Source organism: Sesamum indicum, linkage group LG9 (genome assembly GCF_026168435.1).
Source record: "Sesamum indicum cultivar Baizhima isolate 11 linkage group LG9, ASM2616843v1, whole genome shotgun sequence".
Lineage (NCBI taxonomy): Eukaryota > Viridiplantae > Streptophyta > Magnoliopsida > Lamiales > Pedaliaceae > Sesamum > Sesamum indicum.
Genome location: NC_142665.1, coordinates 23,923,349 through 24,060,264, shown reverse-complemented (window position 1 = coordinate 24,060,264; position 136,916 = coordinate 23,923,349). Strand labels below are relative to the sequence as shown.

Below are 136,916 nucleotides of genomic sequence, written 5' to 3'. Positions count from 1 at the left end.
GAAAACAAAATTAGCAAAACGCAAAATAAATCCAGAGAAAATCGAAAGAAGGAAATCCGTTGTGTGAGAAATTGCATGCCTGCTTCTGTAAACGAAAGAGAAGGCGATGATCTTCGAGTACAGCGGGAGCGTAGGTCCGGAGGAGGTCGGTGGCGGAGTCAATGTCGCCGGACTCGAGGAAGCGCCTGATCTGGCAAATCAGGAGGCGCCACCTGTATGAGGAGGAGGGGGGAGGAGAAGAGGGAGGCGAGGAGTGATCGATTAATCGCTCGGACTTGGCGAAGTCGATGACGAGGGCATCCAGTGCTTCCCAATTCACTGGGGAATCCATTGCATCTAGAATCTCGTAAGACTGGCTATTTTTTTGTAGATTTTCATCTTCACGAAGTATTGCTTTTTATCCTTTTTTAGGGGTGTGGGTTTATATATAGTGGTATTGATGAGAAAGTGTGGATTTTTATTTACTTTAATTTTTTTTCTTTTTAAGATGGATGGAATTGAAGTATTTATTGAGGGGGTAGGGATCCGGTGGATTACGGAGAAGGCGGCGAACGATGGTTGGAGGTTGTACGTGGTGCCACGTATGCTCCCGGTGTTAACCCTCATTGTACTCTTCTTTCATCCTTTTTTTTCTTGTGGGGCCCGGAGGTTGCATCGTCTTTGAGTTGAATATATGGATTTCTTTCTTCCGACACTTCTAAAACATAGATATATATATATATATATATGTGCATGTATCATTGAAACCATCCATCCATCCATCTCACCATCAATCATTCTGTTGTTCCAGTAGTTAGAATCCTTAAAAAACTACATTTCCAATTTGGGATTTTTTTCTCAAAATATGCAATGGAGTTATATGTATTTATAGGTTGATTGTTACATGATTAGATACTGATTGTTAATGCATGATTAACACAGTAGCAAAGGCATCATAACTTATACTTTGATTCTGATATGATCAGACATTAATGCTTTCAACACTTTAAACAATGCCAGTGTGTATGTTGCCCAACTATGATTTTGAGCTCAACACTTGCGCTTCCTATTCATTGTTACCCAATATACAACTACCCTCAAAATCGATTTTGGCCCTTCAATCACCGTAAAAATCACTTTGGGCAATCACCGTACTTACCTCAATTGTTAGACTTCACGTCTTTTCATTCTACGAGAATTACATCATACACGAGTTAAATGGAACAAAGTAGCATAAAGTGGCGAATGGTTTCCAGTTTATCATTTGATTCGCGTTTTGGACAACTGATCAATTTTGGAAAATGTAGTCCATATTTGTCATCGTAACAAATAAATATTTGAATTAGGGAAAAAAAAAAAAAAAGAATCCACTGAATAAGTAACATTGCAATAAGAATTTTTCATCTTCAGGAGATATCCTGTAATTTAGACGATGCTTGACAATGATATGCAGCGCCACATTTAACACTGGGTTAGTATTTCCGCCCCATCATTGGTTATTAATATGGTGTGCTCAAATTGAGCAGAGAGGCTACCATCCTCTGTGACAACGGTCCAATTGTCGTCCCACATTACTGGGTTAATGCTGCCGATTGTCAACATTGGCTCTGCACACATGCCAAAGTAAAAAGTATGTGATTGTTTCAGCTGCACATAAAGCTGAAGCCATTTTCTGATGAGATTATTGATCCTTGAAGGATATTTGGTGTTACAAGCAGTGATGAAAAAAATGCCATGTATGTTTCTTTCAAAAAATTAACAAGTGCTAAGCTCAGTCATATGGGACATTGAGTGGATAGAAATGAGCCTTGCCAAAGGAAGTACAAGCTGTGGGAGGAGACATTACCGATGGTGAAAGTTTGGTTCAGCACCATTCGTTCACGACCATTATTCCCTGAAGAAACCAAAAAATCATTTAGAAATGAAAATGTCATATGCCTCATGAACGAGGTCGATGGGTCCATGGAAGTAAATTAATGGTTTACAATGCAAACGGAACCTAATATGGAAATTTTAAACATTTCTCATTTTCACTTCAATTCCAGAGTGGATGCTGATATCAGTCTGGATCTGAATCATCTGATACAATATCAGCAGTACATATAAGTATAACCGGAAGTTCATCAGTAATTATGTAAGACAGCCATTTAGTACTGAATTGTCATTTGTATGTTACTGATCTAGGAAATTTTAGAAGTCACTTGTAAGCAACCAATGGTTAAAGAAAGCATATAGTCCTATTCCCATAATTGTTATTGCTTTTGAAAAAACTCGGACAGTTTTCTAGAAAGTCCATCCAATGAGAGTTATGTGAACATGTTGGTCCTGCCTGCCACTATAAGAGCTTTTGAAGGTCATGTACTTGCTATATATAATCCTACTGATAGGAATAGCAATAGTTACCAGAAGAATTGAAGCAATGCTTGGGTGAGTAATCTAACAACACAGACTACAGAACTACGGACAATATGAGTAAAAGCTAGCAGAATTACTATAATGAAGAACCACTGGATCACTGTGGAAGACTCGTCCAACCCCATGGCCAACGAACTGCTGGACAACTCCGTAATTGTGTTTATCTGCATGGTCACTTTAAGGAGAAATCAATGCAAAGCAGAAATTCTGAACAGAAGTTCTCCTATTCTCTGAACATAATAAATTAAAAAAGGTATGTTAGTAGGAATTTGATAGGTCTGCATTTCCATGTTTTAGATAGACATAGTTAGAGAACTGCTTTCACGTAACTTGTTACGTAAAGAAGCATCAAACTCTATGCATGTATTTGTTGGTGCATATGCAAACTCTAGAGCATATATACTATAATAGAGGTGAACAATAGAAAATACGTACTCGTATTACAAGATGGTGTCAAAGTAGCAAATGAAGTGCTAGGAGTAAAAACATCAGAAGAACATGAAAGAGATTTAACAGGGATCTTACTGTATGGTCTTGCCAATTTTGTTGAATTTAACTCCTGGTGCACATATTGATATTGCATTGTCCAAACATTCTTTGGTTACCTAAAGGCAAACACAATTAACCTTGTGAAGGAGAAAACAAAGATACTCTTCAAATGATAACAACCAGTAGAATGAGCATTTGAATTGTCAACTTAAAAAAAAAAAGTTGAATGATTCCATGAATGGAAAACTGAATTTGTTTTGTGATACTACTAGAGCGAATAAATTCACCATATCATTGGAACCAGACAAGACAAAGTTACAAGAAAACCTACCAGGAAACCATACCTTTACTAAGTTTTTTGCCTCCTCATCAACCTCTCCAACAAAATATGTTGCAGATGTATCACCGTGATAACCCTGTGTATCAGAAACAATGAAGTAAAATGGACCAAAACTGCAACTAGAGCTTGAAAAAATCTATTGATTAACCACTATACATCAGTGGTGCACAGGAAACAAACTCGGCATTTATTTATTTCTTCCAAGGGAAATGATAATTTAGTTTAAATCAGTGGCAACAGAACATATTGAAAACATCAGATCACCACAGGTTATATTCAATCTCTACTTCACTGGGAACAAAAGCTATGCAATGGAGATAAGCTGCTTTAGGAAAGGAGACACTGGGAAAAAAAAATTACTTACATTAAGATAAACTGTAACATCAATATTGATAATGTCACCATCCTGCAAAGCACCATATTCAGTGATTTGTGAGATTACAAAATGTAACAGGGATTAATATTATGACACAAATTCTCAAGTATGAAAGACCTCAAGAACACGTGAATCTGGGATTCCATGGCAAATGCACTCATTCACCGATGTGCATACACTCTTCGGAAAACCACCATAACCAAGAGGAGATGGATATGCTCCATTGTCAATAATCATTTGATGGACTGCTTCATCAATTTCATCTGTTGGGATGCCTGGCTGGCAAAGCAAAATTCAATTGTAAATGAAGTTTGCAGTAGAAGATGAATCCATGCATCTTGAGTAAATTTCATGTATCAAGTTCAAGCAACCAAAATCTACCAACAGTAATTTTACATGAAGAAACCTACAAGAAAAATCTGCAATAGTGTTATAGTAACTAAAATACTGAAGATTGAGATTGATGAATGCTTCAAAAACATAACGGTAGGACAAGTTCCTGAAGACCATATAGTGTCTAAATGGGGACTAACAGCCACCTAAGACTGATGAAAATTTGAAACAAAAGTAAATCAGCATATATACAAAGATGAAATGAGCCGAATGATCAGAGATTAACCTTCACTAAAGTCCCAGCATACTGAAGAACCTGTGCTGCTAGCTTTCCTGAAGCTCTCATGCACTCTATCCCCTTCTCATCATGTATTTCAGGCCCACTTGCAATTCCAGGCATCTTCCTGGATTTGACATAAGGAGGCCTTGGTATGTGACTAGGGACTGGCCGACTGGGAGAAACCTTCCCGGGTTTTAGACGTTTCCTTTTGCCATCTATGGATTCTTCTGTACCTCTGCCAGGAGAAGGAAAAACATAGAAAGAAAACTCAAAATCAAGATTGCAAGGCACGCAAAAAGAAGATGGGCCACAGAGATTATTTGATTATCTTGAATCAGCCAATAAGCATTAACGAAGGAAGAGCCACAGTTCCAGCTAAATAACTTTGTTACTCTTTTTAATGAACAATAATACATGACCAATACAATTAGATGGTTGTCATATGAACAGAGCCAAGTTGAGCAGGCAGTTAATGAAATAAATTAAGTGAAAAGAAGTGCAAATTTCATGAATTCTCTGGAAGTTGATTCATCTGCAAAAAAGTGATTTCATATTGGTTTTCATTTTTCTCTTAATTCTTCAGCATCAGAAGCTCACCCACTGACCTAGATATAAAATATCATTGTGAATATACTCCAAAACGGCTTTGATCTGTGCTTATATGCAGGAGTACAGGATGCCAAGAAATCTCCATGTGTATTGCATGTTTGTAGCCATAAACTATGACATTTAGCACGGATATAGACCTTTTTTAACTTTAGAAAATAAAGAATACGCATAGAATATACTTCGATAACATTATCAGCCAATGACAATAAACAATACAAGGGGCACATAGCATCTAGATTAATCATGATAGTCAAGTAAGCTCCTCTGTACTGTCTTCCATTTTTCTTCATTTTTATGTCATAAGACCAGGGATTGCAAATATGCACAACTATAACCCATAATGACAAACTTTCGAGTAAGTCATCGCACAATACAGCAAGCAATGTCTCTTTTGAAGCATAGTATTACAACAAGAAAACTCGCTGACCTACCTCAAAATACAAACGAAAGTGATATAATCCTTGTAAATACAGTTCTTTCAGAGAGGGTATAAGTTTTGCATAAGCTCTTACCACAATGTCATCATAAATGCAGTGACCGAAACACTGTCACATGCTGTTTATCCTACCTCTATGCTGCCAATTTAACGAATCTATGTAAAGGTACGAACCCTCAGAAAAACTCCACGTTTCACAGGAAAGGCAAAGCATACCTTCTATTAAATAATAAATTGGTTAGTCCAGAAAATGTCCTCGACATTTGCATGGACACATGGCCTTTTCCTGTTAAAAAATTAGAAAATAAAGAAAACCAAAGAATTAGTATCAAGCATTGTCAAGTCAATTTGCAACGCAGATAAAGAAACTACTAAACTCAAAGATGAAAAACGCCTTTTTAAGGTAAAACATTAAAGATTTAAGGTTATGCAATTCCCGACACGCATGCTTCACCAAATTTCGTCCTTTTTCACAAGCAAGGAGTAATCATATGACAACATATATTCATCAGACCACTTCAGCTAATGTAAGTGTTGGATATACTTCCTATCTTACTTGCATATCAAAACTACTAAAATATAATCGATTCTATATTTGTTAAGCCTACCGACAAATCAATCCAGCACACCACTCGCTCGATAAAATGGTTAAATTAGACTTGAGTCGAACTGAACTCCCATTTCCAAGTGAAAACACAGTGAACGGAATTGGCAAAGCAGAAGAATAAATACACAGAAAAATAAATATACATAAACAACCAAGTTATGGAAGTTGAAAATACAGCGTATATCGAGGAAACCTGGATTAAAATGGAAGAGACAATGAAATGAAGTAGTAGGATTTGAGGGAAGAAAGCGGCAGTCCCCTAGAAAAGTGGAGATTAAGCGAGGTTGAATTGAACTGCCCGCCACCATTCCTACTCACCTCTCTCTCTCTCTCTCTCTCTCTCTCGCGCGCGCGCTCTCTTATCCGTAGTCGACGGGTATCGGGCTTTTCTTACAATCTGAACTACGTTGATCAACCTTTTTTCCTTCTTATCACAAACCAATAATATACGTTTACATAACAGGAATAGATTTACACTTTGACCCCTAACTCTACCTCTTTTACCAATGTAAGCTCGGTTAAATTACAACAAGCTATATAAAGTTTGTTATAATTAAAAATATTTTTTATTATATAAAAATTATAAAAATATATAGATATTTGATTAAATTATCTAAATTATTGAAAATGTTTGAACTGTTAACTTCGCCTTATTGCATTTGAAAAAAAATAAAAAAAATTAGACTATATGAATGAAAAACTTTTGAAAATTATAACCACATGATTCATTGGTTCAAAAAAATATTTTTTTTTAAAAAAATAAGTAAATTACAATTCATAATCTATAAGACTATTTTTGCTAACTCACCACAAAAAAGTGAATAAAGATCTAATACATACTAACAAATTTGACTAGTTGTTAGATGATTATTAAAATTAAAAGGTATTAGTGATGGAAGATTTGTAATTATACTAGATTTTATCGAATCCAAATCTTTCTCTGGTCTGGTCCAGCAAATCAGTTGCTGGGTTTCAACAATCGTATATGGGCTGGATCCGCTACTGCACTGTAGGCCCAAAAATTAAAAACCCCATGAAGAAGCGTGCAAGTACGGAGCTCAATTTCGGGCCTAATGAAAACCGACCGGTAGTTTTCAAGTTGCCAAATGATGTGGACAAATTATGGAATCCGAAGATGTCAGTGTAAGCCCTGATTGGCCACTGAGAGTTCCCCCACATTTGGGGCCCATGTATTGCACCTTTCCTCCTGCTTTTACATTCTGAATACGACCGGCCGTGGCCTTAGTAGGAACTGGATTGATGTGGGAATCTCAGTCAAGAATAATTACTCGTCCTGTCCTGTAAATTAATTCGTACAATTTCTCTTACATAAGGTAGCCACAATTAATTCCTCAACCTAACCCGTAATTCTTTCTACCGAAAGAAACTTAAAACTCAACACCGTCCACACTTGAATGTCCCTAGTACGAGATGTATGGTGTCGACCCATGATTAATTCATTAACGGCTTTGTCGTCATGCAAGTTGGAGTTATAATTTAGCATTCAAAATGAGATGGGGCGAAGGAAATACGGAATAAATATTGTGAAAGAAAAGAGGAGGAGTTGGGGGACCTCTGATGGAGCTGGAAATTAATATAAGTCGAGTAAAGGGTATGGTAATGGGTAGGGTTGGAAGTGCAGGTAGTAGAGGAAATGTTGCTGAAAGAGCACATGTTTAGATGGTCCTTAAAGAGTTGATTGCTACTATCTTTTGTCACGCTCTTCTAAATTAGAGGAGTTGGCCGTTAGTTTGTCTTTCTCAGTCGATGGACCACCTGAATCTAACACAATGTCCAGCCCTTATTGTGTATGCATGCATGCCCCATGTGCTTCACCATGCCCTAGCCCACAAATCTTTATTTTTTATTTTTTGTTCCAGTTATCAAATTTAAGATTCATCCCCCATGTAATTACGGAATTCTGTTGAAATATTATTAGATCATTTTGACATTTCCCAGTTCAAAATGAGGTGATTGTTTAACATTGTTGCAAAGTTGAATAAGAGATCTTGAGTTTGATTTTCATTGCCACCTATTTTATAAAACAAAGTATCACCTGTAGAATTTTTACCTTAACGGACTCCATTTTCTAAAAGCAAACAATTAATTCAAATCAAACTCAACCAAGACTAGAAAAACAGAGACTCAATGGATAAAATCAAACAATAGTTGCTTTATTTTCATGCATAAAAGCTAGGGCCAAAAGAGAGGGGGGGGGGAGGTGGAGTTTAATCAAGTTCAATAATGTGGTTAAAGGAGAAAGACAATTGAAAACAAGAGAAAGGTTTTAAGATTGTTTGATTGGTAGTTTCCTTCACAAAAAATTAGATTATGAAACTTAATTTCCCTTTTTTCTTTTCTTTCTATTTGGGGTTTTCTGTTACAATCCTATTTTATTTTATTCAACATATCCACGTTACGAGTATAAGAATAATATCATGTATTTTATTTAAAAATAAAAAATTTATACACGTAATACAAAATTTACAATAAAAAAATCAATTTGCAAAAAGTGTCTGTTTGGAGAGCCGAACAGATGAGATTTATGGGAAGTAAATGGGAATGCTTTTTAAATAGTGGGGCAGTGGGCATGGCCCATTGAGGCATTGTAAATGGAGAACATGTCTTCGACATGGAAATCAAATCCATACCCTCTAAAGTTCCTTTTTCTTTTTCTGTTTTCCTCTCTACTTGTAATAGTCTCATGGACTGGAATTCTATGTTAGGATTCCTTTACAAGGCTTTTTTACCTTTTCTCTTTTTTTTTTTTTTTTTCTTCCTAAGTTACTCAATATTGTAATATTTTCGTATTTAATAATTTAAATTTTTAAATAAAATAATCATTTAATATAATATTAGAACTAAGTTATAAAATATTTTAAAATTGAATCTCACAGTCATCTATTTATAAAATAGTTGTGTTTGCTAATAGACCAACACATAGTAAACACGTATCGCTGCCCCAACAAAAATCCATGTGTACATACATATCTGTACTGTATATTAAGTGTGAGACCAATAGAATAAATAACTTTGGTTGTCAAAAAATACTTATTTACTAAAATACCCTTAAATGTACTGTTTTTATTTTTTCTTTTTTACAAAAATAACCATATATTTCAATTACTCTTTTTATCATTATAATTTTTTTTTCGTTCACACGCATTTAAGATTAAAATGTTTCAATAATTTTAAAAAATAATTTATATATTTTATCTTCTTCCTTTTTCATTTAATTAAAAAAATGCAGTAATAATGTAAAATGTGCATGCGTATTAAGTATGCTCGGACTGCTAGTAGTTTGAAAAATTGTAGTTAGCAAAACATGTTGTCTCTTTCTTATTTGTTTATGTGAAATATTGAAATTATTTATTTATTTATTTATTTTTGAGAAAAGAGAACCATTTAACAAAATCCACAAATTTAGTTTTATTAGTTATTGCCAATTTAAATTCCTCAGTTCAATCACTTTTTTCTAAAGCATCAAATTGCAATATATATATATATATATATATATATTAAAATTTTAGTATATATAATTAATAACAACTATAATATCATCTCAACTTTTTGTAACCAGTATTATTAGTTATATATGTTTGCAGAAAGGTCCATTGATCTATTAATGTTAAGGATCAGTGTTTTTGCATTAAAATTTTGAATTAATTTTATATAGAAACGGCCAAATTTTTCTTTTTTTTTAAATGATAATTACATAATTTACATTAATATTTTCAAAAATTTAGAAACATATATCAATTCAATACATAAATTAATATAACTTAAATTACGATAAATTCTTACAAATGAAGACAAATACATACGCATCTGATAAAATTTAAAATTATGATCTTAACCTTAACGATTGAATCAAGACACCATGGATCGGACATAACCCTATTATGGTAGCCCCAAGTTTTGTACTAATGACGCTATTCATTCTAGTTTTCCGTGTCCATCCCGTTTTAAGGTTAATGTCGTGCTTTTGTCCTCTCCATTAGGGAATCTCACTTTATTTTTGGCCTTTGATCTAAACATCGTGATCATCATCATAATGTGGTGTTTTGTTTGCCTTTAATTTGAATAAAATCGTAGTTAATTTGTAATTACCCCAAGCAATGATTAAAGATAAAAGCGTCCTTTTGTTGCTCCCGTCTTCCTACTTAAATTAGTCGCAATTCCTCTTTATCATACGAGAATCTCATCATTTTCAATTAAAAATACATACGAATTTTAAATTATTGCAATTGTTGGTAGAATAATATTTAAATGAAAATTTAATCAAACCATATGATCATGGCTCTTATATTAATTATATAAGAATAAATTGCAGTCGCCTCTCATTATATATGTTTGGCATAATCAGATATACTTCATTATTATAATTGTTTGAAAAATTATAATACCTACTTGATTTTAACGTCCGTCTATTAATAAGCCATACCATCATCCTCTTTCGAATTACGAATTATAATTTTATATATTTTTTAAGAAATTCTAAAATATTATGCAATAAATATATTAGTTACGAAAAGTAATAAATTATAATAGTTCAAAATAAATAAATAAATGTTTCTTCTTTTTAATAAATGAAGCTACAAAATTTGTATGTCACTTGTGAATGTAAGCGGCATTAATTTCAGTCGATTTAAAGTTTTGAAATGGTTCAATAATGAATACATATCATAATATATCAGCAGTCATCGACACAACCTCTATGTTACGTCGCGAACGACAGCGTTGTCATGATGAACAGGACTTGAGAAAATGGTCCATTTCACACCCTCATAAATAAATTACTGGGGCGTATTATTTGTAATTTATAATTTTGTATTCATCCCCACGTGTGAATGTGAATCACAAGCCCATCTAAGCAAGTAAAAATTCTACGCTATTCATTAAGTGTGAGGGGCTTGGAATAATTAATTTTGATTGAAAAATTGTGTATTTATTAACGTACCCCAAAGCATTTTTATCTTCTGTTTTTTTTTTCCATAAAATAATATTTTTTTCAATCACCTGATTTCACCAGTAGTTCTCTACTCATGTGTGGTTAAAGTTAAGGGTAAATTACAGCCATCCCCATGAGGTTTAGTATAATTACAAATAGCTTTTTATTATTTGAGAAATTACAATTAATATCCACCTGATTTTAACGTCACTCTAACAACGAGCTCATTTCATTAGTAATGTAATGTGTTGGACTGATCGAAATACGTTTTGTATTATAAATTAAAATTTTATATATATTTTAGAATTTTTAGAATATTTTTATGAAGTAATAATCCCTATGAAATACTTTTTTACCCAACCTAAATTTTTGTTTATATTTTTTTTATTTTTAAAAATATTTACCAGGGGTAAAATAGTAATGCCCACTTCACCATCTAGAGGCTATACATAATTATTTTCTATTTAAGGAGGTATTTATAATTTTTCAAACATCGAGTAATTATTCATAATTATATCAAATCTCAATAAAAAAAGCTCTATCTATAATTTACCCTAAAGTCAAAATATATTAATTTTAGTGAATATAAATATACACAACTTTATATTACACACAGATATGGAATGTGGTGGGAGCATTAATTTATATAAGTTGAAGGAATCAGTCACCTAACAAGTTGTGGCGTTATGGCCCTAACTTAAATGGGTGTGCATGCCATGTCTCCAATCTCAATATCATATCCCACATGCATGCTTTTGGTACTTCAAACCCTACCTCACAAGCCATCCTGATCATCACTACAACGTGTTATAACTTTATTCTTCTATACGGAAAATCTTCACTTGGATGGACTACTTCAACGGAGCATTCAAATTCCAAAAATTAACGTTGAATCTGAGTTTCTGTGAATAAGTTTGAAATTGTGGGTTGAATTCCAATAATGTGTAGGCATATATATGTCAACTTAATATGAAATCGTTGTAATGGGACAAATACAAACACGTCTATTAAGACCCAACAGGTAAATTATACTTATTAATACGAAGCATATAAAATTATTGAAATTTGGGGGAATTTAATGTTAACAACAACTTTTGTTGGTATGTTGTGTTTATATGTTTGGTTTTGTTTGGTTGTGGGTTTTTATCCCTACACAGCAACTAAAGTAGAAGAAGAAATAGAGGTAGAAAAGCGGTCCATGTTTGTTTTCAAGTGAAGAGAAAATGAGTTGGGAGAGGAAGCACCTATTCCGGGCGAAGGGAAAAAACAAGCCGTCCCCCACGGGCTACAAAAAGATAAGCTCAGATTCCAAACCCACTGTAGTCAACCTAACTAGCTGCCCTTGGAGTTTCCCTTTCATCGCCCCATCAAATTGCAAAAGCAAGAGATAGCAGCCGAAATACAAAATGTGGACAAAATTGGCTTTAATTTGATAATACTTTTTGCTTTCTTGTTTTTTTCCGCCTTCATTAGTTTAATAAATATGTTTAATATTTCAAAAAATTATAAATTGGGTGCACAAATATAAAGGGTCCAACTCGTTGAGTTCAGAGAGAGTACGTAGGGTTCGTGATCTAATAAAATGTAGATGGTTCACGTCTTTGATTTTTATTTTTATTTTTTTTATTACAATGGGGGTTGGGTGGGAGACACGTGGATTTGAACCAATGATCATTTCTTTTAAGAGGAGAATAATATCAACTCAATTACCTGAAAGTATTTGAGATTTTAATAAACATGTGACGATGTCATCAGTAATAATGGATTAAAGAGGTTAAGTTTGTCATTTCACAGTGATTAAATAGGCACAAGAATAACGCTTAATACCAGCTTTATACCAAACGGGCTGAGATTAATACACTGAATTTGTGTGATCTCAACGGTTGAGGCAAGGAAAAGCTTTTCCCTTTGTGCTGAGTTCAATTAATCGCCAAAACTTATGTTTATAAAGCTAGGCAAAGAATTTTAATCAACCACACTTTTATTTGATAAATTATTTTATATTTAGTATTTTCTAACACATCCCCATGTGCAAGCGGTACTTTTTTTTTCAATAAATGGGTGATAGTGAATTTAACTTGAGGACTTCTTATTTGATCCGATTTTGATATCATGTTGCACTAACTATCTGATTAGATGTTTAAATAATCATTTTATATTTAATTTTTCTAAAAAAGTATATATAGCTATATATAAATAATAATGACTTTTAAAAACTATATTTAAACCACACAATACTGAGCAAAATCAAGCACAAACGAATACAATAAATGTAAAATTAAAAATTAAAAAAAATGGTCTAAGAAAATCGTGAAGCATGACCAACAAAAAGATAAAAATAAAAATATTATTGTGTTCGTAAAGCCAAAATTCAAGATGAAATAAAAAAAAAAAGAGAGAGAGAGTTGACCTATATATATATATAGGGCTTAATTGTAGGGGTTTAGAAACAAGTAATGTTGTGTCAAAGTGTGAATAATAGGATTAAATTAAGTATTGAATATTTCCATATTCGCCCATATTGATATAGGATATTTTTTTTATGATTAAAGCCTCTAAATGTACGCACGCCAAACGTTTAGCGGATAGCTGTCACTGTCAACTTCGCACTCTGGCTCAAGCCGCTGCTACTGCTAGATCTGTCTAACGGGGCCTTCAAGAATCCCGTCACCGTTAACCGAGTTGTGGGCTGTGCCTAATAAGAACCCATATCTGAACCGTTGGACGGAATTCTCCGCGCATAAGCATCATCATCACCACCATCACTCACTGTCACGCTCTCCTCTCCCACATGCAATTCTCTCTCTATAAGAAAAATTTTTGTAACAGAAAAAGCGCAGCCAAAAGCAGATAATTCTCCGGGTCTCCACCACCGCACGGTACGTGACTGCGGAGAGGATGCGTAAGAGGAATTGCAGGAATTAGTTCTTGAGTTCTTAGAGTTATCTGTATATATTTTTGTAATACTTGTGGTGTTTGAAGTTTCTATAATTTGTGATAAGAAATAGTTTGAATTTCGAAAAAATCATCGCATGAGAAGGTGTCTGAGTAAGTGAGGGATCAGGAGAAGTAGCAGTGATGGAAAAGGCGCCGGCTGCGTCCGGAAGAAAGAGAAAGGTTGTCTTAGGAAAATTGGAGCTCTCGACATCCTCAGTTCAGCGTAAAACGCGTCGTGTAGCAGTGGTGACTCCGCAGAATTCAGCTTCTCCGGAGAGTTCGGGAAATTCGTCGACGTGCGAGAGCGTTAGTTCTGGTCATGTTTTGGCATCCTGTTGTTCAAGTAGCAGATCGAGTGAGCTGGCTAAGGAGAGTTCGAAATTCGCAGATCTGGAGGTATATATATACTCGTGATTCTGAAAGAATTGAATTCCATCCTATATGTCACTCTATTTAATTTCTACGGAAGTTCCATACAGCGGAATGAATATCGTGTCTAGAGCTTTAACTATTCTATAAAATTGATGTGAGTTTTGAATTTTGAAATCCTTCTTCTCGGATACAGCAGGAGAATGAGGCGACTGTCGAGTTTTTCGCAGCATCGGCTGGCCATTCGGTGGATTTCAGAGTCAGGTAAAATATAATAATTGTTTTTCTTCGAAACTAAATGTGATGATTCTTCATGACACGTCTCTTCAATTCAAATTTAAATCTCCAACAATTGAATTATTTTTTAACCGCTACGCTTCTTCTTATAGCTGTATTTTTCTTCAGCTAAGAAAATTTCACGCGCACTCTTTTTCTCTCCCCCTCACTTCCATGCCATGAATGCTGGTACTGCTTGTCCTTTTCCACGAAGAGTAGTTAAGACGTCATATTTTTTCAGGGGAGAGAATACGCCATTGAGAGAGGTTCAAACTGAGTCTGGCGAACTGGAGTCCACGGCGAGGCCACGGCAGTCGAATTCTCGCCGTTGTTCCACGGCGGAGAAAATGCCAACCACAGCTGAACTTGAAGAATTCTTCGTCGCCGCTGAAAAGAATCTGCAGGAACAATTTATTGACAAGTAGCTACTCTCTCTCTCGTTTAAGTACCAGTAAATTATTACCCACAATTATTTAACCATAACACCATATTACTGAATTTGTATATGCGTATGAAAAAATGCAGGTACAACTATGACATAGTGAAGGACGAGCCATTGGAGGGGCGCTACGAGTGGGTTCAAATTCAACTGAAGCCATGATGCAGAAGAAACGTTCACTCTTTAGGAAGACCTAGCTAGCTGCCTGATTATTTTCTCCTGGAAGCTGATCAGTCAAGTGAATAACTAGGTATTAGCACTTAGTCTCGATCGTTCCACTAATTTAAAGCTCAAGCTCTAGCGATTGAACTTCTAGGTAAAATTTCTGGTTTTAGATGAGATGTATAGCTCGCTGTCGTTCTCTATTTCCCTCTTCCAAGTTTCTGCATATATATTCTGCAAGTAGCAGTGTGACTGTAGCGAAGAAGAAAATTTGAAGAAGCTTTTCCTCAATAGCATGGTAGATTATTATTTCGTTCCGACAGAAATAGCTTCTTTCTGGACTGGGGTGGAAATCAAAGAAGAAGAATTGGCGAATAAGCTTTTTCTCAGTAGTGTCGTGAATTACTTATCCAATTCTGTAAGAAAAAGCTTTTTTCTGCAATGGGATGGAAAATCAATCCCTTTCCGGGGGGAAGATTGAAAACCAAGCGCATTCAGTAGAGCTCTATGTTTTAGTTTTTAATTTTCTTGGGTTTCTTTTCTTTTTCCTCATTTCTGCACTGCAGTCCTCAGTACTCTGATGCTTGTACTATGCCAATCATAGTTTTCCCCTGTAACTGTAGTTCCAGCTATCCAAAATTTCCACTTTCCCCTAACCTTATAGCATCACTGTGTGCAATTAATTTTACCCTTTTTCCTTTTTGACTTGTTGGTTGTTACTAGTAGTTAATAAGTCAGAAGAAAATAAATTCTCTGAAATTGTCAATTGGCATAAATGTCAACTGTAACAGCACAAGCAGTTTTTGATCTATGGTACTTATAAAATATGCCTGTGGTTTGGAATTTTGGGGTGACAATTGGAAAGAAGGCAGAAGAGAAAGGAAGTTGAGAGACGGTATGGTACAAAACTACAGATAAACAGGGCTTGCCGTGTAAGCTACGGACACGTGCTGAAGATTGGGAAAGCTGATCTGACCCCATGTGCCTATATAGTGTGTGGTGGGAAAATTTTCTGGAACTTCTTCAATCTTCATTTCTTTAACCCCACTTAGGTGATTATTTTTACTTGGATTCTTTTCTTCTATTGCCACATTGTATGTGACATACATGTGTACATTTGTGTGTATGAGTTAACAGGGTTTTGGGGTGTGCTATTCTTGCACTAAAAAGAGCAACAGGAACAGGTGGTATGGAGATGATGTGGTCCTTGGTTTGCCTTTAGTAAATTGGTTCATGAACTTAGAAGAGAAGTCTACATTGGTGGTAGGCCGACCCTTCTTACCCGTTATGGATGTAGACATCTTCTAGCCCAGCCCCAACTACTTGATTCCCTAAGTTTTAACTTCAAGTGATCATCATTTGGAGCTTTTCAGTAGCAGAAGATATTAGGACTCGTTTGTTTTTAGGGTTAAATGCATTTATTTATTGTGTAGTAATTCGAATTATTTAGCGCTTTCATCCTTTTAATTTTTTAAGGTACTACTTTAATCCTATATCTTTTTAAATTTTGTAATTTTAATTCTCTTTTTTTAGCCAAAGTTCATCCCATCATCAAGAAGGTGGCAGATCAACTAAGGTTGAAATGCCAAAGGGAAATTATTTTCGATTGTTGAAATGCTAGAATCTGGAAATTAAGCCTCAAATTAAATAAAACCAAATTTTTGTCATGACACATATAACAAACAGTATTGATTGATTCAGGACAATAGAATTGTGGATGATAGTAAAAGAATTAGTACTTTCTGATGTACTTTATTTATGATGTATTATATAATAAATACTATTCAGTGAAAAAGTTATTATCTGCATCATCCCAAACAAAAACAAGTACTTTAAAACGTGTATATATGAATGGAGTACCTATACAATCAGTACATATATGCCTCACTATCCTTTTCAATCCAATGTGTCAATCTTCATGAGCACCTTCTCATTCTATATATACTATTTTCCTCCATCCAAAATCAAAATTTCAGTTGATATTATTAATTAATCAAATAATTCAATGATAGATTGGGATATGAGACATAAATTAAAATATATACCAATTTTTGTGGTGTAGCCAATTAACTATTTATAAGATAGTTAAAATATAAATGGGAGAGAGGGATTTAGAATGTAAAATATCAAAGAAGATATATTGGGATTTGAGAGGGAACCTTTGTCTTGGTTGGATGGGGTGTGGGGGTTAGTGTGAGAGTGAGTGATAATGATTAGGACATGTTAGAAAAAGAAAGGAGGGATCACATGCATGAGGAAGGGGAGATTCTAGGCATCTTCCCATGGATTCGGGTGCTAGGCTAGTTATCGCCCTAGAACCATCTTTCCCCACGTAATTATATATACTATTATCCCCACCCATTTATTTAAAAAACTAGTCACTACTAACTACCATCTACAGTTTTAATTCTAACTCCACAATTAAACCAAGTTGCAAAAGATGATTTTCTACCCTACGACAGAAATAGAGATTGAGTGAATGTTGGGTTTGTTTTTTCTACTCTATTTCATTTACCAACACTCGATTGGATTATATTTGAATGGACTGTATGCAAGTGTCAATTATCTCGATGTCCGTTCCACTAATATAACCTCGCATACAAAATTTACAAATATTGAGAAACACATACACAATTTTTTAAAAACTTAATTAAGAATCTTAATTGTCTCCTGTGGAAAGAATAAGAAGATGTCATTTTAATTATTTTTATTTTCTCATGGTTTATAAATGTTTAGTATAAGGTGGAGTATGAGTGTAATTGTGGCACATAAATGTTGCAGTATTTCCTGGTCTCACATGCTAAGATGTTGCAGTCGGGAAAATTGGCACACCTCCCATGTGAAGGAGAAGGCTGCCGATGATGATTTCCGGGTAAGGCTGATTCCATCACTGTACTGAATTAATGATTTGAAATCAAAAATATATGAGAGTTTGAATAATTGAAAGGGGCACTAATGGATTTGGGGATCCCAATGAGTGCAAGTTAAGTAATTAAACTGATCTATATTTATTGCTTGATCTTTTCTTTAATAAATAAATAGATTCGCATCCAATAGTGGAAAATAGCGGCTACCACAGCTTTGGACTTTTTGGGTTCTTGAACTACATTTTTAGCAATGCCCTACATACTATATATTCATCATCCCATGCTCTCACATATAGATACAGCCACATAGCTTTAAAAAAAAAAAAAAATTACATTGGCATGAAAAAGCGTACTCATCTTCCATGTCTCATGAACGTGTCTATTAAAAGCGTGCTTTAGGGATTTAAACGACCCTCTTCCTTAATTAAACTTCTTCGATCTTGGACAGTGATTATTATCCCGTATTTTCCACAATTAATTCTTGTTTTCTTTTTTATAATTACTGTAATTAATTATTTATCAGTTATTATATTTGTCGTGTAATTATTTTTTCATGTAATTAATTTTGGTGGAATTGATTTACTTCAAATTAAATTTTCACTACATGTAAAGCAATTTTAGTGGTCACTAAAGCATTCTTTTTGGATACGGAGAAGGGCAAACAAAATTTACTTGTCCTCTTGGATTCATAATAATACCAAAGGTCCCACTTAATTTAATTGTTTTTGTTAGAATACGATGTGGTAGCCATGGTGGTGTCCTTTTATGTCCAAAATGCTTGTCCTTTACATATATATATATATAGTATTTGTGCTACATGTATTTACGTAAGTTGAGATCAATGTTTAATATTGCACAAAAATAAACGGGACTTAATTTAGCTGGCAAAATTAAAGTCATATATGATAAAAAAATCGTGAATTTAAGCTCTCGATATAGAAGAAATCAAGCATATAACCTCCTGATATAAAATGACTCGTCCTTACCAATTGAACATATATGGTTGGGAGATAATCACTTACTTGTGTTTGTATTGTTCTTGAATTTTCATTATGTATGTGTATAATTTAAATACATTCTTCTTGACAGGCTACACACCACATGTAAAACAAATTTCCAATTTTTATGTTTATTTGGTGTTGATTTTTTTTTTTTAAGAAAAAAATGGCATTGGTAATTCTAAATCAACCAACATCACACAATACATCAATAATTATAAATCAGTCAATAAATACAAAGTAAACAAAAAAACAACGTACTAGATTTATTAAAAATAGATTAAATACCTATCATTTTGTGATTTAAACTCATAATTTTTTAATTGTAAAACCTTAATTTCATCATTCAAGCAAAAAAGATCATTGCTATATATATGTATTGGGTGTTGATGCAAAAAGCAGAAAGTGTAGTAGATTTATAATAGGTCTATTGTATTGGTGGGAATTGGAGTAGTCAAAGAAATGTAATTTGGACCCCTTAAGAAGCTGATAACAATGTCACGGTGGAATTGGTCCATCTCATCCATATCCAGAATGAGGGCTGACGGCGCCAGGCCCAAGCCCAAGACTAATCCCAACACTTTGCAGGAAGCTTCCCAGACGTAATTTCATCGCAGTAGGCAAAGTTGAAGTTTCATAATTGTAAAATTATGAGTTTGAATATCAATTACTTATAAAATTAATTATCTATTTAAAAAATAATTTTTAATTAATTATAAATTATATCTAAATGCCACCAATTCGTGAACTTTTTATTTATTTTAATTGTAATTGATAAATTATTTTTTTTTTATTTTTTCAGATAGAAATAGTAATCACGTATTCTATCAATGTTTGCATAAATTGAACAACTGATCGATTTATTAATATAAATAAAAATTATAATAAATTTACATATAAAAATAAGACAAACATTCACATTCCATATTATAATTATTATTTTTCTACACGATTGGATGTTACCTAAATTCATGAATTTTTTTTAAAATAAACAATTTATTTCAGAATACAATTTGATTGGCTATGCAGAAAAGACACCTGGCGCCAACATTTTTGACGATTGTCAATTTCTTGATTGGCTGAGTGTTAACTTCAAAGCACATTGGTCAATACAATTAACTCTAAAAAAAGATGGAATTTCAGACGATGAGTAAATTGGAAGAACTAAAAAAAGAAACAATCACATTCCTATTCAACTTTGATCATGACAGTTTACAGACAACTTCCATGCTCATGTCTTCACATACTTACAACACCACATGGTAAAATTCTAACCTTGATCGAACTTGTGCGAACCTAAACTAATTAAACGACAAGTGTGATACACATGTCGTGCTATAAATGCACAGAAAATAACCAATCACATGACAAATGCAATATATTTGCTCTGTGATTGGTTTGTTTCGGCCAATCCTGATTCAGATTAGAATTTTCCCATAACATAAAAGCTGATGCAGGCATTCCTCAGGCATACAGGAGGTGAAATGCCGTAAATTCCAGCACCAGCCAAAATTTCTATGTACACCTAAAGTCTCCCAATTACAAAACAATGTGTAACCCATTGTATTGCCAAAAATAACTAAATGTACAGAAATAACTCAGAGAACCTTTGCCTAAACAATCTCGACTGAAGCAACTGACCTCACGGACATCGATCTTGTGGAGCTTTCCTTTGCTGTGGAAGACATTACAGATCTTGTGGATCCGTCCTTTGTTAGAGTATAAGCAACGGGTTTTGAAGAACTCTCTTTTCCCATGGAGTAATTTATCAGGTCCTTTACTACTTGCCGGTATCTCCTCCTGTATGTTGGAAACTTTGATACACTTCTGGTCATGCCCATCATCCTGAAAACACACAGCGAAATCAGTTTTACTGCATAGTTGTATTTGTGGATGCCGCTATCTTTTCTTACCAACCAAGGCCTCAAACTCTTGGCTTTGCAGAGACTTGCGACTATAAATAGTATCTAGGATGTTCTTACCTACGACTGATGCCCTCAATTTGAGCAGCTCGGAGAGCGTCTTGAGGGACAAGACTCCCATTTTCCCAAGACTTGGCACGTTCCTTGTTGTTTCCGAAAAGCATCACTTTCTCAAGGTACTGTATTTCGCCTTCTTCCAACTGGAGGGCTCTGATCTGCTCTTTGAGGACCATCACAGGGTGAAAAAACCAGTCCAACAATCTGTCCTGAGGTCTATTCAGATGGTTAACCTCAGTCCCATCCAAAAGAATTAGACCGTTGGATCCAGCTTTGATGGAGTAAAGAAGAGTGTGCAAGAATGAGAAACAAGGCAATCCAACATCAATAATAGGTGCATCATGTGCATGCTTTGCCTTCAGCCAATCAGACAGGTCAGCCGGTGTTATCACACCTGCGTCCAATAATTCCCTTCCCCTTGCCTCGCATGATTTCATCGTACTTCCCCATATCTTTTGCATTTCCGACAATGAGTATACATAAGTATTGAAATCTTCTTAAGCATATATGATTTGTCGAAGAATATGCTTTATCAAATATGATGTACATACCTGCACCATTTTCACCTCCTTTATAGCCTCTCTAACGGATCTTGATGCTGTTAGGCTCGGAACAAGCATTCCAGGAGCTTCATGAATGACAGCACCAAATCTCTCGTGTAATGACTGATTTCGGCTAATAGTGGTTTCAGATGAATTGGATGGTTTTCTCTTCCTGTAGCGTGGTCTGATTACGAGCAACATAATTAGTGCAATTGAAGATTAAAAAACACCAAAAGAGACGAAACTAGAACCTATTTTTAGGTCTACCATCACTAAATTAATAAATTACTTTGGAAGAATTGAGCCCTCACGAAGATAAAGCCAGTCATTTGTGTACTCATCGAATTCTGCTACCATAGCAATCACATAAGCAACACCTCGACGGAAGGATCTTTCCTACATCAATACAAACCGACAGGTAAAATGTACAGTAAGTGCAACAAATGTAATGAAACACAGGTAGCTACATGGATAGAATCTAACCTGATACACTATTATAGATCCATATAACCCAATGAAAAAGCTGGTGAAAATAGCCAGTAAAATGCTGCCGATAACAACAAGCGGCCACATAAGGATTGTCAAACCAGCAATGGGAATGCAGGCAGTTTCTAGAAACGGGCCTTCCCGGCTGATTAGATCATGTAGTAGCCTATGCCACCCCTTGAACAGCATAAATGGACTCTTTACTATGGCAATAGCTGTGTAAAGAGGAATTTCAACAACCAGGCCTATCAGGCCGACAATTATGCATGCAGGCACGTGAATGAACCTGGACGATAGTTTCACAAAAAGTAAGTTCTGGATAATACTAACAGCGGAATTCCACGACACAAACTTAACAATCTAATACTTCGCAATCAGGGGAATCTTGAAAATGAAGCTTCATTAATTTTCACGGCAGCCTGTTATGAGGTTATCAAATGATTCCAGAAACAAGTTAACTGGACTAGTATCTGATGTTTTGAATATCTTTTGCCTCTACACAGTGGGAGCAAGAGAATTTATGACAACATCAACACCAAGTGAAGTTACCTAAGAGGTTGAAGCTCATTGGAAGAAGGATTTTCACGCAGCTCCTTCAAATAGATTGGGTAAGAATGATAACACAAGTCGGCAAAATCACGAACCACAGTACAACTACCCTTGATAGTTCCCCACGTTCCGTCCTAAATACCACATCCCACAGGACGACAAAAGCAAAGCATGTATATCACAACACTGGTAAAGAAAAGCAGAGCATAAAGTGCCTAGTTAAAATTAAGAAAAAGAGGTTTGAGTTATATTTACCACAATGCAGTGGTAGCATTTCTTGGATGATTCTTCAAGTCTGAAGGCTTCAAAAGATGAAACCCAAGGAGTGAAGAACCCATATCCAACTCCCACAAGAACACTACCAGCTATGCTAAGAGCCAACCAGATACCAAACAAAGCAGGCAACCCCAACAAGATTGCAACTTTAAGTGGTGCATCAAACCTATTTGTTCTGTTAACATCAATTCATCCAAGAAATGCAAAACCCATGTTAAATTTCAACAATCAAATTGACCACTAAATCAATATAACCAAATTCTTGAAGGAAAACCCAAAAATAATTACTTGATAAGGGTATAAACTGTCCAAGCAACATGAGCAGGGAAAAGGCCTAAAATCACCCCTAAATTCCCTATAATCAGTATCAAACCAGCAATTGGACCAACCAACAAACCTGCATCATTCAAACAAGAACACTTCTTCAACACACAGTCTTTCAATCACAATGATCATCAAGAAACAACAAGAATTCAACAACCAAACAAATCAAGAACCAACTTTTAAGGGCACCAAAGCAGAGCACAGAGCAAAATGCTAAAACCACATAGATGGTCTCGACCCAATCCTTCAAGCTACGAGACATGTCCAGGTGCAACAAACAGAAAAGAAAACAGAGGTGAAGAAGATACTGCAATCAAAGCTCCCAAGAAGTCTGAAAAACTGAGCCCGCAAATAATTCAGGAGGAAAAAAAAGAAGAGATTTTGTGTGTCAGAAGTTTCCAAGAAAAGGACAGAGATGAAGAACAAAGAAGACCCATAAACCAACAAGAAATATACAGCACTACGCCATCCAGAAGAAAGATTCAAAGGGGCATTTTAGTGTATGTATGTATGTATGCAGTGATGTAGCTGCCTTATAAGTTTCAAATTTTCAACCCTGAAACGTGACAATTAAAATATCTACTAACTTTTGTGTTCGGGGATCAAATGACTGACTATTCTTCAACACCATGTTTATTTTATGATTATTTATGCATTTATTACTTATATTATGTCTGCATTTTCTCAATTATATTGTGAACATGATGACTGGATTTGTCAAAATTTTGTTCTTTGATCAAATTTTCGAATTATGTAGTTTGTGAAAATATTTAAAAAAATAAAGATATTCACTCATATGAAAATAAACATAAAAACAAATGGATGCTGCTGATTGGTTCCAACACGACATAACATATTTATATACACACACCCAAATACACGTATGTGTATTTGTTTTTTTCCGTATTGTTAAATTGAACTTTTATTTTATAACAACATTTAATCTCAATCAATTTCGTCACTTTTTTTCTTAAACTCCATGACTATTTTCTCCTCTGTTTTCCTCATTCTTGAGACTATGTGACCAAGTACTACAACTATCATGAGAGAAATTCGTAAGATTGGAAAATCTGCATTATGTTTGGATTTGTGTTTTAGTTGTTTTGTTTTGTGTTTTGGAAATAGAGGGTGAAAAATAGAGATAAGTAAGTGTGTGTTGAAAATAGATGATATGTTTGGATTTGTGTTTTGGAAAAATTTAAAATATTTTAAAATATGTGGTGTAGGTTTGATGTTGGGATTTGGGAGACAAAAATCACTATTCATTGTCAAATCATATATTTTTATATATAAATATGTATATATATTAATATTTTATGTTTAATGTTGTACTTTTGGGATACAAAAATTACTGTTTATTGTCAAATCATGTCTGTTTTATATTATGTATATATATAAATGTATATATATATATTATATATAGAAAGTTGAAAAACAGAAAAACACGCAAATAAGGTGTAAAAACACAAAAACAAACATTGAGTGTGTTTTATCTTGTCTCGGGAATTGCGGAGTAACAAATCCAAACAAAGCCCTGATGTCGTCAAACAGAGGTACAGGTAACTCACACAAAAAGAATAGCACTGGATTGCAGCTCCGGATTGTACATATTTGACTCTACGCTTGTTGAGATTGTACCTTGAGCTTGCGGATGGGCTTTACATCTATCAACTGCCGTGCGGTCCAAGCAGGCAGCTGCAGCCCCTTATAGTTTTTTTGGTCAAATTAGCCACATATATATATTATTAGATATAAAATAATAATAATAATATAATAACATGAACATAATATACTTCAATTGACTTGACTATTTGTGTCCAATTGCAATATCAATCATTGCGGTCATGTACAGGAAAATTTCTTGTCGTGCTATCCAAGTTTTGGCTTTATTATATTATTATATTATATAATATATATCTCCATATTTGCAATTTTAATGTGAAATATTTATATAATTAAAATATGAGAAATTTGATAGTAACGTGTCCTTAATTAAAAACCTAATAAGAACAATATTAGAAATGTCTGGTTATAGATTTTAAGCCATATAATATTTATGTAATAATACAAGTTGTATATTTATTACATACGATCTAAAGTGTAAAATTTAACCCACGTAAATATATATAGTATGGCGATTTTGTCTAATATAAAGTTTTCAGATTTGTACGACATCAATTCAATTAAATAATTAATATACGAACACTAGGGTTCGAAGGTATTTGACAGTAAAAAAACGGTGTATGGGCCTTTTGGTAAATTCCATGAGTGTTGGGTATTGTTTCCACACTGTGTGGATAATCTAAATTAAGGTATGCAAAATCAATTATTGACGTAATTATAAATATCATTTGAATTTCTTTTCAATGTCAATTTGTAACGAAAATGTACATTAGATTAGTGACATGACATCAGAAATTTTTCTGACAATGACTCTAAAATTTAAACTATTATTATTCTTTTAGGAGAAAAAACTCAAACTTTTAACTATTTCCCAATTTTATGTATCATTCTCATCGAATGGGTAAGTGTCACATTCCTAAAGACTAGCACCACCGTAGCCACAGGGCTTCGGACAAGAGTGGGCTGTCTATGGGTCCTCATGCCCTACCCACTTAATTTATCATTCTCTACACCTATTATATATAGCCCCGTTTTACTCGATTATTTGATTAAATCCGTGATACTATAAATTTGACAAAAATATATAATTAAAAAAAACCAAAAAATTATAAAATATTTATATAATGTTTGGTTTCAATTTTGCTTCATTTCCAAAATGGGCCAAAATATGGACAATGTTTGCCTTGATTTGTTTTGGAAGTTTTGATGGTGTTTTGAGATGTTTTGAAACAGTGCCTCTTTTGTTTTTTGTCAAAATAAGTCTACACTAATTATAGGCCCTATAAATAAAAAAATTACATTCATACTCAAACATATATATAAATATATATAAAAGAGACATGATTTGACAATAAACAGTAGTTTTTGTCTACTACTAAACAATATCAAACATATCATACTTATTCTATATTATCTCTAAAAACAAATCCAAACATACACACTATCTATAACAAATACTTATTTATCTTTGTTTTTTTCTCTTTATTTCCACAAAGCACATCAAAACAAATTAAAAATGAAACCAAACATAGTGTTATTTTCTAGGATTAATTTTGAAATTGAGCCTATAACTCAACCCACCTCAGGTGGTGGGATGAGTTTTTTGACAGCAAATTAGCAGCAGCTTGCACTCCAAAATCGAGCTCCTATACCGTCATGTAAACGGCCTACAGGCTTTATTAAAAACTTTATAAACTCAAGTAAACATGGTCCGTAGGATTGCATCGTCAACGTGATCTTTTTTATTTAAATTAAGTTTAATGGAAGTAAATTAATTACATCATGCAATCGGTCATTTTTTAGAAAATTATAAATCTAATTAGGCTCGATTTGATATATAATTTTCTTAAATAAGACTTTAACCAAATTATAAGGACATGTTTATTCAAATATGTGATGACTGTATGATTGAAGTGAAGTTATACTTGTGATATGATTATAGTAATGCGATGGTATTCACAATCAATTCAGAACAGTATTTGGCATTTATTATAATAACGGGATATGCCGTAAATATTGAGCTAACCTAACATGCCTTGAGAGTCGAAAGTTTTGTATTTAATATTTTATAGTTATTAAAATTTGATTCAAGTGACAAAATTGAACCTTTTAATTCTACGTAGCCTATGCAAGTATACATGTATTTTGTCAACTCTCATTGCTCTTCAATTCTATAATAAAATGTGATGAATATACTAGTGATATTAAATTATTTATGAGGGTATGAAAATAATTTTTTACACTTAAAATACGTCATAAAAACGCACATTTTATCATAGCCTAAAATTACATACTCCGTTATAAATACTCAAGTCATTATTTTTTAATGTAACGATTATTCATATTTTGACAAGATAATGATGAACCTAGTATTATGGGCCCGTTTAGCTCGTGTGATAGGAATAGATATGATGAAAAATTGAATAATTATTAATCCTATCTTGCATTATATGATGTTTGATTTGTGGTATTGCGTGCGAGATATCTCATTTGATAATATAATATGGTATTTGGTTGAAATGATTATATCGTATGATTAAATGAAAAAAAAACTATAAAGGGTATCTATTTTTAAGGTATTTATAGTTTTATATTGTAACTTGTGAATGATTTAAAAATAATTTTTAAAAAATATTAAAATTTTTATTGAAATACGATTGCTTAAAATAAAATTAATGTACGACATATTTCCTCGTTTTGTTTATAGTTATATAAAGTCGCAGTTGAAAATACGTATTCAATTAAGTAATTGATGATAAAAATTCAAATATTTTTTAAATCCAAAAAAGAAAGAAGTAATATTTTTACTATACTTTATTATTAAATTATTATTTTATTCATCGGATTTTGGCTGGAGAAAGATGAAAGGAAATGGGAGGAATAACCATCCGTTAAATCGTGGAGAGAAGAAAGAGAAAATGGGAGAAAGAGTCGAGAGAGTGGAGATGAGGAGAGAGAAAGGAGAGGGTCCAAGGGTAAATTAGGCAAAAAAAAATAAAAAATCTGAACTCGTAAGATTACTTATACTAGTTAAATATGCTTGATTCATGATATTATACATTGCGATTGATAAAATTGGGCCTGACATTAATATCGGGCTCTAATAATATAATCAAATATGTAATTAAATATGATAAATAATGTTCGTATAATGAAAAATTTTGTTGATAGTAATAAAAAAATTGACAAAAATCTATATTTACCATCTATTGACATGTTACTGATTTATCACAAAATAAGTGAATATTTTTATGATCAAATTACCCTTATACGTCTTTACACATTAATACATGTGATGATGTATATTTTCACCAACAAAAATACTACATTATGTTAACATAAAGCTCGGGGCCACGAATAAAATACTTTTTTTCATTATTTTAGACATGGTTACATGATTAAGATGATCTTTTATTAATTACGTGTTTATGAGAAGTAAGTTTAAATGCACGCCCAATTTTAGTTTTCACATTAATTTCAACTTTATTTATAAACTATCACGATAAAAGAATAAAAATAAATTATTTTATTACATTTTATACGAAGCTCACAATTTTATTTTAAAAGGCTTCTCGTTATAGCAAGTTATGTTAACGAGCTAAATTGATTTCGAGTTGAGTTTAATATTTTATTATAAAAAAGTAAACATGTCAAAAATTAATTCATTACATTTAGTAAGTAAAATAAAAAGGTGTGAAATAAGTGTTTGATGATAAATTATTAAATTTCAAATAAAAAAATAATCGAAGATGAAGAAGTGTGATTTTTTATTTTTTTATTTTTCATTTGGCTAAGAACAATAGACTTCTCACTCACCCACCGAGCGAGGCTGCCCCGCTCACTCTAACGTTAAAGCGCTGCGTAATCTAAAATCCCGAAATTGAAACGTCCGTATTTCATTGTTGTTTCTTGTTTGCATTCCAACATCCGCACCCGCCGGGCTTGTCTGATTTCTGAATTTTCTCTACCCTTTTCCTTCGCTGCTCCTGCCAGCTATCGATTTTTTCTTTCTTTCTTTGCCTTTTTCTTACCAGTAAAAGAGAAATTAGGAACCCTTTGTACTGTAAAACCCAGAAGAATCTGTGTGCTTCATTTCGCTCTGGCTAAATTCTCGAAGAAATGAAACTGAAAATAGTCCACCAAAATCAAGAAAGTCGCGGAGGAGAGGAACAAGTGATGAAAAAGGAAGAGTTGGAGTTAGAGCAAATGGAGGAGCCCCAGATTCATGTTTCGCCGGAGAATGAGTCCACGAAGGAAAATTCTCCGCCGCCGGAGCTTTCCCCCATTTCTGGTTCTCACCCCATGCTTATTTCTGTGAGTTTTCTGTGCTTGGGACATGTGAATTTGATGGTTGTGTGGGTGTATATACTGAATTGATAACAGATCTGGTCTGTTGTTTTTAGGGCAAGAGGAGGAGGAAGCCGAAGGAGCTGATCGACGAGATTTCACCTGTTATTAGAAGGAAGAAGAGGAAGTCCTCTGCTTCCAAATCTAAAATTGTGAGTTTTCCCCTTTCCATTTGTTGAAAGTTTGTCTGGCTTGTTCGACTGTCCAGTTGCTCTTCTTCTAGTGCGTTGGAAAGGGATGAAGGTTAAGGCTTAAAGCAGGGTTTATGGCGTGCTAAGTGCTAAATTGGCAGACTGGTTGATTGTATTAGGGTGTATATTTGGGCTTAGGCTTCTCGTCATTGCAGGATTTTGATAGCTTAACTTCTGTCTGGTTACAGCCTTCTCTTGACTAGTGTTAAATGACTAATATGGTTTTGGATCAATGCTGCTTCATCCTGGTGCACTCATGTTCAGTTATGGCCAGCTGCAGTGAATAGATATTGTACTGTCCCATTACTAACCTTCAGTGGCAACATCTGGTGGAGTTGTGACACTTCAAATTAATACCTTAATGAGATGGAAATGATCGGTTCTGCAAGTGCTTTCACTGCAATGCTCATTAAAAGTTTAGTTTAAGGTTGCACTAAGCTTTGGAGAATACTGTGGTTTCCACGGGGGATGACGACAAGGATTTTATTTGACTGAAAAAGCACTATAATTGCTTTTGGTTTCTGAGTGTCTTGGATGTAGAAAGTTCCTATATGTCAAGAGTGTTTTCTGTTAAATCAATGGCTTGTTGGGGTTGAATTAGCAAGATGGCAACTCCAGCCAAAGTTAGGCTAAAAAGAAAAGAGAAACAAAAGTGACCGGCAGGTATGTGAATATTATTCTGCACAAACTCCTGCAGCCAATATTGGCTATAGAAGAGCCAACCTCTATCTAATCTACCCTACAACCCAGGGAAATTTTTTTTTAAGCTAGCTTTCTTATTTTCCATTGTTAGGAATCCACTCTGGGAACTTCCTTTTTGTGGCTTGGAGTACAAGTCGGGATATTAGTCAGATGTTCATGAGCAATGCATTAACCTGATGAATTGCTGGTTTTTGTTTACATGCATTGATGGATTACAGTTGTCAATTATGTTGGTTGTTGATGTGATTTGCTTCAAAGTTTGTGTTAATCATGCCCTATAATTTCTTGATATCTGCACTTAACAAATGGATGTGAAATTTATTGGCCAGGGGACACCTGATAGTGGAGGAACATTAATGAGGTTAGTTCAACATATAAAACTACATGAACTTATATCTGAAAGATATTTCTGCAAATACTTATGACGTTGACCATTTCCTTTGAAGCAGTAAAGGAAATGCCACAATTAGTGGGTCAACTAGTCCTGTCCAGTTGAAGTCGCCCACCATGATTCGAGCAGAGGAGGTTCAATTGAGTTTGGGAAATGACCATCCTACATTTTTGAAAGCATTAGTCAGATCACATGTCGCCAGTTGTTTCTGGATGGTACGTGTGGAGGGATGTTATTATGCCTCGAAATTTTATCTCGACCAGAGTTGTTGGGTGCATTTTCACCTTCCATTTAAGAACCATTTGTCTGCAGGGTCTGCCTGTGCCCTTCTGCAAGATACATTTACCTATCAAGGACGCTACAGTTATTCTTGAAAATGAAAATGGTGAAGAGTTTCCAATTAAATATATTGCACATAAGACGGGTCTAAGTGCCGGATGGAGAAAGTTTGTTGCTGGAAACAAATTGCTTGAAGGAGATGTTCTGATCTTCCAACTAATTGGGCCTTGTGTATTTAAGGTGATGCAAGCAAACTTGTTTTACTGGGACTTCATTCAGTCAATATTTATACATCATGAATCATAACTTAATTTTAGTACATGAATTGCTAAACTTATTTCCAGTAAGGATTTTTCAATGCATTATGTTTTCTTGTCTAACAGAGTTGCTTGAACCACCACAATGCATCACACTAACGTACTTCAGTATGTAGAGCGAGGAATGTGTTACTTTGTACATAGACCAGATGCAAGGGAAATTGTGGAAATCTTTGTAAGCTACCAGTCTCCACTTGTAAAAAAATGTGTTTCTTCCCCACGTTCCTCACTTCCATCCAATCACATTCTCTACCTAATCCTTACCCATCTATGCATCAACAGGACTGGCATCACCTCTAACTCTTTCCTGTACTCTCAAATTCCACTAGCCTCTCTCTGCATGCAGATTGCATGCAGCTTAACATATCATGACAAAATCTCTACCATTCATCACCCATTCCCCGTCAATTGGCCTCCAGTTCATGAACCTCTCCCCATCGCCCCCCAACCCTCTTCCCTTTACCACTCTTAAGTCCTTTTTATCCAAAGCTACCCCTACCCATCTTCTTGATCCCATCCTTTATTCTAAATGAAATTCTTAGTTAGTCTTTATCCCTCTATCAGGGTGAAGTAAGCCACTCCATTGTCCTCGCGTGACGAAGAGCCATCTTCTTTTGTTTTACCAATAAACATAGCAATCATCTTCTCATGTACTGGCACTGTGGACTGGTCACTGCTGTCTTAGACAAAAAGAATAAGATCATAGGTGTTTTAGGTAAATTACTTAGGAGAAATCATAGTGTGGCTGACCTGAAATCCAATAGTTGAAAGGAATCCAAAAGGAGAACTGTTGAACAATGAAAATGTATCTTGACCTAAAATGGAGATTTTGAGAGTAGAATGATGAATTCTTTTGTCAGTCTGCATTGTCTCATATGAATTTCAGATTTGCTACATGTTAATTTTAGCAAAAGAGTATGCTCCTTGAGTAATTAATTGCACTGGAAATGCAAATTACCTGTCATTGTACATGGCATGTTTTCTCCTAGATAATACTTCCAACTTTGACCTGGTGCTCTTGGAGCCAAGTACTACCGATCTGTTTCAAGTTGTGAAATTCTTTTGCAGGACAGTTTTCCTAATATTATGTGCTCATTCTGTAGGTATACATAATAAGGGCAAATGATTTGACTGAGGTTGATGGTGCTCTTAGCCTTCTAATTTTGGATTCTCAAATAAAGCAGAATGATGCTGGTTAGTTTGGTGGGCCAATTTTCTTTTAATTTGTTCGGAGCATCAAATGCTTTCGCATGTGCATGGTCCAATGTTCTCATTTTTTGCTTTTGTGGGTTTTAATAGTTGAATAACTTGATACTGTGACGCAGAGGGAACTGTGGATGCACAAAGCAAGAAGAGACGTCCAAAATCTCTTCCCTTGACAGTTGTGCAGAAGAAGAAAGAGAAGGAAGAGCCATTAGTGCCCCAACGTGGACAACCAGAGGAACAGTCTGGAAATGACAGCGATGAGGTTGCTTCTGAAGTTTTGGAGGGTACCAAGTTCTCTGGATCTTCTTTTCATTTTAAAGATGTTAAAAGCTTTGAGGAATTTCACATTGTGGTGAATGGTGTATGCATCGACTCTGAGCTCCCTGAACACATTCGTCGAAAGTACTATGAACTGTGCTGCAGCAAGAATGCATTTCTTCATGATCGTGTTCTTCCAGGTCTCTACAGTAAGCTAGCCGCTGGTATGATTGTTGAAACCATCAACATTGCTGATGTTATACGAGGTTGTAAACTCAATACCCCAAGGAAAGATTTTGAAGTCTGGGAAAAGTCTCTGAGGTCCTTTGAACTTCTCGGCTTAAATGTGGGATTTTTACGGGCTCGTCTGCGTCGGCTGCTTAGCCTGGCCTTTGACACAGAAGGTGCCTCAGAGGTAAGAAGGTACTGGGAAACCCAGAAGGAGCAAAGTCGCACTGAAGAGGAGATTCAAAAACTTGAGGCGAAGCTTGTGGAACTGAAAGAATTGTCTGCAAAATATGGTCATGAGATAGAGAATTTGAAGACTAAAGCAGAGAGCTATGAGCTTAAGTTCCAAGAAGAGGTTGATGCGCCTTGGTAATATTTTCTTGGATGTGTAGAATCTTTATTTTGTTTCTATTGTGATAGGAGAAAAGGGCATAATATAGCTAAGTTTTCTTCTGCTAGTACTTTATCTTTATAACCAGCTTAATAGGGATGACTTGTTTTTTAACCATTAACTCTCTTGTCGATTTTGAAGAGTATCTAACTAAATAGAACAAGCTGACTCTTAAGTTGCTGTCGTGCACCTCTATTATTTTGTCTTGCTCTATGAGTCTAAGACAACTCTCTGCTCACCCAGTTGGTTGTCGCTCTCCCATAGACCACTGCCTAATTAAACATTATTCATGTACAAACATTTACGCCTGAAATAGGAAAGATTGAGATTAAGGTGTAGGGAAGGGAGCTCTCGAATATGCTTCTGGAGGCAATTTGAAGTTGCATCATCTTGTATGTCTTTGCGGAGTCCCAGAAGACAAGACATTCAGCTTCTGTTGGTGGTATTCATGGCCATGTATTCCTTTTCTTATTGAAGACGATAGTGGTAGCCAAATGCTTCATATGGTGCCACATCGTGAAGCCGGATGGTTTCTAAGTATTTGCAGGCCAGCTTACTGGTGGTGATCTTCTGCTTTAGGGAATATAGGTATATGCACAAAGTTAAGGGTTGAACATGTCTGAGGTTGGTTTAATCTATATAGAGTCCTTTCCATTTTCTCTGTTAATATACAAATGAATGCCTTCTTTTCAGATCGAGTTCTTTTCCGTATCTTGTTCTTGTTTTCCTGGTAGTTATGTTGAAGCCCACCCTAATGGGAACACCAAGTCTTGAATCCTCCTATTTTTGGGGATTGTGGCAGCTAAATCATCCCTAAACCTGCTCAGCCCCTACATTCCCATGCGTGCTTACTAGGGGCATGCTCAGACATGCTTGCTGTCGTCTGTTAACTCGCAATGCTTAATTACATTGCGGACAGCAGGCGACGACTCGCTCGTTCTAACGGTTGTAACTTGTAAGAGTCCTCGAATACAAACTAAAGTTTAAGGTTGGTTTGTACATAAAATTTGTGGAGAGAGGAGACATGAATTGTGTAGAAGATAGAGGGAGATGGCAGCAGAGAACGCCGTAGGGAATTTCTGACGAAAAGGAGAAACTGGATTCCAGAGAGTACTTTACTGCCACCTCTCCACATTTATATAAGGATGCCCATTTGCAATTTGTCAGATGATTCTTTCTTTTTTCTTTTTATTATTTTCTCCTCTCCTTTTCAATCTTTGTTTTTTTTGTTCTTGTTCATCAACGTGATGCTCTGCCACACGCACCCAGCTGTGATATTAGCTGTCATCTTGACCGTTGACTCTCACGACACGCTCCTTCGCCCCTTCTTCCTCTCTCCAGTCTTCCCACCACTGTAACTTCTATAAATTGATTTTATAATATTTGGTACTAGCCTTAATAGTTTATGTATGAAAAAAAATATTAAGGATTGAAGATAGCCAATTTATAATATCAAATCAAATTTATTTTATAATACGTCGATGAGACTATAGTAATGACAAGACATTTTCTGATGATTAGATTTCTTTATAGAAATGACAAGAGTTTTTTTGATGATTAGATTTCTTTAGTTGGAGTAGATAATACTGATTTTAACTCAACCCGTCTCTAGTAAAAAGATACAAGGGCAAGAAATAATGACCCAACATTGCTCTTTGTCTTGGTAAAAGGATCTTTTGTGATGCGGGTTAGGTAGAAATATTTGATAGTTGCAATCTTAATTGTCTTGAAGTAAAAGATTTATGTGAGGGTGGCGTGGGGGGGGGGGGGGGGCGTGTTTTATTTTTTGGCAGCCAAGAACACAAAAGAAAGAAAAAGACAGACAAGTCTTTTAGGTGGAGAAACATAGGAGGAGTTGATCTTGACAGAGACTGAGTTATGGAACTATCAATTGCTCAAAAACAGAGGAAAGTGAGTTGTGAAAAAAGTGACATGCTTTGCCCATAACAGCTAAACAACCAGTAACTTCTACAAGATTACAAGATTGAAAACTCAGACAAACTACAAACAAAAACCCCAGAAACAAAAGAGATAATAAAATCTCAGCATCTCCACTAATACAATTAGATTACTACATCATTAATTAACCCAAACCTCATCTTAAAAAACCAGAAGTCTTCCCCCAAAATTTTCCAGCCAGACAGCCCTCTCTACAAACCCAAAGTCTTCACGCTTCTTTGGCTGTTAGTCAATCAACAAAATCCTGCAAGAAACAAAAACCCTAAATCCCACAACAACCAAAAAAAAAAAAAAAAAAACAGAAAAGGAGAAAGTGGGTTAGGGAATAACAAGGGTTTTGTTGGAGACAGAACCACAAACCTGCGAGGTCTTGCTGCATTGGACATCATCATGATGAAAGCCTGTCCGTTTCTCTACAGACCTCTCGTTGGTCTTCTCAGGTTTCTTGGACCCAATGTGGGATTTCCTAAGTCCCAGAAACCCCCTCCACCTGGTGGGATTCTTGGGAGGCCTCAAAGAGAAGTCGTCGCTCTCATCTTCCTCATTCTGCAGCTCATCCCTCAAAGTCGTGGTTTTGCTGCTGCTACAACTACTTTCCTTTAATGGGAGCAACCTCCCCTTGAAGAAAAGCTCGTCTGCGCTCATCATAGAGTAATTGCTGACTGAGAACTCGAAGTCTGAGGAAACGGGAGCGTCCCTGTAAGCAGCAGCAACAGTTCTTGAATGTGAGTGTGAGTGTGAGTGTGAATGAGAGGAATCAGCAAAGTCATTGGAGAAGGAGATTCTTGGGCTGATGATGGGAGGAGCCCCCGCTCCAACCCCCACCCCAACCCCGACCCCTTTGTGCTCCGAGTTCTGATTGTACATTTCTAAACATGCCATCCACTGCTCACACCAACCAACAACATATGGTGGGAAATTGGACGCCTAAAAAAAATTCAATTTTTTTTTTAAGCTTTCTTCTTCTTTTTTTTAATTAATTTCCTAGCTCTCTGTTCCTAATAAATTCCACAGGGGTCCCTCTTCCACTGTCGCAGTGCTGCAGTAGATGTTTGTATTTATATCAGATGAGAGTGTGGGGGGGACCTTTTATTTTATTTTATTTTCATGTACAGTTTATTTTTCTTTTGGACATATTCAATCTTCTTAGATACCTCAACTCAATCATTTATTATCACTTGTGCTTCTCCTAAGCTCAAACATGTCCCTATAATGAAATCTTGGTTGGTTTCTAGCAACCATCTATAGACATCAATCTAGTCCAACAGAATACATTATCCTAACTATTAAACTAATCATCAAATTTGAAATCCACGTAATATACTCCATTTATCTACATTTTGTAAAATATTGAATTTGAGCCACCGTTACGAGAATTGACAATTGGTTTGAGTTGAAGACTTGAAGTAGTATTTTGACGGTATGGGGTGTTGCTTACTCATTTTTCCAATAGTGGGTGTGGATGGATAGAAAGAAGAAACAAGTGTAATTTTTGAGTAAAAAGTAGAGGGGTTGGGGGTTTATGGATGGAGATGTGATGGGGGGTTTTGTCAAGACATGTTAGTTTGTGACAGAGTGGAAGTGGAGCATCTGAATCTGAATCTGATGACCAAATCTTGGATAGAATCGGGTGGCGGTCTTTTGTCAATTTGTCACTTCACTCAGTCTTAGTGCTTTGTGTTTGTGTATCTTTCTTAGGCCTTCCATCCATCCCCCAAAGATTCCCCCAACTGCGAAACATTCTTAGAAGAGTACTCTTTTGGCTATTATTTTCAGGTTTCTTCCCCCCACCCCCACCCCCCAATACAAATATCATCTTTGACCAACAAAACAACACACCAGTGTCTTTTCCTGTTAAGGTCGGATCAGATTTTTTGTTATAAAATTTATTTTATATAATATATGCACGTTATGTATATAAAAATATTTTATTAAATAAAATACATGACGTTATCTTTATATACATAATTTATGTATGTAAAATTGAGTAGAAGATGAAATACGATTTTCTACAGAAATTCCAATTGAATTAAAACAGCTAGATGGTATATCAATTCGACATGAAATGAATAAAAAATTGAAACACCTACAAAATTCTCTCAACTTTTTTATAAAAAAAATAAAAAAATTAAATATTTTGTAAAAGAAGCAATTAACTCCCCTATGTTTTGATCTATATATTATCTATTTTGCCTCCAATTAGCACCTAATTTAATATATGAAGAAGTGGGAGAGATTATAGTGTATGTAGAGAAGAGGGAAGAGCAGAAAAAGAAAGTCACGGGTTGATGACATGATGAGAGATTTTGATGTGTGGGTGAGTTAAATGATGAGATTAGATGATGAAGGGTATGATGAGATGGCAGCAGACTCATAGGGTCACAGTAACAGTTTCCTTTGCTGGCAATGAAAGCTACTTTACTCACTTTTCAACCCCTTCCTCCATACCTAATTTTGTTTTCATTGTTTTTGGTAAACCATCTTCATCTTCTCCACCTCCTTCTTAATCCATTGAACATGAGTTTATTATACTAGAAAAAAAAATGAATATTAGTCACAATTTTAATTGCTATGGAGTAAAATCATAGTAAATAATTTTTATTGACTAAGGTTAAATAAATCGATGCAAAAATATAAATTTTTCACCAAGAAAAAGTTATTTGTCGTGACAAATAGTCACCCTCGCAAATACTACGGCCAATAGTCATTGCATTATACGTTTATTTATTTTTAATCATGACTATTAACTATGATTAAATATTATATTCTTTTAGTGTTAAGATGTATATTATTTAAAATTTATTAAGTTTTAAATTAATATAATACTAAATAATCAATTATAGCATATATAATATAATAAAATTGAGGAACTTAAATGATTGGACGTGATATCCCTTGTTGGAGCTGAATGTGGAACACAAGTACATTATCAAATAATAATAATAATATATTATTATTATTATTTTTTTGATCAATAGGCATTCACATTGTACTTATATATTATATATATAAATGTTTAATCAGTGATACTATTTTCCTTTTCACCACGAGTTCAAATGTCACTTTCTATTGTACTTTTAATCTTCAATCCCTCTTTTTCTGGTATCAAACAAACCCTAAGGATAAGAGAGAGAGAGAGGGGGGTTGGATGGCATATCGTGCAGTGCAGTGGCCACTGTTGACTGAGCTTTGACTTCTCGTATCACCACTCAATGAGCTGGCGGTGCCCATGGTTTGACGTGGGTCCACGTGAGCCCGATTCATCCTATACGAAAAATACTCTATTCCCTCCCAAAAAAAAAAAGAAAATCATGTAATTGTGAAATTAATACGGAGAAAAAGTTGTCATATTTCGGGACTTTAAATCTCAGAGTTCGCATATAAAAATACTGCAAATATAAATAATTTTAATTCATTGGAAAAAGAAAAGCAGCAAATCCAAATAAAGATTAGGGGTTGTTTGGTTTGTCAGCTAAACAAACATTAACCAGTATTTTATTTACAACCTACGGTATCGGCGAAAGATTCGGTATCTATCACTTCATTTAACTTTTTCCTACATCTCCAAGTCCAAATTCAAACAACCTTTGAATTGAAGTTTCTTTTACCCATAAACTTTTTAAGGTTTTATTTAAAATATTAATTTTTTTGTCCAAACTTGTTAATGCCAAACATAACTTGGGACTAATACGACTAAATTTATATCTCTATTTAAAAAAAAATTATAATTAAAAGCCACATCCTAACAAATCTTGTGTTAGAGAATTGTTATCAGTAGCAATTCGTTATTGATTCGCGTTGACCGTTGATTTTAGAGGGAATAAACATGCAAGTTTTCCTACTTAGTGCATGTTTAATTTAAGAGATAATTACATGGCTATTTTTAATATTATATTATAACTACACATAAATTCTATGTGGTTTGAAAAATTACTTCTAATATTTCTGATAAACCCATCGTTAGCGAAAATAATTGCTTCGTTTATATTAGCAAAATAATTGAATCAAAATTCAAATTTACCTCTCATTAACTTATTACTGATTCATTATAAATTAAATGAATCATTTTCTACCAAATGTTTTTTTAAAAAGGATAAAAATAATACTTTCTATGTGTAAAGATGTATAATCATAATTTAATAAAAAAAATTCAACGTATAATAAATTAATAGTAACTCGATATTTATTTGGATTTAAGTTTCCTATATAATAATGCTACGTAGGCAGCTTGAAATAAAATAATTGGGAGGACAAGATTTGGCATTAATGGTCGGTCAATAACAGCCCGTACATAGCTGGACAGACGTGTTTGAAATTTAGCTTTCCAGCACTCAGAAACTCACTACGGACAACTTTAATATAATAATATTATACTAAAATTCTGCCCAGATAACACATAAGATGCCTTCACTTTTAATTTTTCAACCACAAACCAAAATACACCAATAAAACTTAAAAAATAAAAATAAAAATACAAGTTCCAACCCGTTGAACAATCATCTTAATTAAAAAATTTAATTTGTTAGAAAGAATTTTTTTTTTTTGTGAAAGAAAAAAAAATTATTTGACAATTAATACGTTCTCTTACGTGTAAATCTTTTATGCAGAACTTTTATTTTATAAATAAACGACGATAATAATAAGATTTGAATTTATGGCCTCTAGTTTGACATGACTATAATACCGTATCAAGCAACTACCTTGAAAAATATCATCTAATATGAATATTTTTGATATAATCAGATTTTTTTTTTTTACTCAAATCAAGTTTTATTGAACTAAATCAACTAGATGGTAAGTATATTATATTTATTATTTTAAAAAATATAATCGAATCGCACTACAAATAAATTATATTTAACATATAATTAATTTTTAATCTGACCAAACTCGATTGGAATTAGAAAACAAACCTCCATCTTGGAAATTAAGGAAGGGACTTGCATTGGGGTACGGAGTAGTACAAGAAAAAGAGAGATGGGGTTTAAATGGCAGTGGACCGGACTGGAGGTAATAATAAATATCTGGTTTTAGTATTCAAAGGGAGTAGAATAGTAACAACAACCACAAACAATGTAACCCGAAAATAAAAGGATGAATGCTTTTTTATTTTTTTAATCTACCATTTTTTTTCCTAAACTAAGTTTAAATAAATAAATATTTTTAGTCATATAAACATTAAATATTAAAGTCTTAAAAAATGGACATTCGTAAATTTATTAAGGAACGAAAAATGCTGACCTCTGCGATCAAATATATCGACAATTTTTGTGCGTACATATATAATTTTTATGTTCTATAAAAAAATCATTAATAAAATATTAATGTTCTGAATTCAAATAAATGGAATCTAAGATTTTCTTTTTATTTGTAGCAGAAACAAAATGTATGGCCAACAACTTGAATACTGGGCTTGCATTAAATCCTTTGGGCCGGTCTTAATAAACTAGATTGACTGTGCAATATGATTTGAGTTGGGCTATTCGGATAGGCCCATATGAATTTTGTCGTTTATTCCTTTTGTTTTCCCACTCACACACACACACACACACTAGGCCAATGTAACAGACTTGAAAATTGTCAAAAAATTAAGAAAAAACCCAGATTTAGTATTCGAAATTTCTTGCATCTTGTATTATAATTAAAATATACACGCTACATATATAAAATATTATGTTGAATAAATCAGATGACGTAATCTTGGTATATCTGGTGTGTTTTTGTTAATTGGATTTGGAATAGAAAATGCAATCTGGTAATCTATAAAAGGAAAGAAATGCCTCACCACAACCACAGACTGTTTCACTCGGAGTTATGGCAAAATATAACTCACATTTATTTATTTACATTTCATCAAAAAAGGAGAGTTCCGGGAAAAAAGAAAAAGAAAGAAAGAAATAGGCGCGTACTTTTGCAATAACACAGTAAATAGGGCTTCAAGAATTAGTAAAACATTTTGATTGATGTTAATCCTTCCTCTTCTCCACCCTCATCTTCATGATCAACAATTTGCATTGATCCTGTCAGCTCTCTTGCCCTGTTCGCTTGCAGTAACCAGTCTGTTCTGCTCAAGGCCCAGACCATCACAACTGCACATACGATCTGGGCTCCCAGCAGACCCAACCACAGCCCCAACAGGCCCATTTTCATCCCAAAACCCATAAAAACGGCCAGTGGACAGCCCACACCGTAGAATGACCCCAGATTAATATGAACGCCAAGACTGGGCCTAGCACTGCCCCTTAGTACCCCACATCCGGTGGTTTGCGGGCAGTTCCCCAGCTCACACAGCCCCACAATCGGCATGACGGCTGCGGTTAGCGCAATGATGGCCTCGTCTTCAGTAAAAGCCCGGGCCCAAGTGCTGCCTAGAGTTGCCATGAATGACATGGCAATGAAGCTTGTGAAGATGGCACAGAACAAAGCTATAAGGGATGAGTTTCTTGCCTTGCTAGGCTGGTTTGCTCCCAGCTCGTTACCAACACGGGTTGATGCAGCTAGGCTGAGAGCTGATGGGAAAACGTAGATGAGGGAAGTGGCCTGCAGGAGGATCCCCATGGTGGCAACAGCCTCAGCTGCATTTGCAAGAACCCCTGACAAGAGTATCATCAGCTCATACCACCACCACTCCAAGCAAACTGAAATGCAGCTTGGCAAGGCGAGGTTGAGGATAGATTTCCATTCGTGATCAAAGGATTTCACTGTCTCCCAGCTGCCAAGAAACCTAGATTTTCTCTGCATGCCCCAAAAGCACAAGTAAACCATCAGGTTTGCAAGAAGAATGAAGTCTGTTATAGCTACGGATAGAGCGATCCCTCGAATTCCAAGACTTAGATGATTGATGAAAAAATAGTTCATTGGTGCATGCAGAGCGAGAGCTAAAGCTGCACTCAACATGAGAGGGAGAGTGATGTTTTGGGACCTCAAGTAGATCTTGAGAGGATTGATGAAAGACTGGAATATGAGGTCCGGGAGGCAAAAAGTAAGGTAAGTTGAAGCAATGGAGGAAATGGTGGGATCTTGATCACAGAAGGCGAGAATCGGTTGGATGTTTAGCCACAGGATGGAGATGGGAATGCATGCAAACAAAAGAATGATAACAGTGCGTTGTAGGGTTTGGCCCATGAGAGGCCACTGCTTGGCTCCAAAGGCTTGAGAGGAGATGGCCTCCATGCCCAAGGCGAGGCCGGAGATAATGGAGTAGCCGGTTATGTTGGCTATGCCAATTGCGAGTGATCCACCAGCTAGAACATCCTTCCCCAACTTTCCCAAGAACAGCATTGATATTAAGGATTTGCCGTAGATTAGTAGGCCGGTGATGATCATGGGAAAGGCTATTGTGTAGATCATTTTGATCTCTACAATCACCTGAGAAAGAGACAGAAAACAGTATTTGGCGGACTATATATGGAAAGCGAACAAGAAGAGAAAAAAATGGAAGATAACAAGAGTAATAAGTTGATTAATTAACCTCAGACAAAGAGAGCCCTCCTACTTGGGAGCCACAAAACTCTGAATCTTCTCCACTGCTCTTGAATCTGCAGGCTCCATTCTGGTCTACAAGAAGAGGAGCAGAAGGTTCCGAAGCCATGAAAACAGTGAAACTAGAGCTCAATTCTATTATGAATCCTTCTCTCTGGTGAAGGCTTAAATACTGCAGAGACAAACCAATTACACTGAAAATCTCTGGTATAAATACTGAGGAGCTCTTTCACTCAGCCTTAGATAAAAAAAATGGCTTAGGTACATACAACTCTATCTACTTCACTGTCACCGCCAGCTGAATGTGTGTTTTAGGTGAAAATGTGTGTATTTTTGCAAGGGTGTTTGGTGGTGAAGGAACAGATGTAGGCAGGATAAGGTGGAGGGTGGCAGTAGGAAGAGATTGTCCTGTGTGAAGTGCAAGCCAAATTTTTGTTACCAGACCTACAGCTTCACCTCAGTTATTCTTGGCCTCAAATGACAAATCCTTACAAAGCTGTCATCATCGTATTTTCTAACATAATATCTCATTTACTCATTTCTTTCTCAATTTCTTTTTATTTGGGCATCATCTTGCTCAGAACTTAATTAATTACTTCCTAAGCACTCCAAAGAATTATTGTATTGACTTCATGTACATGCAAATGGTATCAGAATGAGATAATTGGGCAACTGGGCTCTGTCCATAGTTAGGAGTATAATAGCATGAATTGCACGTGCCATGGCTCTGCCAATTATACATACATCAAGGAGGTAAAATTCCAACTGGGGAGCAGTACCTAACGTGCGACTTGGGCCTGGAGTTAGAATTCTGGTTACTGCAACAACACAAGAAGTACGCAGGGAAAAGAAAGGCCTGCTCTCTTTTGTCAGTCTGTTTGCAGAAGACCAGTATATAAGTCTTCACTGGTGAAAATTCAGAACAAGGAGGGAACTAAAACAGATTGTATTTACCTAGAATAAGCAGACTAGAAACTGTACAATTCTTTTGTTATAGAGGCTTATGAGTTTCTTTCCGTGTTCCAATAATTAGTCTAATATGCTGTAAACAAGAAGAAATAGCGAGAGTTTCTCTGAACGCACTGAGAGCCAAGATGACTTGCACAGCATAGGCAGAAACGGAAAGATCTTGCGGGTATAAACGATATGGCACAATTGATCATACTGATTTTGATAATATACACATGCTAAACCAAGTAAACAAGAAAAAAGAGGGGAAGATCGTGGGCAAGAAAATCATACCATGTTGAGACAGGGCACACCAGAAAGTACAAAATGCAGCAATTTTTTGTTTGCCACCCTCCTAGACCCAGTATGTATAATAAGGTAAAAACTATCCCTATCAGTTGTGTAACTGATTGAATGCTTAAAGAAGCAAACGATGTACCAGTGCCCGACAAAATATCACAGAAATATCAGTACCACTGTTTTTATAATGCATTCCTTTCGATACAGCACAACTCGTCAGGGACGCACTGTTTAAAGACAGAGGTAGGCCACAAAAAGGGATGTATCACTGCTTCTTAAATAGAAGGAAGTGCACCACAGAAAACAAAAATAGTTAGTATTATATATGTAGGTGTATGTGTTGTGTGAGTGCGTATGATCACAGAACATAGGGACCATATATCTGTGATTAATCCGTTTTCTGTCCTCCTCTCCTTCCCTTAGTCGGACAGGATCTTGCTTTCTTGCATCCCCACTTCCGGGGTGTCATTGCTGGGAATGGGCAAAGCATGGACAAACTTCACATGAGGTATCAGAACCATGAAAACTGTAGCTGCTTTTGAATTGTCAATTCTATACCCCCAATTGATACTAGTGATTTATCCATCACTTCAGAAAGATAATCGACTTTTCTAATTTGAACAGGATCCAAAAGAATCCTAGTCGTTTCGTTTGTTGTCACATCTTTCTGTGTGACTCAAAAAGTGTAACATAAGAAAATGAACCAACAAATATCAATTTCACAATTGATTACCATAGCAAGACAGTATTGTTTGACTCTGTTCTATTCTAATAGACATACTTGACAGTTCGTAAAAAATTCATTATGGTATTTTCCAGCCATTTTCACCAAGAAGGGGCTAACCTACTATTGTATAGCAGAAGCCAAACAAGGAAACCATGTAAAGAAATCTTGTTGGGATGCTTAACAATTCATCATATAACGGAAGGATCCAGCAGTTCTCGGACTTCTTAAACATTTGGTACAGTTCATTATTGCTGCAAAAGAAAAATAAAGAATTATCAAGTTGTGCAGAAAGAGTGAGCATATAAAAAGTGCTCATATCATATGGCTGTGCCATAACTCTATAATTCTAAAATTAAGGGAAACAGTTCTAAACATGGCAAAAGTACACATTTACTCCCATAGGATACGGGTTCAACACTTTTAGCATTATGCTTACGGGATTTTCAAAATGGCTCCAAAGTTGGAAAAACTGGACACATTTAGTCCTTTCCTTTACGAAATTTTCAAAATGGTCCCAAAATTTAGTCCTGTACTTTATGGGATTTATGGGAATGTGTAGAGTTTTCCCAATTTTGGGACTACTTTGAAAAATTCCATAAAGTATATGACCAAATATGTCGAGTTTTTACAATTTAAGGACCATTTTGAAAGTCCCGTAAAGGAGAGGAGGACTAAAAGGTTGAATCCTTTATTCTATGGGACTAAAAGTGTAAGTTCGCCTCTAAACATTGTTGCAACATGGAGATTGGTTTTCAATGATATCCTTAAGTTCACATATTTCAAATTTTGAATTTCCATGTGGATGTTCATGGAACATTTCAGTACATACATCTTGATGTACATTGCTTTCTATAATATACACCAGCTAGGATATTTAGACAAGTGAACTCAATTCGTTGGCAACAAGGCCTATATCAAGAATGCTTGTTTACTATAAAAGAAAAAACAACAGATGTACATGTAATGCGAACTTCCAAATCAGTTCTAGCAACCTCATTGTGTAAATACTCAAGGAAACCAAGTTAAAGATCTTCAACTACCAAATTAATCATTCCAAACACTTGCCAATTTCCAGCTGGGTGAGATTAGAACACAAATCACCTATACATCAATGAGTGTCAATCATAGTGCCTAGGGGAGATGAATTACGAAAGGCCCTAAATGGATAAAGTATGGGTGATTCCTGGAGCTATAAACAACTGGAAAATAGAAAAGATGGAACGAAAAAAAGCTACCCTTCACCCCTCTGTGGGGACCTAAAGCTGAGACTAAAATCCTGCTCAATAACATGCAAAACATTCATTCAGCAGTACCTAAAGTGGGCCTTCTCTGAACTCCCCCGAAAAGCATCACAAAAGGAACTTCACTCCTCATATACATCCTGGTCCCCACCAGCCCTCCAGTATGGTGATGCAGACATGACTCATATGAAGCAAATGTCTTGGCAGCAATGTTAAGATATAGTCAAATTTCTAAGAAATGAGAAATCTTGAAGGAATTTTCCCTATTTACAGGATACAAAATATTTAGCTTACAGTACTTCAAACCTTCAGTTTAATCATCAGAAATAGCACAAAGAGAAGAATTACGCTAATCACAGTATAAAGTAAAATAAGCCACTTGGCAACAGTGGAAGTCAAAAGTTGCAAGATGTAATACATTAACCTCAGCAAATTCAGATATAATATAATAGGAACACAATGGACTTCAGATTTCTTGTCAGCAAAGAGAAGAGTACAACAAAACAATTATAATTATTTAATGAAGATTGCTGAGTTAGTATACAAGGATTGACACATTCAGATCCTTCCTTATTAGGGAATAATAAAATCTAAAATCGTCAAACTTGATTTACAATTGAGAGCATTACCCTCAATATCATGCACCTCAAGCACACATACATAACAAAAGATATGATAATTTATTTAAATCATTAGAACAAATAATAGATATCAAATATTAATATTATTCTAACCATCAAGCATAAGATTCTGAAATCTGTAGTCTTGCTTTTTCCACCTATATTTTTTTCTAATGTAATTTGGAAAACATCAACCAATTTTCCATATGAAAGCAGAGGAGAGACATAAGAATTGAGTCTTAAAATTGACAATCCATTCTCTTACTAACCCCCCCCCTTCGTAAGATTAAATAACCGACACTTCCCCTGCCGCACCATTCGTGCAGTCTTCTTATCAACCAAATTCTAGACCTAGAGATGAACAGCAATTTGCTCATAAATCAAACATATAAAATTGTACCATCCTTCAAGTGAAATACCTAGATATCAAAAGATTAAATACACACGTTCAAAGAGTTGAACTGCAAATTGAACGCAACATGATACACTACAAGACAAAAGGCATTTTAAGTATAAGATACATAAGTTGTTTAGAAGGTACATATATTAAGCCTTACACAGCTACTCGCACTTCGAGAGGGTTGATATTTTCACATCATCTCAAAGATCTGCTCAAAGCAAACAATTTCGCTATCAAATAGCATGTAGGTGGGAGGAACAAGGTAAAAATGATAATTAAATTGACAAAATCTGAAGTGTGTGCAAGTTCTTGTATTGTAATGATAATTATATTTTTAATGCCACAACATGAAATGAACAACCAACAGAATCTCTTCAGAGCATATATTAAATCATGAACAAAAACTTACATGTATAGGCATTTCAGCTATGATCAAACCACTGCTTTCTTCAAGGCTTTTAAGAATCACCACTTCTCCCCCAACAACCATGTTGATCACTATACCATCTTTACACATACAGGAAAAGAAGCACCACATTAGAAATATAAGAGAAAAGTCAGGAACATGCTATGTTAGGGAAGAAGTGGAAAGCTGAAACCGACATCCCCTATTTGCATGACTAATTAGGCAAGAAAACATTTTTACTATATTTCTTTTCACTCTGCGACTTTCACACCACATATTCCAAGGTAATTTCACACTCCTTCAATTGACTACAAACCTGCTGACAAACAAGTTGACATGCGCCTCATATATGTCTCCTGTGTAAGAAGATAGTCAATTTATTAGGGATTACACACCAGTCAAGCTAAAACAATTTCAATTAATCATGTAACAATTTCTGTAAATGAATTACTTGAGAAAATAATCTTCCAAGAGTGCATATTGGTGCGATCACAATTGACATCATATTATTTCTATATGAAGATTTTTATCTAATAAACCACACAAAGAATGGTCTGCTCTTTCATTTTGTTAAACCAAATACTTGACTGAACATAAACTTCTGGACTACTAGTTGGAAGTTTTTCATACGGCTTATATTCTTCTCTGTTCACAGCTTACAAGCATTTGATGTAATGGTGAAAATAAAATCAAGCACCAAGATCATTCATTATGCTTATGAGCCTCAGGCAATTCAAATTATAGTAGGCATCTTTCAGATGAAACCCAACTAAGGCGAAAGAAAGATATAAGAAAATTTTTCGGTTGGCAAAAAGTGTGTAAAAAGTAGAAGATATAAGTTGCCACTTATTTACATTACAAGGAAGTCCAATGAAAAAAAGAGAAAGCAAAACATAAGGCACAATGACATTGCTTCAGCTTAGAGATACTTGGAGTAGTACTGCAAACGAGCTGAACTTAAGCCTTTAAAAAAATTTAGGCTTGAGATTGTGTAGAAACTTCCAGATCCAGCTTGCAAATTTAGGCTCAACTTGTTAGGGTTTTGATAGTTAAGGCTATCCGAGTTTAAGCTCAACTTGGCAAAACACTATAAAAAATGTAATATTGGATTCTTGAATCTCACTATTACTATCACCACGGCTATTGCACTTGACTTGACGAAGGAAGAAAGGAAACTAATCATTTAGAATTGGTATTTCTTCCTCTATACTATTCTTTAAAATAAAAGTATAACATAATTTAAGATATAGAAAATTTAAAAGAAAAATCAAAGCTCTCAAAGGCTTGGCTTTCCAATGTATTCCAATCAGACTTGAGTTCACCATCACTACTCAGATACCTCTCCTGTAATATTACGATATACTTGCCTCTCCAATAGAAAGTCCAATGGTCAATCTCATCCTATCAGCAGAGGTCAGCTTCAATACAGAGAAGAACATTTTGATGGGTCCTTCAGCCACAACTACAAGCACTGAAAGAAACTGAAAATTTCTCAACTCTTATACATTACTGGTCAACTTCAAATGGCATATAATAACATGTCTCATCATGCACTTATGGGAGGGACTACCAAGGCAAGAATTAACCTTTAGCTCGTGGATTCATGAGGATTTTGACCTTGATTTACATTCATTTGAGTTTGTCGACATTGCACATTTTCAGTTTCTCCTTGCATCATTCATTAATTTGAAGGATCACCACGAACTAACAATTTGACTCATGGATTCAGGAGGGTTTTTACCATAGTTCTATACTCTCCAATGTTGCGCACATTTAACTTTTCTAAATTTCTTCTTGCCTTGGTGCATCTAATAATTTTACATACTCCTGGTCCATGTAAAATCAGACATATGGTCGTTTTAGCAGCAGCCCCATGTTTCATTTCCACTGAAAATTACTTCCCCAGAAGAATCTGTTGTAAATACTCATTCTGGTTAGATATATAAACAGAATTGATGTATAATTATAGAAAAGTTAGACACTCACATACCAATATCAAGCAGGAAAATGATACTAGTTACCCTAAACATCTATCTGAATCAAGATATGTGGTACAAATGGCTCTTGGACTGAATCCAGATGCCACCATGAGATATTGTTTTTTGAGCTAAGGACTGCAGCTGCAATCAAATACTTATAGAATTGAGCAACACATGTCAAACCTATTTGGTTGTGTGCAAAATGGTGTAACTCTACAAAAATTGCAAAATTCACTAAAGCCAACTTCACCAAGATAATTTAAAATAGCAAATTAGATTAAATATTATCATGTATGACATGCTAATTCTTAAACAAACATGTGTGCTCAAGGACACGAACGTGCGTCTTGTATTTGTGCAAAGATATTTCACTCAAATATTATTCTAATGGGGTAATTAATGTTTATTTTTTCTTTCCTGCAGAGAGTCCATCTTAGAAGAATATAAAGGAAACACACAACTGACCTAACACCATAATACAGAAAACCGTCGACCAAAAGGAGTTGGAGTGACTACTCTTGCATCCTTATCAGTTGAACTCCTCCAAAAACAATAAAAAAGGAACTGTTTACCCAATGCTATGGTGTGTCTCTCCCTCCCTAGTCAGGAAGGCAGTTTCACATCAAAAGGTCCCCCCCCCCCCCCCCCCCAAAAAAAAAAAAAGGGCAGCTGAGCAAGGACTACAGTAGGTCTTCTCTTTCACTTGTTTTCTGTCGGTTATTTCTTCCAATTTCCTTTGAAAAGTCCTTCTTCTTCGTCTTTCCTATTTTTTTTCAATTTGTTTCTGAATTGACTTCTTTTTTTTGTGTGGTTATTAAGTCATCAAGAGAAACAAACAACCCAATCCCTTTCAACTGATCATCTCAGAATCCAACTTAAGGAATTCCAAACTTTAAATAAAATGTTTCATTATTCACCCTCTCTGGTGCTCTGAACATCCTTGGTATTGGCTAAAGTTTCGTCATAGAGCATGTCAGAAAGAAGCCACAAGAAAATACTCTCAACATTGATTTCTAATTTAGTGCATGATGATCTCGAAGATGCAATAATATGCAATAATATGCATACTACATAATTCAACATTGTTAATGCAGAAACCATAATGAATGAGGCTACTGAAACCCGCCACCCAAGGGAAGCAAGATTTAAAACACTTGAGGGAAAGCCAGGCTTCAAAAAAATATACCTTCTTTGTTGGCAGCTCATAATTGATCAAAATGCGAGCGCTAACGGGCAACTCCGAGGAGCCAATAACTGGAAGGCAAGCATCCGTAACAACAAGCACGTGTGACTTCTGCTGCTCTTCCTTTTCTGCCTCCTCATCAGCTTTCTCTCTTCCCAACTTATTCCATCTCACTGTTGCCTGCCGAAAATCCTCCAGAACCCGCGCTCTATCTGCTTCTGAAAGGTCACTGTACTGCAAATTAGAGCAACAAATTCAGAAGATAAAAAAATATCTAAAATACATTAAAAAAAATGCAATCATAAGTCGAACCAAAATATTTAGATGAAAAAATGAAACCATCCGTACCAGTGACGAAATAGAAATATAAGACGATAGATTACAGACATTGGAGCAGACGGCGTCAAGCTCATCACGAGTGCTGCAGCACACAACCATTGGAAGGCAAGGGCGCCGCCCAGCCATGCCTAAAAGATCCACCAGTGTTTCCTGTCGATTTTCTTCCAACTTTAAGCAAATTCAACACTTAACTTAGTTTACGGAATTAAACCCAACAAATGTACTGAAAGGTATTCTCGGACACCATTTTGAATTGAAGTCTGTCCACGGCAAGGTAGAAATGGCGTTGTGGGCTGAAAATTCACAAATAATTTCGATTAATTCCCACAACTAGAACAAACAAAAAGAAGAGCAGATCCTAACGAACTATGTAACCGAGGAAAGAATCTAAAACACGAAAAAAAAGAAAGATAAGCTAAAGGAACCACCTGAAAGAAGAGGGCGGCGAAGGAGATGTGGATAGAGGAGATTCAGCGACGTCCATTTATTCTCACTTCTCAGTCGGCAGAATCGCCGCCAAAAGTTTGCTCTTCAGTTTCTTTATAGTTTGCGTTGCGTTCGGAGTATCCGTCGGGCACACATTACTTCATGTTTTTCTTCTTTCCCTTCTTTTTTTTCCCTGGTGAGGACAAAAGCTTGTGAAAATCATAATTTCACCCCTATACTTTGGATCCGTTACGCACAACCCCCATCAAATTACAAATGAATCACCATAAAACTTTTCAGAAAAAAGATGTTGAGACTGCCACATCTTGCATGGCTTCACCATTAACATTACTACTCTTATCTAATTTAGATACCATTATTATTTAAGGTGTTTGTGTTTAAGGAGTTCAATATCAAATTTGTTAGTTATGTCATGTTTATAGAATCCACTCTATTTTATGCATAAACCACCCAAGTTTTTCTTTATTTATTGAAAAATGATCATTTAATAAGAGTTGCATTAATTGTAAGTCTTTAACCAATAAAAATAGGATTATTATAATATTTGGAGCTATTATTATTTTATCCGAAATTTTTGGAACTATTATTTGTATATAAATATTATTTGAGATATCTATTTACTTTTTTATCAAGAAAATGGTGATTAGAATAAGTAACTTTCTGGATATATTTTAATGTATTTCATAAAATAATACCATATGTCATGTTCAGTAACATGTATATGATTGCATGGTAAAATAAGTTGGATGTGGCACAGCATTAGGTGGGATTTTTAGCTTTTGAACATGTTTACTTTCATCTCTCTCTTTAATTTTAATTAAAATTTATTTTTGACTTTCTCAAATATTTAATTGAAATGTCAAAGAAAACATAACACTTAGTATTTTAAATTATTTAATTTTTATTCTAAATTATATTTTATGATGCATTAACAGATTTTAAATTTCATTTTTGTGAAATTATTTTTTCAAATGATTTATCAGAAAAAATTAAATTGAGATATTAATAGATGAATATGAATGTAATAAATATAATTATCACTCATATTAAAAAAAATTAAATAATTACAAACAATTAAATATTAAAAGGAAATTAGTATTAAGAAAATAAAAAGAAAGTGGGGGGGGGGGGGGGGGGGGGCAACGGGGAGGCCCAAAGACAAATGTTAAATTGGAGTTTTGTGTCTTAAAAAGAAAAAGGAAAAGCAAAGGGAAATTGAAACATATATCTCTCTACGTCTCTCTCTCTCTCTCTCTCTCTCCGCATCTCTGTATCTGCAATCTGTTTCTCCCTCGACTAAAGTACGCAGTAGGGTTTTCTCTCTCTTATCTCACATCTCTTCCTACTTGGCGCACGTAATTAACCCTGCAACTATTCTATCCTGCGCTAATCCGAGGTACGCTCTCATCATGCGCCCCTTCCCCCACCCTCCACCTCCATTTCTTGCCTGATCCCCGACTTATTTTTCTCCCCCATCAACCATAGTTCGAATTAAATTTAATTGCACTTTTTTTTGTTTGAATGTATTGATTGCATTTATCTGCTCTGCTAATAGGAAAGACTGGCTCGATTAATCTGTGCCCTCTTTTTTTATTTGTTATTGTCATTGCTTTTAGAGGCTAGGGTTTTCATTTTGTTTCTCTGTGTATTTGTTGCTACAGTGAGATCTGCTGAGGGGAAGTGTTGATTTATTTATTATATTGCCGTGGAAGGGGGGGGGGAGAGAGAGTGAGAGGAGAGCGCTTAGGGTTAGGGTTTTTTTGATGCGTTGGCCTGGTTCGGGATCCCGTTTTCCAGTTTGGCTTTCGGGTCCGGTTTGGAGATGGCCAATCATGGCGCCAAGTTTGTGTCGGTGAATCTGAACAAGTCGTATGGACAGCAGAATCAGCATTCTCATCATACTACTCATTACCCATATTCTAATGGAGGTGGTGCCTCTTACGGGCAGGCGGCAGCTGCTGGACGGGGCAGGCCAGGGAGTGGAGGTGGTGGAGGAATGGTGGTTTTATCACGGAATCGCGGTGCTGCCGCGAAGGTTGTTCCAAAACTATCTGTTCCACCCCCCTTGAATTTGCCATCCTTGAGGAAAGAACATGAGAAATTTGATATGTCAGGCTCCAGTGGACTGGGTGTTGGTGCTGGGACTGGGAGTGGATCAAGACCCTCTTCATCGGGTGTGGGCTGGACGAAACCTGTCGCAGCAGCTTCTGCAGTGCTGGAGAAGATTGAGAGTAGTGTTGATACTCCTGGGGTTGATGGGATGGATGCTATGGATGGGGTAACTCGTGGAATTGGTTCTTATATGCCCCCTTCAGCTCGTTCTAATGGGGTAGGAGCTGTCGGTTCTGCAACTGTATCTCGAGATATTCCACCATCGGCAGAGAAACCCATGGTTTTGAGAGGTGAGGATTTCCCAACTCTGCAGGCTGCCAGGCCTGTCTCCTCTGGGACATCACAGAAACAGAAGGATGGCTTAATTCAGAAGCAGAAGCAGGCCACATCCGAGGAATTGACTCAGGATAAGAGGGACAGCTATCATTTGGGTCCACTGGTTGATGTGAATCCACAGGGTCACTCCTCAAGGAACACTGGTAGGTTATTGGAAAACGGCGGTGAGGGCCATGGAATGGGTAGTGGGCAAATGGCTGATCAAGTTCGGAAGCCGGACGAATATTTTCCTGATCCACTGCCACTGGTTCACATGAATCCAAGGTCTGATTGGGCAGATGATGAACGTGACACAGGCCATGTAATTGTGGAGCAGGGAAGAGATATTGGATTTTCAAACAATGAAAGTTATTGGGATAGAGATTTTGACTTGCCCAGGCCCACTGTTTTGCCTCATAAACCAGCTCAGAATCAATATGACAAATGGGGTCAACGAGACAATGAAACTGGAAAGAGTTTTTCCAGTGAAGTCCTTAAAATGGATACATATAACAAAGATGCGAGAGCACCTAGTCGGGAAGGTGATGAGGTCAACAAGTGGAGATCCACACCGCCTTACAAAGACAGTTTTAATTCTCAAGGAGGAAATTATAGAGCTGAAGTTGGTGCAAGAATGGCTGGTCACAATAACATGGTAAAGGAGAATAAATACATCCCACCTCGTTATGGAGACACTGGTCGAGATGGAAGCAGCATGCTCAATCAGGATTTTGCATTTGGGAGGAGGGATTTAGGACTTGCAGGACGGCAGCAGCAGCAGCAGCAGCAGCGACATAATGCAATAGAATCATTTAACAATAGAGGTGGTGAGCATAATTCTCGGGATCGCCATGTCACTGAACAACCTACTCGGTATAGAGGTGATAACTTTCGGAGTAATACACTGTCCAAATCATCTTTTGCTTCTGGTGGGAAAATGGCTCCGATGACTGATCCCATACTAACTATGGGTCGTGATAAACGATTTTCAAAAAGCGAGAGACCCTTCTCAGATGATCCTTTTATGAGAGACTTCACGTCTGCTGGTTTTGATGAAACAGATCTCTTTCCTGGGGGTCTTGTTGGGGTGATTAAGAGGAAGAAGGATGCTGCCAAATCCACTGACTTTCATGATCCTGTTCGTGAATCTTTTGAGGCAGAGCTTGAAAGAGTTCAGAAAATGCAAGAGCTTGAGCGACAGAGGATTGTTGAAGAACAAGAAAGAGCATTAGAGCAAGCTCGAAGAGAGGAGGAGGAGAGACAGAGAAGGATTAGAGAAGAGGAGGAACGGCAGCGCAAGTTGGAGGAGGAAGCCCGAGAAGCTGCATGGAGAGCTGAACAGGAGCGACTTGAGGCTATTCGAAGAGCTGAAGAGCAGAGAATTGCCAGGGAAGAGGAGAAGAGGAGAATCCAGTTGGAAGAAGAGAGGAGGAAGCAAGCTGCAAAACAGATGCTTCAGGAATTGGAAGCTAGGATGGCCAAGAGGCAGGCTGAAGCCACCAAGGGTGAGTCTTCTACCTCTAAAACAACTGTGGATGAGAAACTAGAAGCTGCAGTGAAGGAGAAACATACCTCCAAGAATCTGGATTCTGATACGTGGGAAGATGGGGAGAGAATGGTGGAAAATGTGATGACTTCAGGTTCATTTGATTCATCTGCTCATAGTAGACCTGTTGAGATGAGCTTGAGGCCTTACCCTCCTAGAGAAGGTCCTTCAAACTTTCTTGACAGAGGAAAAGCTATTAATTCTTGGAGAAGGGATGTGTTTGAAAACGGCTTTCCTTCGCCACTGTCAGACCAGGAGACAGGTCATTACAGTCCAAGACGAGATGCATTTGGTGGTGGCAAAGCAACTTATCGGAAGGAGTTTAATGGAGGAGCTGGATACATGCCTTCCAGGGCTTACTTAAAACCACGGGTGCAGGAACAGTACCCAGATGAGTTTGGATATCATAAAGACAATGGCTGGAATCTTCCTGGGAATTCTGAGTCATATGGAAAAGTTAGGGAGATAGAACCAGAATTCAATGATAGCGTTGCAGATAAGTATGGTGATAGTGGATGGGGGCAGGGGCACCTTGGTGCTAATACTCGTCCTCCTTACCCAGAGCGGTTGTATCCGCATTCTGAGGCAAATGAACTTTATTCCTATGGGAGGTCAAGGTATTCCATGAGACAGCCTCGTGTGCTGCCCCCTCCACTTGCTTCATCCCAAAGGATTAGTTTTAGAGGAGTTACTGAACGTTCTGGTCCTTCAGCTTTTCCAGATAATGACATTCATTATTCACATGCAGCCAGGACTGAATCGACCAGGCAGACAACTTATTATGGTAGTAATCAAGGAGGTCTTGAGCCGTCTGAGGTTTTTGGACTGCAGCAACAAAATAGTACTTCTGAAGACCAGAAATTGAATAATCCATCAAGGTGTGACTCACAATCCTCACTATCTGTTTCTAGCCCCCCGACTTCTCCACCTCATCTCTCCCATGATGAGTTGGATGAATCTGGAGATTCTCCTGTAACATCAGCTGCAGCAGAAGGGAAAAGAAGTCTTCTCACCGGGAGTGGATCTGTTGTCCACAATGGTAATTCTGGAAATGATATAGTAGTAGTGGCATCAGATTCTGTCTCTGCTGTTGAGGATGAAGAATGGCCTCTTGAAAATGATGACACGCTGCAGCAGCAAGAAGAATATGATGAGGATGAAGATGGTTATAGAGAAGAGGATGAAGTGCGTGAAGCAGATGATGAGAATCTTGAGCTCAACCAGAAGTTTGAAGGACTGGGCTTTGAAGAGAGAGAGTCACCTGATATTGTGGATAATGTGGTCTTAGGTTTTGATGAGGGTGTTGAAGTTGTGATACCAAGCGACGATTTTGAGAAGAATTCAGGCACTGAGGAAAGGGCATCTGGGATTCCAGATACGGCTGTTGGTGTCATGGATGAAAGAAGGTCTTCTGATGGGTTTCCTTCTGATGAACATAGTCTTCTGCCTTCAGATGATTCTCATGGGACAAATGCTGATAGCTCCTCTGGGAAGGTCACAGAAAAATCACCATTACAAGGTTCTATTGGTCAACACACGCCCTATTCCTCAGCAACAGCAGATCTTTTAGATAGTGCTAATTCCTCTAATAGTACTGGTTTGGGTGTTCAGCAAACAGTCTCATCTTCAAATGATGTTATCGCTACCGCTAGTCAGACTAATACGCCGTCTTTATCTTCTGCTGGAAGTCAGGGTGATTTACCTGTTAAGCTTCAGTTTGGGTTGTTTTCAGGTCCTTCTTTGATACCATCTCCAGTGCCTGCTATACAGATTGGTTCCATACAGATGCCTCTGCACATTCATCCTCCTGTTGGTCCATCCATCACTCACATGCATCCATCACAGCCTCCCATGTTCCAATTTGGTCAGCTCCACTATTCATCTCCTATCACGCAGGGAGTTTTGCCGATGGCCCCTCAATCAATGTCTTTTCTTCAGCCTAACATGCTGGGCCAGTTTAATCTGACTCAGAATGCTGGAGGCTCCATGACTCATGAACCTGCTCGAGTTGCATCCACCCAGAATGTGACCAAGGACGATGTGTCATCCCTTTCAATGAATAAGCAGCCAAGTTTTGTGTCTGCATCATCCGAGCCAGAGCAATCTACTAGGAGCCTTTCCCGGGGACTAAATACAGTTTTGGACGCAGAGAGGCATAAGGACAATTCTGTTGTGCACTCATCTTCAGCCGGGCTCTCTGGGGCTAGTGATAACAAGATGAAGTTAGAATCTGTATCCCAAGCAGAAGAGAAAGGACGACATCATGCTGTTTCGAAGACTTACTTGCCATTACCTAAGGTGACGGGATCTGAAAGTCAGTCACAGCCTGTACAACCAACAACGCAGTCTGTTGCTGGTGAGAAAAACTTCAGTGGGCTGCGAGGTCTAGGAGTGTCATCTGGTGTCAGGGGAAAGAGATTTGCCTATGCAGTTAAAAATGCAAACACGAAATCATCTATGCAGGATCATGACACGCCAGCAGATTCTAATGGCTTTCAGAGAAGACCTCGACGGACTGTCCGACGGACTGAATTTCGGGTGCGCAATGACAGGAGGCCAACACCTGCATCCGTTTCTTCTAATAATACTGGCTTGGATGATAAGCCTAACTCTGCAGGGAAGGCTGTGGGACTTTTTCCAAGAAGTGGATCCAAGAGAGGCACCATATCTAATAGAACTATGAAGCAGAGAATTGAATCGGAGCCCTTTGCTTCTGGAAATATAATCTCTCAGGAGGTCAAATCTGAAGATAGGGAAGCAAAAGAGAGAGCAAAAAATTTACCAAGCCAGACTCAGAATACTTCCCACCCTGGTGAAGTCAATTTGAGAAGAAATGCTCCCGAGGAGGATGTTGATGCTCCCTTACAGAGTGGTGTTGTTCGTGTGTTTAAACAACCTGGTATAGAAACCCCCAGTGATGAGGATGATTTCATTGAAGTCAGATCCAAAAGGCAGATGCTGAACGATCGACGTGAACAGAGGGAAAAGGAAATCAAAGCAAAGTCACGCACCTCTAAGGTATGAATACTCAGAAAATTCTTTTCTACTGTATTGTGGAAATCTTGTGATGATATATATTTTTTCGATCATGTTTTCTCTGTCTAAGATTACTGATCTCTCGTCTCATACAGCCACCATCCAAACCACGTGTTACCAGACAAAAGGTTGTAGTCCCAAGGAGCCATAATAAACTCTCCATACCCTTGGCAAGTGAAGAGCCAAGCAACTCTCAGTTGGATTTTACTGCATCAGGGAGTCCTCACTTTGGCAATAATGTGGAATCAGTAGGATTTACTGCTGCACTTTCCAGGCCCCAGATTGGCATCACTGCTGTCAATTCGGAAGCACAGCTAATGAAGTAAATGTCATTTAATGGCACTTTAGAATTTGAATTTTATTTGACAGATTATCTAATGTATTCTTGTACCTATGCTTATATTGGCAGGCCTTCCCAAGCACGCTCTGTGTCTGTTGCTTCTAATGGTCGAACGGAACGCGATCCTGGTCAAATGTTTGACAGTAAAAATAAGGTAATTAGTCACGCCGAATCATCCTTGACTAATTGGGTTTCTGCAGGGAATAATCAAGAGCTCTATGTTTGAACGTGTACTGAGTTGATATAGGTTAGTGATAGCTGGTAGCCATCCTCCGGCATATTTCCCAGAAATGCCTTAAGTTATAGTCTGAACAACTTCTTTTGTTGTCAGTTAGGAGATAAAAATGTATATTAAATTGCAAATTGTCTCTTGACCCATCTGAGAGTTGCATTTGATCTTTGTCATTGTCATTGTCTGACTCTGATAGAGTTGTTGCTTTTCCTTAACTAATTACTAGAGGTCTTCAACTTGCTAGTGTTAATTAGTGGAGTGTTACAAAGTTTGGAACTTAAATTTGCGGACAGATCTCTCTCACCACTTTACCTGGTGAACCTAGTACAGGTTGGTGCTTGTTCTTATTCAGCATTATATGTCAAAAACTTAATGAGGACCTGAAACTACTTCCATATTGTTTAAAAGATATCTGGTTTCAGCCTTTTCTTTTCTAGGGTTCTTGTTGACATTGAAATTGAATTTGTTTAACTGCATTTCTAAGAAAATTAGTGATCATTATTTTTATTTCTTTCTTGTAGGTGATGTCTTTGAGCCAGACCCAAATTGATGAGGCTATGAAACCCGCTCGATACGATTCACACATTTCTGCTGGTGGAGGCCGTTCCAGCACAGGCAGTGATCCAATCCTGCCAACAGCATCCATTTTGACAAAGGAAAAAACCTTTTCTTCTGGTGCAAGTCCAATTAATTCCTTGCTTGCTGGGGAGAAAATTCAATTTGGTATTTATAACAAGCTTTGTTTTCCCTTCTATAAACATTTTACCCCTGAAATTCACATTTTGTCTGTTGTCAGGTGCCGTTACATCTCCGACAGTCCTTCCCCCTAGTAGCCGTGTTGTATCAAATACAATTGGTGCTCCAGGTTCTAACCGACCTGATGTGCAAATGTCACGCAGTTTTCCTGTGCCTGAGAAAGATAATTCTCTTTTCTTTGAGAAAGAGAAACACCTGAGTGACTCTTGTGTTCCCTTACAAGATTGTGAGGCTGAAGCAGAAGCAGCTGCTTCTGCTGTTGCTGTTGCAGCCATCAGCAGTGATGAGATAGCGGGGAATGGTTTGGCAGTTAATGACACCAAAAGTTTTGTTGGTGCTGATATTGACAGCATTACAACAGGTAGCACTGAAGTGTGACTCAACTTAAGAGAGGGAGGCAGTGACCACATGGATGTTTGCATTCTTGTATTTAACTTCTTATATCTTTTGACAGGTGTGGTTGGGGACCAGCACTTGGCAAGTCAATCACGGGGTGAGGAGCTATTAAGTGTTTCTCTTCCAGCAGATCTCTCTGTTGAGACAACACCAATCTCCTTATGGCCGCCATTACCAAGTCCCCAGAGTTCCTCAAGCCAGATGCTTTCACATTTCCCTGGGGGTCCACCTTCCCACTTTCCATTCTACGAGATGAATCCACTGTTGGGGGGTCCAATTTTTGCATTCAGTCCACATGACGAATCTTCTGGTACACAATCACAGGCCCAAAAGAGTACGCCATCGAGTTCTGCACCTCTAGGTAACTGGCAGCAATGCCATTCTGGTGTGGACTCATTTTATGGTCCTCCGGCTGGCTATTCCGGCCCATTCATTGGTCCGCCTGGAGGCATTCCCGGGGTCCAGGGGCCTCCGCATATGGTTGTCTACAACCATTTTGCTCCTGTTGGACAATACGGGCAGGTTGGTTTGAGTTTTATGGGTACCGCATATATCCCTTCTGGAAAGCAAGCTGATTGGAAAAACAATCCGACTTCCTCTGCCATGCATATTGGTGAGGGAGACATTAATAATATGAATATGACTAATGTGCAGCGGAATGCTCCCAATATGACAGCTCCTGTTCAGCATCTGGCACCTGGATCTCCACTGTTACCTATGCCCTCCCCGTTGCCCATGTTTGATGTAACTCCATTCCAGGTAAAAGCTTCTTGCATATTCATCTTCATAATTTTTCCATCACTTTCTCTATTTCTGTGTATTAACTACAAGATTAGCTTTGGAAATATCTATTTATTTGGAAGTTGTTTTCCTTTTGTGGCCTCATTTGTTTGCAGTTGGAGATTTGCTGCAGGGCAAGCTTGATATGAGATATTTGTTTTTATTTTCTTCATGCACTTATTATGTGTTTTTTCACTGAGGTCTTGTCTGTTAAAGAAGCGCTACCTTTCGTTTCAGACTGCTTCTGATTTGCCTGTCCAAGCTCGATGGGGACACATTCCTGCTTCTCCACTTCACTCTTTTCCTGCCTCTCGACCATTGCACCCACAAGGAGAAGGTGCGCCACCTTCGCAAGTCAACCACGGACATTCAATTGACCAATCATTAACTGTAAAAAGGTTCACAGAATCCCGAACTCCAACTCCATCAGACAATAGCTCAAGTTTCACTGTTGCTCCAGATACAAATGTGGCCCCATTTCCTTCCGAACTAGGATTAGTAGATTCTGGTTCATTGAGATCCACATCATCTTCATCTGGGCAGAATGTTGCAGTTCAAAACTCATCAGGAAGTGCAAATGCTGAATCCAGCAAGGCTGACACAGTCGAGAATGGCAAACACCAGAGTGCAAGTTCTGTCAAGACTCAGTTCGCTCAGAAATCGACCCAACAGGGTAATACTGCTGGCTATAATTATCAAAGAGGAGTAATCTCTCATAGGAACAACACAGGAAATGAATGGTCTCATCGGAGGATGGGTTTTCATGGGAGGATCCATTCCACCAGTATGGATAAAGGTTTTCCTGCTTCAAAGATGAAACAAATTTACGTTGCTAAGCAGACCACTAGTGGGAGTTCCACTACATGAAACAAACATGATGGAGCAATGCATATTATGGATGTTGCAAGTGCATTTTCGTTGACAATAATGCCTGGTTTTGTCTTACCCCCCTGCATTGTGGAGCTTCATGTTATGATGCTTTTGGGGTCTTTTTGGAGCCTTTTTATTGTGTTCTTGACTCGCTGGAGAGCTACACTTCTGAGTCAAGCGGTCAAGTTCCTTTCCTGAGGCTTGCTGTTTTGAACACTATAACTATGGCGAAGGAATGGCACTGAGTATTGTGTTTGGTTGACTGCAAGATGAAATTGTTTTATGTTTCGCTTTTAGCTACTTGATTTTTGATGTATTGGAACATTCCAAGAGTTGGACTGATACATGTTTTTAGTATTTTATTGTAGTATTTTTAAATGTGGGAAACCTATCAATGAATGTGTGGGTGGGTATTCATATTATGTTACTTGGAAAGAAATTTTGATTTTTTAATATAAATTTTTTGCCTTCTTTTGGAGAATCTGCAGCTTGTTTCTTTCTTCTAATCCTTTAAGGATTTCATTTGGTTGGCCGCAATACCTTCACCAAGATATAATGATTTCAATTCCTGCCACGATTGCAGGGCATTTAGCGTCATTCAAACTTTGTTCCAGTTATTTGATGTTGATCAACTTGAGGTTCTCTATAATGTCCTTATCTCAATGTTGATCCTTATAAATAGTGGTCTTCTTGGTATCTAGACAATCGTAACACCGGACAGAGATTGGGTTTACCTGTCTTAAAGTGTCTATTATTGACACCAGCCTGGGCTTGAGTTATTCTCCTGTTGGTTTATACTGAACAATATCATATCACAAACTGCAGGAAAATTATATTCCATCAAGAATGCTGACGCCTGGAGATTTACTGAATTGCTTCTGTTCCATCGCCAGCCTCACATTGTTGGCATCTACCCACTTTCCTGCAGCGGCATAGATATTATGGAGAATCACATAGGACCCAGAATCTTTTGGGTTCATATCTAGGAGCAACCTACCTATTTCCTCTCCAAGCTGGTAATTTCCATGACTTAGACAAGCACCTAATAGTGATCCAAGGATGTTTGAGGAAGGTTTATGTGGTAAATTTTTGACAAGTTCATATGCCTCATTCAAGCGGCCTGTTCTACCAACAAGATCGACCATGCATGCATAATGCTCCAGCCCTGGGTACACACCATCTTCGTGTATCATAGAGTCGAAAATTTTCCTGCTCTGTTCGACAAAACCCCCATGGCTGCAAGCTGATAATACACTCAGGTAGGTAGCTTTGTCAGGTTTCAAACCAAGAAGTTTCATCCGTGTGTAAAGAGCAAGAGCGGCTTCAACGTCACCATGCAACCTGTAACCATTTATAATTATACTCCAAGAAATGGTGTCCTTTTGTGCCATTGCCTCAAAGAGCATCCTTGCACAAGAGATGTTCCCACATTTTGCATACATATCGATCAAGGCATTACTAATTGCCACGTGTTTGTCGAATCCTTTTCTTACCAGATAACCCAAGACAGAGTTTGAAATGTGCAAGTTCTTGAGGTGGACACAAGCTGAAATGAGGTTCAGAACTGTAACATCATCAGGCTCGATTTTGTTCCGCAGCAGCTCACGGAAGAAGGAAAATGCCATAGAACCATCTTTTGAAAGTAGATTTGCAGATATAACAGTGTTCCACAGAGAAATACTTGTCTTATCTCCAATATGGAACAGCTTCAACCATGATGGTAAGTTTTCCAATCTGGCGTACATGATCATCAGAGATGTGAGAAGAGGAGTTTCTAGTGGAATCATCCTCCTAATGATATAACCATGAATGGATTTACCTTGAGGAAGGGTGTGGCATGCAGGCAACACATTAAGCAAAGTTACATAGTTTGGTGTTTGACCCTCCTCTATCATTTGATTAAACAATTCGATGGTCTCCTTGTGTAAGTTATGACAACGGTAGCCGGTTAGAACAGCATTCCATGAAACCACAGTTTTATCTGGCATATCGTCAAAGAGTAACCTTGCTGCATCAAGCTCTTCACAATTGATGTACATGCTAACAAGGGCGTTAACTAAGGAAATATCAGTTGTCAAAGCAGTCTTGAGAGCATAGCTATGAATTGCTAAACCAAGCAACGGATTTTGACACTCACGGCAAGAGGGAAGGATAGTTATCAATGTCACCAAATCAAAGTTTACTCCTCCTTGCCTCATCTGATGGAATAGGAATATTGCTCTCTCTGATTCTCCATTATCTACACACCCAGAAATCATTGTGTTCCATGAAACAACATTTTTTTCAACCATTCTTTCAAAAATCCTGAAAGAATAGACCAATTTTTTGCTATCACAATAAAATGCCAACAGTGCATTGGATGCATTGAGGTTTAAATCAATACCCTTTTTGATACTAAAAGCATGTGCAGACTTTCCGAGCAAAGTGGCACTCATTTCAGAGCATGAAGAAAGAAGACTGACAATCGAGATTGCATCTGGAACAAAACCATCCTTCTGCATGAGACAGAATGCTTCAAGACTCTGCTCACAGAGGCCATGGCCAGCATATGCTGACACCGTTGAATTCCAAAACAGGAGGTTCCTTACACGTATATTATGGAAAAGGAACTCAGCTGAATCCATATTCCCTAGTTTAGCATACACTGAGAGAAGAGCTGTGACAACAGAGAGCTCTTCCTCAAATCCAAATTTCACTAAATATGCATGGAAGGACTCAACATAAATGCAGCCAAGATTTTCAGAAGAGGGAAGCAGAGACACAAAAGTTACCATATTCGGCTTTATATCATTTCGTAGCATTGCTTGAAGCACTGGAACAGCGTCTTCCGGTCTATGGTTCCGTGTGTAAGCAGAAGTTATTGCATTCCATATGGCAATATTGTTTCTCGTTGAAGTATCAAAAATGTGTCTAGCAGCCAACAAGTTCCCACTATTAGCATACATTGAAATTAAAGCCGGCACTAGAGATTCCTCCTCCGTATATCCAAGTTTATAAGCCAATCCATGAACAGAAGTACCAACGTCATCAACTCCAACACGGGAGCACACAGGAAACACACTTGCAAACGTGCTGGAATTAGGCTTCACAGACATGGTGTGCATGTCTTGAAGAACCTGAAGAACCTCAAAATCAAACCTATTAACAGAATATCCAGAAATCAAAGCATTCCAAGCAACCACATCTGGTTGAGAAATTTCATCAACCAACTTACGTGCATTTCCCATTTCACCGACTTTGGAATAGAAATCTAGAAGCGCAGTTTGCACAACCAGATTCTCTCCAAACCCACTCTTCAAAACAACACAATGCATCATTCTACCGAACCAGACATCACATAAAGCTGCACACGCCTTGATCACAAAAGGGTAAGTGTAATTATCAGACGAAAATCCAGAGTCTCGACATGTTTGATAAAAGTACATCACATCTTCAAACAACCCATCATAAGATAAGCTCCTGAGAACTAAATTCTGCAAGTAAAGACTCGGTTTTTCGATTGTTTTGAACGCTGAAAGAGCTAGATTCGGAAAACCCAGATGGCAGCACTGATCAATGAAGTGTTTAACTAAAGGCTGGTGGCTGATCAATCCACGTACTATTAGAAGAGATTTTAAGGCCTCCAAGTCTCGGCTCTTCCGGCAGAATGGTAACACAGAAAGATAATAGTTGGTGAAATCGGGATTCGTATGAAGCGAGTGATTGGATGTTGAGAGATGCGAGCAAAAATATGGCATAAATGGACGTCGTAGAGAAGCACGAGACAGTAAGCACGCCATGAAGATTTCAGCATCATCGTACTGTTATTACGTAGTATTAGTTGTTTGGCTGTATTGAAGTCTGAATATTTGAATAAACTGCTACCTTCTTTTTACTTCATCATTACAGGTATCTGCCGTTTCCCACGATTCAGACTTCTATTGTGCAAGAGGAATTACATCAGTGGTTTCACATGATTTAAAACTTCTTTCTTGCTCAACAAACGATACTTCACCTCATTTCAGTCGTAAATTCCTATATTATTATCTATCTTCCCTCATATGTATGCTCATTTCTTAGGAGAAAGAGAGCCTGATCAGACATGGATGGATCATAGAGCCCAAATTGTATGTGATCATACATGAATTGATTATATGTTAACATGACACGTGTGTAATGTACAATTAAAAAAGAATAGTCGGTCATATGCAAGTGTACTGCACTTATCATGTAACTAGTTTGATCCATGGAAACCTAGTCAAGACAAAGATTTTCCAGACTAAGAATTTTGTTCACATCCAGCGCATATAAAGTTTACCTTTATAAGTGCAACTATTTACATGGTTCATCATGCCATATAGAGTAACGTTGGACGTCTGAAAATCAGTTTCAAAGAAGATGGGGGTAGGTTCACATCTTGCAAGAAATATGCCACAACACTGGATGAGGGTGTTGATGATTTTACCTTATCGTGTGATGGACTAATCTGTCATATTGCATTTTTTAAGATATAAATTCATATTTTGTAGTGGAACTATACAGTAGGGGCTATATAAACATATACATGAACTAAGATGGTGAATATGGAGACCAATAAACTTACTATACGCAAAAGATTTGGCAATAAATGCCTAGAAGACATCTAGATGGCAGAAAATTATTTGTTGTAATATTCTTTTAGGAAAGTTAATACTCTATCAGCTACATCTTGCCCGAACAACCTTGGGAAACTCGAACCAAGATCCACCTCGATAGCTGTATTCTTAATTATTCGATCCCTTTCAGCTAAATAAGCCATTTCAGACTCCTCAACATGTCTCTCAGGACAGGCGCATGATTCGATCCAAAATTGCAGTAACTCCTTTGCAACTGGACCAACATGGTCCCGAATGATCTCTTCAATATTTGTTGTCTCACTGGTTCCAACATCTATGGTGACTATTATTGCTGTCGGAGAAAGAAGAGCTCGTACACCAAGAGACGGTGAGAAATAAGGTCTCACCTCCGGCAGCGTATGAAGGCGTTGCCTGTGTCTGTCCAATTGTGTATCTTCATAGTAGGTCTTGAGGTGATTGGGGTGCAAGATGAGGTCTTTTCTTGGACTCAAATCAAGAATTAGGACAAGCGAAGTCGGGCTGCCCTGGATGAGATCCAGCAGGAAGTGCGGCGCATCAGTCGAGGCTTTCAAATAGCCAGAGAGGCTCGTTATGTTCAAGGCTCCTCCAGACGGCAACTTGCAGTGAATCCAACCTCCCAATATGAGATCAATCTGATACATATTCAGATTTTCCTAGAACTTGAGAATTCGATCTGGCATGTAATTCAAGAAACTATAAATCCTAAACATATTGCTAGTACTTCAATACCATGACTTGTTCCATTTGCATTCGCAAGTTAAAGTGAGAGTATACTCTTGAGGTAAAATTAAGAGCATCAAGAAAGTTTGCACTTTCACAAGCAGTTGTTGGTGGAATTCAACAGCTTTTTTCTTATCATTTTGGCACACACTACAATATTTCCAACCACATATGAACAATAAGACGAGGAATTTGTGCTTACATAGGTAGGATGTTTCTCAGTCATTACCTCAATCAAATTTCTATGAATTTGATCAATGAAATTTCCCTTTTAACTTTTCTTCCAGTTCATTAAATTCTTCAAACGAGAAAAAGCATCTATATCAACATGTGATTTGATTCCATACGCTATCTCATTTCATCATCCGAACTACTACACCAACATCATGTTTAGCAGAAATCTAAAGATCACAGCTATATTCAAACACCCCAAGAAAACCCCACGTCTTAAAATCTAATTAATTTCATACTACAGCAAAAAAATTACTTTTAAGTATCTAAAATTATTTTAGAAAATACAAAAATCATAAGAAGAGGATACCTGAGAAGAAGGCAGGCCGGGTCTGAGCTGGAGAGAAGCAGAGGCGGTGCCAGCAGGATTCTCAAAGCGTTGTACATCGGGTGGGAGAATACAAGGTTGCAGCGAGGAGCCAAGGCGGGTTTCCACAGAGGATAGCAGCTCCACCATTAGGTCTCTGTGCGGGGCAGAGACATGCGGAAACTCCATCAATTTGGCTCTAAGCTCATCGCTGGAATTCATGGAAGCTGACAATCGGATTCTTGACACTGAAAGGCGAGAACTTGGAGTGGAACAAGAAGGCAGTGGGAAATGGAAAGCGGAGTATGAGAAACACCCAGAAATTACAGCCATAAGAGCTTCTACTTTCTCGTTTTAGGCACTGGTGAGATACATTTGTAGCCTAGCACCAATTATTGATGTGAAATTCCAACGCAGATTGAGTTTGGCTGCCCGCTACTATCTAAATCAATTAACATACACTTCCGCTGTAAGTGATGTATAGTTAGAAAAGGATAAATTACGTTGCTCTTTATGAAGTAATTTTTTTATAATTTTTGAAATTATATTTAATACTCTTAACTATATATATATATATATATATATCAGTGTGAAAATATACAACAGTACTTCGATCAGAGAAAAATTGTTTAATGTGTAATGAATTTGTAATAAGTCAATTATAGATAAATATGAATTTTTATTCTACTCTTTTGCCAATGTCAGCAAATTTCATAAATTTTATTAATGATTGCATTTATTTTCGAGTAGAAACAAATGTCAATAAACTAGATGTAATCTTTTAAATCATAAAAAAAATTATATATAATTATACTAAATCTTATTAGAGAAAGGTGTAATTAAAGAGTGATTAGTTATATAATAAATACAATTTTATTTGTTATATGATTGATTCAGTTCAATTAAATTTAATATGGATAAAATTTCCATCTTTGAAAATGAGGGAGTATAAAAAGACTTTCATTTTAGGGTAAATTACATGCAAATTTCTATGGCTTGGCCTAATTATAGTAACAACCTCATTTTTTAGGGAATTATTAATATCCCTAATATTAACATCCGTTGGTTCTGTCAAAAAAAAAAAATGATAAACTCAAAAAATGCCCTTCCATATTAGCCAAAAAAAAAATAAATAAATAAATTAGAACAAGCTCTCTACAATTTAATATAATTATAAATATTATTTTTTATTGAAATATTAAAATAACAACACAGAATTAACGGCAATCTAATAAATTTTTCCTTACTAATAATATTTGTTACTTAAAAAAAGTTGATGTGGCGAAGCTATGCAGTAGGGACTATAGAAAACGTGTAAATAATGAAGACCAAGCAGCTACATACTCTTACTATAACTGCAAGCGATTTGCACAGTAAATGTCAATATTGACATCTAGAAAGCAGAGAACTACTTGTTGTAATGTTCTTTTAGGACAGTTAATACTCTATCAGCTACATCTTGTCCGAACAACCTTGGGAAACTTGAGCCAAGATCCAGCTCGATAGTTTTATTCTTTATTATTCGATCCCTTTCAGCTAAATACGCCGTCTCGGGCTCCCCAACACGTCTCTCAGTACAGGCGCATGACTCAATCCAAAATTGGAGCAACTCCTTGGCGACGGGACCAACATGGTCCCGGATGATCTCTTCAATATTTGTTGTTTCACCGGCTCCAACGTCTATGCTGACTAGAATTGCTGTCGGAGAAACAGCAGCTCGTACATACAGAGACGGTGAGATGTAAGGACTCACCTCTGGCAGCATATGGAGGCGTTGCCTGTATCTGTCCAATAGAGTATCTTCATAATAGGTTTTGAGGTGATGGGGGTGCAAGATGAGGTCTTTTCGTGGAGTCAAATCAAGAACTAGGATGAGCGAAGTTGGGATGCTCTGGATGAGCTCCAGGCGGAAGTTTGGGGCATCAGTCGAGGAATTCAGATAGCCTGAGAGGCTCGTTATGTTCAAGGCTCCGCCAGATGGCAACTTGCTGTGAATCCAACCTCCCAATATGAAATCAATCTAATACATATTCAGATTGTCCTAAGAACTTGAGAATATGATCGATCTGGCATATAGTTCGAGAAGCTATAGTCTAAACATAGCGTGAGTGCTTCAGTACCATGTTCTCTAACCAACTTGCACAAGTCATATAACGAAGTGAGCAAGTAAAGTTTCCACAGAACTCATGTGTAAAGTATCCGTAAAGTTTGCAGTTATATAAGCAGGGGTTGGTAGAACTTAACCCCTTTTCAACCACATGTGAGCAAGACAACCAGGAATTTATGCTTATTATATAAGTACGAGGTTTCTCACTCATTGCCTGAATCATTACATGAATCTTGGATTTGGTTAATGAAATTTCCTTTAATATTATTTTATTTTAAATAAAGCATGAACCGGAAGCTTATATCAACATACAACCATCGGGGCACTACTAATTCTCACATTTTTCTTGGTTTTGATTTTCTTTCATGTGATCCCCTCCAACCCCTCACCCCAAAGCCCAGGCTTATTAGCACTACACCTTTTCGTGAAATTTTTTATTCAAAACAGCTTTGATCTAATTAATAATCTTCTTGAACAATACATTAATCAAAATAATATATTACACTTGTTACATAATTAGTTCAAATTAAGTCAATCAAACTCCAGCCAAGTTAGAATTTTTTATCGTTTCGTTACCAGAACAGCCATACACTAACACTCCAAGAAAAGCCCACATCTTAATTCCTAACTATTTTCACACTAAAGCAAAAACAATCACTTTCAAGCATCTAAAAAGTAAAAATAAAAAGAAAGGATAGAGAAGAAGAAGGTACCTGAGAAGAAGGCAGCCCGTGTCTGAGCTGGATACAAGCATAAGCGGTGCCAGCAGGATTCCCAAAATGTCGTACATGGGGTGGAAGAGTACAAGGTTGCAGCGAGGATCCAAGCCTGGTTTCCACAGAAGATAGCAGCTCCACCATCAGGTCTCTGTGCGGGCCGGAGACATAAGGAAACTCCATGTATTTCTGTCTCAGCTCATCGCCGGAGTCCATGGATGCTGACGAGCCTGAAGATCGGGTTCTTGATACTGGAAGGCGAGAACTTGGAATGGAACAAGAAGGCAGTCGGAGACGCAACGCGGAGTATGAGAAACCGCCAGAAATCATTGCCATCAGCTTTTCCGCTTTCCCGTTTTAAGCACATACCAGATATTTATAGCCGGCCAATGGCAGTGGCAGCACTGTGAGTGTGTTGGATTACTATTTGTTTTGTGTAATGTTTATTTCGTGAATTTCTAATAATAAAAGGAATATTAATTCAGGAGATATTAAGTTCCAGGCCTATCAATAGTGTAGTGTAGTTGGGCTACTATGTCTTCGTCGTGGCCCAACCAATCAAAATGGGCAAGAAGGCCCAATTCAGACATCCTACTCCAAGCCCGCCTCTTCCGACAAAGAGACTGAAATATCCTTTTGCGGAAAATTATAAAGGAACGTCGCGACAATATAAGAAACACTTAAATTTATACAAGTGTTCAATTGTCCGTATACAAACATAGACTCCAAGAACTGAAAATTTACATTAAAATGTGAGAAGGGAAAACCCATTTGCTTTTGATCTTCCAACTCGTCATCATCATATATAACTGGAGGAATTTTATCAATTTGATGAAGAAAACTCCTTTATTTCTGGCCTTACAACATCGCAGCCTTACGGTTGGACACTCTTTCTACGCTACCTTAATAATGTCTGCCCTATCCAAGAACACGTGGCATGATCTGGTGGTCAGTTACATACCTTGCTGCTCTCCTCCGAGATCTTCAACCATGGAACACTAACCTCCATACTTGTTTTTGTTTCTTTCCTATTTGGCCCTGAAAAATCCGTATTCTCACTACAACCCCTCTTCTTTTTCACCATCACCCCGAACAATTTCATACAATTCTCAGTTTCGTGATCATCACAATCAGAATTTCCGCCACCCACCTGCAGATTCATAATGTGGCTGATCTGCTCAGGAGCCACCTTCACACGCTGAGTCAGGAAAGCTATCAACTCATCGCATTGCTTCCTGGTTTGTGCAAGCTCCGAGCTCAGCATTTGGTTATCTTTCCTCAGCTTCTCGTTCTCGCCGGACAAATCAGCGAGCTGAGCCGACACGTGCGTCTCCAGAGATCCAGGGTTCTTGGAATCAGGAGACGACGTGGAGCTTGACCCCAAGTCCTCACCGGAGCTCGCCGGTGAAGCAAGATTGTCGGCGGCTCCAGGCTTCCCGCTGCCTGGGTTCTGCGTAGATGCGGTTTTCCGGCGGCGAATTTGCGCGAGCAGCTCTTTTTCTCCACGCTTGAAGTTTTCATTGGCGAATTCCCATTTGTCCGGAACAGTTTTCCGAAAACCCTGAGCAAAGGCATGCGTAAGGAAACATCAATTTTCTCAACTTTTAACTGACAACGTAAATTTACAACACAAGTAACATCCGAACTAACTCATTTCGTTGTTGAAAATATTACACAATTATGTTATCATTACTTGTATTATGGGTTCCACCATTACATATTACTACAAAGACCTAAATACCCCAACCTCACTTCAACTTACCAAAAACTTCACGAATCTACTTCTCTTGTTATTAGGGGTACTGTTGATCTAAAATTATAATCCTGATCTAAAATTATAATCCTGATCGAATCTGGTCAAATTTGAACCAATTATACGACAGGTAAAGTACACTTATTCACATACAATATTAGAAGATAACCAATTAATCATATAATAAGTATACAACACAAGTATTATTATTTAAATTCGACCAATATAATCTATATAAGAAATTTTCAAAATGGAATGAATGACATACGCACTCAATATATCTCAAATTTAGGATTGATTCTGGTCATATTAATGTGTTTAGTTCAACTAAACCATCTTTTATAAATAATTCTCGATCAGATAATTTGTCGATTCAAAGCATCAACTCCATTAACTTAGGCATCAAGGACTACTATCATTGTCCGTGTTTTCAAAACTTAACTAGAATAACTATTCCAACAACTTGTTCTTGAATTAACCAGAGAAATAATCTATAAAGATTACCTTCATTTTTTCTAGCTTAAATCAATTACCATCACAAATAAAAGCACTTCCAACCATGTTTTATGGTTCTCTAGATTCCTCTAAATCGCACTACAAATGCAAGCCGTCACGTCCCACCTAAAATCAAGACTAAATTCACTTCTGACACCTCATTTCTTACAACTTTAACAATTGTAAAACCACATCACATGATGATGTTGACTCCCAACAGCGGCATAGGAAGAAAAAATTGCCATCTCAGCCGTCAATTCGGAAAAGTTTAAACTTTGGGTCAATTGCTTATTCCGACCAACGCCTCGACGCATGTAGGTTTGTATACTGTACAGCGCCCACCCTCGTTGAACTTCTCTATTCTCTCTCTACGTATGCTCTCACTATTATATTGGACATCTGGAAGAAACTAACATATCTATACTATTATCAAAGACAATATATGATATTACCACTCATTTGTAGAAGACCAAGTTCGAAAAAATACAAATCAACACGTTCGGACAGAGAATCCTACGTAAAGATCGTATCATATAATAATCAAGGTTGTAGGATCTACGTTGTATTATTGTTAAAATATCACCACGTTAGATGTGAGAATCTGTCCAAGGAACTTTAAAAATCTCAAAAGTATTTTTTCTTTTTTTGTAACATAGGCTTCTGTCTTGATCACAGTAAAGCAAGAAAACGATTTAGTATTTAAATCGGTAAAAACAAAAGGAGAACAATAATAATAATCAAACTCATCAAATGAAATCTGAAAACGTGTTACGCTCGACAAACAAATATTTGTTTTTTGTATGAAAATTTTAATCCAGATTGAAATTAATCGGATTTAAATCAATTATGTGACAAAAATAATATATTTATTGTGTAATTGTGTATAATTTAAAAAGAATTGATTGATAAATATATCACGCTTGCTCTGTAATTATTTCTTATTTAGGTAAGAATTTTTCCTAGCCAGCAAGCAAATTGTTTATGTGGCGCTATTGGTCCTAAGATAAGCACTACCCATCTCCCAAACATCACACCATTCTTACCATATTTGCCGAAAAATTAGGTGGGCGCTTGTTTGTTGGGTAGTCGCAGTTTTATCTAGACAGACAGGTAAGAGAATGAAAGCCGGACCACTTCCCCACCTACAACCTTTTCGCTTAAAGTCAAACGCCGGTAAACAATCACATTTTGTATCCTTAAGTCCTTGTTTGGTACGTGTGAAATCAAATAAAGTTCAACACGAGAAACTTCTTCTACACAAGCTCTCTCTCTCTCTCTCTCTCTCTCTCTCTCTCTCTCTCTCACACACACACACACACACACACACACAAACAAACACGAATATAAAGCTATGCAAGAAGAATATTACAGAACAATTTCTTCGATGCTTTATGTGGTGGAGTCAATAGATGCAAAAAGTAGGTTGAGCTACTTTATTACATATCTTTTCAATTTAATGCAATTTATGCACTCATCTGTTATTATAAATAAACAAATTATAGTATATTTTTGGCTATTAATTGATCTTTTGCCTATAGTTACAATGGTAATCACACTCTTCTTCATTAAAGCGGACCACATTCAATTGTGGGACAGAAACATTAATTATATTACTCCCTTCATATATACGTACATACGTACAAGACACGAGAATGAATTGAGGAAACTAATGAAGAAGGAGAGTCATTACTTACATAGGTATTGAGCTGACGAACGAAGCTGGAGAAATTGTTGTGCTTGAAGTAATTAGGCAGCAAATCCTTAGCGAATTCCGCTGTTTTCCACACCACAAACGTCGTACCAGCCTCGTTCCACGAGATCACGTCGTCCGTCTTCGGATCATCCACCAAATGGTACGTCTTCGTCAAAAACGGCGCCGGAACAGACCTTTGCCCCATTTCCTCACCAATCCAACAAAATCAAAATCGCAAAAACAAAAAACCCACTTCACACTTGTCTTCTCCCTCCACAGAATTAAATTTATACTATATATATAAACGATGAATCAGCAACTAAAGAGCAAAAGGGCAGTGAGGAATTCCCAACCCCAGCAGTAAAATCCGAAGAGAAAAACGCGAGAATGGACGAGATCGTGCTTTGGGACTTTAGCAACTTCCATTGGTTGATGATGATGATGATCTGATAATCCGCCAGACCATAACTTCTACGGAGAAGGAAAGGAAGAGAGTAGTTGCAGGTTGCAGGTTGCAGGCAGCAGTTGATTCTTGCTTCTTTTTTCTAGAGTAGAAGAGCGTTATGGGTGTTGGGGAATTTAAATAGTGAGAAGAGAAAGGGAAAGAGAAAAATAATGGGGCGGTCCAAAGAAAGTGACATGGGGTTTCTAGAACAATTTAGAAATTACAACGGACTTTACTACTATTTCAAACTTTTCCAACAACCAACCTAAGTAAGAAATCTGCGCGGCTTTGTCTCCTCCTCCTCCCTGTCGTCCTCATTTTTCTGACCCCCTCTCATCCAATCCAACTATATCAATGCTCTGTTTGTTTGTTTTGTGAATTTCTTCATCTATACTATTAATATTTTAGTTTGCTGGAGTGTGGAAAAATATTTTTTATGTTTGTTGAATATCTCCTCTCTTGATTACAACTTTGTGGGCGATATTTACCTAGTCAACGTGATTAGTTTTCTACAAAGAAATGTTAGCATTTGAGTTTCTCTTGTGTTGATCTTTTTTCATCTTACGTGGGTAAAAGGATGTTGTACCCTTCTTGCCCCTTGTGGAAGAAGCTCCAAATGACTTAATTGATGAGGATTTGCGTCTTGTGTTTTTGGACGGGTTAAGTCGAGTTGGGCCAATCTAATTTGACAATCTATAAAATACACTTTTTATAATTGAATACGTGGTATTTAAAAAGCTCATTAGGTTTTGTACATTGAGTGAAGGTTGTCAATACTCCTTTATGTAGTTATTGAGTCACGACTACAAGACATTTTTTTAGATAAAATGTAACTTTTATTAATAGTACAAGAATGAAATCCTTCGACTATGCTGGCCTCTACCCCCTATGTGCAGCTCGCGCCCATCAAGTACACGGCCAAGGGACAACGTCATGTTGGGGACTGTGTTACTCACTCTCGATTCTACCCATGCAATCTATAGAGAACACAGTTGTGTTTTAGGCCACAAGACCTCTTAGGCCATGTTCATAATTTGATCATTAGAGTGTTTTTGTGGGGACGATTCTAATAATTGTAGCACATATTGATTTTAAATTTATTTCCTACAAATTCAAAAGGCTCTCGTACAACCAGTTCGATCGCATCATTTTCCACTTCCAAAAATGATCTTTGGAAATTTTATTTAATTTACTGAAAGTAATTAATTAGATCGAACGAGTTTTGATATTGTTGGAATTTGCTCGTTTTTTATTGATCCAACTGACAGTCTATTATGACAACTGTTGATTATGCCTTTTCTATAAAGCCCAGAATTTGGTATGTTGGTTCATGCAAATGGTGCGTAACTTGTACCATTTGTTAAGTTCTTCCTCTCGACCTAGTTCCTTATAAACCAAATTAACTTCAGTAGTTGAGGTAACTGTTGCATTCTCATATACCCATTCTTACTCTGATTGAAATTAATTTGTCTATCTCAAAACATAGTTCAAATACAACATTCATTGGATCAGACACAATGAATTGATTTACATAAATAATAATTTAATTATTTCTGTAAGTATAATACTAAAAATAATTTTAATCTAGCTACATATAGTATATGATATATATCTTTAACCAATACATTCCTTTACTATACGGGTAGTAACTCTTTCTTATTGATATTATTTTCTTTTTCTTTTCGTGTTGACGTCGAAGACGATAAATTCATTAATTACAAGTTGTTCTATCTCATCTGGTATTCTTAAATTATTAAATAATGTTGGAAGAAGAAATCGTGGCTTCTCATAGAAGTCGTCAACAAAAATATAAGGCATCCTTCTTTTCTTTATGAATCTGCTGTGTAAGTTGAGATGGCCGAGTTGGTCTAAGGCGCCAGATTAAGGTTCTGGTCCGAAAGGGCGTGGGTTCGAATCCCACTCTCAACAAATCACGAAAAGAATCTTGATTATATGTGCTGCCATGTGGGGATTTTTTTTCTTTCTATATTTTCTTTCCAAAAAGACAGACACATTATATAATTTTAAATATTATACTTTTTTTATTACTTGTTGTCTTTATTAAACCATATTGTAGGAAGTAGTTAAATTTCATATTCCATGAATGTATGTCGGACTATGTTTCTTAATTTTGTATTTGAATTAGTCGCTTTAAAATATTATGTAAAAACAACCTTTACCATTCATTCTTTAAATCAATAATCATAAGGCTGTTTTATTTCAAGGGCAATCTGGTCCAAGAAAAGATACCGAAATTTTGTTGTAATTACGAGATTTTAAGTTTTACTCGACAAGATTACGTATATAGAAAGGTGTGGTAGAATTATGAATGTGAAGTTATAAAATGTTAGATGTGAGTAATACGTGATATCATAAAACTAAAAAATATTATGTAAATTTAATTACTTGTAATCTCATTAATTTTAATAATACTCATTGGAGAAAATAAAATAAGTTAAATTTCAACATAGACCACTTTTATAGCACTGTACCATAGCAGGTCCCAGACTTGGTCAACAACAGCTATATAGCAAAATGTCTATCTTTGAGTAAATCTCGCTAGTATTTGAATTAAAAATTAAGGATTTTAAGTATAAAATAATAGTTTTTTTCTATTTATTTGAATAATTCTATGTTATAAAGTATCTAAAAATCTTCGAACATGCGTTATAAACTATATTTTGTGCTATTATAATAAATTTTAAGTCCACTTATTAGTTGGAATTCTTTTCTTAATAATACCCTCTCGTGTCAGAACTATTAATCATTTCTAAATCGACCAACAAATTCAAAGTGAAAAGAAAAAAAAGAACAATATAAATCTATTAAGAGTAGACTAAATACCACGATCGGTATGACTTGAACCCACGTTAAAAAAAAAAAAAAACATACCGATAATGTTAGTCCACTTTCTAGACTATATTAATTGTATGTCGGAATGCGGTATGCAGTTTACATTTGAAGTCGAAGGCGGGACAAAAATATCCAGAAATTGATGGGCTACGACAAACGTCCTTCAATCTGTACAACTTTCTACCTATGACCAAACATCATCAGACGTTCTCTTTCCGTTTCCTTCCTGTAATAAAGACTGCAATATGTTTGACTGCCCCAATGTGAAAGTAACAAAAGGTTGGGCGGACGGAAAGAAGTTGCGGTGCAATGAAATGGAAATTTGGAAGTATCTAATGTAAGAATAAGACTGAAACAGCACAGCAGTGTGAATTCCTCTCCTTGACCAAATTGAAATGGAACGAAAGGATATGGATCGACAGTGAAACAAGATGCATGCAGTTATGGTCAATTTGGATCTTAGTGAAGAAATGATCAAATAAGTGCTACATCATTGTTTAATTTGGTGCACTAATGTATGGATAATTGGCCACTCAAACAAAAATTTATTATTTGCTATAATTTTTTTTGGGTATTGATTAAAATATTAATCATGGTTTATGCAAAAAAATTTAGCTTATTTACCGTGAAAATTATTTTTGCAATGGCGGATGTTTTTGACATGATTTTTAACCATGACAAATATTTTAGTTGATTTCGTAAACATTACGGTCGATAATTATTGCATGGTCGTGGTCAGTGATTATTACTACGACTATTTAATTTTTGTTATAAAATTTAGCCATGATTATATGATAAATTTTCTTCTAGTGGGCTCATACCTCGTGATTTTAAAAAATAAAATACGTATCAATCATTTATATACTTGGTGCCCAAAATATCGGATGTAGCATTGAGATGATTGTGAAGAAATACTTACTAAACTTGCAGTACAAAAAACATTAATTATTTTCTTATAGTATAAATAGTTACGCTCTAAATTTATAATAAATTAATGCTATCTATCACGTTCAAATAAAACCAATACAAAATTTAAATTTCGGCTATAATTAATCGACATCTGCTATAATTTTAGGGGTAAATCCCTTGCATTTGATTCAACTTCAAAGTAATCCTTATTTTTTTCAACTCATTTGAAATTAGTTCCTCCTGTGGGTGAATTTTTAATTTTACCCATATAAAACTTTTTCTCTTTAAATCATTTTGGTTCCTTACTTTTTATTTTCAATAACAATGTAGCCCCTCACACATAAATTTAGAGAAATACAACCATTAGGATTTATAATTGGGCAATTATTTAAATAAGTTAAGATCAATGGCATATCCTTTAAAAAAAAAATCAGGGGTATTTGTAATTTTTCAAATAACAAAAAGACATTTGTAATTATGCCGAACCTCAGGGAAGGTGGTTTGTTAACATCAATACATTCAATGAAATTTGACTAATAGAGGGATTTATTTGTTAGACTAAAGTAAGCCCTGGAGATGTTATATATACTTTTTCAAATTATAAAAAATTCTAATAACAGGATCATTCAATAATAAAATATTATTTTTCAATTTCGAGTTATTGAAGCATGTTTTTCTTATTCTCTGAATTTCTATTCCATCTATCATAAATTTTTAGTGAAACCAAATATCGATAAAGCAAGTTATAATATATTGCAGATTTACGCATAATCTTTCCAATGAAATCTTTTTATTACACTTTAGTGTTACACAAACATATAATGATATGTTGAAAAATTAAAAATATATATAATTAACATTACTCATACTTTAAAAGTTAAATAAGATGATCTGTCAAAATGTAATTGAAATATTTTAAGACGTGCCAACAATAACAGGAGAGCCCTCAAATCTCAATCAAATCCTTGGACGAATTTTTGTACGTTGGATTCAAAAATAACCTCGTCCAAGATTTATTCGATTTGGTAATAACAAGGCATGTGCTTCAACAGCTGCTGCGTTTATTTCCCAATTTGCTTTTGTCCAAACAGGGCCCAATGTATATTGTAATAGTGCTGCCACTATTTGGAAATCGAGAATACACGTACACATAGTACTCAACACTGGGTCCTGTCCAAATTTCTTGGCCCACAAGGAGTTGGCACTATTTAATCATTATCTTTGGCATCATATGCGACCACGAGGCAGTCTTCTCTCTCTCTCTCTCTCTCTCTCTCTCTCTCTCTCTCTCTCTCTCTCTCTCTCTCCTCTAATAAATGATATCTCAATTTAAAGAAAAGTTAATTCTCATAATTTCATCAATGATCATTCATACATTGTTTAATTTGATCAATTTAGTCCCACTTAGTATACTCAAAGATAAACCTTATCTACAACAATGGAGAATTAGAAGTCTAAAATTCGAAAATTTTTAACTCGAATCGAGTGTGATCATACTTGAATTAGTTAAAAATAAGTGTATTAATGCACTATAATTTATATATAATTGAAAAAGAATGATCAATTACACGACAACAAAATAGTAATGCGATGGCTCTTAAGAGACGGAAAAGGTCTACTGGGGCGGGGCGGATCTTTAATTGAAATCTAGGGACAAAGACGATCATAGTTGAATTGCTGGGACTTGGTGAAGGGAAGGCAAAGTAAGTTAAAACACATCAAAAGGAAAAAAGGGATGTACTGATCAGCTTGCTAAGAAAGAGCAAGGTATTATTGTATGTTTCAATTTTTGGGATGAACAGCCGGTAGAGATGGTCTGAAGGTTGCTAGAGGAGAAGTAGTTTCATGGGCGATTCTTCTTTAGTACGTGAAAATGAAGAAACAACCTCTGCATTTTTTGTACGAACTAAAAATTTGAAGTCAAAAAATAATAATTATATCATTAGATCACCGTGTAAATAGTAGCACGAAGCAGTGTTAAAAAATTATAATACGGATATCGCACAACACAATATTGACATACAGGTGGATTTGTCTTCATTGCGGCACGACAATGCAAGAATTTGGGATTACTGTAGCTAGTGAAATAACTATTTATTGAATGAGGTCATGTTAACGTTGTTTGACGAGAGTCTGAAAATAGAAAAGAAAAATAAGCGAGATTATTAAAGAAAGATGGGCTTTGTTTGGTTTTGTATTTTCGCATTTCCCGAGACAAGATAAAACACACTCAATGTTTGTTTTTGTGTTTTTACACCTTATCTGCGTGTTTTTATGTTTTTCAACTTTCTATATATAATATATATATATATATATATTTATATATATACATAATATAAAACAGACATGATTTGACAATAAACAGTAATTTTTGTCTCCCAAAAGTACAACATTAAAGATAAAATATTTATATATATACATATTTATATATAAAAATATATAATTTGACAATGAACAGTAATTTTTGTCTCTCAAATCCCAACATCAAACCTACACCACTTATTATAAAATATTTTAAATTTTTCCAAAACACAAATCCAAACATATCATCTATTTTCAACACACACTCATTTATCTCTATTTTTCTCTCTCTATTTCCAAAATACAAAACAAAACAACTAAAACACAAATCCAAACATAATGATGGGGATTGGGGAGGGGGAAAAGGTTGAGCACCATACCATACCAAGAAATGTAGTGATAACACGAAAACAAACAAGCAAAAGGGCAAAAGTCAATCAATATTTGGGCACATAGGTAGATTACCATTATTATATACTCCTATGTGGTAATAATATTAGATAGAAGTTGGCATTCCTATGTTTAGAGAACCAAACATGCGAAGCAATCATAGGAAAGTGGGTGGCAGTGGTGCCGCCCTTCATATCAAATTATGGTAATACCAATTAACAAACTAGTTTCGTGTTCGGTTACTTTAAATGAAGTAGAAGGGAATTTTTCCTTTCCTTTTTTTTTTTTGAATTTTTCTGCTTTTTGTTGGCTGATTGAAACCTGATGAATCAGCTTGGAGATTGGCGCACTGCACAAGCAACCACCTGAGCCCATTGCCTCAGCCTTGTCTTCATCGTCTGTGGATTATCCCCTACGGGAACGAAACCCTAATTAACTATTTGTTTGATTAATTTTGTAGAGATTTTGATATTTGAAAAGAAAAAATAAAATCACATATCGAGTATTCAAATTAAGTAGATCCAGAAAATCAGATCAAGGAATTCAGTTGAGGAGTTACCAGGGTCGAAGATGGTGTGGGGGCTTCCGAGGGGGGAGGGGGTGTCGCATTCGGACTGGGAGGGAGAGAGCGGTGACGATGGAGGCGGTGGAGTCTTCGACGCGGCGTCGTTGTATTGCTTGTTGACTGCGTAGTAGAGGCCGTAAGCCGGGAAAGTGTCGGACAAGCGCTGATCCATTTCGGCGGAGTCGAAGCCGAATCCCAGCTCTATGCAAGCCTTGAGTTCGTCGAGATCTTCATCAGTGACGCTCCTGCTCCGCCGGTTACGGCGGCCTTTCTGCCGCAGCCACGCCTCGTCTCGGTGGGAGTCGGGGGACCAGGAGTTCTGTTTGAGCAAAGAGGAGGCCTCATGCGGCGGAGGAAACGACGGCCTTGGTGGATGCGGCGGCGGAGGTGACATGGGGTTGGTGGTGTCGGAGTCGGCGGCCGACCCCTGCGGCGGGGAAGGCGGACAGCTCAATGGCTCGGGCTCGGCGGTGTGTGTTCAGAAATGAAGTTGCTTGAGTTGATGGACGGCCTTTGGGAGTAATATTAGTGGGATTTTTTTCGTATGTGATTGGTGGGTCCTGCACGCTAAAGCATTGTGTGGGTCCCATCCGATGATGACCTGTTATTTGTTTTTTTCCAACTATTTTATTGTTTTATTTATTATTCGTGGCTCTTTGAAAAACCTTTTTGTCCATTTTCTTAAATTAAATAGTAATATGGTCGGTATATTTATTGGTTATTTAATTAAACTTAAATTTGAACATTAAGCATGATTTTTGTGACTCTTCTCTGTTATTTTAACTCTATAATAATAATAATAATTACATTTACATGCTATGTTCTATTTACATAAATTATTTTTATTATTTACTTAATTACAGAAATCTCTTGTGAAAGAAAAAAAAAATTTGTGCAATGATCTTAATGTTTTTAGAGGATGTATACGTAATTTTTATCAAAAAGAAAGTATTTTTTGTGTGAATAAACCATAGATTAGGAGATATAAATATAAGGGCTAATTACACTCTCTTCTTACGAGGTCTGGTGTAATTACATATGAATTTCCTGTGGTTTTAGAAATTACACATAGCAGCTACGAGGTTTGTTTTCGTCTAACAAATAAGTCTTTTCGTTAGTCAAAATTAACTAAAATTGTTGATATTAATAAATTCAGTAAATTTTGACCAACGAAGGGACTTATTTGTTAGACGGAAGTAAATTTCAAGGGTGGTAGATATAATTTCCCAAATTATAGGGAGTATATATACATGTAATTATACCAAAACATAGGGAAGGAGAGTATACGTAACTATATATCCCTAAATATAAATATTCTATTTTTATTATAATAATGATCTTATATTGTGAATCTTGACCATCAATTTAGAGATGAAAAGGAGGAAGAATTTAAGTTTCCTAAGATACTAATAAATATAGCAGACTTAGAATGATGAAGAAGATAAAAATTAAATGCGGAGGTCCTAAAATTCAACATCTTTTTATTTGGAGGAATCTTCCATATATAACTTAGAATTGATGTAATTAAATAGGGATAATGTTGAAATATCTTGCAAGGTAATTAAGTGGGACGGATTCTTGAAGTTTAAGGGACAACTTCAACTTGCAGACATGAAAATGTCTACTTAATTCTCGCAAATCATACAGGGAGCTTTCCAATGCTATGCATGCATACGTAGGTTGCCATGCGCGACTGCCGTCTAGCTTGTCACCTGTCTTGGGCATGCGTGACAAGTCTATCCATGCACGCCCCTCCTCGTCACGCAACATGATCAGCATCGCCCCATGTCTAAGGGCTGATACACACTCTCCGGTATCCAAAACTGTTTACAGAATCACTCAATACTATTTCAACAAATATGGATCATGGGTTCAATTCTTAACTGTCGGTGATATATAGTTTATATCTCAACTTTTTCTTATTAATATTGATATATACTATATAAATGACATAATTATTAGTAATTAATGCATTTAAATTGGAGTAGGTATACATATTCAATCATTCAAAAAAAATTAAAAAAAAAACCCGAGAACTTCACATTAATATATAAAGTTAATAACACGTGTTTTAGTACACTTACACGCCTTTTAAAAAATCACAATTCATAGTTGACTACTTTTTGTTAAGATTTGTATGAAAAATGCTGATATTAGTAAAAAAAAAATTATATAAAATTTTTAAATTTTACCCTTCATTTAATATTTTTATTTAATAATCTTATAAGTATGAAAGAAAAAAATGTAATAATATTAATCTCACTCTATTTTTTTATATTATATTTATCATTTTATAAGTATAAAAATATACATAGGAATATTAAATAAGAGGCTAAATTAAAATTTTTATGTAATTTTTTTTTATGTTAGCGTTTTTCGTCGGAGGAGGGTTAGGTGTAAATCGAGAATTTTTGAAGGAATGTATTTTGAAGAAAAATATAATTTAATATTTTTAAAGAGAGCTTAAGTATAATTAACTCTTAATATTTTATACATCTAAATATAAGAGAAAAAGGAAAAATTTCAAACTATTCTTTACATCTCAAAGGCGTAGCGACTGACGATAATACCCTCGTATCCTATCTTCTAGCACTTAAAGCTAAAATCGCTTTAACGTGTAGGGAGAATGTCTAAAAGTCGCATATCACTGTTCTCAGCCAAATCAATAAGAAATTTGCACGCTAGGGTTCTGCTCTGGTCGATCGTAGAACAGAATTATCTGGAAATTTGATTGGAGTGAAGATTGAATTCGGTTGGGAAACATGTGGCATGAGGCGCGGAGGTCGGAGAGGAAGGTGCACGATATGATGGACGCGGCACGGAAGCGGGCTCAGCGCAGGGCCATCTACCTGGCTAAGCGGCGCGGCGACCCCCAGCAGTCGATCCAGGCCGTTGGAACCCGTTGCCGCATCCAACGTGATGATGCCCTCTACCAAGCCACTGAGGATCAGCAGGGCCTGTAAGATTTTCCATTTATCCCAGTTTTTTCCTTTTTATTTTAATCCTCCCCCCTTTCTGGTCTTGATGGATTCTCGTTTAATTTTGATGCTACTCTCAATTATTGCCTTGGCCGTCGTAAACTTGTTCATGATTATAGCTGTGAATGAAAGAATGCAGCAATGTTTCATGTGAACGTATTGGAATTTAGATTTATTGTAAAAAGTTTACTGATAGTGCACTATTGTTTTCAATTTCAATGTAACTTTAGATAAAGTGTCTTTTGTATATTGTATTGAGGCTTAGCCTTTTCCATGTTCTTGCCATGTATAAACTATATCCCATGTCACTTAAGTTAATATGTCATTCTCCCATCCAACGTAGAGCTAACCATCTTGCCTCTAATCAGGATACCTTGGAATGGGAAGCAGGATATATTGATCGACAGGTAATACAATTTGAGAAGCTGACGAACAAGTGCATTTATGCTAACCCGAATTAGTTGGACATGGGTGGGAGGACTTGTCTGAGTTATGGTTGCATATTCTCTTTGCAGATTTGATGGCCGTGCTCTTCTTGACTTTATACGTGATAGTAGTTCCCGACGTTTTCGGGCTCCTGAAAAAACTGAGGAAGAGGAAGAGTTAGAAGAGTTTGTTAATTTTGAGCGTTACCGGGATTTAATTAAGCATCGGCGTAGAGGATGTCGGTACTTTTTTGTTTTATATTAATCATATATTTGCTTTACTGTATGTTAACTATCATGTTTAGGTAACAATATTTCTTAGACAGTGATGGCTTATTTAATGACATGTAAATTTTATCACTAGTGTTTGAATACTAACGAAAAAGTTGGCAGTTACTGATGAGGAGGGTCTACAACATGTTAACCAACAGATGGAGGCTAAGATCACTGCAGCTCTTGGATCAGACAGGTACGATCTTTTGTAACAGTACCTATAAAGTTGTGAATCTTATCGGCTTGTTAAACGTATATTAATTTAGTCAAAAGAGATTTGACACCCTCAGACTTTATCAAACTATTTAATCCCAAAATACATGTCATATGAGAATGTTGTATTAACATGGTTCAGTTTAGGGTGTCGTATTCTTATTAGCTTCTTATTTCGTTTGTCTTAAAGATTTCACTTTCACTTTCATTTACCACGTTTTTGTGTCCTTGGATGTGCTTTGTCCTTTATTATGGATGATTTGTTAACTTAATTTCCGTACCTGTTTATGACCAGTCTTTCTATCCTTAACCAATTGCTGACAACTAAAATGGCAGTAGATCCCTTGCGACTCAGCCTCCAACAAATAAAGGGTCTTATTCTCAAGTTGGTTTCTCATATGATGGAGACGGACAAGAAGACGTTCAATATTCAGATGGTGAAGAAGAGGACGAAGATGAGGATGAGGATGAGGAAGATTTTAACAGTGATGACAGCAACGATGAAGCAGTGGAGTCAATTGCTAAAGAATTTGGAGTGAAGAGCTATGGGTGGCTTGTATATATGGATAAAAAGGCTAAAGAGGAGGCAAGAAGGCAGAAAGAAGTGATCAAAGGCGATCCGTCTATTGTAAGTTTTCTGATGTTTGGTTTAAACTTATGGCTGATTTATGTTATATGTTTCATCAGATTGTGCACTATGATGAATTACAGAGGAAGCTGAGTCGCAAGGAGAGAAGGAAAGCTTCTCAGATGGAAAGAGAGAGGGAAAGAGAAGCTGCCCGGGTTACTGGAACTAGAGTTCTTCATCATGACCCCTACAGGTAACTTCTATGAGCTTCTTCTGGTGTATTCTGTAGCACAGACATTCAAGCCAAGATATATAATAAGAAAAGTTGTCGCAGTAGTTAAATAATTTTTCTGCGATAATTTGCAGGGACTCTAGAAGAAGTCCTACTTATGAAGCTTATTCCCGTTCCAGAAGGTAAATAGTCAGGAATTTATTACCCTTTAAAAATAACCAAGCTGGTTGACTGATGAACTAGATCTTTTTTCTGGATTGATCAAGGTCAAGGTCTCGATCATACTCTCCGTCACAATCGAGGCGCTATTCACGTGGAATGCATTCTGATGATACTTATCGAAGCAAAGATAGTGGTCCTAAAATAGAGTATATTACTGAATTTGGGGGCTCGGGCGATGGGGATGAGCCAAAGCTTGAAGGATATTCTCCACCACAATCTCCTCCATCTCAAGCTGATGCATTGAACCGGTCGGAGCACTCGACCTTTAATTCTTGCAAAGATAGATTGGAACAGTCTTTACTCTGCTGCAGCTTTGCCTCCATTTTGTTACCTGGGCCAAACTTTTGTGGTTTATAATAGATCATTTCTAGGGTACAAGCATAACTGCCGGGGGGATGAGGAAGGAAGCTTCCTTTGGAAGCTCTTTTTCCCTGAGTTGGACATAATGTGACTGCATCCGAGCTGCTGCAAGTGATGTAAATTTGTGTATCTAATGCTGCTTCTTTCATGCAGGCCATCATCCGGTCGCATACTTGAGGCTCTCCATGTAGACCCTGCCTCTGGTGTATCCCTTGACAAAGATAAAAACACCAAGCTGCTGAAAACAACACCAAGGTAATCCTTATAATATATTTTACTTAATCCTGTTGCCCCTGCGTGTCTCCCGCATCCACCCCAAGTTGATGACTGAAATTATATGTATTTTTCTGTCATGCTTCATTTATTAATTTCTTCATGACTCTTCTTGCTCTTTGCAGCACATCCTCTGCACTGGCAAAGTTGAGTAAAGCATCTAGTAGTGGAAGTCTCGCTAAGCAACAGGGGGAGAAGAAGGAAACACCACAGGAACGACTTAAAAGGATCATGAACAAACAACTAAACAAACAAAGTATAATTTTCTTGATGTTGATTCTTGAAGCAAAGCACCCAACTCACTATCATATGGTGGCATTTGTTGTCGAAAAACAGAAGAAACAATAGGAATTTCTCCCTTAATTTATTCTCTCTGGTGGCCTGGCTGCGTGATTAATGATTTAAAACATTGAACCACTATTATTGCAGTTAAAAAGGACACAGCAATTGAAATGGCTAAAAAACGAGAACAAGAGCGGCAGAGACTCGAAAAGCTTGCAGAAACAAGCCGACATCAGCGTCGAAGCCGGAGCAGAAGTTACAGCCGCTCTCCCAGGTATTTATAAGTTAACATTGACTGTAGCTTGAGGTCTATATTTCTGTACATTCTAGTCAATTCTGTTTAAAAACTATGTTCTGTTTGGGAGTTTTCTTACCAAAGTCTGTTCAACATAGTACATATATGTTCTGTTTAGTTTAGATAAGATTGTCTTGTTCTGTTGTCTTTGATTCTTCTTTTTGGTCAGTTTTACTGAGCCCACGGTTACAGAATGTTGATTGATGACATGGATAAAGATTTGCCTTCCGTATCAATTGTGTACAAACTAACATGGATATATTCGATGGTTCTCATTTGCTTTGCACATGAACTTAACGATGTTTGCTTGTTCCAGAAGATACAGGCGGAGCCGAAGTCCAAGCAGGAGTAGGAGTTCACGAAGATATCATTCACGATCTCGCTCCCGGTCTCGCTCTCACTCTCGCTCTTCTCGAAGATCTCGTTCCCCATCTCGGTCCTACTCCAGTTCTCGTTCATACTCACGCTCTCCTCGGTAAAGCTATATCTTGGATTGTTAAACACCCTAATTATCTTCACCCTGGCAACTGAGCATTTATTACATTTGCAGGGGAACAAGAAGGTCAAGGTATTGAAAAGTGAGTTTGCTACCCGAGTGCAGGAACAATATCAGATATCTGCAACCAAACTACTCACTTTCTCATGCTGTGTCTAGTTTGTTGTAGTGATATAGGTTGAAAGCAAGAATATGATTTGTGTGCTGTGGTTATGTTTCCTTTACCAAATCTACAGATTTCCTTAGGTGATATAAATTATTATATTGTGCTTCTATTAAGCTATTTTAGAAGAAAATATCATTAATCCGCAACTATCGTGTGGTTTTCTGGCCCAACATCTATGAAATTATTTGGATATTGGAAATTGCTAAATTAAAGATTAAAAGTTGAAAAAATAACAGCTCTGGCGGCTGTCATCTCATTAGTGGGGTTCCTCATTTAGAAAGACGAACAGTGACCCCATATATTTGCTTGGTTCTTTCCTCATCTCGACTATTGTCAGACCGGCGCAAACCATTGATTCGTTGTGTCTGATTGGGACAGAAATCCTTCCCAATATTTGATTTAACCATGTTGTTTTTTAACTCTTCTGACACAACCCCTGGAAGAACGATATATTAGTTATTAGGATAAATAACATAAATATGATGAACCAAATCTTACAATATAAGCAACTATAATCTTTTGAGGATGTCCGAAATGGTCTAATCTAGTGGTAATTAAATCCAGCACCTCAATATCTTATTACCTTTTCATGCCCCAAGAATCCCGTGTTTGTGCCACACGGGTTTTCTGTCAACTTTTGGTGTAAGTTCTATAGCCTAAAAAGTAAGAACTTGAATTAGCTTTCTATTCCACCTCCCATCCATCAACAGTCGCACGCACGCACGCATGCATCTCATGAATGACCCACCAAAAGAGATTCTCATTCCCTACCTTACCTATCATCTACTCTTAAGTCCTAACCTTTATTCCCACTACGTAAATTCTATGCCCTAACCTTTACTTTCTAGAGCGTTTTCGGAGTAAAGTCATCAATTGGATTTGCAATTATGAGCGCACCGGTGGGAGTTGTTTTAACTTTATTCTTTTGAACGAACCCCTAAAATGCAACCCATTCATATATTCTATGGGTTGAGAGAGAGAGAGGGAGAGACAAGGAAAGTTTTATCAATATGTAATAAGTGTTTATCAATATTTTTCTTTTTAACAACTTATTTGAGATGTTGCACAAATCAAGAGAAAATCCTGGGAAACACAGTACTTCAAGTCTAGTGTCCTTTTAATTGGGTCATGTTGACTATGTCCCCCTCCCTCGATTTACATTGCAAATATTGCTTCTTGTGGTGTAATTGGTGCATTTGAATATCACCATCTCGCCAAACTAACAATTAATACTTGTATTTATTGGTTTCTTGACTTTCTAGCTTTTATTTTCTTTATGACCTCATTTATTTGAGGCCGGAATCGAAGGCTTTTGTTGTGGTCTAATCTCTAGTGTGGTGACCCGTAAAGTATGTTTTGAGTCCATACGCTCAGAGTAGCACTCCGCCTCCACCTCTCATATTACATCTCATTCAATTCCAACTCAGATCCATCCATTCAATTAAACACAAATAATTCTCTCAAATTACTACTATCAATAATATTTACCCTATCTAAAATTCCATATCACTAGAAATTAAACATTATTTTAATATCTTCAACTCCCTTCAAGTTTATGCCATTAAACGTGATTACCTTTTTGCCTAAAAACTTGAATTATTAATTAGAAAGAAAAGGAAAAACAAAAAAAAAAAAGCATTACTCTACATGCCTAGCTCAAATTCAAGTGTTGAGTGGGGAGAAACTAGCTCAACCCTAATTGACTACACAAGTTGGGGCATGGAAAGTTGAGTTTATATGGCCATCCCAACTTCTGCTCCATTCACATTGCCTACACCCACATAATCAAATATTAGAGGTTGATTGATGCCAACAATTATAACATTAATAGCATCACCACCCGCCAACAATGAGATTTTGTTCGATTGATAAGATTGAAGTCTCACACTTAAAAAAAATTGGATTCGATCGATCCCACGAATATAGATATTTGTATACTTTCATAGTAGTCGTCTTTCTCATTTCAACATATTTGTTGATTTGAATCATTGATGTATTGAATCAGTTTTTAAATTCAACTTTATTAAATAATGTAGCAAAGAGCATACTATTTAAAAAAATAAAAAATAGCATCACCATAATTGCAATATTCTTACATCTTGCGATTTAGAATCGCTTAACCGAAAGCGTGTTTAATAATTTATACTAGGCGTCATCTTTTTATGCAGCTAGCTCCTCTATACCCCGATTCTGTGATGCATGCCTCCTTTTGATGGATAATAATTTAATTATATGATTACTCTATCTATCACTTTATATTAATAAAAAAAAATCAAATAATTATTAATCTCATATCTTTATCCATGCACATATATTAAAAAAAATTAAGGTATAGGGCCATAATCGTATTTCTTGGAAGCCGCCTTGGATTAGGCTTTATGATCCATTATTCCTACTAATCTAGGGGCTAATTTTCTAGATTAATTTTTAATTATTAGACGATTGATGGAGCACATGGGGTACTGAATCTCCCCCGATTAAATTAATTAGATCGTATAATACTTTTTTATCCCTACGTGTTATGTTTATAATAAAGTATTGACATCATTATGATACAGTAAGGTCATGCCGTACTGAGTGATACTAATCTCTATTTTCATATAAAGAAATTTTACTTTACTATTATATTATTATGAATAATATTCCACTTCATAATTTTTATTAATCTGCCCGATATGTCATTGTGACATCACCTTATGTTCATCGGGCAATTATCAAGAATTATTTAAAAAAATTAATGTTCATAATTGTACGTATTAATTTATGGTTTATGATACTGACAAATTGCTGCACTGGCCTTATAATTACTTGCCCTAAAGCTCCAATGATTTAACTAATATTTATAAAGTTATGAATTATTTGAATTTATAGTAAAATTAAACTTTCAAGAAAAGAAATAATAATTATTGAAATATCGACCAAACTCCATTATTTCTACACCACTCATCTAGCACAAGGTACAAATGGTCCTAGCCATGCAAGAATTAATAAAATTATAATATCGATTTACATTGGAGATGGGGTTCCATATATCTAACAACTAATTTGTCTCTATTACCAAGAAAAAGTTGTACAACATTAGGAAAAGCAAAAAACACAATTAAATGAAATTGATAATAACACATGCATGGTTGTCAATTTTGGTTCATGAATATATCCCATCTCATTTCCTCCACCCAAACATAATCCTCTCTCTCTCTCTCTCTCTATATATATATATATATGGGTGTTTTTAATTAATTAATAAAAATTTAGTGGCTTCAACTTCGATCACTATTACCCGTCACACATATTTTGTGACTAAAAGGTTAGCTGCGAGGTACTAACTAATTATTCACTAACACAGCCTCTGCATCAACAGGAAGGAGTTGAACATGCAACTTTTTGACATGAAGTAATCCGTATTTACCAAAAATGAGCCTAACAGATATTGACGTCTATACATGTAAGTGTATAGACATGCATGTCTACCACACACACACATATATCTTACTTTAAAGGGATAATTATATTTACATCTCTCGATTTATAATCTATTCATGTAAACCATCTTTAAATTTCGAAAAATTATAAATACACCCGTTACAAACATCATCATCTTTTACACAAATCATCCTTATCTTGTGTAAATAAACTATACATTGAAAAATGTAAATGTAATTGTCATGGATATGTATGTGTAATATGCAATCCCACCTAACTGAATTAATTGTGAAAACAAGCAAATCAAAGTGAGAAATCGCGATCGTTGTCCTCGTTTTGGGTTGGGGGACTGATAGCTCGACTGATGAGTGTTTAAGGGAACATGGATGGTAGCCTGAAGGAAGACAAGAGAGTGATGCTGCCCATCTCCGTATCCAACCGCCGATCCTGCTTCCTTCACATCCAGCCCCACCATGCCTTCTTGTTCTCTTTTCTTCCAAAAAATTCTTACCGAAAAATAAATTTAGTCAAATCAAACCAATCATAGAACTGTGCACTGTTCTTGAATTGTATACTAATTACCCCACAAATGTATTATACTCGTCATATAATTGATTCAAATCTAATCAAACTCAATTTAAATTAAAACTTTCCCCGTTCTTCCAAACAGATCGATACATACGTTATTGCATCAATAACATAAATCGTCACTGTAAATGTCTAGCATTTATCCATTTTAAAAATATATGTATATATTGATGAAATTTAAATTAAAAACTCTGAATTGACAATCGTGTGGACTGGAACAAGGGAGTTATCCGTGGTGTTTATGCTCCGCAGCCGTTGGTGACAGATGATGGAGTTTTTGTACTTGGATGAGACATGGTGTGAGTTAGTAGGCATGCCGGCTAGGTCCATTGATCTCCTCACACCCCTACAATATCCAAATCCTTTGCCCTACTCTCCTTGTTCATTTCTAGCAACAACCTTTCCATTTTCCTCAGCTCTCTTGTCTCTTTCTATCTCTTCATCTTTCAAGATTTCCTCTTTCCTGCTTTAATGGGGTTGCCTAATAATTGACCCTAACATTAATTAACTTCTTTTAATTATAAATTATATAATTCATCTTAATACATTAAACAACGCCTAAATCAATCAAATACAATTCATACATCAATGTCACTACTAAAAAGGATAAATAAATTACAATAATTTATATTAAATGAGATAAATACCCACATATCCGATGGAATCGAACACATGACCTTAACCTTAACCACTTGACTAAAACATCATTGTCTAATATTAATTAATCTGGACCTTTATATTTTTAGTAATTTGATTAAATACATTATTGCATTAAATATTAATTAAAATATATTAGTAATTACGAATTAATTTAACGATCACATACGTAAATAGATAATTATTCAAGTAATGAGATTCAAACTCGTCGATCAAATAATAATTATTTTATATTAGTGGACAAATAAAATAGTCAATATATATATAGGCACAAAACATTATTAGAAAATTGATGTACTTTGAAATATATATGTAACTGTGAAGTCGGAGATTGAATTGAATTTCCTTTGTGGTTGCTACCTAGTTTTTTTAGGACCATCCTAAGAGGTTGAATTTCTATGCAAATGTCCCAAAAACTCATGGACCATGTCCCTGTTGCGTGTCCTGCCTATGTATATGTGCCTAAATTTACAAGAAAAAAAATAATTATTTTTTCAAATTAAATTAATTTATTATAAATAAGAGAAAAACAGATTTTTTTTTTCAAAAATTTAGATAATTACCGAATTTGAAGCATAAAATTTTGCGGTCAAGGTACTTACAAAAATAATATTGGCGTTGACCCAATTAGATTATACGACCAAATGATCAATTAACATAGGATTAGTAATTATTATTTTTTATATGTTTGAACATATATTAATAATAATATTTTCTTAGCAAAAGGAACGAATTTCAAGGTCACGTCCACATGACAGCAACGGCTGATCGAAGTCAATTGATCACACGGCTCCAAATTCAAATTCCTTTTTCTCTAAAAAATTTGACAAAAAAAACCAACTTTTATGAACTTGTCAGCGTTTGCATCACGTGCTTAGTTTGAATAAATGGTCTCTATATATCTTTTCAATTAATTATAAATGGTGGTAGCTACTTGTATCAATAAAACTATAATATAATTCGTAATGATCTGGTACGGGTAAAACTAAAATTATTAGCAATGCTGCTGTTAAAATTTTGAATTTTTTAATTAGGAGTATATGTGTGTCGTATCGACTTTAATTGATCCACATATTATTTTTTATAGGTAGAAAATTAATTTTTTTTAAATAATGAGCCTTCCGTTTAATACAGACAGAGTTCAAACAGAAATCTCTCGCTCAACAGGTGCCAATGCGCTGACGCAAGGACAGTAAGACTTAGGACATAGGGTACCAATTGTTGGCTGCTAACCTTCGCTTCAGTCGGTAGAAAAAGGAACATAATGTTTGGATTCATTTTCTAAGTGTTTTGTTGTGTTTTGTGGAAATAGAGAGAGAAAAACAAAGATAAATAAGTGTGTGTTAGAGATAGTATGTATGTTTGGATTTGTTTTTGGAGATAATTTAAAATAAGTATTATATGTTTAATGTTGTATTTTGGGAGACAAAAATTACTATTCATTGTCAAATCATGCTTTTTTTTATATATATTTATGTATATATGTGTATATATATATATATTTATACTAAAACAGTTAAAAACACCTAAATAAGGTGTTTTTGAATGATGACAAACATTGGGTATGTTTTGACTTGTCTCGAAAATAAGTTGGAAATGAAAACAAACATAGTGGAAATTTCTCTCACAAACAAAGGTCGATAGTAGCACCTTGTATTTTTTTTTTTTATTTACAAGTGTGGGATCGATGGAAAATTTTGAGTTTGAACTCGAAGTTCTTTGTGTAAAAGTAAAGAAGTGATACTAATTTAATTTTTTTTTTCTTTTGATGGAGTGATTTAATGCATTCATATATCAAATACCAATTAATGTCAGGGAATTATTGATTATCAATTAAAAAAAAGCCATAAGCTACAAATTATAAAATTTCTGTAAAATAGATAAAAGCACTTTGCATGTTTATAGGATTTATAACTTTTGAATTGTCATGCGTTTTACGTCAATTATAAATGAGAAGTATGTACGGCTTCGATGTTTCATCTTTTTAGCTATGCACATTTCGAGACCAAATTCCAAAGGCTTGTTATTAGGCCAAATAGGATAATATATTGACCTATTGAATACTAATTGCATTGCATGCTGCATCATTTAGGGAGTGTTTGTGCGAGTTTTAGAAAAAATATTTTTCAACTTCTGATTCTAAAAAGGTACTTTTGAGGTGTTTGAGATGACAACTTCTGCTTCTAAAATTTTTTAAAAAAGCACTTTTAGGTCAAAAGTTAGAGCACCGCGATTTATGCAATTTACCCTTTTTTGTCGTTGTTTCAAAAATTTTTTTTTTATAAATTTAGCGGTACTGCAATGAAAAATCACGGTGCTGTTAAAACTTTTCTGCAAAGCAGCCTGCAAAAGCAAGCTGCTTATATATATATATATATATATATATAAATTTGGTAGCACAACAAGAAGGGGTTTATTTGAAGATTTTAAATTTACCCCATTTCTATAATTTTCTTTTTACCACGGAACCAACTTTTCCTTATGAGCATTTGGTACATGTATTAGTTCGTGGAAGAGTGAAAGGGTCACCACTACTGAGGATCTCCCCTTTTTTTATTTTTTAATTAATTTTTTTATAATTATATTACTTAGTGAAAATATTATTAAATTAAAATTTTATTTTTTCTATTAATAGTTTAGAAAAATTAAATATGATAAATACTAAGCAAAATAAATTTAATTATTATTAAGAAAAAATAATTATTATTGACAAACAACAAATGCAAGTATAATAAAAAATAATATCTTATTAACATATTATAACAAAACAGTTTTTAATTAATTAAATTTATTTTAGAAGTTATTTTTCACAAACACTATCTAATTTAGCTTTTATATACTGTATATATTTTTTTACAAACACTACCCATATTTTATTGTGTTAGAACTTTTAAATTTCTCTACAAAAATCAATTTTTTAAAAGTAGAAGTTTTTGCAAACAGTCCCTTAACATTATTTGTTGGAAGAGTCCATGGACCCATCCATAAGGTCATGCTAGGTTTGTTGGAGATATTGTGTTGCTGTTTAAAAGGCTGATAACATTATCATGCATGCATACAACATCAATTCAAGCATCTCTCAAGACCTTTTCCTCCTAATACAATATTTTTTTATATTAAAAAATAATCATATAAAACTCATAAAATTAAAACATACAATACCTCGTATTATGAATACTTATCGCATCGCAAACTGCATTATTTTCAAATCTGGATGTTAAGTTTGGCACTAAAAAGGCAAGGAGATATTGAATTATGGTGGGGCATGTGAATTGTTGGTGCAATTTTTGAAAGTGGCATGTCATGTGAATTCTTGAATTATCCACCTCTATTCATTATGCTTTTTTATCATTTTATACCTTCTAACCTGTGAAAACTTTCCTTTATGTGCCTCCAACCATAAAGAGCAAGTCCAAGCATAAATGCCGGCCCCTTCCCTTCCTCCTCTCCATTTTCTCAATATCATAAGCTCCAACTCTTGTTTGAACTTGAATTTTAATCGAGCTCGACTCGAGCTCAGCCCTTTACATCCCTATATTAATATACAAATTCCCCATCAAAGTTGTCGTAATGTGTTCAAATTTGAGCTTCATTTTAAACTTGCACACGCATTTATTCAGAAAAGAAAAATAAAACTATTAAAAAATATATGAATAATATAAAAAATCGCATATTATTATTAAAAAAAAATTAAGGTAATAATTGCAATGAAGATTTGGTTTTTGTTTTTCCTTGTGTGCCCACTCCTTGACAACGGAATTGTTAGGTGTTGGTCAAATGTATACGTTAGTGAAATTTAGTTATCAATATATGCCAACTTGGGGAAGGAAAAAAGACTGTACATCTTCCTTACCATATTTGACAATTATTAGAATTCTCAAATACTAAAAATAAGAATTATATACATCTACTTCTACGAATATATTAATATTCTATTGGGTAAAATTAAATCAAAACGAATCAAAATTTTAGTAAATAAAAATTCGATATGCCATAATAAAAATCAAAATATCAAACCATTTAGAACGCGGACGAAAAATCGACATCTAACCAAAAAATTTAATTTTCATAAAAAAGAAAAAGTTAAATACACATAAATTTCAATTTCAGTACGTACAGACTTTTCTATTTTAGTTGGATCAGACTAATTTGTGAAGTGGTAACAGTATAGTCCTGAAATGAAGAAGATGATACATCTGTTGCTTAAAATGGAAAATAATCCGGATACTGTTGTTGCCACAATTGATAGGAAAAAACTAGCGGATGACAAAAATCAATTTAATTATTCTGGAGGATAATTTATTAATTTTTTAAATAATTACTGAATTAGAAGAATGTACTATTTAGAGCAATTTCGATCCGTCTAAATGGAAAATTTGTTATTTGATATCCGGATCAATTAATTATTTATTATCTTTGGTAATAATAAGACATTATGTTTTGATGTCCTAAAAGATTTGGAGTTGGGGTCTTAGTTATATTCGGATATTAATTTAAACTATTTATTAATATAATGGTGGGTGGTTCTTACCCGGCACCGCAACTCATTCAAATTTATTACTCACAATAAAAACACACAACTAATCAACTCTTAATACCTGATTTTGTATCTCTAATTACATTTAGTAATATGGTTTGACCCCTTATTCTGCTGCCTTTCTACACTGTCGCTGTTGAAATATTAAAATTGTTACTTAAACTCAATTAAGAATATCTTAAAACGTCATTACCATTAAGATTAAAAAACGTGAGGGGGGAAAAGGAATAGTGTTTTTTAATCCATCAAAATCTGAAGCTGGGCCCCTACTCCTTTACTCCCACCACCTTCCTATAAATTCCCCCTCTTTTTCTTTCTCTTTTCCCCATTTTCACTTCACTATCAGCTTCACTCCGTCTCTCTCTACTTTCTCACTCTTTCTCTCTACGAAAACTCTGAAAACGCATAAGAAAGAGATCTATTTGCACACACACACACACAGATTCAATTTTTCTGCCCTCAGGAAAAAAAGCATTTTGGCAAAGTTCAAGATCAAGAACCGAAAGTGAGAAAAAGCTGTATTCTTTCCCTTTTTCTTCTTTCTTCTTGTTAAAGCTTACAACTGTTGATAACAAGGATGGTGGACGTCGACCGGAGGATGACCGGTCTCAATCCGGCTCATGTTGCCGGCCTTCGCCGCCTCTCTGCACGGGCAGCCGCATCAGCACCTTCCACGCCTCTCCCGCCGCGCAACAGTCTGTTCTCCTTCACTTCCCTGGCGGACAAAGTGATTTCCCACTTAAAAAGCTCGGGTATCCCAGTCCAGCCGGGACTGACTGAATCGGAGTTCGCCGTAGCTGAGGCTGAGTTCGGGTTTGCTTTCCCTCCGGATTTGAAAGCTGTACTGTCAGCTGGATTGCCTCTAGGAGCCGGCTTCCCTGATTGGCGTTCATCTGGGTCGGCGCGCCTCCACCTCCGCGCCTCCATTGACCTCCCCATTGCTTCCATTTCCTTCCACATAGCTCGCAATGCTCTCTGGTCAAAATCCTGGGGACCACGGCCATCCGATCCGGAAAAGGCCCTGAAAATAGCCCGGAACGCTCTGAAACGGGCCCCGCTTTTGATACCCGTTTTCAACCATTGTTATATCCCTTGCAACCCTTGTTTGGCTGGAAACCCTATTTTCTACGTGGATGAAAATAGGATTTTCTGTTGTGGGTTCGATTTATCCGACTTTTTTGATCGTGAGTCCACCCTTTTCCATCGAAACCCGGATCCGAGTATTCTCTCCAAGCAACGCTCCATCAGTGAAAAATCAGCTGGGTCATCAACCAATTTTTCACGCAGGAGCTTAGATACCGTTACCGGCGGACGAACGCCGCGATGGGTGGAGTTCTGGAGCGACGCAGCCGTGGATCGTCGTAGAAGGAATTCAAATTCGTCATCATCGTGCTCATCATCACCGGACAGGTATATCGACATGCCAAGATCCGAAATGCCTAAATGGGTGAACGACTATGTAAGCCAAATCGGATCGGTTCTGAGGGAAGGGGGTTGGGCAGAATCCGACGTCTCGGAGATTGTTCAAGTATCAGCATCCGGGTTCTTCGAGGGCGAGATGGTGATGCTGGACAACCAAGCGGTGCTGGACGCGCTGCTACTGAAAGCGGATCGGTTGTCAGATATTCTCCGTAAAGCGGGATGGAGCTCCGAAGAGGTTTCGGATGCGTTGGGGTTTGATTTCCGACGGGAGAAGGAAAAGAAACCGGTTAAGAAGCTGTCGCCTGAGTTGGCGGAGAGAATCGGGAAACTGGCGGAGTCGGTAAACCGGTCATCATCCGCATCATCGTCATCATCATAGTTTGGCAACCGGCAACCGGCAAACATCGAGATTCTTTAAGCTTTTGTTTTTATCTTTTTTCAGTTTCCCCAAGCCTCGGGTTTGCTTTTTGCCTCATTCGAGGTACAAACTTTGGTTTAGGAACTCGGAAAAGAAACACGGTTTTGATGTTGTACTGCGGAAAAAAGGCAAAAAACAAAAACAAAAAATGGTATAGAAATGCTCAAACACAAACGGAAAAGATTTACTATACTTGTAATGTAATGAAGAATATAATTCAGATTTTTATTTTTTGTCATTTGCCCCTAATCTGTTAATCACTTCCCATGTCTTTCTCCACCCTTCTCTCTCTCTTTTTTTTCCATCTTCTTAAATTAAATTGGATTTTTTAATTCTAAACAAATATGTATGCCTATGTCCGTTGCGATTTCATTTCATGAGTTTGCTCTGGTTTCTGATGAGTTTGGACGAATATCTTTAAAAAATATCTGGTATAGCATTAGTACGCGTTGGATACAGATATGCTTCGGACATGATATTTGCGTGTCTAAAAATATAAAGGATTAACAATGAACACAGCATCGGATACACTTGTTGATGTGTCCGACATACAAAGAATTTTTTTTTGGAAATTATTAGAATTTTCTCATTGCATACACTTTTTAAAATAATTTGATTATGTATGTTTTTAAATCACATTTGCTTAAAAAATTTAGATGTAAAATATTATTTTATGTTTTATTTTGATATTTTTCATATTGCATATTTTATTTTTATGATGTATTACATATGTAGCCATATTAATATCATGTCATGTCTTAATTTTTTTAAATTTTCCATGTCACCATATTCGTATTATGTCGTGTCTATATCCATATATCATAGATTTGAACCCAACTGTTAAAATTTAATTCTAGTCACGTTGTGGCTTGACAGTTTAAATCTAAAATTATATTGATCGTTTGTAATTCTGAAAGTATTTGATGAAAATTAACACTTTGTATTTATAAACTACTCAAAAAATTAAGAATTATAACTACAATCTTGCATAATCTTTTACTTCCAAATTGATAGTTATAAGATTAATTAGATAAAAATAAATACGTAATACAATTAATTATCCAAAAGCTGAGTCAAATATTTACGCATTCATGACGTGTAGGCTTCAATTTTCTAAAACTGATCAAAGCGGAACTAACCTGATTATTTTATCATTTTATTTATGAAAAAAAATAAAGTTTATGATCCTAAATCTTTTATTAAAAAAAAAAAAGGAGTTGATATATATATATATATATATATATACGTATAATGAGAAAGCAACCACCAATTAATAATTGGGGCTAAAGAAGTGTAGGTACATTGACATACAGCTAAGTGTGCTTAGTTAGAGCTTTTCTTTTTAGTATATTACTGGAATATTATTTTTAAATTTTCTTTTTAGTATATTACTGGAATATTATTTTATTTTTTTTAAAAATATTTATAATTTTAAATTAATTAATATTACTATTATGACATTCAGTACGTAATGTATTAATATTTTTATACGAACCAATATATAAAAAATAAATAAAAAATAACATACTCTTATTAATAAATTAAATTAAATACCTAAATTTGTAAGTTTGAACTTCCAACTCCTTAATTGGTATAAAACATTATTGAGGATTAGGGTGTGAACTGGCACAGTTATCGAACCTGGGGGCGCACGTGTGCACCCTTTCTGAGAGGCCATGGGTGGGCCCCCTGATGAAGCCTTCATTTTCAAATGAACCACCCCACCTGCGGTGCGCTGGGGCGCGGGGGCTTTGGAGCTAAGCGAGCGCCCCCACAGCGTCATTAATAGGATGTCGCAGGTAGTGGGGGCGGAGTTGAGGCTGTGTTTGGGTGGCACTGCGGGAAAGAGAAGTGTTGTCATTTGTTAAGTTTAGGTTGGTTAGAGAGTTGTAATGAAATGAGAAAGGGGGTGTGAATGTATTTTGTTTGATATTTGGGAGTCTGAAACACTGACAGCCAGCCCCAAAGCTTTTCTTCACGTTTAGCTTTTGAGAGACACAACAACGAGGTGCTGCTCTGTGTTTCAGTTTTTGAAAGCGATCATTTCTTTCCCCATTCCCACCCTCCTTTCTACACTACTATAGAATTTGTGATATGTTTCCAACGTTGTCTTTTTTTTTTTGTAAACTTTGATGTAATTATATATAAATTTTTTAATAATTTAAAAAATTATATTTAAATTTTTTTTTTTTTTTTTTTCTCACCAACAAGTTGAAAGGAGAGGCTAAATCCCCAATCAGTGCAAGGCCATAGCAACAAAAGGAGATGCGATGAAGTGATTAAATACTGTAGCAGTAAAAAAGGATGTGATAACAGTTTTAATGACTATAATGATTGGCAACTCTCACTCCTTATTTACTGAATTTTGACATCATCATTTCAACTCCTTCCTAGGAGGCCTGTTTGGGGAGCCTAGTAATCATGGCCACCAAGATTTTTGGTCTCATTGCTTGAGAGGGAAGCCTATGAAGACACCCTCCTCACTATCATTTCTTCAGACACTTTTGTAAGTCATCATTCTTGTTTCTTTTGAATCTCATCATCATTATCTCTATGCTCTTATAACCCTCAGATTAAAATAAATAATACATCGCGCTATGTGACACTGACCACATTATATGCGGCATAATTTGATGTTAGTTGTAGAAATAAAACCATACATCAATTCTAAGCCTATTATCTGGATGGCTGATGATATTAATACATATATTTTTATATACATTGGGTTGAGATATAAATATTGGACATTGAACAAGAAAAATATATAAATTATTTAAAATATAGTAAAAAATAAACCTTGGATCTTTTGGGGGCTCGCAATATTAACAATTGAAAAAGAAAGAAATTGAGAAGAGGGGGGCATGAGGTGAAGAGAATCAAGCGGAAAACTATGAGAGGAGTGGAGAGTTCAAAATTTGGGAGAGGAATAAGAACAAAGAGCAGTACAATTATTACTGCTACAATTGAACGTTCCGCGGATTTGAAGTTTTGACCCGAAAATGATTAAATGCTCAAACGGTCAATTAACCCCACCAACTCAACTGACCGTTGCCGCGTCCTCTGCTCCACCGCCTTTCACTCTTCATCACGTGCCGCCTTCTCTCCACCTCATATCCTTATTTTCATTTACTGAATTCAAATAAAAAAGTAAAAATAAAAGAGAAGAATTCAGAAAAAAATTAATTAAATATCCCAACAAGAAATATTCTGTTAGAAACGTGTCGTGGTTAGATCTGTTACTCATGATGAATAAGTAGCTTAATAACATTTTAATTTGAACATTCATCAATAAATAAAAAACATACTAATAATTTTATTAGTATTTTATTTTTACGCAATTTTCATATTATTGCCTTTTTTACGCAGCCCAAAACAAAATTATTTGTTTATATATTTTAAATTTTAATAGTTTAATATTTTTCAAGCATTTATTATATCATGAAGAGTTTATCATGTCGATATGATAATAAAATCTAACATCTCATTGAGAAGTTTAATGTAATTAAAAAATTAAAAACCAACAAGCAAAAGCGAATAAATAGATACGAGGAGGAGACTGCAAGGTCAAAATACTACGAGGTGAAGGAACTATATAGAGAAAGAAGCCATGAAGAAGAAAGCCTACGAGGAGGAAGATACAAGGTGAAGAAGGAAATCTACGCGGAGAAGACCACTAGATGGAAAAGCTATGCAGAGAAATGAAGAACCAAGATCCCGATAGAAACCATTTTATGTATCATCACATACTAAATATTTTAATATTTTATAAACTCTGATATTTTATTTTTTCAAATACTTTAAAATTTTAACAATATCATTAATCTTAAATACTATAGAGAACAAGTATTAATTGTCCATTAGCCATTTAACTACGGACTATTTATAATAATGTCTATTTTAGATCAATTACATCAAGATAATATGTAACTTTAAGTTCCGCAATCTATATATCTAACATAAATAGTCATATTTAAATGATGGAAGTTTCAAGTTGGATTGATCCAAGTAAAAACATCATCGTCCTCGTCATATTTAAATAACTTTATAATGTTTAAGGACATTTTAGTACTTTCATTCACCAAACCCGTCATAGACTAGCATATCGTCCATATATATTATCAATTATATCGATGCATCAAATAAAATGTGCATCTAAACCAAGGTTTGCCAACATTAATGTGAACCGTCCCTATCTGCCGCCGTGGGTGGTGGCGTTTCCTGATTTGTCAGCCCAAATGGTGGCGCTTTCTCATATATGTGGTGAGGATGTTTGTAAATAGTCAGGCAACCAAACAATACTTCCACTTACGGGCCGAGTTAAATTCAAATGTGTAGTAGGTTGAGACAACCGCATTGATTGTCTGATGGGGTTGGGATGGTGACTACACCTTCACATTTAGGTATAGCTTGTCTTGGAATTCATCGGGGGCCTGTTTGGCGCTGTAAATTTTCTACCCGATTTTTGTTGGTGTAGGGTCCAATTAATACACCAAAGTCAATCATGCTATTTCCAGAGCTTTTTCTGGCGAATAATTTGGTGGAGGAATTGAATCTTGTTGGCTGCCATTGCCAATGATTGGAAACAATCAGATGTGACTCTAACTTGAAATAGAAATAAGCTCAGTATACAAGCGGATATAGTTTACTTTTATAATAATATAATATATTTAGATTTATTTTCAGACGATGAATTTTTTGAGTTTGATTGAAAGTCTGTCGAGTTGTACTCAATTATGAGCTTCGTGAGCGTATATTTGCCACCGTTGTACTATGAGTCGGGGGTCGTTTGGTTAGCTAAAAAGAGCAAGTCGTTGCTTTTAGAATTCATTTATATATATAAAAAAAAAATCACTGTAGTAAAACGGTAAAACAAAATTATATATAACCTGACAATATATCTATGTGGTTCCAACAAATATTTGATTGCCGGCTATAATTAAATATAGAAAATAAATAAAAAAAGAGAGGGAAATGCCAGCTAGAATTAAAAATTGGTTGATTTGGTAGTATTCGGACAAAAATAATTCTAGCAGTTATGTGTTACAAACGGACATGTCAAGTTGTGAGCTGCAGCTGCGCGCCAATTGTATGTTTTGAGCTCTCTGAATAAATTTCACCTACCTGGGTAATAATGTCCTTTTCTATACGGAGAAAACAAATATTAAGGAAGAAAAATTCTAACCAGATCCAGTTTGGTCGGACATAAACTAATTATATGAATAGTGTATACATTCGATCAAACCTAAATATATAGCAAATATAATAAATATACACTCAACATAAATCACATGGCAAATATATCACACTCGACCTGTGGCTTGTTTGGTTCGGCAGAACTTAATTTAGGTAAGAATTTTTTATGTCAGTGAATGAAAAACTGGCTGTGGTAAGAGTAACAATCACAAAGCAATATCATTGATATTACAGTAGTTTACATGATTCCATCTGTATGAACGTATTTCTATGACCATCTCCCCACATTAGTACAAGGAAGAATTAGCCATTTCATGTATTTGTCCTGACCTGCACTAAACAAAATGCAGCCTCAGCCGCCATCAATATCAATAATTCCTGTACAAATTAAGCGTTTTTTTACTCGTCTTCAATGTCTCTGTGGACTTACTATACAGCCTGCAGAACTTCGTCTTCGTCCTTCTTGTCCGTCTTCTTGGGTGAAAGTTTCATTGCCTTTACACGAAATGATGCCTGCAAATGTTCACACAATAATTCACCAGGTTCCTTGATGCGAAATTAGAACAAGAAAGCTCTGGAAAGACAGATGTAGGATGACATTGATCTTATCATGTGTGCAGTGTAAACAAAAATGATACCTTCTTATCCGACCCAAACTCGATTACATCGGTGGGACGGAAACGAGTAGGGAAGTTGGGGGACACACGATACCGCCTGCCTTCATTACTGCAAGATTGTCTTTACTTAGAATCCAGATGTATTGATTGTTCCAAAGATATTTACCAGTGTAGATGAGTAAAAGAAAGAAAGAGAGTTTTCTTTCGATCACATACTCTGTGATCCAGGTGCCATGCTCGCTCTTTAAGTCGGTCACGAAGAAGGCTCCGTCTTTGTAACTAATCCGAGCATGCATTTCAGAAACCTAAGACATCATACACCTTTCTTGGTAAGAAAAAATGCAATATAAGGACAACTCCAGCAAGTTTAGTTTGTAAAGAAAGGAATCAGATATCTCAGCTCTCACCTGAGGTGAAGGTATCACTATTGACACTCCGGCGAAATTTGCGTGTGATACACTCCTAAGACAAGATACGTCATAAAATAAGTACACCAGGAACTACGTAAAATGCAAATATATTACTTAGAGACTTGTATAAAGTTAAACATTTAGGTAAATAAAGTCATACCCAACTACGTAAGGGTTCTTCTCGTCTCGACTTAGGAATATAGTTTCAGATGCTGCGGTTGAATCCCCAATTGGAAACAGAAACCAACTGCCAAAGAGTATAGTTGAGCTAATTGAATTGGAGTAGATGAGTACAAAAAGATAGCATAAGCATTCTCATAAGGCACGGTATGCTCACTCTGCATCAAGAGCTCGTTCTAGAGCCTCGTCGTCTGTAAACCATCTTCTCAACTGGTCATTGGCCTTCATTAGTTAAAAAGATAAGTTAATTTCGAACTAGAAATAGTTATGATCGTCCTAACCGAAGAACAGAAGACCAATTTTACTTCTAAAGTTGTCAATGTAGTTAGTGTTCGAGTGACGTACTTTGTCAGAAAGTCTGCAGTGCTGCACTCTTCCTTCGAGTTCTGAACTGCAAAGGATACAATCGATTACTTAGGTAATCAAGTAACCATTGCAGGAAAATTAACCCTTGCGATGCTTAAGAAATATACGGCAGTTCTCGTAAAGTTTGCTAAAATCCAAATGTTGCTAGGTTTCACCGTCACATTCTGAGCACTAAACTTGATTACACTTTCACAGGGATACCAATTATTTTGCATCAGTATTTTATGAGGTATTAGAGGAAATGAGGATATGTGTTATAGAGACCAAAAATTATGTCATACTGTGTACTTTCTGTGAAGGAAGGCACATTGAATCTCACCCGTTACCGCCAAGAACCCAACTTAACATCAAAGGCATACCGATGTCAATAAATAACCTCCCTCCAACTCTTCCCGGATGCGGTATTCTAAACTTTGTAAGGAACTGCAAAACAGATGATAGACTTCCGTCAAATACAGAGAGCTCGACTGTGTAATCTCATTGTTTTCATGCTCTGTATACAAAAGTGTAACAAATTCTTACCGACAATGGACCTAGTCCAACACCGAGATATGCCTTGTAAGTTGATGCCATTATTGCGGCCATTCTTGCTAGTCCGTGAATAATTGCAACGCGTAGTTTTCGAGCATTCTCGTATCTGAAGAAAGCAAATGAGTTTAATCAAAGTTACTGAGGAAGATCGTACAAGGAAGTACACAAACATTTACCTCTTTAAAGAAGATACTACATCAATTGGGTTGCCTGACTCGACACTTTGCCTCCAGGCTTTATCAAGCTCCAGTGCTAGTTGATATCCATCCTGAAACCATGAGATAATGTTTGACTGTTTCAATAATATCGTCTTTTACATCATAACAGAAACAAATATATAATGGAAAAAATCAAAGTATTTCGTTTTGAAATTACCATAACGGATATCCCAAATTTACAGATACTACAGTCAAAGAGATACATAACAATTGGGACTCCCTCCATTTTTTGCGTCATAAACCAAAGAAGAAGGTATCTTTCCACCAATATAGAGACATAGCAGAACAAAAACAAACATAACATAATTGAACAACATTGGCTGCTTTGTAGACCTAATGCAAATTTCTGAGCTGAGACGATACATTTCAGGGTGAAGAAGTAGTAAATTTTACCTCAATGGCCATGCATCCCCCTTGCCCCAAGTTTGGTTGCATCGCATGGACTGAATCACCAAGCAGTGTCACTCGACCCTTTCCCCATGATAAGGTTGGCGTTCGGTCGTATATGTCACGCCGAAGAATTGCATCTTCTTCAGTGGCAAGCAACAGATCACTAACATTATCGCACCAACCTTCAAATAATTTAAGTAACCGCTCCTTTTTACCTGCCAAACCAAGACAGCAGGTATGTAAAATCATACTCACCGAACCCATATCTTGAAGAAATACCAGTAACACTATATTTGCATTCAATATTACACTTATTGTTTTGGTGTTTTCTATTGCCATTCAATATTTCGTTTGTGGTTTGGTGTTTTTCTGAGTGAATTATATCCTAGGAGGTTTTGCAACAAGAAGATTGGCACATATGCAACATCATATCCAGAAGCACAAAAGGAAATGATGTCAAGATTATTTACCGTTGGGTACATCTACACCACCAGGCGCTTCATTGTGAAATGCATACCATTGCATCTTTCCTCCACCCACATCTGAGGAAACGAAGTATTGTTTGTGGCCCAAGAACACACGGTACCTTTAATAGAATTTATGTGCATAAGCCTCTTCCTTTTCGTGAAAATGTCTGTCTCATAAGTAATGATGAATGTAACCAGCAAATAAAACATACCCTACTGTCTCGATGTCAGCAGGAACAAAATCTGCAATCCCAGTGTAACAAGTGTAGCCAGAGTATATAGCTTCTGTTTGCCCAAACAAGTTTTTCCTTACCTATATTAAATCAATCAATTGTGTCATCAAAATCACAAAGGAAAATGTCAGGCTAAGGTTCCATGACATTGCTTTTGAGAAACAACAAATTCATTCGGAATCAATACAATAGTTGTTTTGGGCAAAGCCATAAAGGTACTACTAGAGGAAACACACTTGAGCCACAAACACGGGAACGAAGTTGCATTATCTTCCAGATTTTGTCAAATAGAGTACAGTAAGACACAAAATAAAGAATTACCTTTGACCATATCCCATCAGCTCCAACGAGAAGATCACCTTCATAACACTCTCCATTTTCAAGTTTCACAGTTACCTGAATTTACAGACACCAGAAGTACAACAGTGAGGAAAAAGACATTGTATAGCATAATCAACAATAAATTTCCATGTGTCACAAGGTATGAAAAAGAAAAATCTAAAGATATGCCATTAACATAGAGATCCCATTGGAAGATTCACTTGGATCTTGTACAGATATTCTACTGACAGAAGAGAAAAGCCACCTGAAAAATACCTTTTCACCATCATCGTCAAAGTCCACTACATTGCTTTCATTCATAATGATCTCTGATCCAACTGCATGAGCAAGGATTTGCTGTAAAGTCATGCGGCTAATGACTCTAGTGACTGGAAGTCCCCGCTCTGCTGCAGGAGTGAATGTATCAAACTTGACGTACCTGATGATCAACTGTATCATTTTATGCAATTACATAGAATAACCAAACAGGAATTACAAGTGCACTTTATGGTATTGAACAGAAATACTATGAGAAAAGTTTTTCCTGCCAGTCACTAGCATTAGTTCAAATTATTCAGCTCTTTCCCTTCCCTCTCTAATATACTGAAAGTAGTAAGGTCACACTTAGCAGTAGGCAATTTCCACCTCAACTTATCAGTCTAATTAGACCAATAAACACATTTTTTTCTCAAACTTTATACAAACAAATTCACAAGGGTGGACTAGATCCACATCCTAATAATATAGAAACTAGTACAATTGTGTCTGAACATGTATATCACCATTCTCATTGGGTGGACTCCAACTCGGTCACGGACTTATAGATTCAACCTTCTAGACACCAGTAGGTTTCTGTTCTCGTATCACTTCACCAAGGACCAACCCTATCCTTGGAAAACCTTTTATAAGGCAGAAGGTAATATAATGTTTCACAATAAGGTCAAAAAATACCTCCCCAACCAGTATGCGAGAGCGCCGAGAGGAGAGTCACAACATGCTAATGTGAACTCCAATTGGTAACATCCTACAGGATATCGAGAAACCATGATCCGGCTCTTGGGACTGAATTTCTGTTACATAATCCACTAGGTGTATCTACTAGGATTACATGCAAATATATACTAAGCAGCAGGAGATATGCATCCCCTCCTACTATTGAACTTAATTTAAGTCCTAGGATATTAACAAAATCAAGTCTTTCATGCAACAAAGCTTGCTGATTCAGTTTTCGCCGAATTTGGCAGCACAGAACCTGTGAATGCACAAGTAGATCTCTCAGGACGCACAAACACATTAGTAACTGTTACAGAACTGAATTGTAAGTTTCACGGTGAAAAAATGCGATGTTAGGAAGTCAGAGATAATATGTAAGAAAATTTTAACAAGGGAGAGTCAATTCTCAAAGAAACTGTATATCATTTTTGCTCCTACTTTTGTGCAGTATAATACAAACGCAGGAACTCACCAAGTACCAGAAATTCCATCAACCAAGCCATTAATCCGATCACCGGTGATGCATCCAGCACTCATAACCTCTTCAGCAACACCCATATCAATCGCCTCCAAAGCAGCCAAAGCATTACTCTGTATTTGAATTGGACCCCTATACTGTCCCTCCCCTCTGATGGCACTCAAGTCCTTCTCAAAAACCAACACCTCAAACCCCTTCCTCTTCGCCGCCAACGCGAAAACCAGCCCCCCAATCCCACCACCCGCCACCAGAATCCTCAGCTTCTTTTCTTGCGGGCTTGAGCTTCCACCAGTTTCAGATGCCTCAGCTTTTGGAACTTCAGCTACACTGGCTCTCACTCTACTCAGTTTCTTTAAAACCCCATCTTCTTGCTTCCTGAGGAATGATTTCTGGTTCAGAGAACGGCAGATTTCTGCTGAAAAATCTTTAGAAATGAGAAACGGGAAAGGGGCTCGTGATGACACTGCTATTGAGGGATTGATTGGATTGTAGAGCACAGTTGAGCTCATTTTTTCTGTTACCACACAACACCCACAACCCAAAGTGTCAGCAACAATCTTCAAACGTTCAAGAATTTAGGAAGCAAAGAAAAGGTGATGTCCACTACTTAATTGTTTTTCTCAGCTTTGATCAACTAAAATAAGGATTATGGGAAGTTAAATTGTGTGTGCGAGAAAGCAACGGTGTGGTGGTGGGGTTTCAAGAACTGGCCACCAATCCAAAGGTAAAGAAGCAGCACCAATGACAGAGATTTCACAGCCACATGTCGCTTCCATGTTGCCTGTCTGGTTTCTTGACCTTGCAAATATCTCGACACCTGTTCACTTCTCTTCTTACATATATGGTTGCCCTGTTTTCCTACATCTGACATATGTTACATACATAAATTCAATGATTTTCAATTGGATAACATTCTTTCTTCTATGTTTCTCCTCCAATAACTTGAGCTTACTCATTCAATCTAACCATATAGCATTCAATATAATACTTATATTGACGACCATCAAATAGTTTAATGCTGGTATTTAATTATATTCGGGTGAAAGATAGATCATAACTTCAAAATTTAATGAAAATGCTGAAGAATTAAATTTAATGATTAAACAAGAATACTAGTACATGGCTTGCATAGTAGTCGCATGTCCTAATTCTGTTGGGACTATACATTTTCTTTACCTAATATGTAGTTGATAGATTACGTTAGCTAGCAACTGTTTATGTTCACATATACCTATTATGTAATAACGAGTTGATAATAATTGATATTTATAAAATTATTTATTGATGAACTCCGATTTATCTATAATGAGTACAAATATATATATATATAGAAAAAAATAAGTATAACAAAATTTAAATTATTTTTTAATTTATACGTATCATTCATATGCAGAGCTCATGTTAATTTCTTCTGTACCATTTCAATTTTATTGAATTTCCTTCGGGGGACAATAAGTGTAACAAAATTAAAAATTAAAATAACTTTTTTTTTTATCATTACAATTTTTTTTATAAAAAAAAAGCTGTATTACACCATAATTACGTGATGATTACTGCACTAAATAATGACAATTAGTGGAATACGATGGTGGGGTTGGGTGCACCATCGACAGGACAGTGGTGGGAGTTGGAAGGAAGCTATTGGTTGAAATAAAATCAATTTTCCAATTATTTATATTTATCTATGTAATTTAAATATCGATCGTGTCCAAATCATGACCAGAATAAAGGGGGGGAAATCCAAAGGACCGAAAATAGCCATTTATTTGACTACCGAATTCTGCCAAAATCATTAATTAATTCCTAAAAAATAAAATAAAAGATAAATTACAACGAGTTTTTTTAAAATTTAACATAATTATAAATATTTTTTTTATTATTTGAATTTTAAAAAAAATAATCCACTTAATTCAGAAAAATTTAAACGGTAACTAAAACTATAATTCATAGTCCACAAGGACATTTTAGTTAGTTCACTATAAAAATTGAATCGAGATCTAGTGAAAACTAATGGATTGGACTAATTGTTGTACGATTGTTAAAATTAGAAACAGTGTTGGTAATTTTTCAAACAGCGATAGAATATTTATAATTGTACTAAATTTAAAAAAAAAAATCGTTGTAACTCGCTCTAGATTTCAATGGATTATTTAATTAACCAAATATCATTGAAATGTTATTCCCAGAAAAATATGGAGAGGCAGTGATAATGATGGAGGCATTAGATGGTTGTTTGAAGTAGTAAGGAATATTATTACATGAAAATATCTGAGATAGTTGTTAGAGTTACATGTGGACCAAATTTTTGTCAGAATTAAAGAAATTTCTTCTTATGAATGATGATGGTTTCCTTTAGGACTATCTATGTCCTTTTCCAACTGCTTAGGTGGGCTCACAATGGGCCGAGGCGGCCCGGATCTAGGCCCAATTCAGCATTTTGTTTTCCTTAACAGTCAGTGGCTACTATTGGACTCATTTCATTTATTTTATGTCCAATAATTAATTATTTATTTCTAAATGAGATAATTTTGTGTATATATATATATATATATATTATTCATTATATTAGTTGTGTTCACGCAAATTTTGAATTTGCAGAAAAGAATTACAAAATAAGAAATATTTGCATAGAATAAATTTTATAAATTTAAAGTGAAAGTATTACAATCTTTGTACTGAAAATTATCCTCTGATTATTTACTTCAAATTTCAATCCAAGAGCTGAAAGTTATGTTGTTGAATGTGTTGGGGAAAGAAAATTAGGAGCAACTTTAAAATATTATATCAAGACTGGAGGGCTTGTTGGGAAGGAAGACCACTAACTAACTAACTGAATGCATTGCATGGTTTAAGGGTGGCAACAACCTTAACTGCAGCAGCTAGCAACGTTGGATTTGGTTTCACTAATTTCATTCATGTGACGTCAGGAGGTCATGATTACGCAATTCGTTGCAAGATTAATATGTTCGTCGCAAACGACTAGCAACGAAATTTGCAATGAACTTGCCATTCACCACACTCAAAAAATGGATTTTACATGAGACAAGATTTGTGACAACAGCAAAACTTCATCATAAAATCGTACGACATTTGCAATAACTTTGCCATGGATGATCATGGCTGATTTCTTTGCAGGTCGCAAATACTTGCAGCAATTCTGATTTTTATTGTAAGTGTCAGTCAAATTTAAACGAACACACTAATGGACTGATTGATCATTCAAACTCGTCACAAATTTTCATCATTTGTTAGTTAATTATTATTCATATCGCAAGATTTTTCAGACAAGAGGATCTACAATTTAAGCAGACTTTGCAATGACTTTCTCTGTCTTTTGCAATGGGTTATGATGGAGTTTTATGTCCGTCACAAAATTATTTGTGACGGGTGCTTTTGTAAATGCATCATTTCATTGTCACGAAAAAATTTCCGACTGGTTGGTAAATTACACTTTAAAAAAAATGGTTCCCAAGCAATCATATTTTTGCATTCCCTCGCCTTCTTTAATTTCATCACTATCTAAATCAACATGTATATTGTGTGAATACACCCTTCCTCTTTTTTGACACTTGTTGTAATTTTTTTTATAATATGTAATTTATTACATCATTCAAATACCCTCAAATTCAATAACTAATTCAATCATCTCAATTTTATTTTATTTTTTAAAGTATTTACAAAATGGATAGACAAAAATGGCGCTTGACTGGACAGTCGTAGCAAGATGAATAGTGCCTACATTTGTAGGACTATTTGCTTACTAATCTCACAAAATTTACTTAATTTTCTATCTCTTTATCTATCTATACTATTTCTTACATTTGATGGGTTAAAGTAACTATATTTGATTCACAAAATGCATATTAATTAATATATACCCTCAAATAATTCATAACAAAAAGAATTACCCTCAAATAATTTTTTTTTTGGCTAAAAAATGACTACTTCTTTAAACGTTTTTGTAAAAAATATTATGTTCACGTTCATTTAGAATTAATTAAAAATATTAAGAAAGTATCAGTTATACTTTTTTAAATAACAAAAAGAATATGACAGACTTAAGGAACCATTGTAATTTACCTAAAACAAAATTTCAAAACATTGTCCACCCAATTTCCAAAGAAAAAAAAAAAGAAAAGGGTAAAAAAAGGAAAAAGAAATAGAAAAAGAAAAGAAAAGTGGGATAGTGGATACCGCCGGGACGGGCCCCTGTTTGGAGTATTCTCACATGGAGTTTAGATTGAGACAACATCTGCCAACTCAACAATGACCCCGCTTTCCTTCTGTCATTAACTGCCCCTCTATGAACACCAAAATCTGAGTCATACAGAACCCCAGCACCGGGCAGTCTTACTTTTTCTTCAACTACTATTCTTTTCTCCTTGTTCAATTATATATCTTCCTTTTCACACTCCATAATCTTGCTCTGATTCATTAAACTATTCCCTTGCTTGCCCCGTTCCATGTTCAAACCAAATTAATAAAAGGGGTTATCCATTCCAAGAGAGAGCAGCCCTTTTGGACTCATCTCATTATTCTTCATTTATCTATACCACAAAGAATAAAGAAGCAAGAAATCATCGAAAAGTTTGAGAAGAAAGACAAAAGGCAGCAACTTCTTTTAACTAGCTTTTGTTTGATGTAATTAAGGTGAGTTCTTTATCGAGCACATTTTCTTTTTGCTCTTCTTTTTCTGGTCCCTTTTTGTTCCGGTGTAGTGTGTGCTTTTGTGTGTGAGTTCGTGGGTGAAGCAGGAAAAAATTGGATTTTTGGGAAATGGACAATGGTCTAAGAATTTTGACAACGACAGACAGGGGTTTTATGTGGTATAAGAACAAGGGGTAGAGGTTTTAGAGCTTCAAAACTTGGCCCTCTGTCTGAAAAACATCAACATCTTGTAAGAAATGATGCTTGATTTGATCGGGCACTGCTCTTGGCTTTACCAGAACATCACGAGCCTTCCAGTGGTCCAGCCAGCTCCATGCCCATTAAGTTTTAACAGACTCGAGAAAATGGGCCATTTTGGTAATGTTGTGCACATGTACAGACAAATATACCCACTGGGCACTGAAATGTCATATATGACTTCTTTGTGAATGGTGATAGGAAGATGAAAAGGCCTCATAATTGGTAGCTTTTTTTATTTGGTTTTTGAAGATTTTGAGTATTTGGATCTGACCTTTTTGATCCTATATTCATTAGGTTCCAAGATGGAATAGGATTTTGGAGAATTATGGAAGCATTTTGGCGTACATTTGTCCTGAATTGACAGTCATGAGGAGGAATTCTGAGTCTTTCAGAAACTCTGGGGCCTATACTAGCCCGGGTACACCCGAGTACAGTGGTAGCAATGTGGGAGAAATACCAAAGACATGGAGTTCAGAGCGAGTACCATTGCCAACAAGTGGTAACCGGAGGCGTGTCAGTGCTTCTGCTTTGATGCCTTTTAATAGTGGAAAGGCTTTACCTTCGAAATGGGATGATGCTGAGAGATGGATAACTAGCCCAGTTTCAGTTTATGGTGGTGGCTTCAAGACTTCAGTTGCTCAGCCTCAGAGACGGCCCAAGTCGAAAAGTGGACCATTGGGGCAATCGGGGCTTGTTTACTTGCCCAACTATTCGCCCACGGGGCCTGTGCATGATGGTGGGAACATGAGGAATTTCATGGCAAATTCACCTCTTACTACCGGAGTGTTGGTCCCGGAGGGTCTATCTGTTCATTATGAAGCTGGAGTTGCTGCAAAATCTGATTCTTTATATACTGAAAAGAACATAAAGCGGAGTACTAGTGTGCCTGGCTTGTCGGATTTGCTGAGCGAGTCTTCTGTCCCGAGTTCTGAAGGTATAGAGTGTTCTTCTCTTTCTGGCCTTATAGGTGATCAACTGCTCATGCACTCGTGTACTGAATAAATTGTTTGAATGTTAATTGGCCAACAATTGGAGTTAACAGTTGATGATAGTGATGTTATTTCGCCAATTACTTCTTGGTTCTTAGCGCACAGAAGCATTACCACAATATGCTCCTTATAGGTCCTAAATACCTTCTTGCTTACCTTGCTGGTAGACTGTTCTCCAGAACTCTGTTAGTGGATAATCCTCTCTTATTCCAGAATTTTGAGGGGCTATGGGTGAAGTCCAGTAGGAATCTGTTGTGGTCTAGTTGTGCCTTGTCAATGTAGATCAGAGTGGTTTTCCCTTGTCTTAGACAAAGATTATTCCCACTCAATGCCTCTGAATCGAATCTTTCTTCTACAATTGAACCTAGCATTTGAGATCAAGAAGGTTCATATTGTATTTGCAACCCCTAAATTGTACTTCTAGTACATATGATATTTCCTTGATGAGGCGATACAACTCTGTGCAGAAACTTTAGAAACTTATTTAACATGTACGAGTACCTTTCATGTTACATCTGTCAACATTTCTCTGCAATAGGGGAATTGGCGTTTCCAGCCTAATGAAACCCATTCTTAAATATTTGTTCTATGCGCTTCTGTTTAATTGATTAGTTGAATGATCAGATGATAAGTTTGATGGAGCCAGAGAAGAAGAAGTCCTGGTCTCGTGCAGGGATATGGCTACTCAAATGAGCCCTGAAGGGAGCACTCATTCGTCTTCAAAAGGGAGGTTATCATTTTCTACTTTACCTTCCTCAGTTCCCGCCTCATTGAGCCAGCATCTAAATCCTGCTCCAAAAGATGAAGTCAGAGATGTCCAAGTAGACAAAGGCACCACCACCGCTCGGCAGTCAAGAAAACAAGGAAAGACAAACTCCAAGAATGTTGAAGAATTACCTTCAGCTTGGGATGTTGCTGGCACTGGCGCATCAGAGAACATGTCAAAGTATGTCTACAGTTTCTAAGGATAATAGGAAAGTAATTTTGTAGTTTCCATGGATCATAAACTATCAAATTAGGAGAATCTTATTGTTCGTATATCACCTCTTATTAGGCAAGAGGAAATGCCTAGACATGATTCTGCCTCAACAAAAAGCTTCTCCATAAAACTTAAAACTGCCTTCAACCTACTAATAGTTATCGTTTCGGCATTGTATGTTTCATGCTTAGTAGAAAGGAATATCGAGTGAATTGGTTGATGGATGCACGTCGTCATGGACATGATGCTTATGTTTGTTTCCTACAGGTTGCAAAGAGAGGAAGCGAAGATCACTGCTTGGGAGAACTTGCAGAAGGCTAAAGCTGAGGCAGCTATTCGAAAACTTGAGGTTCGTTCGGCACAAAAATCACCTTTAGTGCATCAAAACTGAAAAAATAATAGTTCGCTGAAGTTCCTATATCTAGCACAGGAAGAATCACTGACAATTATTGAATCGCATTACTTCCTTTCTTCAGCTGCCTATTTAATGGTTATGAATGTCAGCAGCATCCTCTGAAATAGGTTAGGAAGCTTGCACGTTTCATGTTACATCCTCTAACGCATTCTTTAATCAGATGAAACTGGAAAAGAAGAGATCTGCCTCCATGGACAAGATAACAAACAAGCTCAGAGCTGCCCAGATGAAAGCAGAAGCCATGAGAAACCTGCTGTCGGACCGAGCTCCTACAGCCTCTCACAAGGGGATTTCATTCTGTACATATGTCAAGATTTGTTCTCTCTCCAGTTGTTTTACCTGCAACAAGACTTAGTTCCTAGAATAAAATATTTTTCTGCCTCGCTATTAGGCCAAAGGACTTTATCCTTCTAGGCTTTACATTATTTTGCAATATTGTTAGCTAAGCTGGCCATAATTTTCACGGGTGCCACCCAGGGTGTATATGGAGACACCAAATTTTGAAACCAAAACCTGCTGCAGCAGATCTTGCATATTCTGTCATTCATTATCTACCATGAATAACTTGTCGTATGGAGGTAGTGATCTAAATATTACTAAAAATTGTGGAAGAGCAAATGGGTTAATGAAACTCATAGTAGGCACCGCGCCTGTTTACTTCATGTGGTTCTTAGAAGTTGAGGAGACTCATGATGTCAGTTTGTAAAACAGCACAAAACGTCCTGCAGAAAAGTCTCGGAGGTCCAAACAAGAAAACTTACATATAAAAGTAATGTATCGGAGAATGCACGAGCGGTAAATAAAAAACTGGCAGCACCAAGTTTTACTAGTACATAAGCTGAAGCATCAATGTATTATTTCCAGCTCAGCAACATCAACAGCATTTTCATTAGAAGTTACTTTGGATACCAACTAACAAGCAACTAAAATTGTCAACATTTTCCCTCTTCAAATACAAGACAGCTAAAAAGTATATTATGAATAACATTACTAGGTAATTGAAATGCTAACAGTGGTTGTCATGGTTAAAAATAACCACAATCTGGCAGGGCATCGGATTAATTGTTCAAGACAAATATCAGATAGAGTTGCAACTCTCCTCGGATCCTCAGTAAGGCCTGTATCTGTAATCTGCACGTGAGGGTCTGCCACCACTCATACTGCCACCGACACCATAACCCCACTGCCGAGCAATAGATAGGAACGATTAGTACATAGTATGAATACTCAGAATATGTAGACCATACTGGATCACCATCTATCCAGTTCATTATGTGTAGGTACATGCATGTAAGTTACAACATTTGACAAACAACTATTACTAAGATGAAATGACCAGATTCTTTTGAGATTCTTTTATTGTGTTTTTTTTCCCCGTGGGAGAAATTACAAATAAATTGCTATATATATATATATATATACCTATTTTACCTAGCAAATTAAATCTAGCTTAAGTGACTTGAGAAACACAACAAACTGGTGACAACTACATGAATAACTATAAAATCATGACATGGAGAAAAGAAAATTGAAGGTCCCTAGTGTGCCTAGGAACAAGTATGCAAAGACACATAATCACGACTTTATAAGATTCAGAAGTTAAAATTAATTGGAATGCCTTCAGCCGTATGCAATCTTCCCAAGATAAGCCATTCAGAAATTATAAACTTAAGCACTACATAAATATAGAACCACAAGCAAGTCACGCACCATGCATAAAAGACGAGACAGAGAGTATAGACAAGTTGATACATAAATGATGATACACACAGCCTCACTGCTGTTACACATCTTCTCTAATGAGAAACAGGCAACAAACTATACATATGTACTCACGTCATCAAAATCCAGGCTCCCATACATCCTGCCATAAGTGCGCATTGGTCCGCCATACCCAAATGGTTCAGGATTATTCATCATGAAATTACTACTAGGACCAGCATCATCAATTGGTGTCGCTGAATCTATTGCAACCTGTAAGACATAAGAAGTGAGAACCATCAAGAATAGTCACTCATTTTATTAATGAGTTAATAGTTACCAGCAGGTATCCATAAGCACCTGAAACTCTAAAAGTATATCTTTATGTATCATCTTGAGTAACCAAACTTGCATTTTAGGAATACATTGCCATTAAGTGGTCAAACTCAATTTTTAGATGAACAATGAAAACATCATTACAACATAATCGTGTGACTGCCAGTAAAATAATGGAACATAACATCAGTCTAAGCAAAAATTTCTATATTGAAAGCTTGTACAATTTTCAGGAGGTAAATGGAGAGCCAGCATTGTCATGTTTAAACATGAGCAAATTGCAAACAACAAACATAGAGCACCACATAAAAGCTGAAAAAAGATTACGGGATATTCGAATTGTAAGAACCATCAGCACTCAAGAAAGCACTAGAAAGTATCTGGTTTTATATGTTGAGAATATTGAGACAGACACAATATCATCAAACAAAATGAGAACAGTTAGAACAAAATAACTGACATGCAAAGCCCACGTCTGAAATCTCTGCACACAGTGAAGACAATTGGCAAACAACAGCGTTGGATCAGATAGATAGCCATTTGACTTTCTAGTTACAGACTCAACATGATGCCCAAAAGATGTGATCACTCGTGTTACAGTTCCCATCTGACCTCCTTAATTATGACTGATTCAGTGTTCCTTTTTTGGGGAAAAGTAAAGTATAAAACTTAAAAGGATGACTCAGGGTTTTACAAAAATCACCGACTTGTTGTCCCTAGCATCTCCCATGTCCATCTCTACATGTTTCTACGGAAATAGAGGATTAACTCTTAAGAGTACGAAGATACTACTTATACAAAGAGAACAACAGCGGAAGATATTGCTGGCGGATCTGACAAGAAGAGTCGTTTGAAGGTGACTGCAATGGTGGGATGAAGAATATTGCGCCTTTCCTGCGGAGCTAATGGCAGTGGAGGATGCAGCAGGTTGCTTTAGAAGTAAAAGTAAGGTCTTGTCTCATCGTCAGCCCATCTGCCAGTTATTTTACATACTCCTACCAGTTTTGTCCAACTCCAAAAGTTCCCAGTTCTGTGGGTGCTCTTGTTCAGAGATGGTTCAGGTTGCAGTTGCACAGTCCACCAGTTGGTTCAGACTAATCTAAGAGTACCTAGCCACCCAGAGGGGATTTTATTTCTAGCACTGGACTAAATCCTATGTCTCGATATTGTTGAAAAATAAAGTAAAACATCTTGAACAAGTCATCATTTGTTAGTAAACAACAGGTATCAAACCTGGTGTCCACATATTTCATGAGATCTTCGAGCTACACGATCTGCAACACCATCATCAGCAAAAGTAACAAAGCCAAATCCCCGATGACCAGTTCTCTTGGGGTCCTGCGAAGTAGCATGACAATGTTTCAAAACTTTCATTTCATCAAATGCAGCAAGTCACAGCAATTCTTACCTTTGGCACATAAACATCCAAAATACGACCGAATCTTCCAAAATACTGACGAAGATCTTCTGCACTTGCCTCCTGAGGAAGCCTACCAACAAAGATCTTTTTGCCCATCCCCCGAGGTGCCTCCCCTCCTAATGATGATATTATCAAACTGAGATCATCTATTCGAAAAGCTTACAGGAATGTGCTTTCGGCAATTAACTTACTTCCATACATAGAACCAGGATGATCATACAAGGTTGGAGCACCAAGTGCAGCATATCTAGTTGCCGCGTTAATATAAGCATTATAAGCACCATATCCACCCCCACCCTGGGGCATTCGACTAATTGGCCTGAAATCTTCCTCCTACAGTGGAGCAGACAAATATAAAATTTATATATATGGGCTGTGAGCTACAAAAATTCCAGGAGGCCATTAAAATGCAAAAGAACCATTTTGCATCTGCATGCATGTTTTCGTCAAGAATATAAACATGATGATATGATCTGGATAATGAGCCAACACCTCAGACTTAGATTTCGGTCTTTGCTAAAGCTTTTCCACTATATTTATTGTTATCATAATAGGTGGAGTCATTACATACAGTTCATCCTTGGCCCACATCCTTGTTCTGCGCACAGTAACTCTTCTAAGCCAGGCCTGGGGGCAGAATACCATTTGCAGACTAGATTTTGTATTTTTAACTTATTCTGCATGTATTTGTGTTATAAGAAACAGTGGAGACAGATGCTAGAGTAAATTAGTAATCGAAAAAAATGCTGCTGTCAGACCATGCAGCAAATGCTGCCACATGAAATTTCAAAAAGAAAATTATGAAAGGCCAATGTATATGTATGATGCAGAAAGATACCTTTGGTGTCGCCCTGTCCACAACCACTGTTGAACCTCCCAATTCATGAGTTTCAACCATCAGATCATCCACAGCTTCTGTGAACAGATAACACAAGAGGAAGAAATAGTTTTATTGAGTGTGATACAAATAACATCAAATGGCACTTACTAAGAAACAGGTTACACGTGCAATAAAGCAGGCTTATGTAGATATTGTATTGAAGAGCTCATCCTTTTAACCCTTTTGCATTAGGACGTAAATTAGAATTTCCCAAATCATAACCAATTTCCTGACTCCAAATTTCGTGCATTTTCAAAGGACCAGGGCGTGACCTTACACCCCTAAGGCTAACCCTTCAATGTTGTGAAGATAAATTGTTGGACTATCTGAGATATTGGTGACCATGACATTGGAAAGCTACCGCTAGATAGAGGGGCATGGTAGAAAGGTCATAGGTGTTTCATGGAAAGTCGATGTTTCGAACAACATATTGTGGTTTAGTGTTGCATGCTGTCTGCAGGTGAATCTTTAGATACCAACAAGGAAAACCCAAAAGACCACATAATTACACCACTAATTAGGGTCTTGACTTTTCATTGGAAACATTAAGCGTTGCCTCTCCAAATTAGTTGTATACGAGGGAACATAGGGCCAAACCTAAGAAATAAGAAGCAAACAGAAAACAGAAAAGGGCATTACCAGCATTTGCAAAAGTGATAAATCCAATTCCACGATGACCTTTGGTGGTTGGATCCTGCAAAAGTGAATATTAAATCATGTTGTGTAAACATTACACTGTTGTGTCATCATCATAATAGAGAATGGGAGAAAAGTATGAACCTTTGGCATGTATAGATCTGTTATGTCACCATATTTCTCAAAATGACTGCATAAGGAGGAAACAGATACCACACTTAGACTTTATCACTCACAACATAACCCTCCAGCATTACAGATTAACCCACTGACATAGCAATTCAAATAATCACACCTCGATGACTTCATCAAAATAAAAAGAAAAGGAAAAGCAACCTTCTGAATGCAGCTTCTGTCACAGATGGCGGAATCCTTGCTACAAAAATCCTGGTCACTTTCTTTGATGATGTTCTCATCTCCTCCTATAAAATAGTTCAGATTGAGACTACATTTAGAGTGCCTCTGCAACTTCAAATGACTGGGCAATGTTGAAAAGCAACAACCAGAATGTAAAACAAAAATAATAGAACAAATAAATTGTTAAAGAAGGTAACCTTTGGTGTTGCTATTTTAACCTCAAGCATTCTATTGCCAAGGAAATGCTCACTTGCTAATGCAGCCTGTGACATGCACAGATGAAATAAAATAAGGAATCATAGCGCAACAACCAGGAGTTTGGTTCTCAGAGTATGCAGAGAGAAATTCTAAATGACAATCAAGCTAATATTGAGAACTAAAAACCACAAGCAACAACACAAGGGTTGGAAAATTATGTCCAAGATGTGTGTCACCTTTGCATCCTCAATTGTGGCAAATGTTACATATCCGAAACCACGAGAACGACCAGTGGAACGCTCCTGAAATCACCATAGCAAGAAAATAAGGGATCTCCTTTACATTTCATCCACTGTATTTACATACTTTAAGAGAGAAAGACAAAAACTAATCACAGATAAGCACAGTGGCAGCGTCTTATTTCCCACAATCGGAAGCAAATATCAGATACAATTCAACATCAAAGGCAAGTGATTAGTTTGATTTCATAAGCTGAAGATTTCAAGGTAAAATTTTCAAACAGCGTAGATTATTAGAGAATATATAATGGAAGTTTCCTCTAAAAGTTGCACCCTCCCTGCAAAATCATATTATTCAATTGCAATGTAAAATGAAAAAAACGAAATATGACTCATGAATAGGCATGATTCAATCTAGGATTCTAACGAGCCTCTCAAACAGAATAAAAGGAAATAGCTACTAATAGCACGCCATAGGGCTCAAAATGGCAAATGGTGCAATGCCAGCACCATTGTGCAGAAATGGCGCTGCATTGCTCATGGCACGCCCTTGGGCTGTCCTAGGCTCCTTTCCTTGAGGCACCTTCGGAGTGCGCCTTTTTTAAGGGAAAGGAATTAGCCGGATCTTTTGAGAATAAAAGGAGGAAGAAAACCCTAATCTCACTTAACAGCCACTCCACTGTTTCTCTCTTAGCACATATCTTTCTTTCTCAGGCTCGTGTTTTATTGCTTTTCTTCTTTCTTTTTCTTTCATTTTCTTCCTCTTTTCTTTTTTTATTGCCATCATTTATTACATCAAGACTTTAACAACTATGAGCACAAGGAATAGTGTTAGAAACTACATCAAGAGAACATTTAAGAATTGGCAGGTTCTTTCGTAAAGTCCTTTACCCCGTTCCAAGTTTTTGGCACAAGTTTTCATCGTATGCAAAACAACAAGAACCATAAGCATGCAACGCAAAGAAGACTTGGCATAATAGACATTAGTCATAAGTAGACTTTTTTGTTCTCGGATGCACAGAAGCAGCTCTCACAAAGTAAATAGAAAAGAACCAACCTTCATCACAATGCAGTCCTCCAATTCACCAAATTTAGTCATGTATTCTCTCAACCCTTCAGTATCCACATCCCATGGAATTCCCAACACCTAAAAGTGGTTCAGACAATGCACATTAGTCACATAAAAATACCATACACTTGTCAAAACAGATATGATTTTCTTTTCTTGAAGAACACATAAAAATTTGAAACTTACGACGAGCTTTCGGTCGGACATGACGAAAGTAGATCTTGCGGTTCAGGAGAACGAGAATTTGTGCAGATCTCTCCACTCTCTTCTCACTCTCTCTCTCTCACCAACTCTCAATCGCTCACGCACTCTTCCTGCACACAACAATAATAGGCACACCTCTTTCTCACAACACACAATTACCATCATCATCATCATCACATACCAAAGTAAACTCAAACTCACCATCTTTTTAAGAATTCTAACAAATAAGACACCTAAGAGAAAAACAGTATTCAAGAAAAAAGCGAGAATTATGGCAGAATAGCTGCGGGCTCTCCCTGCTAGACTGACCTTTTCATCCGATTGGGGATTTCAAAACCCTAAATCGCTCCGCTCCGCTCTGCTCGCGCTCTCCTCTCTCTATTTCTCTCTCTCCCCCCGCTCTCCTCGCGCCGCTTAGCTTCAGCTTTTCTATCTGCCTACACCAGATTCTGGCTTTCCTTTAATACTGTCTGATTTAGTTGGCCCAAAACAGCGACTTCTTCCCGAACGTAAATACCTAATAACACTCTCTCCCCTGCCTCTGCTCAAAGATAACGCGAGTTCTGCTTCCACGGTTTTTAATCTCTCTGCACTCTTTGCTTTTTCCTAAATTTATCTATTCTTTTAGTGAAATAACATACGTTTTTTCCCTAATAATTTAACTTTATAGATACCTTTTCACGGTAATCTCGATTCACCTATATATTAATGAACGATAATCACACGGTTCTTTCTTGAAATTTAGTTTAATTTAAATATAACTATAAATACGTATTGTGATTTAAAAAATTACATCTTTATTCTTATTGTTTATTTACATCCAACAAATAAATCCGTCAAAACTCATTAACTTTTTTTATACTAATAAAAAAATCATATTTACTCCAATTAATTTTCTACAGATTGAATAAATATTTTCTAATCAAATTATCTTATAAAGTGAATGTACTTCCTCAGATGTGATGGCGCGCGAAAAAATGTATGAAGGTATTCTGATCAAAAAAGATTTGTCTGATTAGCCAAAATTAAGAATACGTCAATCGAGTATAAAAATGAATTTTCATTTGATTTTTATTTGCTATTACCAACAAATTTTGTGAATTTAAATTAATTAAAGAGGACAGAATAAACACCAAAAATATTAAATATAATTTTTTCAAATTATAAAAAATTTATATATAATTAGATCAAATCTCGTAAGAAGGAGATGTAATTATCGTATTAATATATAATTCCTTTGAACTTTGTCTAGATTATGACCTACAGTAGATTATGACAGTTCATAATCTACACATTGCCATCATTATTATCATACATTTATGTTGCATTCACAATATATATAGTTTAATTTAATTATATGTTTTAAATTTGAAAAACAAACATGTGTCAATTGACATTAATATGTAACACACCATTTTATTTTGAATGTCGGGTGAAGAAAGTTAGCATTGGCAGCATGCATTTTGCGTCTCTTGCAAAGATTATAGTCTCATAGATTACTCTCCCCAGGCCGGTGAAAGTGTACTATATATCAGTAAGTTGCCAATCGAGTTGCATTGATGTAATCTTGCGGTCCATGAGCAGGTAAACCAGGGAACACAGGTCCGAGCATCCGAAACATTCGCAGCAGCAAAGTTTCTTTATAATCTGGTCCAAACATGCGGGGAAGAAGAAAACCTCTTACCAGTTCCCACAGAGCATCTACTCTCTTGGTCACAATTGAGCCGCAGTCGAAATAATTCTTGAATGGTTCTTCTTCAACAGCCTGTCTCATATCACAGATAAAACCAGTTATTTCTTATGTCTTCGTTAATTTAGTTTGTGTGGTTTGTTGTTCTTTTGTTGTCGTAAAACTAATACGATTAAGCTGCTTACCGTTGCTTCATAAATACTATTGACGTAGATACACGTCCCAAAGTGCTTAAACATCAGTGCAGAGTCATCGTAGGGCAGCCTAGGCACGATATCGTAGCTATACACAAATCTGTAGTATCTGACTCCATAATGTTCAAATTGCTCTTTCATGAACTCCCCCAATCTCTCATCTCCAACCCTGGGCTGTCCAAATGTGTAGACCGCTTCCAGCCGTTCTAGAATTTTGACCTCGTTGTGTAGTGCAAGAACCGCAGGAAAGAGTACTGCAAGCGCCCCACCAAGGCTGTGGCCAGTAAGGATGAATTTTGTGTGATGATTGGTCTTGAAATGGCCTTTCAACTCTTCTGCTATGGTATTGTAAGCGTGTCGATGTTCACCAGTCATAGTGCTATTTGGCCACGTTCCATCCAGTTTCAGACCAAGGGCTCTCATGAAACCACCGTGAACTCTGCCATTGACGCCTAGGAGATTGTACCATGAGATATCAAAGTCGGTGCGCCAGTCATCAGCGTCGAAAACTTCTGTACCTCTGAAGGCCACAAAAATTATATCAGAATCAGCATTCTTGTCGCGGAACATGAAAGCTTGTGTTGTATCTTTCTGGTGTCTCTCTGTGGAAATAAGTTGAGAAAAACTATTAGTTCATTATGCAGTCTGATAATTTGAAACTGATGATCTGATGCCCTCCATTTCTTACCATCCCAAAAGCTATATGTTCCCAGCAATTCCATCTGTCAAAAATTGTGGCAGATTCTGGTTAGAATTCATCCTACCTTAAAAACCAAAAAGAAAAAAGAAAAAAACATCAGAAGATCTCAAGACAGGTTAAAAGTGGTACTACCTTCCATGTTATTTCAACTGTAAATTTGATGAATTCGTGGTTCTCGTAGGCTAATTTTGATGCCATAGCCGAAAGAGTTGCGAAATATTTATTACTTCCTGGTTTGATGTTCTTGTCCAACTCCACCCTGTTATCTAGATGCCCAATAGTTGATAAGAAGCTAGCTGAAGTTTTACTCGGCACCACCACCTTCCCTGCAACACATGATATATTCTTTGATATATATTCATCATTTTAAGATATTAATATTAAATCATCGTCCTCTCTAACAGCTATGCTTTTAGATGAGGTAGTTGTTTAACATATATTACATCAGAGCCACACGAAACAAGAGGTTTTAGCGTTCGCTCGTGAGAGAAGGCGTGTTATGATATTAATATCAAACTTCTCGTTTCTAAGTAACAGCTTAAACTTTCATATGAATGCTCGTGTAGCATACAAGAAAATAAAAATAAGAACTATAGCATGAAACGAGAATGTGATTCTTCTCTGTTTCCGGGTTCCGGTTTTGCAAAATGGGACAGGTCGAATTGATGATTATGATGAAAGTATTTAAGATACAGACTAACCTCTCAATAAGTTCTGTAGGAAAGTGCTGAAGTTGCTTTTATTTCCTAGAAGGTTTAGGCACATCTCAAATTGTGAGCCGCGCTTCAACAATCGCTTCTCATAGTAGTGAAGAACCGTCTGGACTAGCGTACAGACATACATAATCACTCTACGCCTAATAATTGCTGGATTCATTTGAGGAATTCAATAAATTTCTTAACGCAAAGAATGTCCAAAGTACTAGTAGCTTATACTGTAAGGACGGAACTGTGGTGTGTGTGCAGGAAAATGTAAGAAGATGTTGGTTGGCATAATCGACTCGACTCGGATATATAAAGGTCTGCAAAAAAGAATCTTTATAAAACCTACGTTCCTACACAAGCAAGAAACTTTATGCCTACAGCATAGGGAAAGACGAGGAAAAGCTTCGAGGGTAGAGGAAAGCAATGTGGTAAGGGCCTGATTATGGTTTAATTATGCCTGTAAATTAGGTGCTTTTCAGTAGGCCTTAACTAAGATTCTTTATTAAGCTATATAATATTAGTTGTAATGTACTAAATTCATAAAGTTATGATCAATGTAGTAGTTTAGACACTAATTTGTACAAAAAATGGATCAGGACTATTTCAGAATGGAATACCCTAAGCTTGACAGGGAGACAAAAGTATAGGAAGACAAGCGTACGAAGGTAGTGAAAGGGAATTGCCCAGGGACTGCCAGTTGCTTAGCCCATTAACCCTTCCGACATTCCAACATATCGTTTCTCACATTTCATGCACGAATGATCACGCGTGGTCTTGTCTTTCTTTTCTCATGCAAGAAACACGTTGGAGAAGCATATCTTCCACAGGAGATTACCGGGAACAACTCTCGAGCAGACGGGTCAGGTTGGTTTTGGGTCATGTATGTGGCTGGATCCACTATTTTTTAGGCTGGATAATAAGTTGAGATGTTTCTTCCTCTCAAGCCGTATGCCGTAGTTCCTTGCGAACAACAAAAAGAATCTGGAGTGTTTTGTTCTGGACATATTACTACATCTCCTTGCACACAAATTTAATCCAAGCCCACGAATTCATGTTGACATATATATGCTTGGTATGTAGAAGCCTTGTTCATGTGTCGCCATGTTCAAGATACAATTTTTGTATGCACTTGATTGTCATGATTTTTCAAGTTTGAGAACTAATCTCGTACTATCAGAATCGGAAATCCCAATTATATCGACCAAATCTTAAGAGGGCTTCCATATAACAATTTCTGCGAGTCAGTTCAGTCAATCAACTACCTTATCAACTAACGTGCTAAAACTGCACAAACGACCTACGTCTTCTACTGATAAAACACGGCTGCAGTATTTAGTGCAAGTCTATAGAACCCTTGATACTCTGTCTCGAAATTCTCGATTTGAAACGTTCTAGACCAACCATCAAGAATTGGTTTCATAGCTACCAAACTTATGCGCAGCCCAACTCTCAAGCAACCCGAAGGGAGGACAAAGAGGCCCAAGTGGGGGAGAGGACGACAAACTTAAAGTTTTTTTTTTTTTTTTTGTGGATAAATATAAGTTTCATTTATAAAAAAAATTGTATAGTACAACAGTGCTCAACTGGTGGTTTCTTAAATTTAAACCCTCCTTATTCAAGAAGGGTAAGTATTTCCGACTACAGTTGCACAATAGAAATTTAAATACTCGTTGGCTTATTGTTATCCTACTCCTTTGGCGTTGCTTTTAAGTTCTTTTAATTATTTTTTGTCATTTCAATATTAATTTAGGTGTTAAAGTGCTTATGATTTTTTTTCAAGTCCTCGTTCTAAAGCCTGCAAAACCCATGCCAAGAATCCAAAGTTAGACCGTCCCTAATGAGCATTATTTGCTCATATCAAATATATTGCATGACGAGAAAGCCTGGCATATTGTGGGTAGCTAGATATATGCATGGGGATTCAATTCCATGTATGAACCTGGAAGTAATATAATTACGTTATTTTATATATGATTCATTAATAGTTCATTGTTCACCAAGTACCTAAATATAATTTTACTTCTGTAATATATAGGAAATGATATTTTTTATCATGTACGAATTAATTTTCATAATTTAGTTTGATAATTTTAAATTTTAGCAACTTTAATCTTTTTCCTGCCAATTTAATTGAAAAAATACATGTGACTTGCACATTACCTTTAAAATTGAAACTTTTCGACCATTATGATAAAGTGGCATGGACTGCTATGTCATCATAAAAAATGCCAACCCACTTGAAGTGCCATTTATAAATTTGGCCGGAAAGTCATAATTTTAAAAGTGTTGGTTGAAAATAAATTAAAATTGCCAAAAACCTTAAAATTACATCATTAAATTACAAAAATCAATTTGTGTAAAACTAAAAATGCTCTCTAAATTACAAAACTAAAATAACATTTTTTCTATTTAAGGTGCATGCATTTATATTATTTGTACTAACTTTATATGGCATACTTTCTCATGGTGGAAATAATGTTAAGCTTAAATGTATTTTTGGTCCCATAATTTAGATTATTTGGCATGTCTTCTACTTTTTTTAGTATATATAGCATTTTCGTCCTACATCTTTTTAATTTTCGTTATTTTTCCCTAGAATTTGCCCTTCTTGCTTATAAAAAAAAGTGCATGTGCATGTCCCTTGACGTTTTAAAATCCGGGCTTTTGTATATTGACCCATTTATGTCAGTATTTTTATCATTTAACTTTCTAGGCTAATATTTAGTAAATTTTTTTTATTTTTGTTATTTCACTCATTTTTTACTAGAGTTCACCCTTCTCCCTAATGAAATTGAAGTCCACCAAATAAAAGGACTGAAATTGAAAAAACTAAAAAGATACAAAATCAAAATGCTATTTTATAAAATTAAAGGACAAAAAGCACCAAATAACATAAGTTACCGAAAAACAAAAAATGCATTTAATCCTTAATGTTATATTATTATATACAATATATATCTCAATAATGTGCCTCTCTAAGTTCTTATTTATACAGGATTTATGATTCCATCATTATAAAGATGTTATTGCGTATCATAAAATTTATTATTATTTAATTTCTTATACTTATTTTATTTATGGCGGCATTATGATCACAAAATATCTTATAGAAGAAACTGCCTTGTTTGTATTAGGTCATGATGACTCCATTGTGTGTGTATCAAAAGCAACAATGTTTTAATTGATTTATACATGTTGCAGTACTATCTAATCGCCCCAAATACACAAACAAGATCATACAATAAAAAAAAAAATTTAAATCTAATCACCCACAGAAGAGCAACAGCTCAGAAAATCAATGAAGAAAAAGCAGATTACTGCATCTTCAAGATTTTGGGTTGATTTGAGCCAAGAACTGATGAGTTGAATACGTCGGGCGATCCCAACCTGGTAGCATTAACGTAATCCTGCGGGCAATGATTTGGAACACCGGCAGCTAAAATTCCTATTACTCTGAACATTCTCAGCAGACCTCCTTCCTTATAGTCTGCTCCTTTCGTGTATCTTATGATGAAGCTTCTGATCAGCTCCCAGCATGCATTTATGAGTTTCGGTATCACCCATATCAAAGAGAAATAGTTCTTGTCAGGCTCTTCAGCTACAACCTGCAAGAAAAATAAAGCATAATTATTTAAACGTTATTTTTCTTGAATTTATATGTAATTTTGTCTGGGATGAATGGATTCATCTTACTTTTCCTTCATAGAGGCTATTATAGTAGATGCACGTCCCGAAATGCTTGAACATGAGAGTCTTGTCATCGTATGGCAGCCTGGGCACCATGTCGTAACTGTAGACAAATCTGTAAAAGTTAATGTTGTGTTTTTCTATTATGTTCTTCATGTATTGTCCGAACTCTTCGTCTCCGACCCTCGGCTGCCCGAATGTGTAAACGCCCTCTAATCTATCGAGCAGCCATGACTCCTCGTGCAGGGATAGAATTGCGGGAAAAAGTGCTGCCAGTGCTCCGCCGAGGCTGTGGCCGGTGACTATGAACTTAGCATTATCGTTTTTCTGCAGTCTTTCTTTCAGCAGTTTCCTGATGGCGTAGTAGGCGGTATCCGGCTTGGTATCGTCTTGTTCTTGTGGCCACCCTTGGTTCTTGTGTAGGCCGAGAGCTTTCATGAACCCGCCGTGGATCTTGCCGGCACCGGGAAGTTCGTACCATGACAGGTCGAAGTCTGAAGACCATGCGTCTGCGTCGAAGGGTTCTGTTCCTCTAAATGCGACTACAATCACGTCGTTCTTGTCTTCAAGAACAAATGCTTGTGTTGTCGCTTTCTCCTGATAATCTGCAGAAAAATGTAAAGTTATTTATTAATTTGCCCTTAAAATGGATAATTAAAATCAATTAATAAAGAAAATTAGAGCTCTGAGCGAACATTAAAAGCAGCAAAAATGTGATCTGGGAGACGTTCAAAAGCTCACCGTTCCAGAAATCGTAGGATCCCACGAAATCCATCTGCAAGAGAGAACCCAAAACAGAAACTGTAAGTTTAGTTCCATAGATTACTAATAATTTTGATCAGTTCTATAAACTTTTAAAATTTTATTCAATTATCTTTCCATAGTTGTATTCCTTTTGTTTTGAAAACCTACTTGGGTACACTGTAGTTTTGACTCTTGTCACGCCAGAGGTCCACCATGTGCCGACCAATAAGTTATATATGCAAATAATTATGCTATAGGGACACCATGTTTCTTTCTTTTATCGGTAATAAAATAATTTTTTTTTTTGAGTATTCTACTAAGAGAATTTTATGAGTTAAAATTTATTAAATGAACAGCACAAAAATTAAGTCAAACACGAATAATCTGATAGTAAAAAAGTATTGATGGGGAATCAGCTTGCAGGCAAAATGTTCGATTAATGTACATATAGACCTGCCAGTGGTCCTTGACGATGGATTCAATGTATTTCGGGTTCTCATAAGAAGCCTTAGAAGCCATCACAGAGAGTACAGCGTAGTATCTCTTATCTCCACCGCTGATGTCGGTGTCTAGTTCAAGCCGTTTGTCGATGTTCCCTATAAACGACAAGAAACTTGCCGATGTTTTATCTGGATGTACTACTTTTCCTGCATGCACAAATATTAAGTAAAAGCCATCAAGTCTTATTCATATATATACTTGGTACATATATAATCAAACATATATAGATATTAATTAGTATGCTTAGACTTTACCGTAATGACGATGTAGTATGAATGATTGACTGTTAAGATAATTAATCAGTATGTAGTAGGTGATTAGCAAGGGGATTTTGTTTGTTAATAAAATCAAAAGTGGACTGGAGGGGGTTTTGTTTTGCATATTAAAATGAAAGTGGAATAATTGACAACACTTTCGACTGCTAATTAACCAAACGCGGCATTAATCATCTCTCCTGTTTATGTATTTCTTTTTCTATTCAGAATATTTAGCATACAGTGATTTTCTTGAATAGTGGAGTTGGTGAGCATGACAAAGACGTTGGCTGCACAAATTGGACAATAATCATTCTCAAGAAGACAGCAATTGATGTGTCCAGTCTGCAGTTTAGTTTATGATTAGGAAAAACGTTCATGATCACCCACATCAATAGCACTTCAACTTTTAGTTATTAGCTAAGTCTGGGAAAATTCTAATCAAACCAGGTTTGATCCAACCAAATTAATTACTAAACAAATGTAATTGTCCATTTTACTGAACTATAATTGGTTTAAATTCTGCCAAACCCTTTTTGTGTTAGATTTTTTCCTAGCCGCTGCTTTTTGTCTTCTTAAAAGAGTTAATTACTTTACCTGAATTTTAATTAGCCTGAATATTGTCATATTAATGATCACCTTTCTCACACAGATCAGGGTTTCTCAGACATTAACGTTTCATGACTGTGGAAATTACTGTAATCGCCGAGAGGACTGCTTTCAAGCATGCTTGTCGTTTCGTTTTGTCTGGCTGGAAAGAACATCAGTAATTCTGCCAATATCCTTGGACTAGTGTTAAGACACAGAAAATGCATGCTTCACGCGAAAGAATCTAGAAAGAAGAGAAAACGGACATGATATGCATTATTACCTTTAAGTGCATTCATCACTAGCCCGAACAACCCGCCATTCCCTGTCAGCAAATTCAGCCAATTCTCAACCCCGGACCCGAACGCGGCCATGGGTTTAGCCGTTGCCTGCAACAACTTCTGCACCATCACCGAAATGAATATGATCCATCTCCGGCCGAACGGCTCCCGGGCCCCTTCGGGGCAGTCGATGAACTTCCGTTTCCCAATGTCACTGGAAAACAACATCTTTGCCAGGTCAAGAAAGCCGGCATCTTCAGGCTTCAGGAGCATGTAGTTGCTGGAGAAAGACTTGTTGCAAGTGGAAGCCATGGTTACTTTCTTATCCGAATACGCACTAGTTTTCAAGAATATTCAACAATCTCTCTTCCCTCTCTACTCTTCTCTATCTCTCTCTCTCTCTCTCTCTCTCTCTCTCTCTATATATATATATATATATATATAGCAGACCAGAGATGATCTTAGTTTGATGAAGAACAAGCTCCTGGAAACAAGTATATATAGAGGGAATACGAGTTGCAGCTCATTCAGAATGTAAAACACGTGATGCATGCGATCATATAATTTTGGAAACCATTTGCTTTGAAAAGGCGATTTCATGGGTCAACACTGCCTGAAACTTTTACCAGTCAGGCCCTCAGGCTGCTGGAAATTTCTGCTTACCCACCATTAATTAATAAAATAATCACAGAAAAATTGCAGTATTTGCCTCGTGCCTGTCAAGATAATTTACGGTCCCAGTCAAGAATTTCACTTATTTGAAAAACTTTGAAATCCATAAATACTTAAGTCAGCTCCTCAAGATACAAATACAAAAAAACAATTTAATTAGTACAACAAGAAATTCTAACTCGAACACGGGTTTGATCAGCAACTAATTATACAATAAGTCTAATATAATTTAAAATAGTGATCAATTACATGATAAATATATACCATATATTGTACGAATAATTGAGTAAAAAAATTTCAACATACAATTAATATTTAAAAAAATCTTATATATATGTAATAATTTATACGGGTCTCTTCATTAACTAATATCTTGTCCAAAATAATGAATAGGATTGAAGTGGGTCATATGGATATATATATATATATACACACACAATCATAGCCCTCCTGGATTTTTCATTACTGTATTGCATATAGATATATATATATATGTATAAATATTCATCTTATTCAATTACATCCAAACCCACATTAATAGACTGCAGGTCCCATTGGTGGATTGTGTTAGATTTTATATTGTCTTTTTCCAGCTGTTTCTGAGTAAGTGATCCTATTCCTGTCCACGTTTTGTTTGCAGTCGTTGGGGACATGCAGAAAGCTTCTTACTTGTAATTATATTATTAAACAATGTTATATGAATTGGTCCAAACGAGGACTTACTAATTAAGATCCAATTAGGCGGCAGTTAATTAATTAAAACTAGCTGTGGGTACGTATTGAGTCGAGATTGAGATTACACGTTTATTAGGCTAGCTTAATTTGTTTAATTATTGATAATGATACTTAAAATCACACGTACGCCAAATTAAATTAGAGAAAAGAGCTATTCAAATATTAATATATTTGTTGAGGGATTAAATGCATTTAAGAGTTGTCCACCACGACCCTCTTTCCTGGATTAAATTTTATATTTTAAAGTTTATTACGTACGTTTTTTATTTTATTTAATATATACTATTATTGATGTAACTGATGAATATTTTGCTTGTTGTGTATAAATTAATTAAAATAGAAGATGCTGATTACGTATTTAAATAATTCTCATCCAAGATATATGAAAATATATGAGAAAAAAGACACACACAATGACACAAACATACCTTTTCTAATATATATAATTTGTGCGTGATCGATCTAATAAGTCTAATTTGTATTTGTTGGTGACTAAGTAGTGTGGATTGTGTATATATACATCTCTTAGGTTTAATTCAGTTGTTGAATAATATTCTCACGTACGTATGTTATCTGTCAATGAAACTTTATTGGTGAAATTGAAGTCCCATGAGTTTGAACCCAGCCTGTGTGGGATGTTGTTTCTACTGAATAGTCGGTGATGTTTCTATTGTAACAACAAACGTTGGTTAATTTAGTGTATTTGATAAATCAATTAGAGTATAATTATTGTAATAGTTTGTTAGATATTAATATTATAATAATTTATTAGATATTGATATCCGATAAAATTATTATAATTAATTTATTTTAATTAATAATATTTCATCACTGTTACTTCAAAAAAAGTAGGTGCCCTATCTATTTATTTGTTCATGCACTCTAAGGAAGGAAGAACCCAAATATTGATTGCTCATAATATGATCTGAGTTTCGTATGGATTAACTCAAAGCTGGTGCTAACGTCTCATCTACTTGAAACATATGGCCCCACTTGATAAGGGAAGTTACATAATTACCAAAATACCTCTCTATTTTTCACCCTCTTTTTTATGTATATATGCTGACAGCGCGCGTGGGACCCAATGTGCAGGGACAGCAGGGACAGCAGCGGCGGCGGCAGGCGACAACAGGCTTTACAGAGGATGACGTGGCTCGTTTTTATTGGGGCCACGTGTCATATCCATAGAGGGTATCGTACAACTATAAATAGCTTCATTTATGATTATTTAAACACGTTTTCACCACTTATTTTTACCGCCAAATTTGTGATCTCACTCGATCTCATTATCATATTTTCGACCCCACCTTTTCTAACTTAAGCATCGAAGGGCCATCGCCGAGGGCTTCTCGGCTAGTCTTACGTTTGTTGTGTTCTCAGGATCCACTATAGGTAACTCGAAAGAAGGATTCAACGATCTCAACCCAGCGATCCGATCTAGCTACCCGATCCGAAAATCCTGATTTTGCGCGACCTACATCACCACTCTTCTTGGCAGGCCTTTTCATTGTTTCCATCGTACGTCCAAATACATAAATTCATATTACAATAAATTTATATTAAATGAAACGAGAATATCGATTACAATAAACTCAAGTTATATAAATAAGATCAAATATTCACATGTTTGCGGAACTTAAACTCATAACTTCAAATTTATTCGTAAGACATCAACTTTAACCGCCAAGCACTAGGCTAAGACATAATCGATTCATATTTTTAACTTTAGAACTTACAAATGTTTTATGTGTTCTGATGGAATAAAAATAGGGATGTAGTATAACCCAAAGTGTAGGAGTTTGTTTAGGCAACAACATAATTACTCACAATCACTTATCTCAATAGCAAATTAGGCGTTTACTTAGGCTACACTTTTGCTAATTCCGCTTTGAATAACGTTGTTAAATTACTTACTTTCGTCCAAAAGAAAAGCAAAGCAAATTAAACCAAAACAGAATTCCGATCTCAGATACGCTAGTCTGACAGATGGGTTCGGCCTTGGAGCTTCTGGATGGGGTATGGAGTTCTCATGCAGTTCATATATTTACACCCTATTTCCTATTACATTTATTGTGCGAACGCATAAATTAAATGGATATGTGTACTGTTGTATAATCTTGTGTTGCTTGCCCTACACTTGTTC

The 136,916-nt window shown here is 36.1% G+C and overlaps 21 protein-coding genes and 2 non-coding genes across 42 annotated transcripts in view; 7 read left to right on the top strand and 16 right to left on the bottom strand.

Moving 5' to 3' along the window:
- The window catches only part of LOC105177636 (Ran-binding protein in the microtubule-organising centre protein), a 5,843-nt gene extending 5,418 nt beyond the window's left edge, over positions 1-425 (bottom strand). Inside the window, exon 1 of the mRNA XM_011100853.3 lies at positions 80-425. Within this exon, the coding sequence (XP_011099155.1) occupies positions 80-331 (252 nt within the window). The 5' untranslated portion in view covers positions 332-425. The remainder of the gene's footprint in view (positions 1-79) is intronic.
- A 788-nt stretch (positions 426-1,213) lies between these two features.
- On the bottom strand, positions 1,214-6,289 carry MAP1D (methionine aminopeptidase 1D). Its single transcript, XM_011100851.3, has 10 exons — positions 6,058-6,289; positions 5,474-5,543; positions 4,219-4,447; positions 3,717-3,878; positions 3,588-3,629; positions 3,228-3,299; positions 2,920-2,999; positions 2,472-2,569; positions 1,826-1,873; positions 1,214-1,586 (listed from the first exon to the last, which is right to left on the bottom strand). Exons 1-10 carry the CDS (start codon positions 6,170-6,172, stop codon positions 1,441-1,443), a joined length of 1,062 nt encoding a protein of 353 aa, XP_011099153.1. The 5' UTR covers positions 6,173-6,289; the 3' UTR covers positions 1,214-1,440.
- Positions 6,290-13,438: 7,149 nt separating this feature from the next.
- Positions 13,439-15,664, top strand: LOC105177633 (cyclin-dependent kinase inhibitor 7). 4 transcript variants are annotated; one of them, XM_088884380.1, is made up of 4 exons: positions 13,439-14,148; positions 14,321-14,385; positions 14,639-14,818; positions 14,923-15,664. In XM_088884380.1, exons 1-4 carry the CDS (start codon positions 13,894-13,896, stop codon positions 14,996-14,998), a joined length of 576 nt encoding a protein of 191 aa, XP_088740506.1. In that variant the 5' UTR covers positions 13,439-13,893; the 3' UTR covers positions 14,999-15,664. The 4 variants fall into 4 exon arrangements, with proteins under 4 accessions (XP_088740506.1, XP_088740505.1, XP_088740507.1 ...); XM_088884379.1 differs by having other exon boundaries at positions 13,448-14,148; positions 14,318-14,385; XM_088884381.1 differs by having other exon boundaries at positions 13,922-14,148; positions 14,527-14,818.
- Positions 15,665-20,028: 4,364 nt separating this feature from the next.
- LOC105177632 (putative membrane protein At3g27390) lies at positions 20,029-23,564 on the bottom strand. The gene is made up of 9 exons (XM_011100849.3): positions 23,197-23,564; positions 22,984-23,092; positions 22,675-22,870; positions 22,420-22,553; positions 21,868-22,156; positions 21,674-21,780; positions 21,394-21,568; positions 20,846-21,294; positions 20,029-20,708 (listed from the first exon to the last, which is right to left on the bottom strand). The coding sequence occupies exons 1-9, from the start codon at positions 23,279-23,281 to the stop codon at positions 20,477-20,479; spliced, it is 1,776 nt and encodes a 591-aa protein (XP_011099151.1). The 5' UTR covers positions 23,282-23,564; the 3' UTR covers positions 20,029-20,476.
- Positions 23,565-28,444: 4,880 nt separating this feature from the next.
- LOC105177631 (B3 domain-containing protein Os01g0234100) lies at positions 28,445-33,127 on the top strand. The gene is made up of 7 exons (XM_011100848.3): positions 28,445-28,956; positions 29,046-29,141; positions 30,212-30,243; positions 30,332-30,488; positions 30,586-30,792; positions 31,973-32,063; positions 32,195-33,127. Exons 1-7 carry the CDS (start codon positions 28,762-28,764, stop codon positions 32,932-32,934), a joined length of 1,518 nt encoding a protein of 505 aa, XP_011099150.1. The 5' UTR covers positions 28,445-28,761; the 3' UTR covers positions 32,935-33,127.
- A 1,741-nt stretch (positions 33,128-34,868) lies between these two features.
- On the bottom strand, positions 34,869-35,989 carry LOC105177630 (membrane-associated kinase regulator-like protein). Its single transcript, XM_011100847.3, has 2 exons — positions 35,272-35,989; positions 34,869-35,155 (listed from the first exon to the last, which is right to left on the bottom strand). Exons 1-2 carry the CDS (start codon positions 35,791-35,793, stop codon positions 35,141-35,143), a joined length of 537 nt encoding a protein of 178 aa, XP_011099149.1. The 5' UTR covers positions 35,794-35,989; the 3' UTR covers positions 34,869-35,140.
- Positions 35,990-40,723: 4,734 nt separating this feature from the next.
- On the bottom strand, positions 40,724-44,206 carry LOC105177628 (protein DETOXIFICATION 48). 3 transcript variants are annotated; one of them, XM_088884925.1, is made up of 3 exons: positions 43,636-44,206; positions 42,383-42,565; positions 40,724-42,279 (listed from the first exon to the last, which is right to left on the bottom strand). In XM_088884925.1, exons 1-3 carry the CDS (start codon positions 43,636-43,638, stop codon positions 40,855-40,857), a joined length of 1,611 nt encoding a protein of 536 aa, XP_088741051.1. In that variant the 5' UTR covers positions 43,639-44,206; the 3' UTR covers positions 40,724-40,854. The 3 variants fall into 3 exon arrangements, with proteins under 3 accessions (XP_088741051.1, XP_088741052.1, XP_020554878.2); XM_088884926.1 differs by having other exon boundaries at positions 42,383-42,468; XM_020699219.2 differs by lacking the exon at positions 43,636-44,206 and having other exon boundaries at positions 42,383-43,626.
- A 134-nt stretch (positions 44,207-44,340) lies between these two features.
- On the bottom strand, positions 44,341-51,125 carry LOC105177629 (initiation factor 4A-like protein). 10 transcript variants are annotated; one of them, XR_016067354.1, is made up of 9 exons: positions 50,965-51,125; positions 50,781-50,829; positions 50,546-50,686; positions 50,201-50,431; positions 47,352-47,391; positions 47,039-47,136; positions 46,771-46,837; positions 45,682-45,872; positions 44,597-44,619 (listed from the first exon to the last, which is right to left on the bottom strand). XR_016067354.1 is itself a non-coding variant. In XM_011100845.3 (8 exons), the coding sequence occupies exons 1-7, from the start codon at positions 51,018-51,020 to the stop codon at positions 46,820-46,822; spliced, it is 633 nt and encodes a 210-aa protein (XP_011099147.1). In that variant the 5' UTR covers positions 51,021-51,125; the 3' UTR covers positions 44,341-44,619; positions 46,787-46,819. The 10 variants fall into 10 exon arrangements, 7 of the variants coding, with proteins under 7 accessions (XP_011099147.1, XP_011099143.1, XP_020554877.1 ...); XR_002288372.2 differs by having other exon boundaries at positions 46,787-46,837; XR_016067355.1 differs by lacking the exons at positions 44,597-44,619; positions 45,682-45,872; positions 46,771-46,837 and adding exons at positions 48,403-48,506; positions 48,622-48,947; positions 49,026-49,155.
- Positions 51,126-52,183: 1,058 nt separating this feature from the next.
- On the top strand, positions 52,184-61,847 carry LOC105177625 (uncharacterized). Of its 2 annotated transcripts, XM_088884686.1 has the most exons (9): positions 52,184-52,379; positions 52,645-57,974; positions 58,088-58,314; positions 58,402-58,486; positions 59,086-59,287; positions 59,361-59,681; positions 59,775-60,238; positions 60,371-60,475; positions 60,734-61,847. In XM_088884686.1, the coding sequence occupies exons 2-9, from the start codon at positions 52,806-52,808 to the stop codon at positions 61,361-61,363; spliced, it is 7,203 nt and encodes a 2,400-aa protein (XP_088740812.1). In that variant the 5' UTR covers positions 52,184-52,379; positions 52,645-52,805; the 3' UTR covers positions 61,364-61,847. The 2 variants fall into 2 exon arrangements, with proteins under 2 accessions (XP_088740812.1, XP_088740811.1); XM_088884685.1 differs by having other exon boundaries at positions 59,775-60,475.
- A 131-nt stretch (positions 61,848-61,978) lies between these two features.
- On the bottom strand, positions 61,979-65,791 carry LOC105177627 (pentatricopeptide repeat-containing protein At5g39350-like). Its single transcript, XM_088884687.1, has one exon. It carries the CDS (start codon positions 65,143-65,145, stop codon positions 62,197-62,199), a length of 2,949 nt encoding a protein of 982 aa, XP_088740813.1. The 5' UTR covers positions 65,146-65,791; the 3' UTR covers positions 61,979-62,196.
- A 138-nt stretch (positions 65,792-65,929) lies between these two features.
- LOC105177624 (red chlorophyll catabolite reductase) lies at positions 65,930-67,702 on the bottom strand. Its single transcript, XM_011100837.3, has 2 exons — positions 67,244-67,702; positions 65,930-66,614 (listed from the first exon to the last, which is right to left on the bottom strand). The coding sequence occupies exons 1-2, from the start codon at positions 67,571-67,573 to the stop codon at positions 66,003-66,005; spliced, it is 942 nt and encodes a 313-aa protein (XP_011099139.1). The 5' UTR covers positions 67,574-67,702; the 3' UTR covers positions 65,930-66,002.
- A 755-nt stretch (positions 67,703-68,457) lies between these two features.
- Positions 68,458-70,589, bottom strand: ACD2 (accelerated cell death 2 (ACD2)). The gene is made up of 2 exons (XM_011100836.3): positions 70,061-70,589; positions 68,458-69,260 (listed from the first exon to the last, which is right to left on the bottom strand). Exons 1-2 carry the CDS (start codon positions 70,397-70,399, stop codon positions 68,649-68,651), a joined length of 951 nt encoding a protein of 316 aa, XP_011099138.1. The 5' UTR covers positions 70,400-70,589; the 3' UTR covers positions 68,458-68,648.
- A 144-nt stretch (positions 70,590-70,733) lies between these two features.
- HSF4 (heat shock factor 4) lies at positions 70,734-74,699 on the bottom strand. Its single transcript, XM_011100835.3, has 2 exons — positions 74,006-74,699; positions 70,734-71,624 (listed from the first exon to the last, which is right to left on the bottom strand). Exons 1-2 carry the CDS (start codon positions 74,207-74,209, stop codon positions 71,013-71,015), a joined length of 816 nt encoding a protein of 271 aa, XP_011099137.1. The 5' UTR covers positions 74,210-74,699; the 3' UTR covers positions 70,734-71,012.
- Positions 74,700-76,297: 1,598 nt separating this feature from the next.
- Positions 76,298-76,378, top strand: TRNAL-AAG (transfer RNA leucine (anticodon AAG)). The gene has a single exon. It is a non-coding gene; the product is annotated as a tRNA-Leu (tRNA).
- A 4,684-nt stretch (positions 76,379-81,062) lies between these two features.
- LOC105155313 (uncharacterized) lies at positions 81,063-81,975 on the bottom strand. Its single transcript, XM_011071187.3, has 2 exons — positions 81,462-81,975; positions 81,063-81,314 (listed from the first exon to the last, which is right to left on the bottom strand). Exons 1-2 carry the CDS (start codon positions 81,859-81,861, stop codon positions 81,232-81,234), a joined length of 483 nt encoding a protein of 160 aa, XP_011069489.2. The 5' UTR covers positions 81,862-81,975; the 3' UTR covers positions 81,063-81,231.
- Positions 81,976-84,082: 2,107 nt separating this feature from the next.
- LOC105177620 (CLK4-associating serine/arginine-rich protein) lies at positions 84,083-88,357 on the top strand. Of its 3 annotated transcripts, none has more exons than XM_020699161.2 (13): positions 84,083-84,426; positions 84,814-84,852; positions 84,961-85,109; positions 85,264-85,339; positions 85,693-85,984; positions 86,068-86,177; positions 86,291-86,338; positions 86,423-86,626; positions 86,892-86,993; positions 87,137-87,267; positions 87,441-87,567; positions 87,908-88,063; positions 88,139-88,357. In XM_020699161.2, the coding sequence occupies exons 1-13, from the start codon at positions 84,230-84,232 to the stop codon at positions 88,161-88,163; spliced, it is 1,656 nt and encodes a 551-aa protein (XP_020554820.2). In that variant the 5' UTR covers positions 84,083-84,229; the 3' UTR covers positions 88,164-88,357. The 3 variants fall into 3 exon arrangements, with proteins under 3 accessions (XP_020554820.2, XP_011099135.2, XP_020554819.2); XM_011100833.3 differs by having other exon boundaries at positions 84,084-84,426; positions 87,905-88,063; XM_020699160.2 differs by having other exon boundaries at positions 84,085-84,426; positions 85,696-85,984; positions 87,905-88,063.
- Positions 88,358-97,772: 9,415 nt separating this feature from the next.
- Positions 97,773-99,533, top strand: LOC105155205 (uncharacterized). The gene has a single exon (XM_011071076.3). It carries the CDS (start codon positions 98,033-98,035, stop codon positions 99,254-99,256), a length of 1,224 nt encoding a protein of 407 aa, XP_011069378.1. The 5' UTR covers positions 97,773-98,032; the 3' UTR covers positions 99,257-99,533.
- Positions 99,534-104,682: 5,149 nt separating this feature from the next.
- ABA1 (zeaxanthin epoxidase (ZEP) (ABA1)) lies at positions 104,683-110,449 on the bottom strand. 2 transcript variants are annotated; one of them, XM_020699254.2, is made up of 17 exons: positions 109,687-110,449; positions 108,498-108,660; positions 108,222-108,296; positions 107,880-107,980; positions 107,671-107,786; positions 107,204-107,415; positions 106,769-106,860; positions 106,584-106,698; positions 106,381-106,484; positions 106,041-106,086; positions 105,853-105,917; positions 105,676-105,762; positions 105,513-105,567; positions 105,322-105,410; positions 105,127-105,214; positions 104,919-105,001; positions 104,683-104,818 (listed from the first exon to the last, which is right to left on the bottom strand). In XM_020699254.2, coding segments are annotated over exons 1-17 (2,007 nt in total). In that variant the 5' UTR covers positions 110,202-110,449; the 3' UTR covers positions 104,683-104,817. The 2 variants fall into 2 exon arrangements, with proteins under 2 accessions (XP_020554913.2, XP_088741477.1); XM_088885351.1 differs by having other exon boundaries at positions 104,683-105,001; positions 109,687-110,443.
- Positions 110,450-111,039: 590 nt separating this feature from the next.
- LOC148787014 (U6 spliceosomal RNA) lies at positions 111,040-111,142 on the bottom strand. Its single transcript, XR_016067636.1, has one exon. It is a non-coding gene; the product is annotated as a U6 spliceosomal RNA (small nuclear RNA).
- A 2,856-nt stretch (positions 111,143-113,998) lies between these two features.
- LOC105177617 (Remorin family protein) lies at positions 113,999-117,526 on the top strand. Of its 2 annotated transcripts, XM_011100831.3 has the most exons (5): positions 113,999-114,342; positions 114,895-115,534; positions 116,214-116,535; positions 116,836-116,917; positions 117,144-117,526. In XM_011100831.3, the coding sequence occupies exons 2-5, from the start codon at positions 114,967-114,969 to the stop codon at positions 117,336-117,338; spliced, it is 1,167 nt and encodes a 388-aa protein (XP_011099133.1). In that variant the 5' UTR covers positions 113,999-114,342; positions 114,895-114,966; the 3' UTR covers positions 117,339-117,526. The 2 variants fall into 2 exon arrangements, with proteins under 2 accessions (XP_011099133.1, XP_020554683.1); XM_020699024.2 differs by lacking the exon at positions 113,999-114,342 and having other exon boundaries at positions 114,361-115,534.
- Positions 117,527-117,779: 253 nt separating this feature from the next.
- Positions 117,780-124,611, bottom strand: LOC105177616 (RNA-binding (RRM/RBD/RNP motifs) family protein). Its single transcript, XM_011100830.3, has 14 exons — positions 124,333-124,611; positions 124,006-124,133; positions 123,808-123,897; positions 122,748-122,813; positions 122,511-122,576; positions 122,293-122,378; positions 122,101-122,146; positions 121,960-122,014; positions 121,279-121,355; positions 120,632-120,773; positions 120,429-120,556; positions 120,254-120,358; positions 118,820-118,957; positions 117,780-118,166 (listed from the first exon to the last, which is right to left on the bottom strand). Exons 2-14 carry the CDS (start codon positions 124,024-124,026, stop codon positions 118,092-118,094), a joined length of 1,095 nt encoding a protein of 364 aa, XP_011099132.1. The 5' UTR covers positions 124,027-124,133; positions 124,333-124,611; the 3' UTR covers positions 117,780-118,091.
- A 625-nt stretch (positions 124,612-125,236) lies between these two features.
- On the bottom strand, positions 125,237-127,584 carry LOC105177615 (triacylglycerol lipase OBL1). The gene is made up of 5 exons (XM_011100829.3): positions 127,309-127,584; positions 126,740-126,933; positions 126,596-126,629; positions 125,899-126,509; positions 125,237-125,788 (listed from the first exon to the last, which is right to left on the bottom strand). The coding sequence occupies exons 1-5, from the start codon at positions 127,481-127,483 to the stop codon at positions 125,555-125,557; spliced, it is 1,248 nt and encodes a 415-aa protein (XP_011099131.2). The 5' UTR covers positions 127,484-127,584; the 3' UTR covers positions 125,237-125,554.
- A 2,831-nt stretch (positions 127,585-130,415) lies between these two features.
- Positions 130,416-133,851, bottom strand: LOC105177614 (triacylglycerol lipase OBL1). Its single transcript, XM_011100828.3, has 5 exons — positions 133,369-133,851; positions 132,196-132,389; positions 131,740-131,773; positions 131,005-131,603; positions 130,416-130,916 (listed from the first exon to the last, which is right to left on the bottom strand). The coding sequence occupies exons 1-5, from the start codon at positions 133,676-133,678 to the stop codon at positions 130,626-130,628; spliced, it is 1,428 nt and encodes a 475-aa protein (XP_011099130.1). The 5' UTR covers positions 133,679-133,851; the 3' UTR covers positions 130,416-130,625.
- Positions 133,852-136,916: the final 3,065 nt, after the last annotated feature.

What these genes read in the sequence shown, in the direction of transcription:
- MAP1D (XM_011100851.3), bottom strand. Translation starts at nt 6,172, where the DNA reads ATGGTGGCGGGCAGTTCAATTCAACCTCGCTTAATCTCCACTTTTCTA. An exon ending in ATGTTACAGTTTATCTTAAT is followed by an intron (nt 3,300 to 3,587) that starts GTAAGTAATTTT and finishes TCTGATACACAG; the next exon opens with GGTTATCACGGTGATACATC. An exon ending in TCCAGTGGTTCTTCATTATA is followed by an intron (nt 1,874 to 2,471) that starts GTAATTCTGCTA and finishes TGGTTTCTTCAG; the next exon opens with GGAATAATGGTCGTGAACGA.
- ABA1 (XM_020699254.2), bottom strand. Translation starts at nt 110,201, where the DNA reads ATGAGCTCAACTGTGCTCTACAATCCAATCAATCCCTCAATAGCAGTG. An exon ending in ACTGCAGACTTTCTGACAAA is followed by an intron (nt 105,918 to 106,040) that starts GTACGTCACTCG and finishes TAACTAATGAAG; the next exon opens with GCCAATGACCAGTTGAGAAG. An exon ending in AAGAACCCTTACGTAGTTGG is followed by an intron (nt 105,568 to 105,675) that starts GTATGACTTTAT and finishes ATCTTGTCTTAG; the next exon opens with GAGTGTATCACACGCAAATT.
- LOC105177615 (XM_011100829.3), bottom strand. Translation starts at nt 127,483, where the DNA reads ATGAATCCAGCAATTATTAGGCGTAGAGTGATTATGTATGTCTGTACG. An exon ending in CCTACAGAACTTATTGAGAG is followed by an intron (nt 126,934 to 127,308) that starts GTTAGTCTGTAT and finishes CATGTGTTGCAG; the next exon opens with GGAAGGTGGTGGTGCCGAGT. An exon ending in ATAGTATTTATGAAGCAACG is followed by an intron (nt 125,789 to 125,898) that starts GTAAGCAGCTTA and finishes GATATGAGACAG; the next exon opens with GCTGTTGAAGAAGAACCATT.
- ACD2 (XM_011100836.3), bottom strand. Translation starts at nt 70,399, where the DNA reads ATGGCAATGATTTCTGGCGGTTTCTCATACTCCGCGTTGCGTCTCCGA. An exon ending in ACGGGCTGCCTTCTTCTCAG is followed by an intron (nt 69,261 to 70,060) that starts GTACCTTCTTCT and finishes AATATGTATTAG; the next exon opens with ATTGATTTCATATTGGGAGG.
- LOC105177625 (XM_088884685.1), top strand. Translation starts at nt 52,806, where the DNA reads ATGGCCAATCATGGCGCCAAGTTTGTGTCGGTGAATCTGAACAAGTCG. An exon ending in CAAAGTCACGCACCTCTAAG is followed by an intron (nt 57,975 to 58,087) that starts GTATGAATACTC and finishes CGTCTCATACAG; the next exon opens with CCACCATCCAAACCACGTGT. An exon ending in TTGATGTAACTCCATTCCAG is followed by an intron (nt 60,476 to 60,733) that starts GTAAAAGCTTCT and finishes CTTTCGTTTCAG; the next exon opens with ACTGCTTCTGATTTGCCTGT.
- LOC105177624 (XM_011100837.3), bottom strand. Translation starts at nt 67,573, where the DNA reads ATGGCTGTAATTTCTGGGTGTTTCTCATACTCCGCTTTCCATTTCCCA. An exon ending in CCGGCCTGCCTTCTTCTCAG is followed by an intron (nt 66,615 to 67,243) that starts GTATCCTCTTCT and finishes AATATGTATCAG; the next exon opens with ATTGATCTCATATTGGGAGG.
- LOC105177617 (XM_011100831.3), top strand. Translation starts at nt 114,967, where the DNA reads ATGAGGAGGAATTCTGAGTCTTTCAGAAACTCTGGGGCCTATACTAGC. An exon ending in TTCTGTCCCGAGTTCTGAAG is followed by an intron (nt 115,535 to 116,213) that starts GTATAGAGTGTT and finishes TTGAATGATCAG; the next exon opens with ATGATAAGTTTGATGGAGCC. An exon ending in CAGCTATTCGAAAACTTGAG is followed by an intron (nt 116,918 to 117,143) that starts GTTCGTTCGGCA and finishes TTCTTTAATCAG; the next exon opens with ATGAAACTGGAAAAGAAGAG.
- HSF4 (XM_011100835.3), bottom strand. Translation starts at nt 74,209, where the DNA reads ATGGGGCAAAGGTCTGTTCCGGCGCCGTTTTTGACGAAGACGTACCAT. An exon ending in TTCGTCAGCTCAATACCTAT is followed by an intron (nt 71,625 to 74,005) that starts GTAAGTAATGAC and finishes GCCTTTGCTCAG; the next exon opens with GGTTTTCGGAAAACTGTTCC.
- LOC105177629 (XM_011100841.3), bottom strand. Translation starts at nt 51,020, where the DNA reads ATGGACGTCGCTGAATCTCCTCTATCCACATCTCCTTCGCCGCCCTCT. An exon ending in ATATTTCTATTTCGTCACTG is followed by an intron (nt 50,432 to 50,545) that starts GTACGGATGGTT and finishes TCTAATTTGCAG; the next exon opens with TACAGTGACCTTTCAGAAGC. An exon ending in GTCAACTTGTTTGTCAGCAG is followed by an intron (nt 47,137 to 47,351) that starts GTTTGTAGTCAA and finishes GTATGTGTAAAG; the next exon opens with ATGGTATAGTGATCAACATG.
- LOC105177614 (XM_011100828.3), bottom strand. Translation starts at nt 133,678, where the DNA reads ATGGCTTCCACTTGCAACAAGTCTTTCTCCAGCAACTACATGCTCCTG. An exon ending in TCGTCAAGGACCACTGGCAG is followed by an intron (nt 131,774 to 132,195) that starts GTCTATATGTAC and finishes TCTCTCTTGCAG; the next exon opens with ATGGATTTCGTGGGATCCTA. An exon ending in ATCCTACGATTTCTGGAACG is followed by an intron (nt 131,604 to 131,739) that starts GTGAGCTTTTGA and finishes ATTTTTCTGCAG; the next exon opens with ATTATCAGGAGAAAGCGACA.
- LOC105177620 (XM_011100833.3), top strand. Translation starts at nt 84,230, where the DNA reads ATGTGGCATGAGGCGCGGAGGTCGGAGAGGAAGGTGCACGATATGATG. An exon ending in TCAAAGGCGATCCGTCTATT is followed by an intron (nt 85,985 to 86,067) that starts GTAAGTTTTCTG and finishes GATGAATTACAG; the next exon opens with AGGAAGCTGAGTCGCAAGGA. An exon ending in CAAACAACTAAACAAACAAA is followed by an intron (nt 87,268 to 87,440) that starts GTATAATTTTCT and finishes CTATTATTGCAG; the next exon opens with TTAAAAAGGACACAGCAATT.
- LOC105177631 (XM_011100848.3), top strand. Translation starts at nt 28,762, where the DNA reads ATGAAACTGAAAATAGTCCACCAAAATCAAGAAAGTCGCGGAGGAGAG. An exon ending in CTGCTTCCAAATCTAAAATT is followed by an intron (nt 29,142 to 30,211) that starts GTGAGTTTTCCC and finishes TTTATTGGCCAG; the next exon opens with GGGACACCTGATAGTGGAGG. An exon ending in TCGCCAGTTGTTTCTGGATG is followed by an intron (nt 30,489 to 30,585) that starts GTACGTGTGGAG and finishes ATTTGTCTGCAG; the next exon opens with GGTCTGCCTGTGCCCTTCTG.
- LOC105177627 (XM_088884687.1), bottom strand. Translation starts at nt 65,145, where the DNA reads ATGGCGTGCTTACTGTCTCGTGCTTCTCTACGACGTCCATTTATGCCA.
- LOC105155313 (XM_011071187.3), bottom strand. Translation starts at nt 81,861, where the DNA reads ATGTCACCTCCGCCGCCGCATCCACCAAGGCCGTCGTTTCCTCCGCCG. An exon ending in CCACACCATCTTCGACCCTG is followed by an intron (nt 81,315 to 81,461) that starts GTAACTCCTCAA and finishes TCGTTCCCGTAG; the next exon opens with GGGATAATCCACAGACGATG.
- LOC105177630 (XM_011100847.3), bottom strand. Translation starts at nt 35,793, where the DNA reads ATGGCATGTTTAGAAATGTACAATCAGAACTCGGAGCACAAAGGGGTC.
- LOC105177616 (XM_011100830.3), bottom strand. Translation starts at nt 124,026, where the DNA reads ATGTCCGACCGAAAGCTCGTC. An exon ending in CCACAATTGAGGATGCAAAG is followed by an intron (nt 122,577 to 122,747) that starts GTGACACACATC and finishes TGCATGTCACAG; the next exon opens with GCTGCATTAGCAAGTGAGCA. An exon ending in TTAAAATAGCAACACCAAAG is followed by an intron (nt 122,379 to 122,510) that starts GTTACCTTCTTT and finishes ACTATTTTATAG; the next exon opens with GAGGAGATGAGAACATCATC.
- LOC105177633 (XM_088884379.1), top strand. Translation starts at nt 13,894, where the DNA reads ATGGAAAAGGCGCCGGCTGCGTCCGGAAGAAAGAGAAAGGTTGTCTTA. An exon ending in CGAAATTCGCAGATCTGGAG is followed by an intron (nt 14,149 to 14,317) that starts GTATATATATAC and finishes TCTCGGATACAG; the next exon opens with CAGGAGAATGAGGCGACTGT. An exon ending in CAGGAACAATTTATTGACAA is followed by an intron (nt 14,819 to 14,922) that starts GTAGCTACTCTC and finishes GAAAAAATGCAG; the next exon opens with GTACAACTATGACATAGTGA.
- LOC105177628 (XM_088884925.1), bottom strand. An exon ending in GAGGGCTCTCTTTGTCTGAG is followed by an intron (nt 42,280 to 42,382) that starts GTTAATTAATCA and finishes TCTCTTTCTCAG; the next exon opens with GTGATTGTAGAGATCAAAAT.
- LOC105155205 (XM_011071076.3), top strand. Translation starts at nt 98,033, where the DNA reads ATGGTGGACGTCGACCGGAGGATGACCGGTCTCAATCCGGCTCATGTT.
- LOC105177632 (XM_011100849.3), bottom strand. Translation starts at nt 23,281, where the DNA reads ATGTCTCGTAGCTTGAAGGATTGGGTCGAGACCATCTATGTGGTTTTA. An exon ending in AGGAGGTGAAAATGGTGCAG is followed by an intron (nt 21,295 to 21,393) that starts GTATGTACATCA and finishes GAAATGCAAAAG; the next exon opens with ATATGGGGAAGTACGATGAA. An exon ending in ATTGAGGGCATCAGTCGTAG is followed by an intron (nt 20,709 to 20,845) that starts GTAAGAACATCC and finishes GTGTGTTTTCAG; the next exon opens with GATGATGGGCATGACCAGAA.